This window comes from Notamacropus eugenii, chromosome 1, assembly GCF_028372415.1.
Source record: "Notamacropus eugenii isolate mMacEug1 chromosome 1, mMacEug1.pri_v2, whole genome shotgun sequence".
Lineage (NCBI taxonomy): Eukaryota > Metazoa > Chordata > Mammalia > Diprotodontia > Macropodidae > Notamacropus > Notamacropus eugenii.
The window spans coordinates 309103032-309226972 of record NC_092872.1 but is presented as its reverse complement, the minus strand read 5'-3'; the positions used below and the strand labels follow the sequence as shown (position 1 = coordinate 309226972).

General features: G+C 37.6%; 2 protein-coding genes across 2 annotated transcripts; one reads left to right on the top strand and one right to left on the bottom strand.

Moving 5' to 3' along the window:
* Window positions 1-2364: 2364 nt before the first annotated feature.
* On the top strand, window positions 2365-51383 carry KLHDC2 (kelch domain containing 2). Its single transcript, XM_072629465.1, has 13 exons — window positions 2365-2529; window positions 8635-8714; window positions 41344-41461; window positions 42149-42264; window positions 42503-42584; window positions 42915-42998; window positions 43660-43740; window positions 43814-43872; window positions 44162-44271; window positions 44733-44805; window positions 50593-50680; window positions 50765-50817; window positions 51001-51383. The coding sequence occupies exons 1-13, from the start codon at window positions 2368-2370 to the stop codon at window positions 51122-51124; spliced, it is 1230 nt and encodes a 409-aa protein (XP_072485566.1). The 5' UTR covers window positions 2365-2367; the 3' UTR covers window positions 51125-51383.
* NEMF (nuclear export mediator factor) lies at window positions 51372-111974 on the bottom strand. Its single transcript, XM_072629464.1, has 33 exons — window positions 111812-111974; window positions 110223-110291; window positions 109991-110093; window positions 106436-106561; window positions 103225-103373; window positions 101070-101137; window positions 93304-93390; window positions 92262-92335; window positions 91273-91343; window positions 91117-91192; window positions 90255-90317; window positions 86603-86680; window positions 86304-86512; window positions 83321-83506; window positions 82986-83049; window positions 82504-82592; window positions 77622-77725; window positions 77060-77122; window positions 72706-72818; window positions 69931-69988; window positions 69395-69453; window positions 69185-69305; window positions 66276-66651; window positions 64467-64509; window positions 63089-63138; window positions 61018-61165; window positions 57850-57927; window positions 56553-56756; window positions 54962-54994; window positions 52882-52982; window positions 52746-52789; window positions 52571-52650; window positions 51372-52424 (listed from the first exon to the last, which is right to left on the bottom strand). Exons 1-33 carry the CDS (start codon window positions 111868-111870, stop codon window positions 52347-52349), a joined length of 3324 nt encoding a protein of 1107 aa, XP_072485565.1. The 5' UTR covers window positions 111871-111974; the 3' UTR covers window positions 51372-52346.
* Window positions 111975-123941: the final 11967 nt, after the last annotated feature.

Genomic DNA, 123941 nt, shown 5'->3' with positions numbered 1-123941 from the left:
AGCCCCATATGGCCTTGTAGACACAGGAAGAGTTATTCTCTAAATTTACCCAGAGAACAAAGAAGCTTTCAGGTGCAGGCTCTTCTTTCTGATTGATTAATTCAGGTTCTGGCCCTTATGAAAGTTCAAAAATGATATTAAATGATTATCAATGGTCTACTTAAAGAATCCTAAAAATTCAAGTAAAAAAAAATTAATTCAACCGATAGCTTCAGCAAACTTTCAGGATATAAAATAAATCCTCACAAATAATCAGCATTTCTAATATAATATCAACAACACCCAGCATAAAGATAAAGAAATTCCATTAAATATTACTACAGAATGTTAGTTGGGGCAGCTAAGTGGTGCAGTGGATAGAATAGGAGTCAGGAGAACCTGAGTTCAAATCTCACCTCAGACACTTGACACTCACTAGCTGTGTGACCTTGGGCAAGTCACTTAACCCCAAATGCCTCATCCTGGGTCATCTCCAGTCATCCTGATGAATGTCTGGTCACTGGATTCAGATGGCTCTGGAGGAGAAGTGAGGGTGGTGGGTGGTGAACTGCACAGCCCTCCCTCACTCAAAACAAAGTCAAGTGCAAGTCATGTCATCATTTCTCTGATGGCATGGTCTTCTTTGGCAACAAAGGATGAACATACACTACAGCACGTACAAAATACTTGGTAGTTTCCTTTCCAAAATAAACAAAAAAATTATGTAAATGAAACTACAAATGAGATAACATTTTAAAAATGTGTAGCATAGTGCTTAGCATATAATAGGCCTTTAATAAATACTTGTGCCTTTCCTTCCTTTACAGAAATATAGATATATATGATCTGAAAGAAATATTAGTTACTCAAGGGTACAATGTGCCAATATAATAATAATTATAATATATGCTACCTAAATTATTTATTCAATGCCATACCAATAAAAAACCCAAAGAATTATTTTATAGAATTGGAAAAATGGTAAAATTCATATGGAAGAAAAAAATGTCAAGAATCTCAAGAGAAATAATGAAAAGAAATGATGGGGTGCTTGGGTGCCTTTGCTTGGACCCCAATTCTAAAATCACATTTCTCTCTAAAAATCACATTTCTCCCTAACCTCAAAACACTGTCTCAGGAAGTTTCTCCACAGGGAGCTCCAGTCTCAGGGGCCGCTATCCTCCCTGAACCCTCAGCAGTTGCTGCATGACTCCTGGCGAGCATTTGAGAGGATAATCTGGCACATACTGAGAGCTTTACTGTCCGGCCCCGGGTGACACGGCGAACAGAACGCTGAGCCTGGACCACAGGAAGGTTCGGACGTCACCGCGGACTCTTCTGGCTGTGGGACCCTGAGGAAGTCCCATGACCGCTATTTGTGGGAGTTTGAAAAAGGGGGACAACAACAGTACCGACCTCTCCCCGAGGCTCAGGGAGATACTTGTAAAGCCCTTCGAAGACAGCAGGCTCCGTAGGAGTCTCGTTGCCTCAGCCCCTGGGAAGCCCACAGCTAGGACCAGCTTTCCATGACCTGGCTTCCTTCCCCCAGCCAGGCCGTGCGCTTGAGTATATAATAATACTTTGTAGAAAAATTCGGGCCCCGTTCAGTACAGGCCGGCGATCCTCCTGCTGGTACCGGAGCGCCTGGGTCTGCCTACCGGAATACCCGCAGGTGCCGCCGCCCAGCGGGCGGTCAGGAGGCGCTGCGCCGGTGGGTTGGCCGCGCGCTAATGAGCTCTGCCCCCCCAAGTCTAGGCAGACATCCCGGAGGCGGCCTCCACTTCATCCCGCGGGGGTCCCTTCCCCAGCTCGCACTGGGGTCCCGGGTTGGCGTCGGTGAGGCTGTTCCAGAGCTGCTCTAGACCACTGCCGCGGAGGCGAAGGCACCGGAGGGCGGGGAAGCGCGGCCCCAAGCGGGAGAGCGCCTGGAGGACCGCCGCTGGGGGGCGCAGACAGCCTCGCTGGGCTTCCGCAGCGGAGCCCAGGGTCCGCCCCAGAAGAACCGACGCTTTCCGCTGCGAGGTATAAACAGCAGACTGTCCGGCGGAAGCTCTGGCTCGGGCCAGGGTCAGTTCTTGCGGGGCGGCGAGCCCAGGCCAGGCCAGGCCGGGCCGGGCCCTTGACGCTGGCCAGGGCCGTCCCAGTAGCGGCCTGGGCGAAGCGAAGCGAAGCGAAGCAGCCCGAGTCGTGGCCGGCCCCGGGACTTCGGGGCCGAGCGCTCCTGGGACCCCGGACGCTTCCCACTGACGGCCCGCGGGGGCCCGGGCCGAGGTTGACGCGACTCCGGGGCCAGGCGGGCCCCGGCCGGGGAGGGCCCGGGGGCGGGGTTGTCTTCCCTCTCCCCGGGGCCGGGTGCGTCGGTGGTTCTTGAATAAAGAACGGAGCAGAATGGCTGATGGAGAGGAGGAGGAGCTGCATGTGGCGGAGGCGCCGCCGGGGCCCGGGGACCCGGAGAGCTTGGAGCTTCTGGAGGCGGCCGCTCCGGCCGAGCGCAGCGGCCACGTAGCGGTTAGCGACGGGCGACACATGCTCGTCTGGGGCGGCTACAAGGTGGGTCACCCCGGCTCGGGGCCGCGTCGTCTTCACCAGCCCCTCCCCCCTCCCCTCCCCGTCCCCCGTTTTGTGTCGGGGTTCCCTCTCAGGGAGGCGTTTGGATGCATAAAAAAATTCAGCGTTAATGAGGAAATTAATTCTGTTGAAATATTCACGTACACTCTCTCTCTCCCTCTCCCTCCCCCCCCCTCCCTCCCTCCCTCCATCTATATCTTTTTAAACCCACACTCCCCAGACCCCAGATTAAGAAATTCCGATTTCACTCCCAATCAGTCCGATTTCCCCCGAAGAAGCTCGGTGTCTTCTCAGCCAGCCAGCCTGTCAGATCTTTGCCGTGCAGGCAGCTTTGCTGGGGACGCAGGAAGTGGGAATGAAACAGTCCCCACTGGGAAGGGCCCAGGGAGCAGACAAGTGTAGGCTTTGCTACGTACAGAGTCAGCATGAAGAGAATAAAGAGAGCAGGCTGGTGGTGTGGAGCGCAGGGCCCTGGGGTGGAAGGTGGTGCTGGAAGGGGGGCCTGGGGGGCAGAAGTGGGGACGCTTGGGGTACGGCCCAGCCGGGGAGGCGGTGTCATGTGCCTGCGGCTAGGGGAAGGCCAGTTTCCCTAACTGCATGGTGAGGGTGGAGGGGAATGCCCAGTGAGCATGGAGAGGTGAGATGAGGAAAGGCTTGAAAGACTAAAGAGAGGAGTTTGGATTTTATCCTCCAGGCAGTAGACTGATAGAAGAGTCTAGACAAGAGATGATGAGGAATTGAACGAGGTGGTGCTTTGTGAGCAGGGAGAAGAGGGATGGATATGATGTTGAAATGGCGTGAGATGGCAGCTTGTGTGGCAGTAAGGAAGAGTGAAGAGTTGGGATCCTACTGAGGTCCTGAGTCTGGGAGACTGGAAAAATGGTGATGCCTCTTGAGAAAAATGAAGATTTGGAAGTAGTGAGAGATTTTTGGGGTGTTGCAGGATGGGAAATGTTGTCTGTTCTAGACGTTTTCAGTCTGAGGTTTTTCTGGGACATCCAGTTGGAAATGGCCAGTAGGTGACTGGTGATGTAAGACTAAAAGTATGCTACAGAAAATACTTCGAGAAATACCCATAATTGGGACCCCTGATGCGGTTGAGGAACATTCAGTCATGTAGAAGAATAACCAACAGAGTCACCAAAACTAGGAGATGAGCGTATCTTGGAAGAGAGGATGGTCGTTAGGGTCAAAAGCAACAACAGGTTAGATGAGAAGGATGAGGACTGAGAAAAGACCATGTTTTGGAATTTAGATTTTCAATTTTCAGTTTTAGAGAGAGCAATTTCAGTTGAGTGAATAAAGTTAAAAGCCATATAGCAGAAAGTTGGGGCTCACGGTGTCCCCCTAGTAGTGTCTTGTCGTGATCCAGTGTTACATCCACGTGTAACAACTATTGGCTACTAGCAGTTTGCCTTAGAATTTAGAAGATGCCATCATGTTATTTAGAGAAGTGCTGTCAGTCACAAACTGTATACTCTTGGTGTTAAGCATGGGTTATATAAAGATGAATAAGACATAATTCTTGCTCTTAAGGGGCGTACAATCTGGTTGTTGAGTTAATGTGTTATTTTTGCTACTGTTTTTTGTAAATGTTATTTAGGATGTTGTGCTGAACTAAAGGACCTTTGAAGGCCTTTCTAGGTCTTTGTATGAGTCTAAGTAAATGTGTTCTTTTGTACTTTTGCCTCATTCCCTGGTTGCAGCAACACAGAAATATTAAAATATTATTAGTCTGAAAAGCTAGTTTTGGAAAACTTTCATGGAGACCAGACAGTCTCATTGGTAGTTCTAGTACAGCCTAGTGCAGGGATGGAGAATTTGCTGCCTCGAGGCCACATGTGACCTTCTAGGTCTTTCAGTGCAGCCTTTTGACTGAGTCCAAGTTTTACAGAACATATCCTTTTATTAAGAGGATTTGTTTTGTGAAGTTTGGATTCAGTCAAAGGGCTGCACTTGCAGACCTAGAGGGCCACGTGTGGCCTTGAGGTCGCAGGTTCCCCTACCCTGGCCTGGTAACTCTCTGTCTAATCCTTTCCCTTTTAGTAGGGAGCATCACACCTTGTGGTAGATAGAGCACTAGAATTGGAGTCAGGAAGACTTAAGTTCGAGTCCTGCATCAGACACTTAGTAGCTGTGTGATGTTAGGCAAGTCCCTTAACTAAAATGCTCTGCAAACTGTAAACGCTGTGTCCATAGTAGTTGTTATGGGACTATTATTGCTTACAATCAGGACTGAACCCAGGTATTCTGATTCCAGTACCAGTATTCTTTTCATTAAATGGTTGTCAGTGATTTTTCTAAAGTGTAGGTCTGACCCTACTCAGTATTATCTCTAGTGTCTCTATTCCTTCTAGGATCAAATATAAACTCTGTTTAGAATTAAAGCCTTTCACAACTCGACACGAATCTACCTACCTTTTTTATACATTAATTTCTTTCTTGTATTCTTGGTGCCACCCAAATTTGCCTTCTTGATATTCCTCACAGACAGCACTTCCATTTTCCATCTATGTGCCTTTGTACATTTTGTTATCCTTGCTTCAGCTTCTTAGTTCAGCTTAGGTGCTACATTCTGCAGTGAAACTTTTCTTGATTCCTCCAATTGCTAATGATTTCCCCCCTTAAAATTTTGAAAAGCATTGTGGTGTAGTGTGTAGAGAACTGACATTGAAATCAGGCAAACTTGGGTTTCACTCTGACTTCTGATAACATTTTATTAATTTCTCAGTAATTTAGGGTATCTCTTCTAAGAAGTTGCAGAAAAGATACCAGCTTGCATTGGTAGAGGAAGTTTGCTCACTTGGGAGTTCTCAGTATCTATGAAATTGCAAGTCTGGGCCCTATTCCTTTTAAATATGTATATACTATCTTCCTAGATATATTAGAAACTATTCAAAGTAGAGTCTGTTTTATTTTGTCTTTGTATACTTATTGCCTAGCAGATAGTAGGCATTTCATATGCTTAGTGGATATGAAGAATGTTTTTCTCATTGTGTAGAGTAAATGGCTGTCTTGAAGTATAATTAGGGTATTTCATCCCTGTGTGGCTAGAGCTAAGGTCATGGAACTAATCTGTTTTGTTTCCGTTTGGCAGTGTTCTATGGCCATAGGCTATAGTCATGGTGCCAAACATCTCTCAGGTATGTACCTTTGACAAAGGTAGGCTCATGAAAGTGTATGAATAAAACATCAACAATTTACCACCAACACTAGAAAAAGAAAGCACAAATTCTACAAATGATGAATTATTAGATTTTTCATTATGAAAGAAGATAAATTTTTTCTCATTTTTTTCAATTAATGAAGCTCCAGCTTCTTATCCTGCAGTCTCCCCACCCCTTCATTGAAAATATAGGGAAAAAAACCTTATATAACAATTGGCCACATCAATCAGTCAGTATGCAAGCATTTATGTAGTGCCTCCTGTTTGCCACACATTGTGCTAAGCACAGGGAATACCAAAAAAAGGCAAGGAGGTCAGAGTCTAATGGCAGAGGTAACTGGCAAACAACTGTATATAAACAAGATTAGACAAGATAAATTGGACAATAAATTGAACAGAGGAAAGCTTTAAGGGCTACTGATAAAGGTTTTTTGTAAGAGATATAATTTAGCTAGGAATTGAAGGAAGCCAGGAAAACTAAGAGATGGAGTTAAGGAGGGAGTGCATTCCATGTATGGAGGACAACTAGTAAAGATGCCCAGAGGCAAGAGTGTCTTAACTGCAAGGAGGCCAGTGCCACAGTAAGGAGGAGGGGTGAAAGATGATTGGAAAGATTGGGCGTGGATGAATGGCTTTAAAAGCCAAACAGAGGATTTTGCATTTGATCTTGCAGGTGATAGAGAGTTACTGGAATTTACTGAATGTGGGTGGGGGTAAGGAAGTGGTAACATAGATCCACACTTGAGGAGGATCAATTTGACAGCTAAGTGAAGGATATACTAGAGTGGGGAGAGACAAGATAGGGAGACTTTGACAGGCTATTTCAATAGTCCAGGCATGAGATGATGAGGACCTGCACTAGGGTGATGGCAATGTCAGAAGAGAGAAAGGGGTATATTGAAGAAATATTGGCAAGGTAGAATCAACAGTACTTGTCATCTAATTGTATAGGGGGTGTGAGAAAAAAAATGAGAATTGAGAATGACACCTGGGTTGCTAGCCTGGCTTAATGGGAGGATGGTTTGAAAAGAAGCCTTAAGGGGAAAAATAATAAGTTCAATTTTGGATTTATTGAATTAAAGATGTCTGTAGAACATAGACATAGTTCAGCATGTCCAGTAGGCAGGCGGAGATAGGAGTCTAGGAGTCAGGAGAGAGGATAGGACTGGGCAAGTAGATCTGAAAATCATCAGGTTGTTTTTGTTGTTGTAGAATTGTAGTTGTGTCTGACTCTCTGTGACCCCATTTGAGTTTTTTTTGGTGAAGATACTGGAGTGGCTTACCATTTCGTGCTCTAGATAATTTTACAGAGGAGGAACTGAGGCAAACAGCTTTAAATAACTTGCTTAGGATCACATAGCTGGTGCAAGATTTGAACTCAGGCCCTTCTGACTTTAGGCGTGTCCTTCTGTGTACTTTGACACCTAGCCACACCCTGGAATCATCAATGTAGAGATAATTCAATCCGTGAGAGCTTAATGAGATTACCCAGAAAAGTAGTGTAGAGGAAGAAGAGACCAGGACAAAGTCCTAGTGGGCCTGACCTGGATAAAGATCCAGCAAGGGAGATTAAGAAGGATGAGAAGAGGGTGACTGATAGTTTCAGAGACTGAAGAGACATTAAGAAGGATGAAGATCGAGAAAAGGCTGTTAGGTTTTGGCAGTTAGGTCATTGGTAACTTTGAAGAGGGCAAGTAGGTGGTGTACTGGATGGAGGGTCAGGCCTGGAGTCAGGAAGATGAATTCAAATGGCCTCAGGCACTTAGTAGCTAAGTTTGCCTCAATTTCCTCATCTGTAAAATGATCTGGAAAAGGAAATGGCAAAACCACTCCCTTATCTTTGCCAAGGAAACCTCAAATGGGGTCATGAAGAGTCAGATATGACTGAAAAGCATCTGAACAACAACTAAAACTTTGGAGAGATCAATTTTAGTTGAATGATGAGGTCTTAACTGTAGAGAGTTAAGAAGAGAGGAAAGAAGTAGAAACTTTCTTGAGGATTTTAACCTTAAAATGGAGGAGAAATATGTGCCAATAATTAGGTGTGGACAGATTAAGTGAGGATTTTTTGAAGATAGGAAGATTTGGGTGTGTTTTTAGATGGGGATGCAGCCAGTAGACAGATAAATGATTGAAGAGACGTGAGGGAGTGGAGTTGAAAGGACAGTCTGCTGAAGAAGACAGCATGGAACATGATATCTTGTGCATGTAAAGGGAAGGGTGTCAAGGAGAAGGGTGACTTCTTCCTGTGTTGTTGTGTTTGCCCTTCGTTCTCAAAGAGGACCACCTCCTCCAGTGTTCCACCCCTAAAAGCTGCCTTTTTTTCCTCTGGGTTTATTGGCTACATCTTCTGCTGAAAGATCAAGCCTTCTTCCTGTGAGATGAGAGAGTGGCCAAAAGCATAAGGCAAGGGTTTCTGCTTAGAGAGTGAGGAGAGAACAAATAATGGTAGATATGAGGAGGGACGCAGAGGTTTGGGAAAGCCTCTGTGTTTAGTGTTATTTGATTGGAGAGGTATAAAAGGATTGCTTTCCCCAGTGAGGATCCACTTGACATTAGGTGGCATAAAGTTGTAGTGGGGGAGGTCAGTATATCTTCTACTTGCAGCAGAACATGTGTAGGTACAAAGGCAAAAATATAACACAGTAGGATTTTAATGTATTTCTGAGACCTTTATCCTTCCAACTCATAGGATGTTAGTAAATGCTGAATTTTAAAGGTTAGTCCATTGATATTCAATATTATTACAATCAGAGTGGAAACGTTACTATTACTAGTTTTTTCAGAAAACATAAGTAATTAAAACTTAAATGTGAAATGAAGCAAAGTGATAATACCTATTTAAGATACAAATCTGCAAATGCTTGGTATCTTTTAAATTAATAGTCTTTTGTATGTGTGTGTGTTTTTTTTTTTTTTAGAATGCTCAAGTCAGAGGATTTTATGATTTTTATCTGCCTAGAGATGAAATATGGATCTACAACATGGAGACTGGAAGATGGTAACTCAAATATTATTTATAGATGGGATAAGGGATGAAATTCCATGTAAGATTTTAAAGGGAAAAGCAACTGTATAGAAGTTCCTCTAATTTCTTCTAAATAAAAGTCTCAATGAATTATGCTAAATTAATGTGCTTTAGAAAAGAATGTGTACAATGTGTGTGTGTGTGTATATGTGTGTGTGTGTGTATGTATGTATGTATATATGTGTGGTTCTTATAGAATCTTAAGAAGTGACTCTAGGCCAGGAGTTTTTAATCTTTTGTTGTTTCATGGACCCTTTTGGTAGTCTGGTGAAGCTTAGGACTTCTTACAATAATGTTTTTAAAGGCATAAAATTAAATGCATGTGATTATAAAGGAAACCAGTAGCATCGATATACAGTTGCCAAAATACTTTCCTCTAAAGTTGACGGATCTTCAGTTAAGAATTTTTTCTCTAGACTTTGGTTGCTCTTATTTATTTTTGAAGAGTTTTCTTGAGGGTTCCATGACTACAGATAAGGAAACTTCAATATACATAATAAGAGGTAGAGACAGTTCACATCTACTGATGGAGATGAAAAATGTTTCTAAAAATTATGTCTAGATTGTGTAATCTCTTACAAGCAATATCATGTGGGGATAGATACCCTGAATGGGGTATTGGTTGTTTTCAATAGTGTCTGGCCTTCATGACCCTTTTTACGGTTATCTTGGCAAAGATACTGGAGTGTTTTGCCATTTTCTTCTCCATGAGGAAACTGAAGCAAATTGGGTTAAATGACTCACCCAGAGTCACATAACTAGTGTCTGAGTTCAGATTTGATCTCAGGTATTCCTGACTTCAGGCCTGGCACTCTATCTACTGTGTTACCTAGCTGCTCCAAATTTCTTCCTATTCTATTCCTCTTTATGTTCTATTTCCCAAAATAGTATATTTGTATTATTTTGAAGTTTGTAAACTTGCTTTGGGAGTAGCTCTGTAGTGTAGAATTTATAGCATGGGATTCACATGGAAACCTCCAGCAAGGGTTTTCAAGGGTTTTTGGAGTGGAGAGGGAGCCCTGAGCCATGACATTCTATTTCTGTATGGTTAATTAAGGAATATTTTTTCCTTATATTGGTCTGAAATCTGTCAGCAACTTTTTCTGTCATGTTAAAGAGGAATTAAGTTGTTTTGCTTGGCTTCAGACAGTAGAATTGGGAACTGTGGTTGGAAGGTACAAAGAGGCACATATAATCTGAACTTGATATAAAGAAATGCTGCCTAACTCTTATCCAAAGTTTAAGTGGGCTGCTTTGGGAAGAACCTGGTTCCCTCTCACTGGAAATTCCCTTATTGAAGGGAATTTTTTTCATATTTTTCTATTTTGTTTTTACTACATAGGATCTTAGAAGTAGTGTATTGGACTTGAAATCAGGAAGACCTGAGTTTGAATTCTGGCTCAGGCACTTAGCTAGGTGATCCTGATGAAGTTACTTCACTTTGCTGTGCCATTGTAATCTACTTTCTAAGATTTGGAGGTTTGAATTCAGTAATTCAATTTGAACTTAGTTTGAACTCCCAGCTCTAAATCTATGATCCTCTGATCTTTGCTTGGCAAGTTGGGGGCAAGGAGGGGCGAAGTGAAGGTGTCTGATAGATTGTACACAGACAGCTGATTCAGTGATAGCTCCCACATCAATAAGAAGCCTTTTCCTGATTGTTTATGTATAATCTGTTTCTTTTGTGTGTGTGTGTGTGTGTATTATTTGGTACCTGTTATGTCCCATATATACTCATTCTTTTCTTGAAGAAAATATTCATAATCTTAAGGTTTCTGTGGAGTTTATAAATCTCTCTTTTCCTTCTTTCTGAACAGTACTTTTCCCATTTGTGTCTTGCCATCTGTACCTTTTTCTACTGTAGTAGAAAGTTACAGAGCATCAGAGTGTGTTGAATTAATTTGGAGGGTCTTACTGAATTCTTGAAAAAATTTCTGTATCTTTTCATCCTCAGCACTGGTAGTGTTGCATAAACTTTCTTTGGCTTTTCAAAGACTACTTGAATTATCCTTCTATTTGGCTACAACTTCCTTCTTCTGGTTTCTTTTATCACAAGAATGACAAGTTTAAATACTTCCTCTAGAAGTCGTTGGATTCAGTCATTTGAACAAGAATCTCACTTTAGAGTACAAATAGTCAAGTTAACTGTGTGATTCTTAGCACCCTCTGTCTTCATTCCCATCACTCTGCTAGTCAATTAGTGAACATTTATTAAGTGTCTACTGTGTTCCAGGGACAGCTGGATGTTTGGAGTCAAGAAGACCTGAGTTCAAATTCAGCCTCAGACACTTTACTAGCTGTGTAACCCTGGGCAAGTTGCTTAACTTCTGTCTACCTTAATCCACTGGAGAAGGAAATGGCAAACCAGTCCAGTAGCTTTGCCAAGAAGACTCAGTGGCCAGTGTTTGGTATGCTGTAGTCCATGGGGTCATCAAGAGTTGGACATGACTGAAAGACTGAATAGTAACAGTGTTCCAGGGGCTGTGCTAAGCAGTGGGGAAATAAAAGAAAGGTAAAAGACAGTCCCTGCTCTTGAGGAGCTCACAATTTATAGGGGACAAAATGTGCAGATAACTGTGTACACACAAGCTACATGGAAATAATCACCAGAGGGAAGGCACTAGAATTAAGAGGGCTCAGGAAAGGCTTCTTGTAGAAGATGGAATTTTAACTGGGATTTGAAGGAAACCACAGAAGTCAGAAGGTGGAGATGAGGAAGAAGAGCATTCCAGGCAGGGGAAACAGTCAGTGAAAATACCTAGAGTCTGGAGATGGAATATCTTGTTTGAGGAACAACAGTGGGGCCATTGCCACTGGATTGAAGAGAATATGACTGGGAATAAAATGTAAGAAGACTGGAAAGGTGGGGCACAAGTTAGGAAAAGCTTTGAATTTCAGGATTTTCTGTTTGATCCTTGAGGTGACAGGGAGCCACTGGAGTTTACCATGTAGGGGAGTAACGTGGTAAGACCTTCACTTTAAGATGATCACTTTAACAATTTAGGGGAGAATGGACTGAAGTGATGAGACTTATGTCAGTAAGGCAGACCACCTGTCAGACTATTGCAGAAGTATAGGCTCCTACACTAAGGTGGTAGCAGTATCAGAGGAGATTGCGGGGGAGCATTTGCTAGAGATGTTACAAAGTTAAAATCAACTACTTTGGCAACAGATTGGATATAGGAAGTGAATGAGAGTGAAAAGCTGCATTTGAATCCTCTTTGTGGGCCTGGATGACTGGGAGAATGGTTGAGCCTTGACAATAATAAGGAAACTTGAAAGGGTGGCCCAGATAATGGGAAAGATAATGAGTTCTGCTTTGGATAAGCTGAATTCAAGAAGTCACCATCATTATAGAAATAGAAGAGGACCACACAGAAAAGAGGACCATTTTGTGTTTTTCTTTGCATTTCCTTGGCCAAAACAAAGCTTCATGGAGTGGGTAGTATACTGATGATAAGTCTCCCATACTTAGCTAGGCTGGTTCTTAGGAAGTAGTCTCAGTCTATCACCGAGGGTCATTATAAATCCTTTCCAGCATGATAAATAGAAGCTGACAGAGTTTATGCTCCACTTCCAGGAACCTAATGTCACTTCCACACCATGATGAGGAATCAGAGTAGGATCACTCAATCTTGAATTATTTTAGAAAGTAATTCCTTATGAAAAATGGGAAGCATGAAGCACAAATGACATCAATATAGGTTATAATCATTTTATATAGCAGTTTAACCCACATTAATTGCTGCAAAAAGGAGGCCAATAGAACTCATTCTATAGATTAGTTCATAGTCTACCAAGAAGTATGATGGATGATTATGAGCAGAATTCATGTTACAAATCAAAGAGAAGCAGTTTAAAGAAAAAGAAAAAAAAAAGTTACTTGACAGTAACTTCCAGCCAAGAATGGATATCTGAACAGAAGCAGACAGCCCAGCTCCCACAAAAAGTTATGCCAGACCAAATTATGACTAAGAAATCCAGTGAGAAATTACGTGATATAACTTGGTCTACCTAAGAACTGCATAAAATCAGCGAGAAGCCCCCAGAGAATGGGAAAGAGGACCAACCACAGAGTAAAGCCAAAAACAAACCTCCTGGCACGACCAGAAATGGGCCCGAGACATGTATGTGGAGGCTTCAAGGGGAAGGGAAGAGTCCTTTTTTTTTCCCTTGAGAAATTCCCAGGTAGTCAGAAGGGACCAAAAGTTATTGGGAGCAGAAATTTTCAGACTGGGATAAATCAGTCTCAGGGCCTCAAAACAGGGATGCACAACCTGTGGCCCACAGGCTGCTTACGACCTGTGGGCACACCCAAAAAATTTTGGGCCACCCAAAATCCTTTGGTGGCTGCAGGTTGTTCAGGTCTACTTCAAAGGGCCCCTACTGTTATTTTCTGCAATGTAAGAGAAGGCCCTGAAGATTCAGCACTCTGGATATCAAAGAAACATGGAAGCCAGGTGATTCAGATTGAGAGGTGGGAGGTAGGCAGAGGCTGAGCATTCCGTCCAAGAACACAGTTGAAGGCAGAGCCTGGCACTGGCACAAAGCCCTTCTTTAGGAATTGAGAGTGGAGAGATGAATGAACTGAAGAAGAGTCAAACCACTGTAAAGAATTAAAATATATAACAAGATACCCAATATCCAACCAAAGAGAGCACCTCTATAATAGCTGTAAACAGACTCAAAGGGAAATGTGGATTTTCCATAAGGACTACATAAATTGTGGGAAAAATTAAGCAAAAGATAAAAAATTAATTACAAACTCTTGAAGAATTGTGAGGAGAATGAAGCAGAAATAGAGCAGAAAGTGATAAACCTTATCTAAGTAACAGACTTAGTGAAAATTAGAATAGACCACATAGAAATCAGTGATTCCAGGATAGAACATGAAATATTAGAACAAAACCAAAAGATTGAAAAGATTTTCAGAAGACCATGCTGTCTGCTGTCAAAAACAGACCTGGAAATTGAGGCAAAAAAAAAAAAAAAGATTAAGGATCGTTGGATTCCTTGAAAAGCATCATTTAAAAAAAAAAAAAAAGCCTTGACAAGTTTCATAAATAAAATTCAGGAACTCATAAATGAAAAATACCCAAATATATTAGGGCAAAATGAAAATAGAAAGAATTCACCCACCATTTCCTTAAAAGAAACCCCAAAAGGTAAAGTCCCACAAATGTCATAACCAAAATCTGGAGTGCCTGTGTCAAAGAAAACATACCTTGAGCATCTAGACAGAAACAGTTCAAGTACCAAGGAACCGATCTGTATCACATAAGACCTAATATTTTCTACTATATCTGAGAAACCTTGGAATACAGTATTCCTAAGGGCAAAAGTTATATATAAATTTATAGGTAAGAACAACCATGTAAAACTAACCATATCTTACAGGGGTAAAAATCCTGGACCTTTAATAGAACTGTAAAATATTCCTAATGAAAGGACCCCAGCCCTGAGGAAGAAGAAATACAAACATGAGTCAAGAGTTATATATAAATTTATTTGTACAGTTGGAAGGGTCAGTGTGATAGTGAAGGGCTTAACATTCTAATAAAGAAGAAACAAGAGTTTTCAAAGGGTTTTGAGGGAATTAAGAGAAAGATTTGTGTAAAAATAAATTTAAAAAAAGAAAAAGATTTATGGACTGATTGGTTGTTTTGAGGGTTTTAAAAAGCAGAAGAAAAAGTAAGAGAAACAGAGAACAGGTAGTGGTAGGGAGATGGAAGTGTGTGTTAAAGGATGGATAACATTAGGAAATCATCCCAAGCAAAACAAACTTTTGATGTTGAAGGGAAATTAAAGGAAACTAGAAAGATAATGCCTGTCAATTGGGGAATGGCTGAACAAATTGTGTTACTTGAATTCACACTATTAGTGTACCACAAGATGATTTGAGATGAAAGAGATGATTTTAGAGAACCGTTGATAACTGAGGCAGAGTAAAGTGAGGAGACCCAGAAAATTTTTTACAGTAACAACACTGTAAAGGAAAACTCTGAAAAACTTAAGCTGTCTGATCAAAGCAGTGGCCGACCACAACTCCAGATAATCTATGATGAATTATGTTGAAGATCTCCTGACAGAAATGAAAAATTCAGAATGCAGAAGGAAGTGTTTTTGGACAGGGCTGCTATTTGCTTTTGCTTGATTATGCTTTTTTGTTACAAGGTTTGTTTTTTTTCAATTTTTAGTGGGGGAGGGAGGTGTTATGGGATGGAAGAAGAGGTAATAGTGATATAGATAGAGTAGATAGAGCTAGCATTTATATAGTGGCTACTGTGTGCTAAGCACTTTAAAAACATTTGTTCCTCACAACAACCCTGGGAGGTATATGCTATTATTATCCCCATTTTACAGTTGAGGAAGCTGAGGCTGACTGGTTAAAAGACTTCCCTAAAGTGACTTAGCTAGTAAGTGATGGCAAAATAAAAGAAGAGGGCCATTGAAGTATTTTGTTTGGATCTTAATAAATACAAAATAAAACAAGCATAGTTGAGTTTATTAAACACCTACTATGTGCCAGGCACTGTGTCAAGCACTGGGTATTCAAAGTATGCCACAAAACAGCCCATGCTTTCAGAAAGTTTATAATCTAATTAATAGAGGAGACAATTATGTGCAACACGGACAAGACAGGATAAATCAGAAGTAATCGTAGAGGGATGACAATAGCATTAAGAGGGATTGGAAAAGGCTTTCTTGCAGAAGATGAGCTTTTCACTAGGACCTGAAGGAAATGAGGGACGCCAGGAGGAGGTGAAGGGGAGCATCCCAAGCATGAGGGACAGTCTGAAAATTCCCACTGTAGAGAGATGGAGTATCTTGTGCAAGGAACAACAAGGAGGTCAGTTCACTACATCAAAGATTACATTAATAATGTACATTAATAAATGAAAAATGATTTTTAAAAAATTTATTTAGCTCTTACTATGTGCTGAGGATTCAAATAGAAAAGTAAGACGGAGAGGATTCTGTGAAGATGGTAGAGTAGGTCAGAAAGCTTTTGCTTCCAAATTTCCTCCACAAAAAAAAGATAGAACATCACCTCAGCAGCAGAAATACACACAGGATAAAGCAGTTGTCCTCCTAAGACAATCTGAGAAGACCCTAGGAAAGAACCAACCTGCAGGGGCAGAGGTTTGGCCCGAGTGAAGTCCAAACATGTCCAGACCGACTCTGAAGAATGAACAGCTGGCAGCCTCAGCCTTAGTAACCTTCGTCGCACAAAGAGTGTAGGGGTCTGGAGGATAAGGGTGTGTTCGTCCTTTGTTGCTAAAGAAGACCATGCCATCGGAGAAATGATGACATGACTTGCACTTGACTTTGTTTTGAGTGAGGGAGGCTGTGCAGTTTACCAGCCTCACTTCTCCTCCAGAGCCATCTGAATCCAGTGACCAGATACTCATCAGGATGACTGGAGATGACCCAAGATGAGGCAATTGGGGTTAAGTGACTTGCCCAAGGTCACACAACTAGTGAGTGTCAAGTGTCTGAGGTGAGATTTGAACTCAGGTCCTCCTGATCCTGCACTGGTGCTCTATCCACTGCACCACCTAGCTGCCCCCTAAGTAGGAGAAAGGAGGATAGTAGGAGAAGATTGAAGGCCCTTGCACTGTTGAGGGATGCCAAGCACAGCTATGCTAACCAGACCTGTCCTAGTCTGTGGCAGTGGAGAGGAGCTAGGATACACCTGTCAATTGCAGTAGTGAGGAGACCCTGTTGACTGTGGCACTTGCAGCAGAGCAGAGTCCCTGATTTCAGTTCCACTGCGGAGAGGACACCTGTAGTTTGAAGCCACCAGAGAGACTGCAGGGAACAAGATCGTTTGCAGGACAGTGTGCCTGGGAACCGTAACTGCAACTTAGGAATGGAGAGGAGAGCCCAAGGTTGGGCCCCAAGACAGACCTCAGAAAATAACAGTAAAAAGGATCAGAGACTTGGGGGGATCATTCTCCATACCTGGGGACTATAACTTGATTATACTAATAGCTGCTAAAAACAAAATAAAACTAAATAAATAAATAAATAAAAATGAGTAGCAAAAGAGAAAGAACCCAACATAGATAGTTACTCTAGGGATAGAGAAGATTGAAGTTCATTTTAAGAGGAAGATAGTGGAGCTAAAAAAGTCATTCCTTTTTCAGTGAGAAACGTCAAATGGTCCTAAGCGCAAAGAGTGCTTGGAAGAACTTAAAAAGGACTTTCAAAATCAAATAAGAGAGATTGAGGAAAGATTAGAAAAAAAGCAATCCAAAGGTAATTCATAAAGGAAATTATGAAAAGAAAGTCAATCAACAAAATAGAGAAACAAAAACTTAAGGAAGAAAATAATTCCTTGAAAACTAGAATTGGGTAAGGGGAAGCTAATGACGTTTTAAGACACCAAGAAATCATAAAACAAAATCAAAAGAATGAAAAAATAGAAGAACAAGTAAAACATATCATCAGAATAACAACTGATCGGAAGAAAACATGGAGGATAAATAATATATGAATAGTTGGAACTACCTGCAAATTATTATTTAAAAAAAGAATCTGGATACAGCATTACACAAGTTATCAAGGAAAATTACCCTGACATTCTAGAAGAAGGAAAGTAGAAATAGAAAAAATCCACCACCTGAAAGAGATTCCAGGAGGAAAACTTATAGGAATATCCTAGACAAGTTTCCAAGTTCCCATGTTAGGGAGAAAATATTGGAAGCAACCAAAAAAAAATTTTAAATATCATGGAGCTACAATAGGGATTCCAGAAGATCTAGTAGCTACTGTATTGAAGGACCATAGATCTTGGAATATTTTGTAGAGCAAAAAAAGAGCTGGTGTTACAACCAAGGGTAACTTAACCTAGCAAAGTTAAGTATAATCCTGAATAGGAAAAAAAAATGAATTAGCAACTCAAGAACTTTAAGGTTTTTGTGACAAAACCCCCAGAACTTTAGGGAAAATTTGACATAAGCATGCAGGAAAAATGTAAGGTAAACAAAAGACCAGTTATAAGGGACTGAATAAGGTCAAATTGTTTACTTCATATATGTGAAAATACTAGCAGTACTCTTATGATTGTCATAATTTGGGTGATTTTGAAAGAAGATTGTGGACTGAGTTGAGTATAATGGAGTGATTCTTAAAAAATAAAACTGTAGGGAGAGGTAAAAAGGAGTAATTATCTCATGTAAATGAGACGTAAAAGGAAAAACTGATAGATTAAGTTGGTAGGGAAGAGGGCTGGTAGTGCTGGAATCTTAACTCTCATTACGAATGGGTTAAAGAGGGAACAACATAGATATCTGGAAGGGTATAAAAGTCTTCTAAATTCAGAAAGAAATAAGAGGGCAAGGGAATTAGGGTGGGGGAAGAGGATAAGGGAGGGACTCTTAGAGGGGTAGGTAGAGGAAAGAATAGAAGGACAAGGTAGTGGGTAGAAGTAAAACGAGTGAGGAGGGATAGGATAAATAGGGAGAGAAGGATAGTGAGGAAAAATAGGAAGGAGGAAAATATACAAGTAATTGTAGCTTAGAATGTGAATGGGACAAATTTACCCATAAAATGGAAATAGAGAGCAGATTAAAAATTTGAATTCAGTTGCTTTCAGGGAACATTATAAAAATGAGAGATACAAAGATAAAATAAAGAGCAGGAGTAGAATTTAGTATGTAAAAAAAAAAACAGGGATAGTAATCATGATCTCAGACAAAGTTAAAGTTAAAATATATTTAATCAAAAGTGAAAAGTAGAGAAACTGCACTGTGATGAAATATTGTTCAGAATTGTTTTAGATCATTTAAAATACAGAGTATAAAATATCTGAACATATACTTTGATTGTTCATTTGAAGAGGAAGATAGACACAGGACACAAAACAGACACAGGAACTATATGAACATAAACATAAAACACTTTTTATACAAATAAGCTCAGATCTAAATAATGAAGTAATATTTATTGTTCATGAGTAATATAATTTTAAATACCAATTTTACAATTTAATCTATTCAAAGTCATCTCAATTAAATTACTAAAAAATTATTTTACTGAGTTAGAAAAAACAACAAAGCTCATTTGGAAAAACAAAATGTCAGTAACATCAAAGAAATCAGGGAAAAAAGATGTAAATGAAGTAGATTCAACAGTATCAGACCTTAAAATGTAAGGTGAAAGCATTGTTGAAGTGTAATAAGGATAATTTCAACTATTTTAAATTAAAAATTTCTTGTATAAATAAAGCCTGTATAGCCAAGAATAAAAGGAATGCAGAAAATTGGAAAGAAAACTTTCATAGACAGACTCTCAGATACGATGTGATTGGGTTGGAATATTGCTGTGATATAGTAAATTATGAACTGGTTGATTTAGAAAAACATGGAAAGACTTGGAAGGAAGATGCTATCCATCTTCAGAAAAACATGTCATGGAAATAAGCACTGTATGGTTTTACACATTGTATGAGTGCATATGTATATTTAGTATGTTGATAGATATCTGTATATATGTGTGTATATACATACATACACACACAGATATCCATATGTCTCTCTCTACATATACATATCTCCACCCTTAATTGTAGTCTTCTTTGGGCATGGGGCAGGGAAGAGAGAGGAAAAAAATAAAGTAAGAAAGTGCACAGCAGAAAATAAAAGAAAGCCAACAAGGAAGCAAAGAAAAGCCAGGCAGCTTTGAAAACAATGTGCAATATTTATTACATAGGTTTTCTTGAAATGGAAATTTATTGTTTTATATCAAATCCTTTCTTATGGTCTGCTATGTACATGGCAGTGTATTTTTCTTTTTTTATTTTATACTTAAATTTAAAACGAAAATAAAAATTTACAGAAAAAAAGTCAAGCAGTGTCTGTTCACAGCTCACATTGTAGTAGGGGAGATAACAGATATGGAGGGGTTAAGCCAAACGTCGTGGTGCTTGGGGTTCAGCATCAAAACACATGATGCTTTCCCTTCAATATCATTTTCTTTTTTTTTTTAAATTAAATTATTTTATTTGTTTTCAGTGTTCTACACTCACTTCCATATGTCTTAGATTTTTTTCCCCTCCCTCCTTCTTCCTCCTTGTCCTTAACCCCTCCTTCCCCACTCCCTCCCTGAGACGGTGTACAATCTATACATACATTCCTATTAAATACATTTTCACCTTAGTCATGTTTCATAGAAGAATTAAAATGAATGGAAAACCATAAAACAAAACAAAACATAATGTAAAAGAAATGGTTCAATATCATTTTTACTGATAAAATCATATCAGTTTCTGATTTTAACCCATTTGATAGAGTGAAGGACTTTGGTGGCAAGAACTTTATATTCTGGGTCTTCATCTGTTGCAACACTTGCAACAACAGTTGCCAGGGTGCTTCTCCACGGGCTTGCTCCCCAGAATGATGGCTGAAGGCACTGGGCCACAAGCACTACTCCTAACAGAGTTTTTGGGTTCAGGGCCCTGGACCATCTCCATCAGGGTTAAGGGGAGATGGTGATGAAGGCAGTGGTGATTTGACTTCCCTGGGACTTGCTGTTTCCTGTTTTTCTCAGATGCTTTTTATAGCTTGACCCAAAGGAGTATAGGGTATGTCATGGGGAAGAAGGTTAGGGGAATAGTTTCCTGTCTCTTTTTCAGGGTCCCTTGCTGCATTAACTAGGCTGACTTCCCTGCCCTGTGGGTAGCAGTTCATTGGCACTAGGTGGAGAAAACTGGCCCCTTCCCTATAGGAGTGGCTTTCCTGGATGATGGGTGTAAGGGCTGCTCTGGAAACAGGACTAGTTGTCTGGCAGGTGCTGCCAGTCCTTGTGTTCCTTTGCTTTATCAACAGTAGTTGGTGATAGTTATGAAGAAGGTGGGCTCCTCTCCTCAAAATAATTTCTTCCTTCAATGATGACTGTAGCAGCTAGTTTGCAAGCATATCTGGTATTTTAGGGGGTACAGCTATTCCTAAGGCTCTTAGGTTCAAGATCCTAGGCTGTCCCTTGGGGTCTAAGGGAAAATGGTAGTGATGGTGGTTATGGTGGTAGTTTGACTTGCCTGGTACATTTTGTTTCCTATCTCTCCCTCAGGATGCCTTGCTATTTCAGCTTGAGCCAAAAGAGTTTAAGGTATATTGTAGTGAATAGACTGGAAAGGTAAGAAGAGGCCAGATTACGTAGGGTTTTAAAAGCCAGAGGATTTTATATTTATTCCTGGAGATAATAGGGAGTCACTTGAATTTATTAAATATGGGAATGGGAGAGAGGGAAGAATGACCTAGTCAAACATGTACTTTAGGAACATCAGTTTGATTGCTGAGTGGAAGATGGATAAAGATAGGGAGAACAACCAGGAGGCTTTTCCAACAGTCCAGGCATTTGGTGATAAGAATCTGCACCAGGTTGGTAGCAGTGTTGGAGGAGAGAAGCGTATGAGATGTAATGTAGCTAAAACAGACAACTTGTCAGCTAGCATTAATGAAGTGCCTACATACCAGGCGTGGTAAGCAGTTGGATATACATTGTAGAACAGGAGGAAATTGTACACAAAGCTATTTTATATAGAGCTTGCTTTTCTTTTTAAAAGTATAGAATAAGTTTAACATGTAACTTAAAAAATTTTTTTAAATTTATTTATTTTTAGATTACGATATTCATTTCCACAAAATTTTGAGTTCCAATTTTTCTCCTCATCTCTCTCTTCCTTCCACCCCATAACACCTTGCATTCTGATTACCCCTCCCCTCAATGTGTCCTCCCTTATCCCCATCTTCTCTCTTTTCTTGTAGGGCAAGATAGATTTCTATACCCCATTACCTGTATTTCTTATTTCCCAGAGATATGCAATAACAATTCTCAACATTCATTTCTAATGTTGAATTCCAACTTCTCTCCCTTCCTCTCTCCCCACCCATCCCCACTGAGAATGCAAGCAGTTCAATACAGGCTATATATGTGTTGCTCTGCAAAAGACTTCCATAATAGTCATGTTGTGTAAGATTGGCTATATTTGCCTCCATCCTACCTTGTCCCCCCTTTATTCTGTTCTCTCATTTGACCTTGTCCTTTCCCAAAAGTGTTTACTTCTAATTACTCCCTTCTCCCACTTGCCCTCCCTTGTATCACTTCCCCACCCCACTAATCCCCTTCTCCTCTACTTTCCTGTAGTGTAAGATAGATTTTCATACCAAATTGAGTGTGCATGTTATTCCCTCCTTAAGCCAAATGTGAAGAGAGTAAGCTTCACTTTCCCTCTCTCACCTCCTCCCTTTTCTCCTCCATTGAAAAAGATTTTTCTTATCTCTTTTATGAGAGATAATTTGCCCCATTCCATTTCTCCCTTTCTCCTCTCAATATATTCCTCTTTCACCCCTTAATTTTATTTTTTATAGTTATCATCCCTTCTGATTCAACTCAACTTGTGCTATCTGTGTGTGTGTGTGTGTGTGTGTGTGTGTGTGTGTGTGTGTGTAATCCTTCCACCTACCCAAATACTGAGAAAAATCTCAAGAGTTACAAATATTATCTTTCCATGTAGGAATGCAAACAGTTCAGCTTTAGAAAGTCCTTTATGATTTCTCTTTCCTGCTTACCTTTTCATGCTTCTCTTGATTCTTGTGTTTGAAAGTCAAATTTTCTCTTTAGTTCTGGTCTTTTCATGAAGAATACTTGAAAGTCCTCTGTTTCATTGAATGACTATTTTTTCCCTTGAAGTATTATACTCAGTTTTGCTGGATAGGTGATTCTTGGTTTTAATCCCAGTTCCTTTGACTTCTGGAATATACTATTCCAAGCCCTTTGATCCCTTAATGTAGAAGCTGCCAGATCCTGTGTTATCCTGTTTGTATTTCCATAATACTCAGATTGTTTCTTTCTAGCTGCTTGCAATATTTTCTCCTAGACCTGGGAACTCTGAAATTTGACCACAATATTCCTAGAAGTTTCTTTTTTCCAGTCTCTTTCAGGAGGTTGGGAAAGCCCTCTCACCGACCTTTGAAGCTTTCTTTGGGGCTTATGGGTTGAGGAATCTGAGACCTTCCCTGCTGGGTATTCTGCCCCAGAGTCCTGTTTGATCCTGTTCCTCCTGGTGCCATGCACCAGGGCTGGGCTCTGCTTAACTCAGTGTCCAGTGGGATAGACCTTTCCTGTTGGCCTTCCCAGGTTACCTTTGGCTGGAAATCTCTTTCGCTGTGTCATTCTGTGGCTTCTGCTGCTCTAGAATTTATTGAGAGTCATTTTTTACAGGTATTTTATGGGTTGTGGGGGAAGAGCTAGAGTATGTGTGTCTTTCTGCTCACATGTAACTTTTAAAGTTGTTCTGTTTCTCTTCCTTCTGGCCTTCCAGAATTTTCTTTCTTTTGTTTTTTGGCAGTCCTTGCCTTAGCCCTCCTCTCCAGCTAACTTCTCCACTTTCTTTATGTATCAAATATATGTAGTTAAGTGAAATTTCTACATATCCAGAAATTTACAAATTCTATTGCAGCTTGTGCCATCAGTTCCCTTTCAGGAGATGGTTAGCTTCCTTCATCATAGATATTCTGGAATCATGGTTTGTAATTGTTCTTAAGTCTTTCAAACTTGTTTTTCCTTACATTGTCATGTTGTTATTGCATAAATTGTTTTGGTTTTTCTCATGTTTCTGCTCAGTTCTCTCTGAATCAATATGTATATCTCTTTCCAAGTTTCTCTGGAATCATCCCTTTTTTCCCCTTTATTTCTTACAGTCCAATAAAATTACATTACAATTATGTACCATATTTTGTTCAATTATTCCCCAGTTGAGAGATACTTCCTTAATTTCATTTCTTTGCCACTACAAAAAAAAAGAGCTGCTATATTTTTTTTAACTTTAGAAATTGTGTTATTTTAATGTTTCTTTTACAGTTTTCAATTTTTTTTCACTTTTCAACATTTCACTTCAATAAGTTGTAAATTTTCTCCCCTCCCTCCAGACAGCCTATTATAATATTTTTGTATGGATAGTCCTTTTTCTTTGATTTTTTTTTTTAAAGGTATAAACCTAGCAGTGTTATCTCTGAATCAAAGGATTTTATCCTATTTCCAAATTTCTTTCCAGAATGACTGGGCCAGTTCACACCTTCACAAATGGTATATTAAGTGCCTGTTTTCTTTCGGCCTTTCCAGTATTTATCATCTTTGCCAGTCTTATAACTCTAAAATAGAATTTTAGAGTTGTATTACTTTGCATTTCTCTACTATTGATTTGGAGTATTGTTTTCATATGGCTATTGATAGCTGGGATTTCCTTTCTGGAGAACTGCCCATTTATATCCTTAACCATTTTTCTATAGGGAAATAGCTCTTAAACTTAGAAATTTGAATCGTTTTCTTGGGTAACTTGAAAATGAGACGTCAAAGAAACTTGCACAGATTTTTTTTTTCAGTTAATTTCAGTTCCCTTTCTAATTTCAACTACATTGAATTTATTGTGTAAAATTTTTAATTATAATTATTTATTAATTTTATTTTATCTTCTTTGATCCTCTCTGTCGCTTAACAGTAATAATCCTCTTCTACTCATAGATTTAAAAAGTAATTTCTTTCTTGCTCCTCTAATTTATTCATTATATGATCTTTATCTGCTTGAGCTTATTTTGGTATATAATATGAAGTGTTGGTCTCAACCTAATTTCTTAAGAGAATGCTTTTCAGTTTTTCTAGTTGTTTTTGGGATTTTTTTCATCAAATAATGAGTCTTTACTCCAAACTGCAGTCTTACAGTATCAAATAGTATGTTACTTTGTTTGCTTCTATATGTTATATATCTAATCTGTTCCATTAATTAATTGTTCTATATTTTAGCCATCATCAAAGAGTTTTGATGATTAAAGCTTTGTATTATAGTTTGACATCTCATACTGCTAGGTCCCAATTATTTCCCTTGAGATATTTAACCTTTTGTTCTTTCAGATGAATTGTTACTTTTTTTTCTATCTTTATGTAATAATCCTTTAATAGTTTGGCATGGTATTGAATAAGTCAATTAATTTAGGTAGTATTATCATTTGTGTTATATTGGCTTGACCATTTTATCTATGAACAATTTCTGCACTTACTTAAATCTCCCAAATATTCTATGTGTTCTGTAGTTATTTTCAGTCTGTCAAGATTTATTAAGCACCTGCTATGGGCCAGGCACTGTGCTAAAGCGCTGGAGGTACCAGCACAGGAAAAAGATAGTCCTGAACCTCAAGGAGGTCACAGTCCAATAGGGGAGGTAGTAAGCAAACAAATACATACAAACAAGTTTATATGTGTATATGTGTGTGTGTGTGTGTGTGTGTGTGTGTGTGTGTGTGTGTGTGTGTGTATGATAAATAGGAAATAATTAAAAGAGGGAAAGCACTAAGGTGAAGAGTGGTTGTGAAAGACTTCCTCCAGAAGATAGGATTTTAGTTGGGACTTGAAGAAAGCCAGGGAAGCAAGAGATGATGACATGAGGAGAAAGAACATTCCAGGCATAGGAGAGAACCAGAGAAAATACCTAGAAGCAAGAAATGGAGTATCTTGTTTGTGAAACAGTGAGAAGGCCAGTGTCACTGGATTGAAGAGTAGGTGATAGGGAAGTGTAATATATAAGAAGCTTGGAAAAGTGTTAAATAGAGGATTCCATTTTTGATCCTAGAGGTTTTTTGAGTAGGAGAGTGACGTGGTTGGACCTTCTCGCTTTAGGAAAATCACTATGTTGGGCAAATGGATGATGGATTGGGGTGGGGAGCGATTTGAGGCAGGTGGAACCACCAGCAGGCTATTACAGTAATCTAAGAGTAAATTGATGAAGGCCTGGACCAAATTGGTAGCATTCTCAGATAGGACATATTTGAGAGATGTTACAAAGGTGAAATGGATAGGTCTTGGCAAGAGATTAGATATGGAGGGTGAGAGACAGTGCAGAATTCTGGATGATATCTAGGTTGTGAGCCTAGCACATTGGGAAAATGGCATTACCCTTGACAATAAGAGGGAAATTTGAAAAAAAGATAATGATTTCAATTTTGGCTATCTTCAGTTTAAGATATCTACTGGTCATCCAGTTCAAGATGTCTAAAGGGTAATTAGAGATGCTATGTTGGAGGTCAGCAAATATATTAGGTAGATTTGAGAATCGTCAGCATAGAGATGGTAATTAAATGCATGAGAACTTCTGAGATCTGCACATGAAGCGCAATGGCCCCAGGACAGATCCCTGTGGGACACTTACAGCTAGAAAGCATAACTTGAATGAAGATATTAAGAATTGGTCAGTTAGAAATGAGAACCAGTAGAGAGTGGTGTTATGATAACTTAGGAGAGAGTATCCAGGGGAAGAGGGTGATCAACTGTGGTAAAGGCTGCAGAGAGATCAAAAAAGAATGAGGATTGAGAAAATGCCATTGGATTGGATGATGGAAATCATTTGAATGGAATTTTGAGTGAGATTTTCTTTCTGTTTCTTCCTGCTGAGTTTTACTAGTAATATAGAGAAATGCTAGTGATTTTTGTGGATTCATTTTATATCCTGAAGATTTGCTAAAGATATTTATTACTTCAGTTAATTTTTTACAAAAATTAAAACCCAACTAAAAAATTAACTGAAGACAGTAAGGGGGTTGAACAGGTGGTCAGAAGGAGATTACAGGGATCTTTTTGCTAACACTGAGGCAGGACTCTGTTGTTTTATCCATACTTGGATTCAGGTTGTAGTTCTGGGTGGCAGTCCCAGGGTGAGGAGGAGCACTAGGACAGGAGAGCTTGCAGTTATGGTGGAGGGGGGACCCTCCTCATAGTTTCAGTGCTTGTGGTCCCTCACATAGTTCAGGAGAGTAGTAAACACCTCTCCTTAGATCATAACAACTTGGAAAAATGAAAAACTTACATATCCCTAGAGGTATCTATGAAAACAGCTGCACAAACCCCCTAAAACTTGGGAGAGTACACCCTCTACACTGGAAGCACAGCCCTACTTTAACAAAGAGTTAAAAGTCAACCATTAGGCTGGGGAAATGAGCAAACAACAGGAAAAAACTGATGATTGAAAGTTACAAGGAAGATCAAAACACCCACTCAGAAGAAGACAATAGTCACTCTTATGTTCAGAGTCTCCAAGAAAAATATGAATTGGTCTCAGGTCATAGAGGAGCTCAAAAGAGATTTTGAAAATCAAATAAAGAGAGATAGAGGAAAAATTGGGAAGAGAAATGAGAGTGATGTAAGAAAATTATGAAAAAATGGGTCAACAACTTGGTAAAGGAGACCAAAAAAACTGAAGAAAATAACACCTTAAAAAACAGACTAGGCCAAATGGTAAAAAAGAGGTCCAAAAAGCCAATGAGAAGAATGCTTTAAAAAGCAGAATAGATCAAATGGAAAAGAAGGTCCAAAAGCTCACTGAAGAAAATAAGTCCTTAAAAATTAGAATGGAGCAAGTGGAAGCTAATGACTTTATGAGAAATCAAGAAAACAATGAAACAAAACCAAAAGAACGAAAAAGCAGAAGACAATGTGAAATATCTCATTGGAAAAAAAACAACTGACCTGGAAAATAGATCCAGAAGAGAGAATTTTAAAATTACTGGACTACTTGAAAGTCATGATTTTTAAAAAAAAGGAGACTACATAATTTCAAGAAAACTGATGAACTTCTTTTTGTTCTCTTCTAATTTTCAGAGCCTGTTACTTTTGTAAGGTTTTATATCATTTGCAATGAATTAATTCTTTCTCTTAACTCTTGCTTTTTTTCTCCAGTTCTTTTCTAAAGAGACTTCATTTATAATATGCTTTTCAAACTCTTCATTTCTTTCAAAAATTCTAGCTGAGGCCAAATTGAATATTTGTTTGTTCTTACGAAGATACTATCTTCTTTTAGATTTATAATTTGGCATCCCTTTTATTTTGACTATCTTTTTTTTGCTTACTCATCCTTCCAGCTTTACATCCCAAATTAGGACTTTGTATTAGGCCCAATTTCTGTATGCTTCTAGGGAGGAGGAATGTTGGGACTTTGTTTGGTTCTGATCTCTGGGGTCCTGCTCCTGCTTAGAGAAGGTCCTCCTCACACTTAGACCTCTTAAACACCAAATAAAGTGGGCATTTCCATAGAATAGAATAGGGGGGTTTATACATGAAACATCTGGTCTCTGTTATATACAGCTTGCTTTTTTAAAAATTTAGGTAAGTTCAACTTGTAGATTTCAAAGCTTTCCTTCTTGCTTGTATTATTTTTCTTCCTTCTGTTATCTTCTCTGTATTAAAAGATGTCCCCATGCTTCTGCCCCCTTTTTTTGCTATATAATATTCCTTTTCATCTTTCACTCAGCAATTGCAGGTGGAGACTGGGAAACCAAGTCCTTGGGAATATTAATATTCAGCAAATTTCTACATTATGCAGATCTGAAAATATATCTTGTTGTGCATCTTGAGTACATTACCTTTCTTTGAAGAGATGGGTAGCATACCTCTTCATCAGTCTCTCATGAAATCCCTTTATCAGTCTCTATCATTGCATTGAACAGAGTGCTCAAGTCTTTCAAAATTGTCTTTTAGTATAAATTGGTCTCTTTACTTTGCTATTCATCAATTTATATAGCACTTTCCAAGCTTCTTTGAAACCATCTGCTTCATCTTGTCTTACAGTACAGTGATATTCTATTCCTATACTTTAATTTAATCATTCACCAGTATAAAATGAGCTGCCCTAAAATGTTTTTGTACATTTTGGGTCCTTTTTATCTTTCTTTGATCTCCTTGGAGTATGGACCATTGTAGTGTTATCACTGGCTTAAATTAGGAGTTTAATCTTGGGAAAACTTAATTGAATTGATGCAAAATGAAATGAGAAGAACCAGAAGAACAGTGTACACAGTAATGGTAATATTGTATGATGAGCACTTGTGAATGACTTAGCTATACTCCGCAATATAGTAATCCAAGACAATTCTGAAGGATTTATGATAAAGAATGCTCTCCATCTCCAGAGTATAAATTAAGATTGAAGCATATTTTTTCTTTATTTTTCTTTGTCTATGTTTTCTTTCACAACATGACTAACATGGAAATATGTTTTGCATGATTGCACATGTATAACCTATATCAAATTGCTTGCCTTCTCAATGGGTGGGGGGAAGGAGGGAAAAATTTGGAACTCAAAAAACTTAAAAATTAATCTTAAAAATTGTTTGTACTTGTAATTGGGAGAAAAATACTAAAGGAGAGCTTAATGACCTTTTGGGCATAGTTACAAATTGTTTTCCAGAATGAATGGACCATTTTATACCTCTGTCAACAGTGTGTTAATATACTTGTATCTCTGCTGCTGCATTCTTTGGGTTTTGAGTATGATATTCTATAAAGAGCTTAAAAACAGCTCAGAATGTGATCTGTAAACTTTCACCTTGCCATGATACAGGAACAAGTCTGACTGCTGCTACTCTTTTGATATAAGCTTTTCAGGTTCGCATCCCAAACTTATAATTCTGGGTGACTTTAATGCTAGAGTATGCTCAGTCTACCAGACTTGGCAGGAAGTCTTAGGGAGGAATGGAATTGGAAACAGCAATGGTCATTTACTTCTGAAAACTTGTGCATTGCATGACCTTCTCAACACCAACACTGTTTTCCATTTACCTAAACACAATAAAACTTCATGGATGCACCTTTGCAGCAAACATTGGCATCTAATAGACTGTGATTGTAAGGAGAAGAGAAAATAAGATGTAAGAGTGCCTGTGCTCCCAACATGATGAACCCTGATGAGGTCAAAGAAAAATTGTATGAAGATCTGGAGATCCTTATCATCCATGTGCCAAAAGAGGACAAATTTATAATTCTGGGTGACTTTAATGCTAGAGTAGGCTCAGACTACTAGACTTGGCAGGGAGTCCTGGGAGGAGTGGAGTTGGAAAAAAGCAACAGCAGTGGTCATTTACTTCTGAAGACTTGTGCATTGCATGATCTCATCACCAACACTGTTTTCTTTTTACCTAAACACAATAAAACTTCATGGATGCACCCTTGCAGCAAACATTGGCATCTAATAGACTATGTGATTGTAAGAGAAAACGATGTGAGAGTGAGAAAGGCAATGTGTGGTGTAGAGTGCTGGACTGATCATAGACTTATCCTTTCCAAGCTAAATATTTGCATTCATCAAAAGTGCCACCTCCAAGGCAAAATGACTACCAGAAGAATTAATGTCAACAAATTAGAGCTTTTCACTAGCATGAACAGTTTGTTGCTAAACTTGGAGGGAAAGTTGAGCCAATACACAGTTGGCAATAGTGGAGTAGAAAAGGAGTGACCAGCTTGCAGAGATTTGGTGTACAGCACTGTATTTGCTCATCCAGGTCAGAACACTCACAAACACCAAGACTGGTTTGATGAAAATGATGGGGAAAATCAGAAGCTGCTAAATGAAAAATGAAAGCTCCACAGGATTTACCAGCAGGATAGTTCATTCATCTCAAAAGGCAGCATTTAATTCCATCAAAAGCAAAGTACAAGCAAAGCTTAGAGAGCTGTGGGATTCCTGTCTCAGTAAGGAGGCAGATGGAATTCAGTTTTATGCTGATAGTAACAATCCAAAACACATTTTTGATTCCCTGAAAGCTATTTATGGACCAAAAACCTGTGGTGCATCACAACTACTCAGTGCTGATGGAGCTACATTGATCAGTGGTAAGAACATGATCCTAGACATGGTCTGAACACTTCCATAGTGTTCTCAACAGACCGTCATCAGTCAGTGCTGAGGCTATTGACCATTAACCTCAGGTTGAAGTCAGTTCCTTTAACTGAACTCCCAACTGAAGAAGAGGTTTTGAGTGCTGTTAGGTTGCTTTCATGTGGCAAAACATCTAGTGCTCATTCTATTTCAGTTGAGATTTACGAGGTAGGGGGACCACTGCTCATACAAAAGCTAACTGAAAATTTCCAGGTTATATGGCAAGAGAAGGTTATCCTCCAGGAGTTCAAGGATGCTTCCATTGTCCTTCTCTATAAAGGTAAAGGAAATAGATTGCCCTGTGACAATCATGGAGCCAGGTGTCTCTCTCTCAGTCATTGCTGGCAAGATTCTTGCTAGAGACCTCCTTATTAGGCTGATCCTTCACCTGGAAGTTGGCTATCTACCTGAGAGCCAGTGTGGCTTCAGAAAAGGCCGAGGAACAGTCGATATGGTGTTTGTTGCTTGACAACTCCAGGAGAAATGCCAGGAGCAGAACAGACAAACACAATGTTTGTAAATCTGACCAAGGTCTTTGACACTGTTAGTTGTGAAGGCTTATGGAAAATTATGTCAAAATTTGGTTGCCCAGACAAGTTCATCAGTATTGTATATCAATTTCATGATGGCATGTTTGCTCAGGTTCTGGATAGTTGACAATGTTCTCATGCCTTTCCAGTCACCAGTGGAGTGAAACAGGGTTGTGTGCTTGCTCCTATGCTTTTTAGCTTGATGTTTGCAGCCATGTTATCAAATGCTTTCAATGAGGATGAACATGACATCAATGTCAGCTACCATACTGATGGTAAGTTCTTCAGTTTGAAAAGGCTGCAAGCCAAGACCAAAGTGGAGGGAGTGTTGGTGCATGATTTTCTGCTTGCAGATGATTGTGCATTCAGTACAACCTCTGAAGCTGAGATGCAACAAAATATGGATCAATTCTCTGCTGCCTGTGCTAATTTTGGCCTAATAATGAACACCAAGAAAACACAGGTGCTGCATCAGCCACTACCACACCGTCCATACATGGAACCATCGGTTACAACAAATGGAGAAATTTTGAATGCTGTGGATAAGTTTACTTACCTTGGTTGTGTATTTTCCAGGGATGTACACATTGACAATGAGGTTGACACATGCATTGCTAGAGCTAGCTCAGTGTTTGAGAGGCTCCAAAGAAAAGTATGGGAGACAAATAGTATCAGACTGACTACCAAACTGAAGGTCCATAGAGCCATTGTGCTGACCTCATTGTTGTATGCCTATAAAACATGGACAGTCTACCAGTGTCATCTCAGGAAACTAAATCGCTTCCATTTGAACTATCTTAGAAAGATCCTGAAGATCACCTAGCAGGATAAGGTAACAGACAATGAAGTCCTTGCTCAAGCTGAACTGCCAAGTATGCTTCAGAGAGCCCAACTCCAGTGGGTTGGCCACGTTGTTTGAATGCAAAATGTATGCTTGTCTAAAAGACTATTTTATGGAGAACTCACATGGGGCAGGCAATCACATGGTGGTCAGAAGAAGCAATACAAGCACACTCTCAAGAACTTTGGATTTGATTGTGGGACATGGGAGACAAAGGCACAGGACCACTCAGCATGGCATGCCCACATAAGAAAAGGTGCTGTGCTCTATGAGCAAAACAGAATTGAGACAGCACAGAGTAAATGTAGGATGCACACATTTGGAGTATCCACGCCCCAGATGTTCACGCAGATTATCTTTACTCGGTGGATGGTAGAGCATCCTGAGCTCATATTGGTCTGATCAGCCACAGTTGGAGACATTGAAACTGACTTTATCATGATGATGTCATTTTGGTCCTCTTTGAAAAGGACAACAACCTTGGTATAGGTTGTGAGTTTTAGTCTATACCTAGTTTCTACCATACTAGTTTTTCTAGCAGTTTCTGTCACATAGTGAGTTCTTATGCCAGAACCTGGAGTTTATCAAATAGCAGATTATTGTAGTCAGTAACTATTGTGTTTTGTGTACCTGACCTATTCCATTGATCTACCACTCTTATTTCTTAGTACCAAATAGTTATGATGATTGCTGCTTTATAATATAGTTTTAGATCTGTTCCTTCCTTTACACTTTCTTCATTAATTCCCCAGATATTCTTGATCTTTTGTTCTTCCAGATATATTTTATTATTTTTTCTAGCTCTATAAAATTTTTTGGTAGTCTGATTGGTATGGCACTGAATAAGAAAAATAATTAGGGTACAATTGTCATTTTTATATTGTTGTCTCAGCCTACCTATGAGTAATTAATATTTCTCACTTTATTTGTGTGAAGTATTTTGTAATTATGTTCATATAGTTCATTGATTTGTTTTGGTAGACAGACTGAAGTATTTTATATAGTTATTTTAAATGGAATCTGTTTCTTGATGATGGTCTTTGTTGAGAATATATAGAAATGCTGATAATTTGTGTAGGTTTATTTTATAGTCTGCACCTCTGCTAAAGTTGTTCATTATTTCAAGTAAATTTTTTAAAAATTTTTTTATTTGTTTATTTATTTATTTGACATTCATTTTAACAAAATTTTGGGTTACAAATTTTCTCCCCTTTTATCCCATCCCCCCCCAAACACCAAGCATTCTAATTGCCCCTATGACCAGTCTGCTCCCTCTTCTATCATCCCTCTCTGCCCTTGTCTCCATCTTTTCTTTTGTCCTGTAGGGCCAGATAACTTTCTATACCCCTTTACCTGTATTTCTTATTTCCTAGTGGCAAGAATATTACTCGACAGTTGATCCTAACACTTTGAGTTCCAACTTCTTTACCTCCCTCCCTCCCCACCCCTTCCCTTTGGAAGGCAAGCAATTCAATATAGGCCAAATCTGTGTAGTTTTGCAAATGACTTCCATAATAGTTGTGTTGTATAAGACTAACTATATTTCCCTCCATCCTATCTTGTCCCCCATTACTTCTATTCTCTTTTGATCCTGTCCCTCCCCATGAATGTCGACCTCAAATTGCTCCCTCCTCCCCATGCCCTCCCTTCTATCATCCCCCCCACCCTGCTTATCCCCTTATCCCCCACTTTCCTGTATTGTAAGATAGGTTTTCATACCAAAATGAGTGTGCATTTTATTCTTTCCTTTAGTGGAATATGATGAGAGTAAACTTCTTGTTTTTCTCTCACCTCCCCTCTTTATCCCTCCACTAATAAGTCTTTTGCTTGCCTCTTTTATGAGAGATAATTTGCCCCATTCCATTTCTCTCTTTCTCCTCCCGATATATTTCTCTCTCACTGCTTGATTTCATTTTTTTAAGATATGATCCTATCCTCTTCAATTCACTCTGTGTACTCTGTCTCTATGTGTGTGTGCGTGTGTGCATGTGTGTGTGTGTAATCCCACCCAGTACCCAGATACTGAAAAGTTTCAAGAGTTACAAATATTGTCTTTCCATGTAGGAATGTAAACAGTTCAACTTTAGTAAGTCCCTTATGACTTCTCTTTGCTGTTCACCTTTTCATGGTTCTCTTCATTCTTGTGTTTGAAGGTCAAATTTTCTTTTCAGCTCTGGTCTTTTCATCAAGAATGCTTGAAAATCCTCTATTTCATTGAAAGACCAATTTTTCCCCTGAAGTATTATACTCAGTTTTGCTGGGTAGGTGATTCTTGGTTTTAGTCCTAGTTCCTTTGACTTCTGGAATATCCTATTCCATGCCCTTCGATCCCTTAATGTAGAAGCTGCTAGATCTTGTGTTATCCTGATTGTATTTCCACAATACTTGAATTGTTTCTTTCTAGCTGCTTGCAATATTTTCTCCTTGACCTGGGAACTCTGGAATTTGGCCACAATGTTCCTAGGAGTTTCTCTTTTTGGATCTCTTTCAGGTGGTGTTCTGTGGATTCCTTGAATATTTATTTTGCCCTCTGGTTCTAGAATCTCAGGGCAGTTTTCCTTGATAATTTCATGAAAGATGATGTCTAGGCTCTTTTTTTGATCATGGCTTTCAGGTAGGCCCATAATTTTTAAATTGTCTCTCCTGGATCTATTCTCCAGGTAAGTTGTTTTTCCAACGAGATATTTCACATTATCTTCCATTTTTTCATTCTTTTGGTTTTGTTTTGTGATTTCTTGGTTTCTCATAAAGTCATTAGCCTCCATCTGTTCCATTCTAATTTTGAAAGAACTATTTTCTTCAGTGAGCTTTTGAATCTCCTTTTCCATTTGGCTAATTCTGCTTTTGAAAGCATTCTTCTCCTCATTGGCTTTTTGAACCTCTTTTGCCAATTGAGTTAGCCTATTTTTCAAGGTGTTGTTTTCTTCAGCATTTTTTTTGGGTCTCCTTTAGCAGGGTGCTGACCTGCTGTTCATGCTTTGACTGCATGTCTCTCATTTCTCTTCCCAGTTTTTCCTCCACCTCTCTAACTTGATTTTCAAAATTCTTTTTGAGCTCTTCCATGGCCTGAGCCCATTGGGTGGGCTGGGATACAGAATCCTTGACTTCTGTGTCTTTGCCTGATGGTAAGCATTGTTCTTCCTCATCAGAAAGGAAGGGAGGAAATGCCTGTTCACCAAGAAAGTAACCTTCTATAGTCTTATTTCTTTTCCCTTTTCTGGGCATTTTCCCAGCCAGTGACTTGACCTCTGAATATTCTCCTCACACCCACCTCACCTCCTGATCCTCCCAGCCAGCGCTTGGAGTCTGAGGTTCAAATGCTGCTCCCCAGCTTCGGGGCTTCGGCAGGGGCAGGGCTGCTATTCAGTGTGAGATTAAGTTCAGGTGGTCAGGTGGGGGCAGGGCCGCCTCTCAGGCTCAGTTCCCTCAGGGGTTTATGCACAGACCTTCAACAATGGATCCAGGCTCCTGCCTGCTTGGGGAGCCCTGGTCTGCTGCTTCCTCAGCTTCTGCCTCCTGAGGGGGCTTGAGTTATGGGGGCACCCCATTCCCCTCTCGACCCGCCAAAGAGACCCTTTCACCGACCCCCGTCACCTGTGGGTGGAGGGACTTGTGCGCCCGCTGGAGATCCCATCCCTGAAGCCTGCTCGGATCTGTTCCTCTCGGTGCCGCGGCCACGGCAGGGCTGGGCTGGGCTCCGTGTCCGCAGCGTGACGGACCTTTTGCGAGAGGTTTGCAGGTCCCTCTGGAACAGAAATCTCCTTTGCTCCACTGTTCTGTGGCCTCACTGCTCCAGAATTCACTGTGAGTTACTTTATACAGATGTTCTATGGGTTGTGGGTTCGGAGCTATGTGTATGTGTGTCTTTCTACTCCGCCATCTTGGCTCAACCCCCCTCAAGTAATTTTTAAATTGATTCTCTAAGTATACCATATCATCTATATTTCTTCTCTTATTGTTGTAGGTAGCATTTCCATTACTATATTGTTTTGGAAAGTCTTTTAGCTTATCCCCGTTAAAGATAATGCTTGTTGAAGATACTATTATTTTAAGGAAAGCTACATTGATACCTATGTCATCTAGTGTTTTTAATAGGAACAGGTGCTGTACACTGTCAAAGGCTTTTTATGCATGTATTGAGATAATGATTTCTGTTGATCTTATTGATATGATCAGTTATGGTAGTAGTTTTCCTAATATTGAACTAGCCCTGCATTCCTCTTATAAATCCCACTTGGTTGTAATGTATTGTCTTGGTGATAAATTGCTATAATCTCTCTGCTAATATTCTATTTAAAATTTTTGCACTGATATTTATTAAGGATATTGGTCTATAATTCTCCTGTTTTGACTCTTTCTGGTTAAGGTATCAGTACCTTATTTGTATCATAAAAAGAATTTGGTCGGTTTTCCGAATAGTTTATATAGCATTTAGAATTGTTCTTTAAGTATTTGGTGGAATTCACTTGTAAATCCATCTAGCCCTGCAGTTTTTTTCTTTTCTTTAAAAAAAAAAGTGTGTATATATATAAAATTTATTTTTCGGTACTTAACATTCACTTCCACAAGAATTTGAATTCAAAATTTTCTCCCCATTTCTCCCCACCCCAGGACAGCATGCACCACCTCCCCCATCCATCTCTTCCTCCAGTCTGTCCTCCCTTCTATTACTGCCCCCTTCTATGCCCCTCCCGTCTATTGTCCTGTAGGGCAAAACAGATTTCTGTACCTCATTGCCTGTACATCTTATTTTCCAGTTGCATGCTAGAACAATTTTTAATATTCATTATTAAAGCTTTGAGTTTCATATTCTCTCCCTCCCTCCCCACTCACTCTCATTGAGAAAATAAGCAATTCAATATAAGTCCTACATGTGTAACCATGCAAAATACTTCCATAATAGTTATGTTGTAAAAGACTAACCACGTTTCCCTCTGTCCTATCCTGCCCTTCATTTATTCCATCCTCTTCCTTGACCTGTCCTCCCACAATAATGTTTGCTTCTGATTATCTGTTTCCTCAATTTGCTGTCCCTTCTATTATCTACCCTCTCCTATCCCCTTCCCCCCACCTTCCTGCTGGATAAAATAGATGTCCATATCCAATTGAGTGTGTTATTCCCTCCTTAAGCTAAACCCATGAGAATAAGGTTCACTTATTTCCTTTCATCTCCCCCCTCTTCCCCTCCATTTTAAAGCTCGCTCTTTCCTCTTTTATGTGAGTTGATTTGCTACATTCTACCTCTCCCTTTCTCTTACTCCTAGTACATTCCACTCAGTAGTAAATTTTATTTTTTAGGTATTCTCCTTTCATATTCAGCACACCCTGTGCCCTATGACATATACCCATATACATATATAATATACACATACATACATATCCATATGCACCTACATATATATATGTACACACACACACACACACATATATATACATATATATTCTCTCTTGAAAAGGGTCTCAAGAGTTACATGTAACATCTTTCCATGTAGTACATGTAAAGAGGTGAACTTTAATGAGCTCTTTAAGGCTTCTCTTCCTGTTTACCTTTTCATGTTTCTCTTGATTCTTGTATTTGAAAGTCAGTTTTTCTATTCAGCTCTGGTCTTTTCAACAAGAATCCTTGGAAGTCCTCTTTTTCATTGAAATTCCATTTTTTTCCCTGAAGTATTATGCTGAGTTTTGCTGGGTAGGTAATTCTTGGTTTTAATCCTATTTCCTGTGACCTCTGGAATATCATATTTCAAACCCTTGGATCCCTTAAATCCTGTGTTATCCTGATTGTATTTCCACAATACTTGAATTATTTCTTCCTGAATGCTTGTAATATTTTCTCCTTGAGCTAGGAACTCTGGAATTTGGCTACAATATTCCGAGGAGTTTTCCTTTTGGGATCTCTTTGAGGAAGCAATTTGGGAATTCTTTTCATTTCTATTTTACCCTGTGGTTCTAGAATATAAAGGTAGTTTTCCTTGATAATTTCTTGGAAGATGATATCTAGGCTCTTTTTTTTGATCATGGTTTTCAGGTAGACCAATAATTTTTAAATTATCTTTCCTGGATCTGTCTTCTAGGCCAGTTGTTTTTCCAGTGAGATATTTCACAATGTCTTCTATTTTTTCATTCTTTTGGTTTTGTTTTATAATTTCTTGGTTTCTCATAAAGTCATTAGCTTCCATCTCCTCCATTCTAATTTGTAAAGAACTATTTTCTTCATTGAGCTTTTGAACTTCCTTTTCCATTTGGCCAGTTCTGCTTTTAAAAGCATTCTTGTCCTCATTGGCTTTTTGGACCTCTTTTGCCTTAAGGGGTTAGTCTATTTTTAAAGGCGTTATCTTCAGCATTTTTTGGGGATCTCCTTTAGCAAGCTGTTGACTCACTTTTCCTGATTTTCTTGCATCCCTCTCATTTCTCTTCCCACTTTTTCCTCCACCTCTCTTACTTGATTTTCACAGTTCTTTTTGAGCTCGTCCATGGCCTGAGACCATTGAATATTTTTTTGGAGGCTTTGGATGTAGAAGCGCCGGGACCTTACTGTCTTCCTCTGATTGTATGCTTTGCTCTTCTTCATCTGAAAGGAGGGAAGAATATAACTTTTCACCAAGAAAGTAACCTTCTGTAGTCTTATTTTTTTTTCCCCTTTTTGGGCATTTTCCAAGCCAGTTACTTGACTTGAGTTCTTTGTCAAGTGGAGAGTATAGTACTCTAGGCTTCAGAGGTTTTGTGCAGCTGTATTCTGAGATATTTGTAGGGACCTGTAAGTTCTCAGTTCCTCCAAGGTGGCACAATCAAGGGAGAGGAGTTTACTTGTCTCCTAGCCTGCACTCTAGTCTGTGAACAATCAAAAGCACTCTTTTCTGCCCTGAAACTGCGAGTAGGATTCCCTCTCCATAGCTGCCACCAGCTCCACCATGCCAGCGCTTCTCCTCACCCCAAGACCACCACTCAGGACTGAGACCCAGATCATCTGCTCAATTCCCCCAGGTTCTTCAGGCCAAGAGCTCAAAAAATGGATGCTGTTGCAGCAGTGGCTGCTGCTGCCCTGGGGCTGTACCAGGCTCCCCTCTTGCCCAGGTGAAAGAGCTTTTTTACTGACCTTTGAGGCTATCTTTGGTGTTTGTGGTTTGAGAAATCTGGAAACCATGGCAGTTGCCCTTGATTCAACGCCCTGAAGCCTGCTCCAGTTTGTGCTGTCTGGCCCACGCTGGTCTGCACTCCACTCGGAGCCCAGTGCAATAGATCTTTCTTGGTGGCCTTCCTGGATGTCTTGGGCTGGAAATCTGCTTCACACTGTCATTTTGTGGCTTCTGCTGCTCTAGAATTCTTTTAGAGTCATTTTTTACAAGTATTTTAAGGGCTATGCGGGGAGAGCTAGAGCAGGTAGGTACATCCTTCTACTCTGCCATCTGGACTCTGCCAAGACTTTTTCTTACGGAGTTCATTGATGGCATATTCAATTTCTTTTTCTAAAATTGAGTTATTTAAGTATTATATTTCTTTTTTTCTTAATCTGGGCAATTTATATTTTTGTAAGTATTCATCCATTTCACTTAGATTGTCAGATTTATTGGCAGTTAGACAAAGTAGCTCCTAATTATTGCTTAATTTCCTCTTCATTGGTGGTGAATTCACCCTTGTCATTTTTCAGACTGTTAATTTGGTCTTTATTTTTTAAGTCAAATTAACCAAAGGTTTATCTATTTTACTGTTTTGTTCCTAAAACTAGCTCTTGGTTTTATTTATTAGTTTGATAGTTTTCTTTCGATTTTATTAATCTCTTCTTTGATCTTCAGAATTTCTAATTTGGTATTTGGGGTTTTTAAATTTGTTCTTTCTTTAGGTGTATGCCCAATTCATTGATCTCTTTTCTCTATATATTTTATTCATGTAAGCGTTTAGAGATAGAAAATTTCCTCTAAGAACTGCTTTGGCTACGTAACATAAGTTTTGGCATTTTATATTGTCATTTTTTTGATGAAATTATTGTTTCTATGATTTGTTGTCTGGCCCACTCATTCTTTAGGATTAGATTTAGTTTCCAATGAGTTTTTAGCCTATCTTTCCATGGCCTTTTATTGCATGAAATTTTTATTGCATCATGGTCTAAAAAGGATACATGTAATATTTCTGCCACTGACTTGGGCCCCTGGCCCCCAGCACAAGAAGTTTGGGACAGTTTGAGGCAGTTACAGTCTCCTGTAACCCAGGAAAAAGCTCAACTTTAAAAGTCATGAAATAGGATAAAAAATGAATAAGAAACAGAAAAGATCTCTGACCATTATAAGCTAATACAACAATAGGGAAGATCAAAACAAACTCAGAAGAGGACAACATCAAAATGACTGCATGTGAAGCCTCAAGGAGGGATATGAATTGATCTCAAGCTCAAAAAGTCCTCTTGGAAGCACCCAAACAGGATCTTAAATATCAAGAGAATTAGAAGAAAAATTGGGAAAAGAATTCAATTATGCAAGAGAATTATGAAAAAAAGAATCAACAGCTTGGAAAAAGAAGCACAAAAATTGATTGAAGAAAAAAAACAGTCTTGGCTGGGGCCCTGGTCACTTGCTTTCTACGCAGGGGCCTTATGTACTTGCGGCTTGCCCACTGCACTTGGGGGGGGGGGGGGGCGGGGGGGAGCCTGGCCTAGTTATGCCTGTTGTGCCAGGGTTCCAGAGCTTGCAGTTTGCCTTCTGTGATGAGTTTGGAGGCCTCAGTGCTGCTCTGCTGAGCCAAGACAAAGGGACCTTGGTTGCCAATCTGTGCTGTGGCTAAGAGCCTCTTGCTGACTTGCCAGGACACTATGCTGGATTGTGCTCCCCTTTTATCCAAGTGAGACACACCTTTTCTTGAAGTCCTTCTAACTTATCTTAAGCTGAAAAATTGTTTCACTCAATATTTTGTGGGTTCTGTCATTCCAGAATCAGAATCTGTAGGCTTGATTTAACATTATTTCTGAGAGAAACTGGGGAGAGCTCAGGCGACTGTGTAGCTTTTCTCCACCATATTAGCTCTTCCCCATAAAGCCCATCTTTTAAAAACCAACTTTCCACCATTGTTGCTATATGGCCATACAACATAAGAGACTAGTGGAGAGGCACTTGGTGTGTATGAGCAGGGTGTAGAATACAACCAATGAGGATACTTGAAAAACACGCATAAAAAACATCCTCAGGGAAGGGCCAGAGATGATAGGTATTGCTAGCCAGTGTTACGGGATAGCATCTTAGATACACTTTGTGGTAAGCTTACAGGAGGAGACAGAGAAGGTACATAGGATAGGCAGGCAGAAGTGTACTGAAAACTACATTGTTGGAAGGAACTTCTAATTTGATGAGATCTATTGAATATGAATTGAACTAGATGGCCACTGAAAGGCACTCTCAACTCTAATTATCTAAGTATTTTTTCCTTACTGTAGGGGAAAACATTAGGTTTGAAAAACTGATGTTCCTAAACTTGTTTCCTAATCTATTCTGTCTTCTTTGGAAAGATAGTTATTTAACATTCAGATTTTTTATTTCCCATTAGGACAAAGAAAAATACTGAAGGTGATGTTCCCCCTTCTATGTCAGGGAGTTGTGCTGTTTGTGTAGATAGAGTGCTGTACTTATTTGGTGGACATCATTCAAGAGGCAATACAAACAAGGTTAGTGTTTTCAAGCATTTAAAGTTCTTTTTCCTACTCCTAGAAGCAGTAAGTTTGGGGACACTAGATTTTTTATATTTTCCAAGTAAAGTTAAAGGATTTCTTCCTCTACCACTTTCAAAAACATGTTGGCCAAACATGAAATGTTGCCTTTATTATTTTGGCTGCAAAACATTATATTTTCAGCCAACTTTTTCTTAACTAATAACATATTTGTGTGTTATCTTCTGGCTGACTCAACATTTCTTCTGAAGGTAGTTTTGTTCTTTGTAATTGAATGCTAGTATACCACTCATAACAGGGCACTATACTTGATAAAATGAATAAGTATAAAGGAGTAATTTACCAAGCATTTTCTCCCCAGTTCTGTGAGAGTGTAATAACATGATTTTTTGACACAATTTGGGGAAAAAAGAAACTAGTAGTGCTAAAGTCAATGAAAGGATGATTGTAGTAGGTTGGATAGGATGACAAGATTACAGAGCTTAAATCTGGTAGAGTGTGAGATATGTCTTAGATATAGGGGGGAAAAAGGTTTATTTGTTTGAAGCTGAAATGACAGACTTTTGGTAACCTGCATTACAATACCTGGCTATTCTCCATTGCAAATCTGAGACCGATAATACTGTTCTACAATTGTGTCCAGTTTCTTCTCCCTTAATTGCCTAAATAAATTTTTTTCTGCAGTTCTATATGCTGGACTCAAGGTCTACAGACAGAGTGTTGCAGTGGGTAAGAGTTGATTGCCAAGGAGTTCCCCCATCATCAAAGGACAAACTTGGCGTCTGGGTATATAAAAACAAGTGAGTTAGTAGCATTAGTATATTGTTTATATATAATATTGGTTTACCCATAAGTTTATAATGTGTACTAACTGAATACAAAGTGTTTTACCCTTAAAAACTTAACATTCTCATCTGAGTGAAGTAAATATAAAAAAAGATACCTCATCATCATTTTGAATGTGATACAATAAAATGAATCAACTAGTGAATAAGCTGGTGGTGATAGTTTGTAAAATGTCTTATTTTTATATTACAGGCTAATATTTTTTGGAGGTTATGGGTATTTACCTGAAGATAAACAACTGGGAACTTTTGAGTTTGATGAAACATCTTTTTGGGTAAGTGATTTTTAAATTTATTTGACTCAGTATTAATAACTGTTGAATTAAATTGAATTATTGATAAAATCACCACATATACCCCTTTCCTTCCTTCCATTTCTGGTATGCCTTGTTCATTAATTTATAACTACAAGTATTTATGTTAGCTTATTTATATTAGCTTGTTATGTACTAAGCACTGGGCTAGAGAAAAGGGCAAAACATAGTTTCTTCCCTTAAGGAGCTCATGGTGTGCAATTTAATATGGATAAGTATGTGGAAACCATAAGTTGGGAACTGACCGAATATGACCAAAAGTAGTGAAATTTAAATTTTTATCTTATTTAGAACTCAAATCATCCCAGGGGATGGAATGATCATGTACATGTTTTGGATACTGAAACTTTTACCTGGAGGCAGCCTATAACTACAGTAAGTTTCCTCAGAACACTGAATTAAAATTAGTCTTTTTATTTTGATCACAGTTTTTTTAAAGTGTAAAACTATCTTCTCAGACTAGAAAATGGATTGAAAAAGGATATGAGGTATAATTTTATTTTTTTACTTTTTGGTTATATGATATAATCAATTTTTGCACTTTTTAGGAAGAGGGTAAGTGGTGTGGTTGATTTCTTCAAATTTGATGATCTCCTTTCTGCATACTCATAAGTTAAGATATATAGCACCTTGGTATCCAAGCACTACATTCAAAGTGAATTCATCTGTTTTATAATTCTTATATAACCTATTTTTTTTTGTATTATAAAAAAGTAAGGTTTTAAGAATTCTTTATTAGTTTTTTAATAAAAGGAAATCATAAATTGAGGAGGAATAAATTCCAGTTTACACTAGAGAGTAGTTATATAGTATTTATTATTATTATTAGTTATCATTTATTAGTTATTTAGGCAGTTGGTCTGGTCTTCCTATCCCTGTTAGCACTGATATTGCTAATACTGTTTTCATTTGCTTAGCTTCAGATACAGTTCTGTTGACGTTATTCCTATTCCCAGAAACAGCCACTTTCTACTATCATCTTAGCCTTTAATTAAAGTCTATTAGCAAAGCTTTCCCATGTGATGCTTTTTTGTAGGGTAAATCTCCATCTCCTAGAGCTGCCCATGCCTGTGCTACTGTTGGAAACAAAGGCTTTGTATTTGGAGGCAGATACCGAGTAAGTATATCTTTTCCTAAATTTTGGTTTCCTTTTGGATTATTTAGAGTAACTTTTTTTCCCCCTCCCTCAGGACTCCAGGATGAATGATCTCCATTATCTTAATCTGGATACATGGGAATGGAATGAATTGTAAGTAACACATCACATTAGAAAAGTCCTTCAAAAGAAAAAAAATTTCAGTGTAGATTCATTCCTTATTAAAGGAATAGTACATTATGATTATTCTCAATTTTACCAAAACCAAAGTTTACTCATTGAGGTAAACATGATAGCTAGACTTTTACTAATTAAAAATTTGCTAATGCTAATTCATGCCAATTTATAATTTTGTTGTTGAATTCTGTGTTTGAAGGGAAGTGGGAACAAATGAGAACATTTTTATTATTGTGTTGATTACCGCTATTTTTTACTTTTTCAGAATTCCACAAGGTCTATGCCCAGTTGGTCGTTCGTGGCATTCTTTAACACCAGTTTCTCCAGATCATCTTTTTCTCTTTGGCGGGTTTACCACTGATAAACAACCACTAAGTAAGTTGGTTTGATGCCTTCGACTGAGCAGAACATATGTGCCCCTAACTTCCCACAGGAGGAGAGTATATAAATAAATATAATTTTATCATCTGTGTTACTTTAGAAAGTCCAAAGAGTCCTTTACAAATAGGATTCTCTGCCTCCACTTCTAATAGGTTACAACCAATCTTCCTATTCATATTTTTTGTTTAATTTTCAGAGGGTCTCAAAGTTATAGAGGACGGATGGGATTTAGTTAGCTGTCAGTTCCAATGAAAGTAAAAAATAAAACAACTCATATTTATTTCTACTTCTTCTACCTAACACTGTTCTACTTACACACAAAATGTAATACATTTTTGGAAATGAGTTTCAAATCTCCTCCCTTGGTAAAATTAAAAAGTACAGTTTAACATCACTTCCACATACAACAAAATAATACACTTAAGGGTCTTTTTTCTTTGGCTCTGTGTTATCAGGTGATGCCTGGACTTATTGGATCAATAAGAATGAATGGATACAGTTTAAACACAGCTATGCTGAAAAACCAAGGTATAAGCAAGCAAAAATGATTCATCATCTCTATGCTGAACAAATAATTTGTGCGTGCATAAGTGACTTCTTTGTGTAATAGAGAAAGGGGAGCATGAAGAACTCATAAGTTACAACCTGGGCATCTCAGGTTGGTGATATCCTCATAAAAAATAGGGAAGTTGGAAGGAAGGGAAAAATTTTTAGTTCTGTTTTGGACATTTTGAATTTGAAAAGCTGACAGAATCAAATGCTGAACAACCACTTAGAGAATGGACTTTAAGAGAATTAGGGCTAGATAGCTAAGGTCTGGGAGACATATAGAAATAATTTTATTAGTTAAATCACTAAAGAAGGGAATAGGAAGAATAAGAAGGTGACTCAGGATAGAGCCATGGAGGACAACTACTTTTAGGAAGTGGCAAGTGGACAATAAACTGGTGAAGAAAATTGAGGAAGGGGCAGCTTGGTAGTGTAGTGGATAGGTCCTGGAGTCAGGAAGACCCAACTTAAAATCCAGCCTTATACACTCACTAGCTGTGTGACTTAGCAAGTCTACTTAGCCCTGATTTTCTCCTAAAAAGCAAAAGGAAGAAAAAGAAAATTGAGTAAGGATTAGACAGGAAAACCCAAAGAAAGCAACATAAGGGAATATAAAGAATAGCCAGGAAGGGGGGGTGTCAGCAGTATCTAAAGCTGTAGAGATATTAAGGAAGATTAGAACTGAGAAAATTTTAAGATGATAACATTTAAGATAGGACTTCTGGAGACAGAGTGATTGTAGTAGTTGGGGAATGAAAAGGAAGAGAAATGTGAAACAGTAGCTTGAGGGAATGTTTAGAGTAAATGTTAATGACTGAACTGGAAAGGGTTAAGTAAACAGGTATTAAGTTGAACAGATCTGTGAGGATTTTTTGTTAGCTTTGTTGTTGATGTGATCAATCATGCTAATAGTTTTCCTAATATTGAACCAGTCCTGCATTCCTGGTATGAATCCTACCTGATCATAATGTATTAATCTCGTGATAAGATGCTGTTATTTGTTTTGCTAAAATCTTATTTAAAATTTTTGCATCTATATTCATTAGGGAAATTGGTTTATAATTTTCTTTCTCTGTTTTGTCTCTTCCTGGTTTGGGTCTCAAAACCATATTTGTATCATAGAAAGAATTTGGGAGGACTCCTTCCCCAATTTTCAAAAATAGTCTATGTTGTACTGGAATTAACTGTTTTTTAAATGTTTGATAGAATTCACTTGTGAATCCATCTGGCCCTGGAGACTTTTTCCTAGGGAGTTCATTGATGGCTTGTTCAATTTGTTTTTCTGAGATGGGGTTGTTTAAGTATTCAGCTTCCTCTGTGAGGATTTTTTATGCATTCTGGTCTCATGGCACAAAGAAGTAGATTCAAGTCTTAGAAATAGACCATTTTGGAACCCCTCTTATATATAGAAGTAGAGATCAGTGTTAGGCAGCGTTCCTAATTCTGCTCCTTTATATACAGAGGAAATCAGTGTTGAAGTCCACATAGTTTTAAAGGCACTCATAGACTGATTTTCACATTCTTCAAGAGAATATAAAGGATCAGACAGTGGAGAAAACATCAGTATCAGCCTGCACATCTCATGTCTGTTAGCTCCTGTGTTCACTGATTTACAGATTCTTTGTTGATTAGAAAGCATTTTAGGTAACTGACCTCTATCCAACTTCCCTTTGGTGCCCCTCAGGCATATGTCAAGTTTAATGATCACAGAGAAGTTACTTCCATGGATGATGTCCTGTACAAAACTCAAATGGAACCATGACACCAGAAAAAGACATTCTTAGCAACCTGACTAATTAGATGGACTCTGTTTCTGGTCTGGAGTCTGTCATCTCTGTATTTTTTTTCTTCCTTTTTTCTTCCTATGTGGCATTCTTTCACTCTAACCTTCTGACAATTTTGAGATTTCCTGTCATGCACTTGAGATGCTTTTCCCCCCACTGAAACCTCACTTTCATTCCTTTCAAGAATAGTAACCCACTTCCCCAATTGATAAATGGTCAAAGGATATGAACAGGCAATTTTCAGAGGAAGAAATTAAAGATATCTATAATCATATGAAAAAATGCTCTAAATCACTATTGATTAGAGAGATGCAAATCAAAACAACTCTGAGGTACCACATCACACCTATAAGATTGGCAAACATGACAGAACAAGAAAATGATAAATGCTGGAGAGGATGTGGGAGAGTTGGAACACTAATTCATTGTTGGTGGAGCTGCGAGCACATCCAACCATTCTGGAGAGCAATTTGGAACTATGCCCAAAGGGCTACAAAAATGTGTATACCCTTTGACCCAGCAATATTGCTACTAGGACTATATCCCCAAGAGATCAAAAAAATGGAAAAGGGTCCCACATATACAAAAATATTTATAGCAGCACTCTATGTAGTTGCCAAAAACTGGAAGTCAAGGGGATGTCCATCAATTGGGGAATGGCTGAATAAATTATGGTATATGAATGTAATGGAGTACTATTGTGCCATAAGAAATGATGAACAAGAAGACTTCAGAGAGGCCTGGAAGGACTTATATGACCTGATGCTGAGTGAAAGGAGCAGAACCAGGAGAACTTTGTGCACAGCAATGACCACAGTGTGAGAGAGTTTTTTCTGGTAGACTTGGAATTTTGTAATAACGCAAGAACTTCTTATTAAAAAAAAAAAATCCCAATGGTGGTTTTCAAGGCAAAATGCCTTCCACACTCAGAGAAAGAATTATGGAAGTCATTCACAAAATGTAGCAGATCATGTTTGTGTATGTGTATGTGTTTGTGTATCATGTTTGGATTTGTTATATGATTTCTTTCATTTATTTTAGTCTGACTACATAGCATGACTATAGTGAAAATATACTCAATAGGAAAGTATATGTAGAACCTATACAGAATTGTATGCAGTCGTGGGGAGGGAGGGGGGTAGTGGAGGGTAGGTGTGGGGGGGATAAAATCTCAATTGTATGGCAGTGATTGTTAAACATTAAAAAAAAAAAAAACAACACAACATAGGTTTCTCTAAAAAAAAAAAAAAAAAGAATAGTAACCCACTAACCTTAAGTGTTCCACAGGGCTCTCTGGTCTTTAGTCAGTCAAAGCATTTATGAGGCACAATGTCTTGTTCTGGTAATACAGAGAGGCAAAAGTCCCTGCCCTCAGTGAACTCACAATCTAATGGGGGAGGCAACTTGCAGACAACTATATACCAAGAAGATACAGACAGAAATTATAACTAAGAGAGGTCTGGAAAGGTTTCCTGCAAAAAGTGGGAGAGAGAGAGGGAGTGAGTGAGTGTTTTTGGAAGTTTTTAGGGAGGCAGAATGCTAACTTCATTCCTCTGCCTTGGCTCTGCTCCCTACAATACCTTTACTTTTACTTATCTGTTCTTTTTGCCTTGCTATGATTACTATCTTCCTTTTCCTTCTAGTTGAATTATGTCCTTCCTCTTTAATTATCCTTAATCTTACTCCAACTGTGTCTCACAGAATCTTAAAAGTAGATTCTGGACCATTTACAGAGAGAAGTCACCGTAGTATCGTCAGATGAAGTATCTTCAGAGACTTTCCTGCACAAAACTGACTAGCTTCTGAATTAGGTGGGCATCTAGGAAAAATGACTTAGGGAATAGCAGTGAAATGATGGACAGTCATGAAATGTTTGTAGGGTATTCTGGCGAGTGGGGAAGGAAGCCTTCATACATGTATTAAATGCCTTTTGGTTTTAATGCCTAATGTTTTAGAAAAACACTATTTAACATCACATGAAATTATCAGCTTTGAATAGAGCAATATCATCATGTCTTTTGGAATCAGGGCTTCCTAAGTTCAAATTCTACATCTGAGATGCAGGCATCTGGTAGATGTAGTTTCTTTCACAGGCTCTATCCCTCACCTCAAAATGGAATGGTATCATTTCTGTGGCTAATTATTAACTTTGCTTTCTAAAAACTTAAGTTTCTGAAGGAAAAGGTGTCGTTTGCAAGCATAGTGTCATCCTCACTCCTCACTCTTCCTGTTGGAATAATTGATTTTTTTCCAGAAAGGTAACTTGAAATGCTTATCATTCTTGGCTCTGGAGTGTTTTCCTTCCTATTAACAGGTTGGGTTTTAAAAAATGCTACAATATATATTTATAGTGAATTTCCAATTAGCTATTCAGCAAGGCCAAGTTATCACAGATATGATATTAGGCTTATATATCCAGTTCTATTAATTGGCTATGTCACTTTGGGCAAATGAAAAACTGAATGTTTTCTTATAAGTAAAATGGGGATATCTTGTAAAATGTAAAATGGCTGGACTATGTCTACATATGTATGAAAAAGACTTGAGATTTATTCAGCAGAACAGGCATTAGGAATTCACAGAACCTATTATTGGATTCTAGAAATAGTTGAGACCATATCTCAGTTTTAAATAGAGAACCCTTTTTTTCAAAATGATCATTGTTCCTCCTCCTCCCCAAAGTTGCTTAACCAAAACAATCACTTTATACAAACTTTTACTACCTAAGAAAGGTTGAGAGCTTGAAATGGGACTTTTTTCATAAATAAATTTGTCTCATAATTATGTGCATTAAGCACTATTGCCCATATATAATAAATTATACAGGCCTCAGGTATTTGATTGGTCCACTATATTTTTTCTGCCTCTCTAAGGTTAATGTCCTTATTTGCCTAAATAAGTAATGGTGGTATAATTCAGAATTTGAAAAAATACTAATAGAAAAGATGGGTTCTAGTAAGATGGCATTTTTCTTTTGAAAGATTTTTCTAAAACTTCAGATGTCATCCATAATTCATTTTATTCCCATGTGTGGCAATTAAAATAGTTCGTAAAGTTTCTCATTTTAGTTTAATGAACATTTCTTAAACGTTGTGAGGTACTGGGGATACAAGGACAAATTCAGAACTATATCTCCTTGAGCTAGCTTGTAATCTGCTAGGATGAGACAGAAATAAGTAAATACCAGGCAGTTTGAGGGGGGAGAAGGTTTACTTAGGAGGTGACACCTGAACTGAGTCTTGGAAGATAGGAGATATAAGGAGGAAAAGGAGGGTACAGTATTCTAGGCTGAGGAGACAGTTCATAAGGAGATGTAATGTGGAGTTGAGGAAACATTAAGTCCAGTTTGTTTGGAAAATAGAATGGGTGATATGAAATGTATATAAGCATAGGTGGAAACGTTGATGGCTTTTATACATTAGGCCAAGGAGTTTTTAAGGTATGTTTTCCAACAACAGTCTGACATGGATTGTCCCGTGCCTTAAGTTTATTTTGACAGCTGTGTGGAGGAGAAGCCCCTGCCTTTGAAAGGAGATTATTGCAACAGTGTAGAAACATTGAAAAGAAAGATGTGGAAATAGAACTGCCAAGAATTGGCATCTTTACCAGATAAAGAGATAGCCTGATGTGGTTTCAACCTGATAGGTGCAATTTATATTTTTATGTATATATCACATATACCTAAGATACTAACCAAATGGATACCATTCAAGCTATCTCTGACACCAAAACTTTGAAAGGGGAAAAACTGGTCACCTAATTTATGTATATAATACAGAGATGTATATCTTTATAATGGACCAATTTTTAAAAAATTTTTATCCTCTGGTTTTGGTGTGAAATGAATATAGCCATTAGGGAGGGGGAAGCTTTCTTCACCTTCCCTACTCAACAATATCGTGGGGAGGAGGTGGAAAGACTGCTAATCCGCAGAAGGGAAGGCATTTGTTTTTTTAACGTGAAATTTTTTGTTACCGTGCAGGTTATGGCATACAGCTTGTGCAAGTGATGAAGGGGAAGTGATTGTTTTTGGTGGGTGTGCTAACAACTTGCTTGCCCAGCACAAAGCAGTAAGTATAGTTTTATTTATTAAAGATGATTTTTTTTACTTCTGAATTTCATAGACTAAAAAAACTTTTTTTAATCTCTCTTAGGCTCACAGTAATGAAATACTTGTGTTTTCAGTACAACCAAAGTCGCTTGTAAGGTAACCTAAGTGGGGAAAAATGCTGTTTTTAACTGGTTAACTTGTTAATTTCCTGTAAATCATGAGGGAGGGGGCTAACAACAAACATCACTTATAAACTATAATTTTTCTATTTAATTTCATTTTTTGTAATTTTTTAAAATTCAAAGTACTTTAAAACCATGTTTTTTTTCTCTTTTTCAGGCTAAGCCTAGAAGCAGTCATTTGCTTTAAAGACTTATTAGCCAGCTCATGGAACTGCCTTCCAAAGCACTTACTTCACAGTGTGACTCAGAGGTTTGGTAGTAACAATACATCTGGATCATAAGATTCTCTGCAGGTCATGCCTACAATAAATCTTGCATGGACAAGCAAAATTCTAAAAGGTGTAATTAATTTCACCAAGTGTGACATCATCTGTAAGCAGCGTTGTTGTAAGCTTTTTTGGCTTAAGTTTGCATGTGAATGGCCTAGAGAACTTATTTTTGTGTCTGAAGATATTTGCAATAAATGTATTTAATGCAAATGATTTTCTTCTATTAGAGCAAAAAGAAATAAACATACTGGACAAAAAGTCCAAGAATGGCTATCACATATTCTTATTTAATACTCTGAATAGAGCTGACACTTTACAGAATCATGTTAGGAAAGCTTACAACTAGAGAAAAGGTAAAATAATTTAATTGGAATTTTGACATTCATAAATGGAGAAAGGAAATGGTAGACTATGAACACCCATTTAGTATACAATTATATCATAATTCTCCTGAGATAGTTTAAATGTCAACTGAAAAAACCTTAAGCGTTTCTTGGGTTCTAAGACTTAGTTGCAGAAGAAACTATTATAGAGGTTTTTATATAAATTTCTAATGAAATCCTTTCTCTCCCCTCCCCCCACATTACTTTCTTTTACTAAGAACTGAGAATACTAATTTATTATCTTCTGACCTGAACAACGGAATCCCAAAAGGTTGGAAAGGCTATATCTAATTCTGGGAAGGGAGCAAAGACAGTTTTAGTCATTGTAGTTCCTGAGTAGTACAAATACCAGCATGCTGTAGATACCTTAACTTGATACAAACCAATGGATGTGGGTGGCACAAGGTAGTTGAAGGGATGGGGGCAGGTGAGGGCAGAAAGAACTGAATCGTAGTCAATCATTTTTTTTTTATAAACACATTCATAGCTTACACCAACAGGAATTCCAGAAGTGATTGGAGAAGGGAAAACTGTATATAGATACCCAATTACAGTACACATCAATTAATTATTAATATCAGGAGAAAAACTGATCCAAGTAGGTCTGCAGCATATATACTATCTCAGTATTTCAACATGAAATGAAGGTTCTCTTCACATTAATTTAGGTGAATAGGTGCATATATAGTGCTGTACAAAATTTTATATAAAGTTACAATTAAGATATTGGGATTTTTTTTTCCACTTGAAATGGGGAAAAAGTTATTTTGTAGAATGCATAGTATAACCTATTTACCTAAGACACTTTTAGCATTTGAGTACCTTTCAAAATATATTATTTTTTTGTCTTATTATTTCTTCTTTGCATTGAGCAGATTGGGTGCAGATACTTTGACTTTTCCAGGAATATTTCTTGATAAATCCGTGTCCTAAAAAATACAAACGTATTGAGTACCTTCATGTTTTTCAAGTTATAGACATTAAACATATTTATAATCACTGTTTTAACTCTAACTTGACTGTATCAGAGCCACAGGTTATATTAGAGGTCCAAAGACTATGAAAGAAAACTTACCTTTACACTACGAAATAAATCTTTTTCTCTTGCTGTTGCTTCTTTTGAATGCATGAAAATATTCAAGGCAGTTTTAGCAGCTAGGAACAGAAAAGAAGAAAATATTGAACTGGGTTGCATTCATTTCACCATCTTCTTTAAAACTAAACTTACAAGGATTAGAGGACAATAATACCTTTTCCTTTTTTCTGGACTCCAGGAGTAAGTTTCACTTTGTATCTTTAAAAAGAAATTGCATATATCATTAAATTATGAAGCAATTAATGAGGCATACTTCTGTTGTTGACTTGAATAGTCTAGTGATGACTTACTTATAGTTGGTCATGGTGGTATATGGGGCACATATTGGTATAGCAAAAAGCAAAACATCTTCAGAATGGGGTTGTCCTGTCAAAGAGTCCAAGAGGTTCTCCTAGAAAGCAAAAATTATTTTGAAATGGGACCCTTTATATTAGAAAAAGAAAATTCAAATACAGTTTATTTAAATTAATGCGTCAAAATGTGTTTATCTCCTTTCAGTCCTTTTATGTTGTTAATTTAGCAGATTACAGCTTGATTTCTCTTCTCCAAAGAGAACTAAGAAGGTGCCTTACTGGGGTACATCCACATACATGCTTACTTAGTCTTATAGTACCATCATAGATTTAGAGCTGAAAGTGATCTTGTATTGTCCTAGACCAACAATCTGATTTTACAGATTAAAAAATGTACATCAGAAAGTCACTGCGACAACTGAAATTTGAGTCAGAATTCTCTGGCTACAAAATCCAGTTTCCAGCACCACACTCTATTAATGCAAATGAGGCTACTTCTTTCCAAACACCAAACAAATACAAGATTGCTGGACTTTTATCATGGTGAACAGAAATGGAATAGATGCAGGGGCAACTTTCTTTTAGAGAAAATCCAATTATTTATTCATAACACTATCTAATGTTGTTTTTCCTGGTAGCTGTAGCATATACCCTTCAATATTTTAGGCTAATATATATAGCAAGGGGCCACCAAATATCACCCAACAATTTCTGTGCCTAAAGATACATGGGTTGCAGCAAAAAGCCTAGAATCCAGAACATTTACCCAACTGTAACTTCACAGACTGATAGTGAAACATGCTTACCACTTCTCAGCAAACAGGTAGTATTGTCTATTTGTTAAATACAGCCTACTCTGCTAATGTGTTGATTTGATTCGTTACAAGGAAAGTACTGGGGAGGGGGAGAGTCATGGGAAATAACAATGCTAAAAAAGAAAAGTGGATTAATAAAACATCTAAAGAGAAAAACAACTTTTATAAAACCACTCAGTAATTATCATGACTGTCTACAAAAGAAAAAAAGGTCTATATATTCACGACAGCTCTTTCTGTCATGGCAAAGAATTGAAAATAGACGAGGTGCCCATCAACTGCGAAATGGAAATAATGAAGGACACGATTTCAGAGAAGCCCATGAAGATTTCTACGAACTGCTGATGCAAAGTAAAGTGAAACCAGGATAATAATTTATACCATCATAACACTGTTCTAAATGCACAACAAAGACTTAGCAATTCTGACAGTGCAATGACCAATCACAATTCCAAAGAATTCATAATGAACCTACTAGACACCTCCAGATAAGAGACACAGGATGAACTCAAGAGTGCAGATTAAGAGAAGGGGTGTGTGGGTGTGGGTAAAAACATGGCTAATACGGAAATTTATTTTGTGTGTCTATACATGTAATGAGTTTTGTTTTTCTTGCCTTCTCAATGGGAGGGTGGGAATTTGGAACTGAAACTAAAACTGAGTTTTCTAAAAAGCCCTCTCTAATTAGCAGTACTCGTCTCCCATTAATTAACAAAGAGTTAGTTTCAACCTTATGTCTCCAGAGATGTGTTTAATTGCAATAATATATGAAGAAGTGCTGAGGAAGTGAGGACAGTACTAATTAAAGAAAGTTATTTTATTGTGCCTCATCTTAAAATATGGAAAATTTTGAAAAAGCAAAATAACAGACTGATGTGAGAATGGCTGGCTTATTTCCACTCCTCTTTTACTTGGGAGCCCACTTTTATGTAGCCCATTAACTATAATGATGACTAGAAAAAGACTGAAATCTGTTGCATGAGCGATTTAACTACTCGGGGCTGAGCACTAGCATTAGAGTCTGAGGTCCAGGAAACTTGGTTATATACTTCCCAATTCCAGGTATTTCTGTTCTTAGGGCCCTACCTGCTTGCTGCTCAGCGTGATTCATTGACTATTAAGGAATAAGGGAACCTAGGGCAAATGCTTCTGTGCAGCACCAAAGATGGACTAAGAAACTGGCTGATATTTATGTTGAATCTTTGAGGAAACACAGTGCTGTAAGGAACCCCGCCGGTGTCCCCTCCCCAATAAAATCATACCTCATTTTCTTGTTGGTCTATATCTTGCTCTTCCTGTTGCAAACATGTAAATAAAACAAGAGATTACGGTTAGTACAAGCCAAAGACCATATAGTGGCCAAGACAGTGTGATTCATAGGTTGTCACCACCTGACCCTTGTAGAGATGTATAGGTTTATATTCAGCAATGATCTGAAAGCAAAGAATTTGAGTGTTACAGGGTATAAAAATTTGGACCTGGCATTTTAAATTTATTTTTTCAGAGAGTAACACCACTCAAAGGGACAGAGTAAAACAAAGGTTGTACTCTCTGAAAGGTTTGAAAAAAAAAATAGTGATCTAACACAGTCCCATACTGTCTGGGAAGTTTTTATTGTTCTTAATCACCAACAGTATAATGAATGATGAAATACCACCAAAAGAAAAAAAATTGGGAAAGACCTGAAGATCAACAAAAAAGTCTTTTATCAATGACTACTGCCTCTAGGAAAATTTTCTGATGAAGTACATTCTCCAAATTAATCACATTATCTTTTCTAATTATGTACCCAAGAGGATTCTTAAAATTGAAAAAATTTTCTTCATAAAATATTATATTCCTAAATAGTGGATGGCTGTCCTTTATAGATTTTAATTAATTGATCCAAGACAACAGTGTAGAATATCAGAATGCAACAGTCAAAAATATTGGTTTTATTACCACCTAGGAACATTAAAAACAAAAAATATTGCTATATACATCTAGGAAACTTTACTGAGCTGAGAACATGGTGGTTCGTGATCTATATTTAATTTGCCACAAAGAACAGTGATTTCCAATTTGCTTTGTGACCACATTCACTTCAAAAATAATATTTTATCAGTTTTCACTAAAACATCTAATTAAAAATCTCAGAAATACAAATTTATGATTTTTAGAATAAGTGATTTTTATAAGATGAAAGACATTCATCCCAGTGCAACGAATGCTGATTAGGTATGCCTATGAGTAAAAAAGGCCTCCTTCAACATCTGCTAGTGTTTGTACCTCAAGCCTGACACCAAGCACGAAAGAAAAATGTACATCTATCTCGTCAAGAGGCAAGGCTCAGCAGCAGTCCTTTCAGGTTAAATAATTTAATGAACTTTAGTTCTTCCAGTGCTGTACAGGTTACAGTAGTCACAATTTTGTTGTTTGAACTTGTGATTTCACTGGAAATTCCCAGTGAGGAAACTCCCTCTACTAAAGCCAACTGGTAACCATTCTGAAATTTATAACCTTAAAAATGGCCAGGGGCATGAATATTACGATTAAGTTTTCTTGCTCAAGGTCACACAACCAGGATATTTCAGAGGCCAGACTTGAACTGGGCAGGGGGTAACATCACTGACTCCCAGGCTGGTTCCATATTCTCTTCTTATGTTACTTCTTATTAAGCAGTTAAGACTGCCACATGCTATAAACACATTTAATTTAAAATATTCACTATTTTCAAAAAATTTTTTTTGAAAGTGACCAAACATGCTTTTAGGAAAGAGCACTGAGTAAGCAGAGCCTTTTTCATTTCAGATGTCAGTAGTAGCATTATGTAAGAAGCTACAGTCATTTATTTCTGAAGATGAGAAGATTTACCTTATCATCTGGCTGATCATCCATGGCAAGTTCTTGTAATTCATGAGTTACAGCTTCAAGAGAAGCTTCTTTCTTAATTCTGTCACCAATCCTCAGTTCACCTCTGAACTTCTGGGGTTGTTTCTTCACTGTCTCTTCTTTTGTTTTCCCTGTTTTTCCTTTCTTTCCTTTCTTCCCTTTTTCTTCTTTGCTTGAACCTGCAGACTTTATTTGACAGTATCACAGAATCTAAGAACTAGAAAAGACCTCAGAGGCCACAAAGTCCAATGCAAACCTGACAGTAAATCCCTTTTAGAATACTCCCTGCCACTGGTTATTCAACTTCTGCTTAAAGACCTCCAATAAGAAGCAACCAAGTATCCCACCTCCTGAAGCAATCTATCACACATTTTTTTTTTGGCTTTAACAGCCAGTAAGTTTTTCCTTATATGAAATCCATATTTAACTCTGCAATTTTCATCCACTGCTCCTAGCCCTTGTCCAAAAAAAAATTATCCTTTAGAATTTTATGATTTGATACACTGTGAAGAAAGCAGAGTCAAAATAACTCCATACACAAAAGTAATACATTAATTAATACGTTAATACAAGGGAAGTGGTCAAATGGAAAAAAAATCCTTATCAAATTTGTCTGATAAAGGCTTGGTATCTACAATATATAAACAGTGAACACACACACACACACACACACACACACACACAGCCATTCTCCAACAGACACTAATAATAAGAGAAAGACAAATCAAAACGCTCCAAAGATTTCATTTCATATTCTGAAAATTGGCAAAGATGATGACAGAACAATTGGTTCTCTGCGTATTCATAAGAATTACCAAATGCACTCTGCAGGTCACTCTGCAGGTCCCTGCTCTCCAAGCTTGGTGGAAGCACACTCTATATACCTCTTGGTTTTCTTTTCAGTAGTTCTTATGGCTAATTACTATGGGAAGCTGCCTGTTTGTAAGACTTGAGATATAAATATAAAAAGATGCACTCACCTCCATTCCTCTTGCACTGGTCTTCAGGTACTTGCTTCCATTTCCCTAACACTAAGCTGTTGGGTCCCATTGTGGGGGATGAGGGTTAATTTATTTAGATGACACAAGAATAGAAGACAAATACACACAACCTACAATGATTTGATGAAATTTTACACCCTTTTAAAAGCTTTACCTTTGCTCTTTACAACCTTCCCTATATTCCCAAGAATGTTAGATGTTTATCCCCAAAGAAAATATTACTTTGTGTCATTACTGATAAAAAACAAAAGATGGAAATGGTTTCATGAATCACTTACACCAAGGAGCTTCATGATAAGTTCACGATCTTCTTCATCTTGGTCTTTATATTTTTCCTTCATTTTTTTAATTTTACTCTGTGGAGTCAAAAGACTGGTATGAGAAATGCAAAGGTAAAAGAAAACTCAAGAATTATCTACTAAGGAAGGGCTTTTTCCATTCATTCATTCATTTATCAAATATATATTGAGTATCTAAGCCATGATAGATTCTGTGGAGGAAAAAACAATGAATATAAAACAATCTTTGCACTCAATATGCAGTCTTTACCTCTCTCTTGTCCTACCTTAACACCAAATGTCTACTGGACATTTCAAACTGGATGTCCCAGAGACCATATCAAACTCAATATGTCCAAGATAGAAACTCATTATCTTTCTTCCAAACTCCTTCACCTCTAGACAGCTGGGTGGCACAGTGAATAGAGTGTTGGGCCTCGAGTCAGGAAGACATGAGTTCAAATCCAGACTCAGCCACTTATTAGCTATGTGACCCTGGCCAAGTCATTTAACTCTTGGTTGCCTCAGTTTCTTCAACTATAAAATAGGGATAATAAACGCACTGATGTCACAGGGTTATTGTGAGAACAAAATCAAATAATATTTGTTAAGCCTTTAGCACAGTGTCTGGCACACAGATATTTGGCAAAGATATGTTTTCCTTCCTTCCTTCCTTCCTCCCTCCCTTCTGTCTTTATTATCGCTGAGGACAGCACCACCCTCTCAGTTATCTAAGTCTGCAAGCATAGTGTCACCTTCACTCCTCACTCACATTTAGACATCCAATCTTTGCTAAGTATTCTGATTTCTACCTTCACAACATCTTTCTCCTCTACATTCACCCACCTTGCTGTGGGTCCTCATCATCTTACATCTGAACCACAGTGACAACATTCTGGTTGCTCTCCCTGCCTCCGATCTCTCCCTCCTCCAGTCTATCCTGCACTCATCTGCCAAAGTGATCTTTCTGAAGATGGGTAACCATGTCACATTGATTATGAGGCTATTACAATTTTTCAGGCAAAGCATAATGGGGACAAAAGTAGGGGGTGGCAATGTGAATAGGTAAGAAGGGACTGATGTAAGTTATTGTGGAAGTAAAACTAAGAAGTGTTAAGGTGGGAGTTTCTGAAGATGGAAAAAAAAAACCCAAAGAATAGACAGGGATTGCTCTGAGATTTTAAATCTAAATGATTAGAAGAGTGGGTTTTGGGTTTCTTTTAACTAACCAATATGGAGAAATGAGGAAGGGAAATTGATTTGGAGAGGAAAAAGTTATGGTCATGGTGAAATTATTTTGATTTCAAGAAAGAGTAAGAGCTGGACATAAAGACTTAAAAGTTAACTATATAAGAATAATATATGTTTTTATGTGATAAGATTACCAAGAGTGCAGGATACATAGAAAAAAATGTACATAGAATCTTGATGAAGATGTATCTAGATGGATCAGTGGATAAAACCTTGGACTTGGAGTCAGGAAGACAACATTCAGATTTGTCCTCAAATACTTTCTGTGTGACCCTGGTAATTCATTTGACCTATCTCTGTCTCAATTTCCTCATTTGTAAAACAGGAATAGTAATGGTACCTACCTTGTGGGATTATTGTGAGAATGAAATGAGATAATATTTATAAAATATTTTTCTAGCTATTATTATTACTTGAGACTAATAGAAATGACTAATGTGCTGAATTAATTAAATGTAAATAGTCATTACATTTAGTTGACTGTAATGATGGCCAATACTGGTTTTCAAAAATTTTTAACAGTTTAGCAATAAAAATAATAGCTAGCATTTTAAGGTCTGCTAACTCATTTGATCCTCACAACAACCCTGTAAGACAGCTTATTATTAATTACATGAGAAAACTAGAGGCACAGTTTAAGTGAGTTTCCCAGAGTTACATCATTGTTAGAAACAGAATTTAAACTCCATTCTTCTTGACTTCATATCCTATACTCTATCTCCTGTAGTGCAAAAGGAAAAGGCAAGAATTTAACTTTGGGGAATGTCTGTATTTGGTGAGTAGGAAGAGAAAAAGAAGCCAGAACAGGGAGAAAGGTCAAGAAAACAGAACTAGAAACTCACAGAACTTAAGGGGTCAACTGTCCAACTTCCTCATTTTATAGAAAGAGAACCTAGAAGCCTAGAGAAAAGTAATTTGCCCAAGGTTATACATAGCTAATTACTATCAGTAGAACTGGGACTGCAGACTTCCAGTTCAGTGAATTTTCCACTATGCCAAGCGGCCTCCTAGCATTGAATACAGCAGGTCATGGAAGGAGAAAGTTTCAAGGAGAGACTGATCAAGTGTCAGATATAATAAAGAAATCATGAAATATAAAGATTGAGAAAAGGACTTTACATTGTGTATTTAGGAAACCATTTGTAGATTTCAAGAAAACAATTCACTTGAATGATGGAAAAAGAAGGTAGGCTGTAAAGAATCAGGATAATAAGAAAGTAGGGACAATGAGTTTAAATTACTTTTTTGAGAAGCTTGTAGCAAAAGACATATAGGACAGCAAGAGAAAAAGTTAGTAAACTATTATGTGCTCTTAGCAAATTCCTTTAGATTTATGCTCTTTCATAGAGTACAGGGTCTGAAGTCAGAAAGACTGAGTACAAAGGTGTCTCAGACACTAGCTGGGTGACTCTGGGTAAGTCAACCTCGGTTTGCCTGTTTCCTCATCTGTGAAATGGGGATAATAACAGCAGCTACCACCCAGGGTTGTGTCGAGAATAAAATAACAATCATAAAACACTTAGCACAGTGTTTGGCACATGGTAAGCACTATATAAAAGTGAGTTATTATATTATGATAAATTAAAGTGTCAGTGACCAAAAGTCTCTTAATCATGCTAAAAATTAAAAAAAAAACCCACAAAAATTCCAAGCTAAACTTAACAAAAGGCATTCAGACAGGGACAAACAACTTAACTTCTCTGGGTCTCAATTTCCTCAAAAAATACTCAGGTTTGATCTCTTAGGAACCCGCCACCTCTAAAATTTAAGTCTATTATTATCTCCATTAACTCCTTTTAATTTCTTCTATTTCATTTAAGAAAAACCAGAACCCCATAAAACCCCATTTTTAACAAACCACATGTTAAAACTAATTATCGTTATTATTAATTAATCTTGTAACTTCTTAGCCTGTACCTTTTGTCCTCTCTTCATCGGTTGTAGACCTAGAACATTTTTGCTTGTATTTGGAGAAACTTCAGGCTTTAGTGTATTCTCTTTTTCCTTTCCCTCCAACATGTCTAAATCTGTTGAATCATTTGGTTGCTTTTTTTTCTTCATTTCCCTAAAAATGAACAAAACACAAACTTTTAATTTTTACTGATCCAAATTCTTTGAATCCAAAACAACTTTCTCAGCTCTGCCACAGTCAGATGGACCTGACTTTTAATCTTGTCTCATATATTTACTAGTAAATCACTTAATTTCTCTTAGCCTCAGTTTCCTCATCTATAAAATGGGGATAATAATAGCAATTACTCCACTGGGTTGTTGTATCCCATAAAATAAAATGTAAAGCACTTTACAAACCTTAAAAATGTTATATAAGTGCTACCATCAGTACGACTGCAATGGGACTACCAGTAATGGCTCAAATATACCACCTGACATAAAAGCTTAGATATATTGGCAACCATTTCTAGTATAATTCAAAAAACATGTAAATTAAATTTTGTGGCGCATAAGACCTCAAAACAGCTTACATAACTTTTTAACTGAGAATCTCAACACTTATGTGTAAATGTCCTGGTGATTATGATTATTTTTTAAGTGATCGATCTGTCTTCCTCTATCCTTTTCCTCTTCTAATCTAATGCTAAACTAACCTAAAACTTTACCTTGTACAACTGATTACCCTGACACTCAATGTCCTCTATCACTTGGCCCCCCACCTACATTTTCCACCTTATTTCAATTCCCAATTGTTCTAGCTAACCTAACTGATAGTGATCTTTCCCTCCCAAAGAAGTACTTTTCTAGATCACAAACTTGGGACTTTCTTATGCTAGCCTATATTGATAGCTACTACTGTTTTTCTACAGTGTACTACAGTGCTTATGTCCTATTTCTTCTAATCAAATGAAAATTACAAGGGCAAGTACCATATTACTATCTTTCTATTTTCAAAACCTAGTAGTTTTTTTTTCCATCTAGTGGGCCCTAACGTGGGTAATGATTTGCTATAGATATTTGTCCTGACCTTCTTAGCTCATGTTATAAATCCCCTGATACTTCTAGTTCTCTTTCCACTTTGGAGCTATTGTCTACTCTTCTTCATATGATAGAGAGTATGAAAAAAGAATGTTTAAAGCTCTCCCTTAAATTTTTTTTAAAGTCTCTTTTATATGAAATTTTTCCTGATTAACTCCATTTATTCTCTAGAGTAACCAAGACATTCAGGAACCATCTCTCCCCTTCGATATCCTTCTAAGTTTTTTTGTACATATTTATGTTAATGGAAAAGCTCCCTAAAGAAAAAGCCAATATCTTTTCTTTAACATATGCTCTCTAGGGCACAGAACCTATTTTGTTGCTTAGAGGTGCTCACCAGAGAAATATGACTGAATCTTTGTTCAAACCTTCCACAATCTGAATCCATCCTCCCTGGCTTTCCTTATCTCATACTATTTTCCTTCCCTTATTCTTCATCCCAGCCCAACTGAAGCACAACTTCCACTTTTCTATGGTCCTTTCTCATGGAGGCCATCTGCTAAAACCCCTCTCCCACCTTTCAAATCTGAATTCAAATGTCACTCCCCCATCAAGACTTCCTTATTTCCTTCCCAACAACCTTAGCCTTTGCATTTATATCTCTGCACTTTCTCTGTTATCAATAGATATTTTAGTTCTTCTTTCTCTACTTCATGAAGATCATGGCCTGTCTTTGTATCCCCAACACCTGGTGCCTTATCTAGGAGGCATTCAATAAATATTTGTCCTATTGAATTTAGAACTTAGTAAGATAAGATCAATGACCATATTAATAGTAGTGATACAAAGTTTGCATCTTAAAATAGAAATACCTTTTACATTTAAGCATTAAAAATTAGATGGGAACATAATTACATGCCTTTTATTCTGAGAGTTATAAACAGATAATTTCACTTTAATAAAGCTGATCTTTGAAAAGAGACAGCTGATGTATCAACTAAACTATCATTAGCTATAAATTAAGATGTTTGCTTTTTGAAAATACAAATTGTTTTACCTTCGCTCCTTGGCTGACAAATGCCTCCGGCCATGTAATTTACTGTCATTCTATTAAGCCAAAGAAAAAAGCAAAAAAACAAAACAAAAAAATAAACCCCAATACTCAAGACTTTTCAAATATTAAAAACAAAAACAAAAAATCTTTTATGAATGCCTTTGACTCTCCCTAGTGACAAAGAAAATCACTTAAGGAAGGAAAATATATCTGATTTAGAGATGTCACCTGATAATGCACACAATACTTTCCCCCAGCGGCCCCTCCTACCTCTCTGCCACAAAAGGGCATATTTTTCATCATCTCTTTCTCAAGACTGTCACAGATTTTTCTGTCACTCAGAGCTCAACTTACTTTTAGTCGTATTTTCATGAACTTTGTAGTCATTGTTCATGTCTCGCATCCACTTGCTCGTTATTAGCACATACAAATTTTCCCATGTTTCTCTGAATTCCTCATATTCAACATTATTTACTAAATAGTAATATTCCATCCTTTCAGCCATTTCCCAAATGATGGGCACCTACTCTGTTTCCAGTTCTTTGCTACCACAAATAGTAATGTCATGACTATTTTGGTATAAAGTGGGTGTTTATTTCAATTTTTCACTTTCTTGCAGTATAAGCCCAACAGTGGGACTGCTACATCAGAGAATATGGGCAATTTATCACTTTTCTTCCATGATTCTAAATTGAAATCCAAAACTCAGATAGTTCTGGAGGAAAAAGTGAGGCTGGTGACCTTGCACAGCTCTCCCTTTCTTAAACAGCTGGATCACACAGAGATTCTCCAATACTGTTTCCACCTCCTTTTTTAAAAATCTTTTTTATGGAGTAAAACAATCTTGCATTGTTTTAATTTGTATTTCTTTTACTATTGGTGACTTGGATTTTTCATGTAGTAATTTATAATTTACAAACCTTCTTTTGAAAATTTCATATTCATTTATTTATTGCAGAATGGCACTCTGTGTATATATTCTGAATATAAGACTTTTATTAGTAACACTGCTGCAAATATTTTTCCTATTCCTACCCCTTTCCCACTATTTTGTCTTCACTGATTTTCTGTGTTAAAATGTTTTCAGTTTTATGTAGCCTAAATCACCTATTTTATCTTTTATGGCTTCTTTCATTCCTTGTCTGGTTAAGATTTCTCCTCCTAACCACTGTTGTGAAAGGTAGTTGGTCTCATTCTAATATTAATGGTGTGATCTTTTTATATTCAGGCCACATAACCATTTTGAGATTTTCTTCACATATGACATAACATATTTGACCTAATCCTAATCTCTACCAAATTTCTATTTAAAAAATTACTTTCTTCATTTAAAAATACATATAATGCTATTTTCTTTAAAAAAGCTCAGCAGACGACTTACCACATCAGAAGAATCTTCTCTGGCAACTATTTTCTGGAAGGATCTATGAAAATAAGAACAAATTCGGTTACTTAGTGGTGTCTAAAAATCACCTTAGGCCTCTAAATAAAATGCTCCCAACATGCCCTTTTTCATTAATAATCATACAAATAATAAGCAACTCTTTACAAATACCAGTTCTTTGGTAAGATCTATGCATTACTGGTCTTTTTTGATTTTCTGTACAATGCTTCTCCCCTATATTACTGTTCTTTTTCACTTGGACAAGATGCTTAAGTTGTATTTGAAGCTTTCAGTAAGTCCACCTGTTTTATATAATCAATTGAGGAAATGACAGCCTTGAGTTTGTTTGTAATTTGATTCAGATTTCATAAAGCATTTTCATATATACTATATTTTTAAATTTCCACATTATACAGTTTGTTTTTAAAACAAGGAATTTTCCTGTGAAATGGTATAACTGTTATGGAAATCAGAGTGGAATTATGAAAATAAAATGACTAAGATGTTTATACCTTTTGAATCAGAGACTCCATTACTAGGCTTATATCAACAAGAAGAAAGTTTCCACATATAACAAAATATTAACAGCAGCATTTTTTTTTTGATAGCAAAAAACTGGAAGCAAGGCAGATATCCACTGATTGGGGAATGACTGAACAAATTGCGGTACATGAATATAATGGAATATTACTGTCCTGTAAGATAATACATATGTGATGAATACAGAAAAATGTGGATTTACAGGAACTGACTGTGATGGCAATCAAATTAGGACATTTTGCTGTTTTTGTTTTACTAAAAGTGCCTCAGATAGAACAATGTGATTAAAGAATATCTTTCCCCACCCATTGAGGGAAGCTTGGTCAGGGGAGTTGTTTTACAGGATAGTCCCCAGTACTTTTTGTTTTTTCTACTGAGGCACTGGAACAGAGGGTTATGCCCTCTGGCTCTGAAAAGTGTATAAATACTCTGAGGGTGAGGTTTTACTGACAGGAAGTGTTTCTTTGGCCAGAGAGACTCTGAGAAATCAATAAGCCACCCCCCTAACCCCCGTTCTGCTAAAACCCAGAAGTTGTTGTTTTGAAAGCTCTACCTGTTGACTTTTTATTTCTCTGTATTTTCTATGAAATTTTGATTTTCTCTGATAATTATGTTTGATTAAAGTGATTGTTAACCCCTCAAAGGTTGCCTTTCCTTTTAAAGAAGCAGATCAAAGAACCTGTGGTAGGTAGCCCCCCTATGCATGTTGGGGTGCTTACTGATACACAGATGCAGAGTGAAGTAATAAGCAAGACCAAGAAAACAATATACACAATAACTATGACAACGTAAATGGAAAGAACAATCACACACCAAAAAAAATTAAAAGTGAATTTAACAAAATCATAAAGATCAAGCATGACTTGAATGAACACATATGAGAAGATAGCCCAAATACACCCCTTCATGGAGATGAGAGGTTCACAGATGTTACACATAACATTTTTTCAGACATGTTCAATGTACCAAACAGTTGTGCTAATTTTTTCCTCTTTAAAAAAATATTACTGTTTTATGGCATGGTTCTCTGGGAAGGTGAGGGAAGGATACTATGGAACACCATGATGATGTAAGAAACAAATGACATAAATTAAAACTTATTTTAAAAAGCAAACAAGGAATTGTCATCTAGATCCTAATAAAGAGATCAGAGTGGGGATAGCCTCAACATTTTTGTTACCCTTCTACATTATCACCAGCCTTAATTTACTACATAAAACTTCACATTCCCCATTGTGCCTTTTGGATTTCAATTCATTCAATTACCTTTGGGACTGAAGATGAGACAGATCAATTGTAGTATCTGGGTAACTCAATGACACTTCACATTCATCCTTCCTTTTATTTGCTCTCTCCTGACCTGCTTTCATCCTTCCTTGAGATTCCTCCTCCTCCTCATCTTTCTCCTCCTCCTCCTCCTCATCATCACCATCACCACCACCACCACCACCACCACCACCATCGTTGTTGTCATCATCATCATCATCATCTGAGCTCTCTTCTCGTGCTGATCCTTCTTTTGGCCTGTTTTTATCATTTTGAATGGTAATGGCCTCTTGATCAATTTGAGATTTTACTTCCCTTTCATCTAGACTTTCAAAAGTCTCTTCTTGATCCTCTCCACTGCTGCTATCATCAGCATCTGCATCAGAATAATAACAAGCTAAAGTGAGAGTATCACAACAAAGTAGACTGGATAAAGAAGCCAGTCTACCAGGACAAATTTTTTTCTCCAGTTTTATTGGTAATTTCTGTTTTCACACAAACCATTTCCCTTTAAACTGCTCCCCCTAATTGAGACTTCCCTTAAAATAAAGAGGGTCATTTAAGCAAAACCATTAAGCCATAGTGACCACAGGAGCTGTGAACTGATCCAACCATTCTGAAGAGCAATGTGGAACTATGACCAAAGGGCTACAAAAACGTGCACACCTTTGTGACCCGCAAGACTGCTTCTAGAACTGGATCCCAAAGAGATTATAAAAATGGACAAGGGTTCCACATGTACAAAAATATTTATAGCAGCTCTTTGTGGTGGCCAAGAACTGGAAATCAAAGGGATGCCCATCAATTGGGGAATGGCTGAACAAGTTGTGGTATATGAATGTAATGGAATACTATAGTGCTGTAAGAAATGGTGAGCAGGAAGACTTCAGAGAGGCCTGGAAGGACTTATGATCTGATACTGAGTGAAAGGAGCAGAACCAGGAGAACTTTGTACACAGCAACAACCACAGTGTGCGAGGAATTTTTCTGGTAGACTTAGTACTTCACAGCAATGCAAGGACCTAAAAAATGTCCAATGGACTTTTGAGGTAAAAAGCCTTCCACATCCAGAGAAAGAACAATGGAATTGGATCACAGAAGGAAGAAAACCATTTTCTCTTGTGTTATATTTTGTTTTGATGGTTTCTCCCATTCATTTTAATTCTTCTATTCAACAAGACTAAAGTGAAAATGTATTTAATAAAAATTTATGTGTAGAACCTATATAACATTGCACACTGTCTCAGGGAGGGAGAAGGGAGGGTGGTGGCAAAAAAATCTAAGATATATGGAAGTGATTGTAGAAAACTAAAAACAAATTAAGTAATAAAAAAAAAGACAGTGACCATATGTGTTAACAAATGCCACACTCTACACCTGAGGTCCACCACCCCTCTCTTGAAGAAGAGAAGTAGGTTTCAATATCAGTTCTCTGGGACAGAGATTGGTCTTTATAATTAAATAAGATTTCAATTCCTGAAAGTTTTGAGAAGCAGGAAGCTACTAAAAAATGCTTTTCAGCTGAGGGCAGATGACTCAGGCTACCACTCAAAGGCTCGATGGTCACTTGACTGTGGGCAGTCTCCTGCAACTTCTAGTATATGACTCATAACTTCTATTTATTGAGTATTTTCATAAAATAAGATCAAAACAAATAAAGGAATGTATAAGTTTACTTCTGTAGTTTATATATTGCTCAACCAAATGAAGTAAGGCAAAGTTACTACTCAGGGTTAGAGAATAACTACAAAAATGCTCTTCAGAAATCTAAGGGATAGCCTAGTAGAAGAAGAAAGGGAGGAAGGGAGGAATCACAGGAACAGAACCTGTGATACCGCAGGAATGGGAATACTCAACTAAGGCAACTCCCTCTACCAATACACATCAGAAAAGTAAAGAGGTATTTAGGGCATTGAAAGGTTAAATGACTTGTCCAGGACCATAAAGCCACTGAGGAGGAACTTGAACTCAGCTCTTCCTAGCTCTGAGGCCTGCTCGCTATCTACTACACCATAATTTCTCATATTTTTTGCACATTTCCCATACAAAGCTTATCTAAAATACATATGTAGAGCCTATCAGATTGCACACCACCTTAGGAAAGGGAGAGGGTACGGAAGAGGAGGAAATTTAAAATTTTCAGAACTAAGTGTTGAAAACTAAAAATAAATTCATTTATAAAAAAATCTTATCAAAAGGTAATTTGTTTTAATTAACACAATAACACAAATAAATCAAATTAAAATCTCAAATGACAAGCTAAAAGGATATGCAATTTTCTCAACATAGGGAACTTGAGAATGTGAGTTCTCTACCAATACAGAACACAATTTACTATGAGTGACTTAGTACAAAAGTCCTATGGCATGCTGGTGGCTCATGGGGTAAAGGAATCTGCGTAGGATAACAAAACTAGTAACTATCAGAGACGGAATTTGAACCAAAGTTTTTTTGATTCTAAATCCAGCATTCTAACCACTTTACAATGCAGACTACAATAAAAAACTACGCCTACTGTAAATTCATTTGTGCATCATTTATAAAAACTCTTAGGTACAAATTAAATATTAATTTTACATATTTCTAAATTATCTTTGTGAAATCTTTAATTCCACCTTTGCTCAAATTATTTCTTACTATTTTAGCAGACAATCAAATCTAACATAAACATTAGCTTTAACTACAGTCTGAAGTAAACAATCTCAAGTTTGAGAACAACGACAACTGTGCGAGGCACTGCCGCTATGAAGACAGAAGGAAACCCAAATGCAGAATAGGTAACAATCTAGGAAAACAAACATATTTGTTCAAATTATACTAAATAAAATTTATTCTTTTAATTAAAATACATATTTAGAGATTTATTGAGATAACACTACTTATCAAATTTGATAAAATCCATGAAATACCTAGTGGCTCCATTTCTTCTGAAACTACCTTACTAGTGCTGCTAGCCACTGTCTCCAAATCTTCATCTTGAATTCGGACTTTCCGCTCTCCTCGATGTCTCCAAACACATGGTTCATCTACCTAGAGAATCAATTTTCACTTAAGTGATTTTTGTCTAAGTTTCTAATGAAGTACAAGAAAAGAAAAATAATTAGGGAAATGAAGCATACCTTAAACAGGAAACTAAACCCCATCATAAGATATGAGGGTGGAAGAAAATTCTTCTTTCCTAAAAAAGATAATGTGCATCTCTGCTTATAAAAGTTTCTATATGTCTTATATTTGCAAATTATGCAAAATTAGTGGCTCCATATATTTCACTACATGACAAATTATGCAGAAATATATGCTATTCAAGATTTCTATATTATATATAATGAACAATAGAACAGCAGAAGTACATGGTTGTCCTTAGGTTTACATTTGTCACATCTTAAAACAATGACTGTGCTTTCATCAGTCTCTTCTATTATAACTTCCTGTCACATAGCCATATTGGACCAACTGGATCACATAAAATCATAAAATGGATTGGAAGACAGTAAATCTTCCCCCAAACTGTCCCCATTTACAAGGATCATGTAAGATACAGTTGCATTCACTCCCTACTCGATGCTACTGAATACCGCCAAATAGATTCCTAAAACATGTATGCCCTGAACAACCCATAAGTGGAAATGAGGAGATTGTATCATTAAGTTCTTACCTCTTATCATAAAGCTTCCTGTTGTCAAATATTCTCCAGTTGGTGCTGTTTTAGACACCTGAAAAGTAACATTAGATTCAATTAACATAAGACTGACTGAGTGAATGAGAGAAAAACTTAACTTTGAAAAGAAGTGGATGAGAAAAAACATTGATTAAACACCTACTATGTGCCAGTCAATGTTTATCTCATTGAGTGCTATTTTTATCCCCATTTTACAGTTGAGAACACTGAGGCACACAGAGATTGACTTGCAAGGATCACATAGTTGCTAAGTGACTGGGGCCACATTTAATCTTAAGTGTTCCTGATTCCAAGCCCAGTGCTCTATCGACCGTACCAGTTTCAACTCAAGAACCTTATTTTTAATTTTACTTTTAGTTATCTTGAATTATCTTGAACACTGAACACTAAGACATAGTCATTCAGTGGCTGAACATTCATGGAAAGAAAGGAAAAAGGGAAGAAGAGAAGATTTTCTATATCTCAGGTTGTTAAGAGTAATTCTCTATAAAAATGAATGAACTAGAAATTTAGTGCCAAAAATAAATAATGAAACAACTGTAATAGCTGAGGTAGAAAATTGAATATTCTAAAAGAGAATTAATTTTCTGTAGCTGGCATATGACAATACAGGGTTTATAATAATTAAAATGGCTATACTATAACCTAGTTGAAGGGAGCATATTAATAACTGTATCTGTCAGTTATACCTTTTCAGGTATTTCGCAAAAGTATTTAGACCATTATTAATGATGGCATTTGAGGCAGCTGGTGGTTGATGCATTGGATATCGTGTTAGTCCTGGAGCCAATAACACCTGAGTTCAAATTTGGTCTCAGACACTACTAGCTATGTGACTCTGGGCAAATCAGTTAACCTGCTTGCCTTAATTTCCTCAACTGCAAAATGGGGAAAATAACAGCACCTACCTTACAGGGTTGTTGTGAGAATCAAATAAGGTAATAATATTTGTTAAACACAGGACAGTGCCTGGCACATAGCAGGTATAATATAAATGTTTATTCTCTTCCCTTCTACCTTCTCCTAATGATTTTTTTTTTAAAACATGTATCAAGGATCTTTTATTTCATTAGTCACATATCCATAAGTCTTAGATGGCTGTCTGAGGCCACAAAAGGTTAAATGACTTGCCCGCTGGGAACATAGTGTCATAGGTAAAACTGGAGACAGATTTAGTCATATATGTACTTGGCAGTATCTTTTATGCCTTGTAAAAAAATTATTTAAGAAATAAAACAAGCATTTCCAGAATATAGCAGAATAGGAAAAAAAAGGTTGCACATAACGTTGCAAATCTATTATGTACCACTTGCTATTCCTTTGAAATACTTAATAAAGTAATCATGTAGCTTTCTTTTTTACCCTTTTTTCCTTCCCTCTCTCCCTGCCCCACCACCCTAGAGATGGCTACCATTAAACACAATTATGTGTATGTATGTGTGGGCATATATGTATAGATGTGTATGTATATGTGTGTACACACACACACACACACACACACACACAAAAGCATTCTATACGTACTTCCATTCTCTGCATGCAGATAGTGTCATCCCTCCTAGGTCCTTTGTAGTTAATATGGGTAGTTATAATAGTCAAAATGACTTAATGGCTCAAAGTTGTTCTTAAAACAATATTGCTGTTATTGTATACAACATTCTCTTGGTCCTGCTCATTTTGTTCTTCATTACTTCGTGCAAGTCTATACATTTTTTTCTAAGATCATCAAGCTTCTAATTTCTTATAGTAGCATTCCATCACAGTCATATAACACAACTTGTTCAGCCCTTGCCAATTACAGGCATCCCCACAATTTCCAGTTCTTTGCCACCAAAAAAAGAGCAACTATAAATATTTTAGAACATACAGGTTCTTTTCCTTTTTCTCTAAGCATCTTTGGAATGGATCTAGTAGTAGTACTGCTGGATCAAGGGGTATAAACAGTTGAATAACTCTTTGGGCATAATTCTAGATTGCTCTCTTAAATGGTCTGGATCAGTTCACAGTTCAACCAACAGTGAATTAGTGTCCCAACTTTTCCACATCTCTCACTTTCCCTTCAATCATTTTAGCCGATCTGATGTAAAATGATATCTATTCGCATTTCTCTAATCAATAATGATTTAGACCATTTATCAATTGGAGAATGACTCATATAATATATAACACACACACACACACACACACACACACACACACACACACACACACAGTGTATATACACTTCCCCTAATGATTCTTAAACTTTTGATATTTATTGCATATTTTCAGGCAGCCGTATATAAAGCTTCATGATTTACAAAGTACTTTACAAATATTACCTCATTTAATTCACACAACAACCCTGTAAAGGTAGGTGCTATTAATGTTTCAATTTTACAGGAAAGAAAAACTAAAACTAAGAGATTAAATGACTTCACCAGCAGCACACAGCTAGTAAATGTCTGAGACAGGATTTGAACTTAGATCTTCCTGACCAGAAGTCTAGCTCTCTATCTACTGCACCACCTAGCTGTCCCAATTCTGAGATCATGCATACAACATGATCAAACAGATCATTAACCTTGTTTCTATAACCAAGGAAGGACTCTACCCAGTAAGAAGTGGATTGTGATGATGCCTAATCGTTCAGACATCCTATTTTCCAATATTGTTCTCCCTGAATTTAGTTCTGGTTATTTACGTACTTATTTTCATATTATTTACATATGCTAATTTTTACTTGTAAGAAAAAGCACAAGATCCCATTACCTGATGATGATACACCCACCAAGCACTGGTAATAACTCGAGCATCCCAAGCAGCGCTGTAACACAATGCCATCGTGCCTGCTTCTGTCAAAGTCCGTGGTGGGATTGGTTCTCCTACAAAAATAATGTCACAACTGTTGAGCTACCTAACTGCATTTTTACAGATACTAGGATAATAAAATAAACTCTTTTCTTATGAAATACACCCTAAGTACTAAAAAGGGATATGAACACTGATGGCACTTTTATTTATATATCTCAAAATGTTAATCTTATTGCAACTAAAACATCAGCTAGTATGGGATTTAAAATAGGGCTATTTAATTGGGGCTGTAGGGTGGGAAATAGCATTATTGATGCCAGAAACAAAACGGGACACTGAAACTTCTTTTAAAAATGCACAGAACAGAGCCAAGATGGCAAAGCAGAAAGACGCACATACACACAGCTCCGAACCCACAAACCACAGAACGGCTAGAAGGGACCAACCCAGGGTGAATTCTGCACCCAGAGACCACAGAGTATTGGAGCAAGGGAGATTTCTGTTCCAGAGAGACCTCCAAGCCTCTCGCGGGGGGTCCTTCGCGCCGTGGACTGGGCACCGGGACGGGGAGCAGAGGGCAGCCCTGCCGCGGCCGCGGCACCGAGAGGAAAAGATCCGAGCGGGCTACGGGGACGGGATCTCCAGCGGCCACGCGGGTCCCTCCACCCACAGAGGGACCTGCAAACCTCTCACAAAAGGTCCGTCGCGCTGCAGACGCGGAGCCCAGCCCGGACCTACGGCGGCGGCGGCGGCTCCGAGAGGTACAGATTCGAGCAGGCTTCAGAGACGGGATCTCCAGCGGCAGCACAAGCCCCCCCACCAACAGGGGACTGACGGGGGTAGGTGAGAGAGTGTCTTTGGCGGGTTGAGAGGGGAGTGGGGTGCCCCCATGGCTCGGGCCCCCCCAGGAGATAGAAGCTGAGAGGCGGCTGCAGACAGGGGCTCCCCAAACGGGCGGGAGCCTGGATCCATTGTGGAAGGTCTGTGCATAAACCCCCAGAGGAAACTGAGCCAGAGAGGCAGCCCTGCCCCTGACCACCTGAACTTAATTCTCACACTGAATAACAGCCCTGTCCCCGCCAAAAATCCTAAGGCGGGAAGCAGCATTTGAATCTCAGTTCCCAAACGCTGGCTGGGAGGACCAGGAGGCGAGGTGGGTGTGAAGAGAATATTCAGAGGTCAAGTCACTGGCTGGGGAGAATGCCCAGAAAAGGGAAAAGAAATAAAACTATTGAAGGGTACTTTCTCGGAGAAAAGACACTTCCTCCCTTCCTTTCTGATGGGGAGGAACAATGCTTGCCATCAGGCAAAGACACAGAAATCGAGGATTCTGCGTCCCAGCCCACCCAATGGGCTCGGGCCATGGAAGAGCTCAAGAGGAATTTTGAAAATCAAGTTAGAGAGGTGGAGGAAAGACTGGGAAGAGAAATGAGAGGGATGAGGGAGAAGCATGAAAAGCAGATCAGCTCCCTGCTAAAGGAGAACCAAAAAAATCTTGAAGAAATTGGCACCTTGAGAACTAGCCTAACTCAGTTGGCAAGGGAGGTGCAAGGGGCCAATGAGGAGAAGAATGCTTTCAAAAGCAGAATTAACCAAATGGAAAAGGAGATTCAAAAGCTCACTGAAGAAAATAGATCTTTCAAAACTGGAATGGTACGCATGGACGCTAAGGACTTTATGAGAAAGACAGATATCTCAGAACATACCGCCCAGATTCGAAAAATGGAAGATAATGTGAAATATCTTATTGGAAAAACAACTGACCTGGAAAATAGAATCAGGAGAGACAATGTAAAAATTCTGGGACTACCTGAAAACCATGATCAAAAGAAGAGCCTAGACATCATCTTCCATGAAATTATCAAGGAAAACTGCCCTGAGATTCTAGAACCAGAGGGCAAAATAAATATTCAAGGAATCCGCAGAACACTGCATGAAAGAGATCCAAAAAGAGAAACTCCTAGGAGCATTGTGGCCAAATTACAGAATTCCCAGGTGAAAGAGAAAATATTGCAAGCAGCTAGAAAGAAACAATTCAAGTATTGTGGAAATACAATCAGGATAACACAAGATCTAGCTCCCTCTACATTAAGGGATCGAAGGGAATGGAATAGGATATTCCAGAAGTCAAAGGAACTAGAACTAAAACCAAGAATCACCTACCCAGCAAAACTGAGTATAATACTTCAGGAGAAAAAATGGTCTTTCAATGAAATAGAGGATTTTCAAATTTTCCTGATGAAAAGACCAGAGCTAGAAAGAAAATTTGACTTTCTAACACAAGAATGAAGAGAACCATGAAAAGGTGAACAGCAAAGAGAAGTCATAAGGGACTTACTAAAGTTGAACTGTTTACATTCCTACATGGAAAGACAATATTTGTAACTCTTGAAACATTTCAGTATCTGGGTACTGGGTGGGAGTACACACACACACACACATGCACACACACACACATACATAGAGACAGAGTGCACAGAGTGAATTGAAGAGGATGGGATCATATCTTAAAAAAAAAAAATGAAATCAAGCAGTGAGAGAAATATTGGGAGGAGAAAGGGAGAAGTTATATGAGGCAAATTATCTCTCATAAAAGAGGCAAGCAAAAGACTTATTAGTGGTGGGATAAAGAGGGGAGGCAAGAGAAAAACATGAGGTCTACTCTCATCACATTCCACTAAAGGAAAGAATATAATGCACACTCATTTTGATAGGAAAACCTATCTCATATAGGAGAGTGGGGGACAGGGGTACAAGCAGGGTGGGGGGGAGGATGGAGGGGAGGGCATGGGGAGGAGAATGCAATCCGAGGTCGACACTCATGGGGAGGGAAAGGACCATAAGAAAATAGAAGTAATGGGGGACAGGATAGGATGGAGGGAAATATAGTTAGTCCTATACAACACAACTAGTATGGAAATCATTTGCAAAACTAAACAGATTTGGCCTATATTGAATTGCTTGTCTTCCAAGGGGAAGGGGTGGAGAGGGAGGGAGCTAAAGAAGTTGGAACTCAAAGTGTTAGGACCAAATGTAATGTTCTTACCACTGGGTAACAAGAAATACAGGTTAAGGGGTCAAGAAAGCTATCTGGCCCTACAGGACAAAAGAGAAGATGGAGACATGGACAGGGAGAGAGGATAGAGGAGAGAGCAGATTGGTCACAGGGGCAATTAGAATGCTTGGGTTTGGGGGGGGGGATAAAAGGGGAGAAAATTTGTAACCCAAAATTTTGTGAAAATAAATGTTAAAAGTTAAATTAAAAAAAAAAAAAAGAATCTGAACTGAAAAAAAAAATGCACAGAACAGAAGACAGTTCAGAAGGAATCACAGAGAATAGTACAGTTTTGAAAGTAAAGTGTGGAAGTACATACTTTAATAAAAACAAGTGCTATAAAATGGAGATTCACAGTCTCCTATATAATTCTCCTCTTCTTTTCTACTGTCTATAAGAAAATGCTGTTTTTTTAACATAAGTTAAAAAATTTTTAAATTATAAAAATAAAATAAGTCTATTTAAAATTGACACCTCTAGATAACCAGTCACATAGTAACATGTTCTCATATCACATATGGTAACTTCAACTTAATTATGAAAATTAATCTGGAAAAATAAAATCATCATTAACTTCTCTGCTTTTTCTAAGCCTTAAGCCTTAGAAATATTAATGGGAAAAATTCTAGATTCGTGAAAATAAAATGAAAGAAAACATTAATGAATGAAAGAAAAGCATTTACTAAGTGCATAATATATGGTAAGCACTGAAGATACAAATACAAAAATGATATAATTCCTACCCTTAAGGAGCTTATGTGGGAAAGACAGCACATATAGGGGAGAAGTGGTTAGGGAAGGGAGTTATGGTCTAAAAAGTCACAAAGATAGGGAGTGGAACAACAGGGCAGCCCACTAATACACCTTTTTCAGAGGCAATGGTAGTGATTTGATTTCAGTTCTCAGAGTATTAGATGGAAGGCTGGAAAGAGGGTATGGAGAGAGGAGAAAGTATACATAGTAGGGCCAAAAATGGCTATTGCCAAAATGAGTCTACATGGTCCTAGGGAGAGCAAAGCAGAGTTAGTTGGCTCCACCCAGGCATAGCCTCTGATAGTCCTGTTTGGATGGCAGGGCAGAAAATGACAGGGGTGAAGTTGAGGACACATGATGCTTGGTCCCAGAAAATGCAGAGTTTAGCTTTTCCAAAGCACAGAGGAAATGAAAAACAGAGTAGAATAATATATTCTTTATTATATGAAACTTTTGTAATTCAGAATTAGCACTTATCTTCCTAAAAGAAATCTAAAGTATTACCTGTTGGATTCTTAATTACACAGCTTGTTGCACCATGAAGATCAGCATGAACGTAAATATCTCCTTTAAAAAAAACAAAAAAGAAAAATCTATCACAATGCACATAAGTTCTAAGTATAAAGAGACTGTTCCAAATTTCAGCACTGAAAAACTTAACAAAATCTTGGTTTTTCCTTCAGAAAACTAATTAGAAAAAAATCTCAAAAAGTAGGTCACTGGCAACCAGATTTGAAGATTTTGGTAGACTGAAACTGATTTTGCTAATACAGAAGATTCAAATCTTCCACAAGTCAACGCAATTCCTTGCAAAACAATTTCTTTCTATATGGTCCAGAGATCCCAGCTTTTGTTACCTGGTATCAAAAAAACCCTGAACAAGTCATTCAACCTCTATTGGCCTTAGTTTTTCTCACAACAGGGTTGGAGTAGTTACACTCTAGGGTTTCTTTCACCTCTAAATCCTTTAAGGTGTTTTGTTTTGTTTTTTACCAATCTGATATTCAAAAGAATATAAGATGAAGAAATTCAATATTTTAAAAACTTCAACATGAATTTTACAAACCTGATGTCAAATATCTCTTCACAATCATTTCATTTTGCTGTTGATCTCTTCCACCTATTATGAGATAGTTCTCAGAGCTAATAAACCATAAAAACTTCTCAAACCTGTCAAATCAGGAAAAAAAACATTAGCTAGTACGTTTTTTTCTCTTTCCCTATAAGATCTTTGTACAGCGAGGTAGTACCACAGATAGCATGCTGGGCCTGCAATCAGGAAGACTCATCTCCCTGGGTTCAAACACTGATTGTGTGGCCCTGGGCAAGTTACTTAATCCTGTATGCTTCAGTTTTCTCATCTGTAAAAGGAGCTGGAGAAGGAAATGGCAAAGCGTTCAAGTATCTTTGCCAATATAGGGTCAAGAAGAGTCAGACACAACTGAAAAACAAATCAACAACAACCGATCTTTAAAATTCCCAAGTTACTTGAATCTCCTTTACAAAATAATTTTCATCATGAAGACCCAAAAGTTTAGCCTGGAAACAAAAAAAACTAGTTGACAATCTCAGGTGATCAATTTTATACAGTGCCTAAAATCTACATAACACATCTTTTCAACCTCTCATAAATTGGCAATTTCAAAAGAAAATATAAAAAGAATTATTGTCTCATCCCTTAAAGGTAGGTCCAATCAAAATCAAAGAAGAGGAAAAATGATCATATAGAAAGCAAAAAGCTGCTTCTACAGTTATTTACTGTAATTTGTTAAGTGACTGGTCAGTTCAAAAAAGATTTCATGAGGACCACTAGAAGACCTATAAAATAGAAATATTGATGTTTCATTGAGGAGCTGGATAGGTTATGTCCCAAATCAGAAGAAGAATAATTGATTTTCTTATTCTGGGGCTAATAAAAGCTTGGAAAAATTATGGACATTACTAAATGAGCCTCCAACCCCCAAAAAGGTAATTTAGAAAAATATCAATCCTGATGGAAATATGAATTGGTCCAATCATTTTGAAAAAATGTTTAGAGTTACACCCCTAAAGTCACTAAATAGTGCATATCCTTTGACCCAACGACATCACTAATAAATTAAAGAATAAGGAAAAATACACATGTGTACAAAAATGTTTACAGCAATTCTTTTTGTAGGGACACAGGATTGGAAATTAAGAAGGAAAGGGCGTCCACCAATTGGGGAATGGCTGAACAAATTACGGTATAAGAAAGTAACAGAATACTATTAACTTCTAAGAAATTATTAAAATGACAATTTCAGAAGAGAAAGCTGGAAAAACTGGTATGAACTGGTAAAATGAAGTAAGCACAACGAGGAGAATAATTATGCAATAGTGATAACAGAATAAAGGCAAAGAACTTTGAAAGATTTAACAGCTCTGATCAATGCAACAATTAACCAGATTCCATCAGACTGATGAGGAAGCACGCTACCTACTATAAAGGTAAAGAACTTTCAAGATACAGAATGAAACGTACATTTTTAGACATAGCCACTGTGGGAATTGGTTTTGCTTGACTAATGCATATTTTGCTACAACAGTTTGGTTTTGGTTTTTTTTTTCTATGAGTGGGACGGAGATGGGAGAGAAAATAAAAGGTTTTCATGGAAATAAAAATTTTAAAAAGTATATAGATAACTACTGACCAACACACATATTTATCCATCCTTAAAAATCTTTATGAAACTAATACATACATTTATTGAGGATATTCTTGATAAAGGTGTCAGAATAGCACAGATAGACTTTATCAAAAAATACTCTAGTAGACCACATCTTTGCAAACAACCGACTGAAAGGTGCAAAGAGTGCAAAATCGTACTATGTTTATTTTAGGGTGATTACAAAGAAGCATTTCACCTTGTTCATTTTTTATCGGGTTTATTTTCCTCTTTTCAGTTTTTTAATCAGATTCGCTAAAGATTTACCAATAATGTTACTCATTTCAAAGAATTAGCTTTTAGGGTTTTTTGCTGTTTTTGTAAAATCAGTTTTATAGGCCTTTTGATTTTCAATTATTAACTGTGTAACCACAGTCCATTCACTTAATTTTCCTGAGCCTCAGGTTCCTCATTTGTAAGGTGAGGATAAAAAATAGTAGCTATCTCACATGGTTATTATGAGGATCAAAATGAGACTATATATATAAAATGTTTTGCAAACCTTCAATAAAACACCATGCAAATATTAGCTATCTTTACCTTCTACTCTAATTTTCATAGTTTTCCTCTTTTGTGCTTACGTTTTATCTGTTAATTTCTAACTTTTCAAGTTGTATATTCCATTATTAATTCTTTTTCTACTTTGTTATAATGGATACTTTTGGGATACAATTTTTCTTCTGAAGACTAGCTATATTCCAGAAATTCTGATATGTTGTCTTTTTATTGTTTTTCACAAAGTTATTATTTCCTGAACACTCTCTGTAACTCTGAACAACAATAATTAATGGACACAAAGAATAAAAATTAGTAGTATGATGTGAACTTGAAATTGAGTTGTTTATTGGAGTAACCTGGGAGTCGTTTAGATGAAGGTACAGATGACATGCTTGTCTAATATGTACATGCTGGGAAGAAACAGCTTATACAATGGATGGCAAAGTCCCAACTTAAGAAAGATCTCAGCAATCTAGAAGGGTCAAATCAGATTTCATAAAATAGGCATAAATATTAAGTTCTATATTTGGATAAAATGACTTCATAGAGTAGGGAGGGCAGGGCTAGGAAATAGCTTCTGTGGAAAAGTTTAAAAGTTTCAGTGGAATCAAAATTCAATATGACTCAAAGCAGTAAACAAACAAACAAACAGTAATGCTTCCCAAGGCTCTGGAGAGGTAGCACACAGGACACCCAAAATGAGGGAAGCAGAGAGTTCCTTCCTTGTCAGGATACATTTGAAGTAGCATAAAAGAATCACAGATTTAGAGCTTCAGGGTAGGGGCTCTTTTCTGTGTCTTTGTCTCCTCTTCACAATCTGGTAAAGTCTATGGAGCCCTTCTCAGAATAATGCTTAAGGGCGTAAAACAATACACAGGATTATTTTTAAAAATTACACTAAAATATAATTGTGAATGTATGTAAAAGTAAAAAATCCAAGTTCACGAACTCCAGGTTAAGCACCTCTGATTGAGTGACTATATTGTTCTTCCAGCTCTCAATTTACCTCCTCCTCCAGGTGAGATCTGATGAGGCAGGACTTGAGTACACCTCTTACTTTCTGCATTCTGGATGCTGGGTGTGCCTCTCAATAAAACGTATGGCAACAATGGTTTTGGCTGCCATGACATATTCACCTTTTAGTCCATTGAAAATTCTTAGCCTAAGAAAAAATGTTCTAAATCACTATTGATTAGAGATGCAAATCAAAACAACTCTGAGGCTGGCTAACAAGACAAAACAAGAAAATGACAAATATTGGAGAATATGAAGGAGAATTAGAACACAGATTCATTGCTGGTGGAGCCATGAGTTGACCAAACTATTCTGGAGAGCAATTTGAAACTATGCCCAAAGGGCTTTGACCATTTCCAGGGCTGTATCTCAAAGAGATCATAAAAATGGGAAAAAGACTCATATGTACAAAAATATTTATAGCAGCTATTTTTGTGGTGGCTAAGAACTGGAAATCGAGGGAATACCCATCAACTGGGGAATGGCTGAACAAGTTGTGGTACATGGAATACTATTGTGATATAAGAAATGATGAACAGGCAAACTACAGAGAAACCTGGACAGACTTACATGAACTGATGCTGAGTGAAACGAGCAGAACCAGGAGAACATTATACACAGTAACAGCCAAAGGGTGCGAGGACTGTTTATGATAGACTTAGCCCTTCGCAACAATGCAAGGACTTAAAACATTTCCAAAGGACTCAGGATGCAAAATGTCATCCACATTCAGAGAAAGAACTACAGAGTCAGAATGCAGAATAAAACAGACTATTTTCTCTTTTGTTATGTTTGGTTTTGTTTAATTTTTCTCATTCTTTCTCCCATTTGTTTTAATTCTTCTATGCAACATGACTAATATGAAAGTGTGTTTAATAAGAATGTATGTGTAGAGTCCATATAAGATTGCATGCCGTCTTGGGAAGGGAGGGAGGAAGCAGAAGGAGAAAATTTAAAACTTATGGAAGTGATTGTTGAAAATTGAAAATAAATAAATTTGGGGGAAAAAAAGAGAAAATTTTCAATTATTTTCCACAAGAACTGGTTTCTAGCCCTGCTTCCCTACAATTTGCAGTCCAACTCCACTTGACAGATGAAGAAAGTGAGGACCAAAGGGGTTAAGTGATGTGCCCAGTGCCACACAGGTTGTGTCAGAGGTGAAGTTTAATGCAGATCAAGAACTCAAATCCACTCCTCTTTTAATTATTTGATACTTCAGTTCTAGGTAACATGTTGAAAAACACAGACAAACTGGGGTCTGCCAAGAGAAAGGAATATGAGAGTCCTAAAAATCATGCCATAAAAGGATCAATTACAGAATCTAAGTGTGTTAGAGGCAATGGAACACAGCAACTGTCTTTAATAAGAAAAGGGATTATCACTTCAAAAAATGTGAGAGCTGGTAGGAACCTCAATGGCCACCTGTCCAGAAGAGAATTCTCACTGTAACCCAATAAGTGGTATCAGACTTTTTTTCTGGGCCCCAAGAGGGCAGAAACTAGGAACAATGAGTAGAAGAATCAGATTTCTACTTAATACAAGGCAAAACTTTCTAAAATTTAGAGTAATTCAAAAGTGAAATGGTAAATTAGAATCATTCACAGTGGGAATGAGGATTCTGAGTCCAAAAAATTTTAAAAGAAGGGAAAAACTTTACTGTTTTTTATATCATTTTAATTCCTTCATTTGGTGACAAATAATTCTCCAAATGAGTGGAAAAGCTCAGAAATGCAAAATAAATTCACTCACCAATACACTTTCCTTGCTTTCTGAATTGTGGTAACCATCTGAACTTCTTTGAGGGTTTGCTTTGTTTTCTTTTCTGCTGATTTGAATGCCTATGAATGAAGAAAATCATTTTATAAAGACTCAGTTACAAAAAAGAGCTAATTGTAAAACTGAAGCAATAATTAACTAAATAAACTCATAATCAAAGAATCATAGAACTGTAAAGCTGCAAGAGATGAACTATGGAGACCTACTATCACTACTTTATTTTGTAGAAAAGGAAACTGGGATCTTGAGAAATAAATTAATTTACCCAAAGTAATCCAATTAATACGTCTCAAATCTAGGACCAGAATCCAGGTCTCCTGATTCTCAGTGCTCTTTCAACTATACTGTGTCTACACATATAAAAGTGAATAGAAAAGGCACAGGGAAGAGAAGGGAAGAAGGAATTCAATACGGCCATTGTAGTATCAGGGAGGAGAAAAATTAACAGTCAATACCTTCTCAGCAGCTTCAACTGTTTTTTGTGTTTTCCTGGCAGCATATCTCTTATGGTCATAATACCTGTAAAAACATAAATTTATCTTACAATCCAAATCCCATGACGTGTGTGTGTGTGTGTGTGTGTGTGTGTGTGTGTGTGTGTGTGTGTGTGTGTATAACATGAGCTAAAAATTAAGCAAATAATTATGCCACTACCTTGGCTAAAATGAATGTTCAAATAGGAAATATATTTCCCAAATATCTCTAATATTTCATTATTTAAGAATTCACAAGAAAAGTTTTACATGCTAACAATGTCTTTTAAACTTCTTTTTGCAGTAACTAGTCTTACTTTTTGGCATTGGCATATGCTGACAAACTGAGATCAACGTCAACAAGTAATGGCTTATTTTTCTGAAGTTTCTGAAGCTGTTTGTTCTTTTGCCTTTTTTTTTTCCCTTTTGGTTCTTCTGTTTCTTCTTTCTCAATGTTAGTTTCATCTTCTTCCTCCTCCTCATCTGATATTAGGTATGGGTTTCTATTGAAAATACAGATCATTTCAAAATTGCATTAGTTTTTCAAATTTGAGATAATATCCTATTATTCTTATTCAATTATAAATACCATATTATATTTAGTTTTTAAAACCTTAAAATAACTTCAGAGCTCTATGTAAATGAAAGGTACAATGAATTTTTTACAATATTGTGAATAAGTTTTGTGGCAGGGTCAAATATTATCTTATTTTGCCATCACAAGAACCGAGGGAGTTAAATTCTGTCACTATCTCTATTTTGCAAATGAGGAAACAGACAAATAGAGGTTAAGTGACTTGCCCAGGGTCACACAACTAATAAATGGTTGAGAATGGATTTGGGTTTTCCTGACTCCAGGTTCAGTGGTCTAGCCAATGCAACATCAATAGACCTGCAACTTGTAACTGCAAGTGGTGTTTCTTCCTCACTCTGAGAAAGATGAATGAATCAATATTGCTTGCTATAAAAGACACATATACACAACATTCAAACAGAGGTATGTTAATAAATATGAGTAAAGATCTTATTAGGATCTATATATTGAAAGCTTATTCATCGTTCTCCATGAAGTTTGCGTTTACATTTTGCATGTATAATCCTAAGATAAAATGCCAAAGTACTTGTAGAAGACCTCTGATTCCTCTTTTGGAAGCCATGCTCCTGACACTTGCCAGGTAAGTGCCATGTTCCCTATAAGTGTTAAATGCCTCTTGCTTTTTGCTTCCACCCCTAGAACTAGTTGAGAAGGCTTCCTCTTCTTTTTTCAAGAATAACTTCATAGGCAAGTGTCCACCTCAGCCCAGTGAGCCCTTTGGTTGACCTTGAGTAAATCAAGAAACATTTTGCTCTGATATAAACATCTCCCTCAATGGTTACAAAGCATAAATCTAGAAGAAAATGGGATTTTTCTTATATAAATACAGAAAACTAGGAAGTCATCTTTACATTGCCACACCACTGCCCCAATCACAAAATCATAGGCTTAGAGTACATGACTCCTATTTCAAGTAAACTGTCAAAATTTCCTTTATAAATTTCCTTTGGTGTTATAGTGGCTATGGGAAAATAGGCACACTTCTGCATTGTTGGTGGACCTGTGAACTAGTTTAGCCATTGCAGAAAGCAATTTGTATCTATGTCCGAAAACTTGCTAAACTGTGCATACCTTTTGACTCAGCCATATCACTACTAGTCCCTAGCAGAGAAAGGGGACCTATATGTACAAAAACATTTATAGCAGCTTTTTTCATAGTAGCCCCAAACTGTAAACTACAAGTTGTCCTCCTTTCAGGGAATGACTAATAACAAAAGTTTATGAATGTAATGGGACATGTGGTATCCCAAAAGTTTTAAGCTATTAACCAAAAGTCTTAGCAGAGCTAAGATTTTTGGGGTACCCCTTTTTATACCATAAGAAATATCAAAATAGTTTCAGAAGACCTTTGTGAACTAATGCAGAGTGAAATAAGCAGAACCAGATGAACAAATTATATGAAGACAATATTACATACAAAAATATTTATATAACAGCTCTTTTTGTGGTGGCAAAGAACTGGAAATTGAGGGGATGTCCATCAATTGGGGAATGACTAAACAAGTTGTGCTATATGAATGTAATGGAATACTATTGTGCTATAAGAAATGATAAGCAGATAAACTTCAGAAAAACCTGGGAAGACTTATATGAAATGATACTGAATGAAATGAGCAGAACCAGGAGACCATGGTACACAGTAACAACCATATTGTGTAATGACTGACTGACAGATTTAGCTTCTCTCAGCAATGAAACTCCAAAAGACTCCGGATGGAAAAATGCTATCCAAATCTAGAGAAAGAATATTGGAGTCTGAATGCAGATGAAAGCATATTTCTTGCTCTCCTTTTCCTCTGTTGTTTTGTTTTCTTTCTTCTTTCTCATGGTTTCTCTCTCATTAGTTCTAATTCTTCTTTACATCATGACTAATGTGAAAATAAATTTAACATGAATGCATAAGTAGAGCTTATACCAGACTGTATGCTGTCTTCGGGAGAAGTAAAGTGAAGGGGAGAAAATCTGAAACTCAAAATCTTATGGAAGTGAATGTTGAAAACTAAAAATAATTTAATTTTAAAAAAATATTACAGAGAAAAACTTTCAAAGACTGTAGAGCTCTGATCAACACAATGATAAACCATAAATACAAAGTAATGAAGAAGAAATATACTTACCTACATCCTACCATAAAAGCAATTAACTTAAAGTAAAAAATTAATCATACTTTTTCTGGACATGGTCAATACAGGAATTAGTTTTGCTGGACTTACTTGATATGAGGTTGGGTTTTTTTAATTATTCAATGGGGGTGAGGGCACACTTGGAGAGAGAAATAACAAATGCTTGAAAAAAAATGAATTTCCAGAAAAAAATCTAAAATATATGGAAGTGATTGTAGAATACTAAAAACAAATAAAATAATGTAATAAAAAAAGAATAAAAAAAAGAAAAATGCATTTCCTTTTGACAGTGAGTACTGTGCATTAGTTTCCTTTTCCCCTCAAATTATCAAATGAAGGAACCGCTATGATTCAGAGAAACTGATCAAGATTCCTACTCATTTTTAAATTCCTCAAGTCCAGACAGTTCTTCTAAATGTTGCAGTAAGTGGCCTTAATTTAGTTTTTCAAATCAGAAAGAAAAGCAGATAAAGAAATGAATACACCAGGATAAAAAGTAGGAAAAAAGTTATTCTGGGTCAAAGGTGAACAAAAACAGGTAAAGTTGCAATTTTTCTCATTACTATATTTGATAATACTTACTTTAGCAGCATTGTGACATGATTGGTTTGCAGCTTCAATTCTCTGATTGCATTTGCAACAATATCTCCCTGAGCTTGGGCTTCTTTTACAATTAACCCAATTTCTGTCCAGTCTATCTGGTTGGCTAAAGCACTCCGAACCACTTGGATGGCTCTATCAACTATGGGTAGATTCATTTCTATGAGTTCTCCTTTGATTTTATCAATTTCCTTAAGAAACAAAAAAAATAATTACTGCAATGCCAACTAAATATACCTTTTGAAAAGGAGTATTTAAGAGTGAAATATAAAACTTAATACCTGGGCTTGGTGAAGGGCTTCTAATCTGTGCTCATGATCCTTACGGACATTATCCAATTTCTTCAATGCTTGTTTCTCCTTTCATCAGCAAAACAGATTAAAGAATATTAGAAATACAAATCTGAGTAGATATCAAATTGAATTTCAATTAAGAGGAAAATACATGTCAAAAATAAATAGGTAGAAGAGCATGGTACAGTGTTGGCTGCACCTGCACAGATGGGACCTGAGCAGGCGTTGGGGGGGGGACTGAATCTCTCAAACCTGTGGTGGTTTCTGGACTTCAAGACCCCAAAATGCTGAGGACAAATTGGAAGATCAGTGGAAAAAACCTGTGGGACCTATGTGAGAGAGTAGTGGTGGGGCTCAGGCCCCAGCTTCAAGGCGGGGGAGGGCGTGGAGGAACCCATGGAGGAGGAGCCCATGGCAGCCACCACAGCAGCAGCAGCAGCAGGGCAGTGGCAGTGACTGTTTCTGGAGCTCTAGGCCCACTGATTGTGAGCACATCAAGTGGCTGACAGTACACCTCCCAACCCCACTAGAAGCAGAGAACTACCTTAACAAAGAGCTCAAAAGTCAAGGAAACAGCTGGGAAAATGAGCAAAAACTGGAAAAATAATCTAACTATAGAATCTTACTTTGGTGACAAGGAAGATCAAAGTATACAAACAGACAACAACAAAGTCTAAGTTTCCACACCCAAAGACTCCAAGAAAAATATGAATTGGTCTCAGGCCATGGAAGAGCTCAAAAAGGACTTTGAAAATCAAGTGAGAGAAGTAGAGGAAAAATTTGGGAAGAGAAATGACAGTGATACAAGAAAATCATGAAAAACAGTCAACTGCTTGCTAAAGGAGACCCCAAAAAATGCTGCAGTGAATAACACTTTAAAAAATACACTAACCCAAATGACAAAAGAGATCCAAAAAGTCAATGAGGAGAAGAATGCCCTAAAAAGCAGAATTGGCCACATAGAAAAGGAGATCCAAAATTCACTGAAGAAAATAATTCCTTAAAGATTAGAATGGAGCAGATGGAAGCTAACTACTTTATGAAAAAAAAAACCAAAACAAGAAATTATAAAACAAAGCCAAAGGAGTGAAAAAGTAGCAGACAATGTGAAATATCTCATTGGAAAAACAACTGACCTGGAAAATAGGTCCAGGAGAGACAATTTAAAAATTAGGGGCTACCTGAAAGCCATAATCAAAAAAAGAGCCTAGACATCATCTTTCATGAAATTATCAAGGAAAACTGTCCTGATGTTGTAGAACCAGTAAAATAGATATTGAAAGAATCCACTGATCACCTCCTGAAAGAGATCCCAAAAGGAAAACTCCTAGGAATATTGTAGCCAAATTTCAGAGCTCCCAGGTCAAGGAGAAATTACTGCCAGCAGCCAGAAAGAAATCATTTGAGTATTGTGGAAATGTAATCAGGGCAAGATCTAGCAGCTTCTACATTAAGGGATCAGAGGGATTGAAATATGATATTCCAGAGCTCAAAGGAGCTAGGATTAAAACCACGAATCACCTACCCAGCAAAACTGAGTATAATACTTCAGGGGAAAAAAAAGGTTATTCAATGAAATAGAGGACTTTCAAACGTTCTTGTTGAAATGACCAGAGCTGAATAGAAAATTTAGCTTTCAAACACAAGAATCAAGAGAAGCATGAGAAGGTAAACAGGAAAGAGAAATCATAAAAGACTTACTAAAGTTGACCTGTTTCCATTCCTACATGAAAAGATCATATTTGTAACTCTTGAGACTTTTCTCAGCATCAGAGTAGTTGGAAGGATTACATATATATAGACAGAGGACACAGGAATGAGTTGAATAGGTAGGGGTGATAGCTAAAAAAATAAGATTAAGGGGTGAGAGAGGAAAACATTGGGAGATCAAAGGGAAAAATAGAGTGGGGCAAATTATCTCACATAAAAGAGGTAAGAAAAAGCTTTTTCAATGGAGGAGAGGAGGGGGGAGGTGAGAGGGAAAGAGTGAATGTTACACTCATCACATTTGGCTTAAGGAGGGAATAACATGCACACTCAGTTTGGTATGAAAATCTAGAAGGGAGAGCAAATGGAAGGAGGGGATAATTAGAAGTAAACATTTTTGAGGAGGGAAAAGGTCAAAAGAAAGACTAGAATAAATGGGGGGGGTAGGATAGGATGGAGGGAAATACAGTCTTTCACAATATCACTGCAATGGAAGTGTTTTGCATAACTACATATGTATAACCTATACTGAATTGCTTCCCTTATCAGTGGGGATGAGAGGGGAGGGAGGGAGAGAAGTTGGAACTCAAAGCTTTAAAAATGAATGTTAAAAAAATTGTTTTTACAGGCAATTGGGAAATAAAATATACAGGGAATGGGGTATAGAAATCTATCTTGCCCTACAAGACAACAGAAGGGATGGAAATAAGAGAAGGAAGGGGTGTGATAGAAGGGAGGGCAGACTGGAGGAAGTGGTAATCAGAATGCATGCTATTTTGGGGTGGGTTGAGGGGAAAGATGGGCAGAAAATTTGAAACTCAAAATCTTGTGGAAGTGAATGCTGAAAACTAAAAATAAATAAATAAATAATTTTAAAATAAAAATAGGCATTTAATTATTGAAAATTTAGAGAAAATTTAATGGGACCTTATTAAACTATTATTTTTCATCTCTTCATGCTAGATATACATGAAAAATAAAAAGGGATGCTGAAGGAATGTCAAATTGATGCTTTTCATCAAAGTATATAAGAACACAGATTTGCTTATTTATATATAGGATATATAATATATATAATTTCTTCTTCTACCCAAGATTAAAGAATTAATTTCTTTATGATTAAACATTTGCATAAATCCATTTTCTTAGCAATTAGAATATTAAGATATAAAACAAGGAAATCACTTAGGTCACAATATTTAGAAACCAAATTTATTTTCAAAACTGAAAAGAGAGTAAAATGTATTTTCTTATGTATTTCTCACTATTTACTTCTAGTAAATATAGTTCACATTAACAATCCAAAAATCTGTCCATGCCAGAAGCATCTAGGGGATTGTTTTTTGGCAAAAATTGGTAGAACTGCAAAATAAAGGATAAAAAAGAAATCCCTTTCCTTCAGCTCTCACTTACCATGAGTTATTGCTCCAAGCCTTTCCTAACTCTGGTTGCCTTGGTGCTATCCAATGCCTACACTGCAGCACTGGAGTTGAGCCTACACTTTTCTGAATTACAAAATTATTCAACTAATCCAAAAATCTCCCTCCTGTCATCACCTTGTCAAAACTCTCATTTCCTTCAAGGAAACTGGAAAAGACTCAAGGAAGTTTTAGGGTCACAGAAATATAATTTTATATATTTTTACATTAAATCATATATGATATGAAACTTATAACAAGATTAATTCTCCTTGAGTATTTTGTTTTTAAAAGAAGATGTTGACTAACTGGAAGAATGCTGAAAAATATTTTTCAACAGGAGGATCTGAGCCTTTCCTGAAACACTTGAATACCTTCTGGTTTCCATAGCAGAGGTCAGTAAGTTGGCAACTAATTTCTGAAAGGGCATCCAGAAAGAGAATCATTTAATAATCAAATCAAAATATTGTCCTTTGTTAAACACAAATACAGTATGTATTTAAATATAAATATACCTGTTGTAAAGCTTTCAAGTCGATCTTCTGGCCTTCTAGCTTAGAATAAAATTCATCCACCGCCTTAATTAAAAAAAAAAAAACACGTTACATAGAAGCCTTTAAAATGTTATCACTGGATAAAAAAGAATGAAATGGGTCCTATTCTCAGAAGATGTGAAAAAACAGAGAAAAACCATTTATTTTTCTTATAAAATCCTTGGATGACAGAAGAATGAGAGAGGCAAAAAGCAAAATTAGGTTACTTGTAATTCATGCCTGCTTCTGGGAGCAGAAAAACCACCAGTACACACAGCCCTGAACTGTGCAAATACAATTGTTTCACATTCAAACTCATAATGGAAACACATTAAATTTATTGCTACCTAAAGCATAAATACTAACATTAATTAATTATTTTGTAATTTAATAATCCCAAACTGCAATCACATCAATAAGCCAGGCAGCAAATTAACAAAAGTTAAAAAAAAGCAGTGAATTTGGTAAAACACTCAGTAAACTCCATAAAAGTTCTCTGAATTAATAACCACTTAAGGCAAGATTCTTGAATAAAGCAGTAAATTTTACCACTAAGTATTTCATCTTTGTCTGCCTGTTCCATGATAATTCTCTAAGAAATTAACTGATTTGGACCAATTCTACTATTAATGAAGCCTTCAGTTTTTGGTTCAGCCCACCATCTTTAAATAAAATAGCAAATAAATATAAATGGATACATAGTCCATGATTACACTGCAGTGCTGCCTACACTTCCTAGACTTACCAATTATTATACAATGCACTGTTACATTTCATAATTGGAGAAAATTCATGCATTTACCCAGATTGGCTAACAAGAGAAACAGATGACCAGAAAACCTACCTTGTCAAATGATTCAAATTTTATATATGGAGATGTGGAATGCTGAGAAAATAAGAAAGGATGAAACTCTTCATATCTGTAAAATAAATCAACACTATAATTTAAAATAATATTTTATATTAATTCACCCATGTGACCTAATCTTTAAATACCCACGTGAGTATATCTTCAGATTCCTTATCTGGCTCCAGGCTTGGTTTTTTCTCTTTTTTCTGAATGATATATCCCTAAGAAAATCAAACATACAAATTAAATTTCTACCAGAATGAAGATCTCTATTTTACATTTTCACTTACAAACATAATTTGGTATATATTTATTGTTAGCTTTTTTGGGGGAGAGGGGGTAGGGCTGTGCCAAAGAATACCAAAGGGGTAGGAAACAGTAAAGACTAAACTGACAGGCCATAAGGTGATTCACAGAAAATTAGTCTACAGAAACAAAGGCTACTAGAGCTGGAAGGGACCAATCCAATTCCTTTGTTTTTCAAATTAAAAAAACTGAGGTAGAAATGTAAAACAACTTGCCAAGGTCAAACAACTCACTAGTGCAGATCTGATAATATGACCTAGTCTCCTGATTTCCAGCCCAGAAATCTTTTCAAACACTGGGCAACCTCTCTACTAGTGGAAGTTACATGGCCAAAATCTTTTAAAAGTTCTAACAAAATGAAACTTATTCCTCAAATCTAGTTCTAAGAAAAGATCATTTAAATTACTCTAATTATTCCCCTTTTCCTGCTACTCAGTCATTTTTGACTCTTTCTGACCCCATTTGGGGTTTTCTTGGCACGGATAGTGGAGCGGTTTGCTATTTCCTTCTCCAGCTCATTTTACAAGTGAGGAAGCTGAGGCAAACAGGGTTAAGTGACTTGCCTAGGGTCATACTGTTAACAAGTGTCTGATTCCAAGCTCAGTGCTCCAGCATGTTCCACCTAGCTGAACTTTTGCAGTTAGTTTAATCTACTCCATTTCATTTTATGATTTAAAAGGTAAAGAACAGCAAAATCCAGAAATACTCACATTATACAAAAGTCAATATTCCAGATAACAAGATCACAAAATTTACACATACTAGGTTCTATAAGCTATATTTCACCTTTAAAGTTTCTAAAAGAAAAAACCACAGCTTAAGTAATGTTCTACCTTTCCACTGAAGTTGGACAGTGTTTTCATATAATCTTCTGCTTTCTGTAGACAAACAAGTACTTTTTCAATATCTATTATGGGAAAGAAGAGATAACAATTTACCTTCTCCTACCTTTATTATGTCAATGCAGCATAAATCATTCACAATTAAAGAAGTAAAAATTTATTATCCCTTAACAATCTTTCAATTACTAATACTTAAATAAAACAAACCTGCTTGTAAGAGCTCACAATATATTTTAAAGTCTTCCTTTAGTTTCATTTTTTAACACCTGAAGAACTTATATCTTGTTTGCACTACTAGTTTTGAAAAAATATTATCACTAAGGCAACCAAAATTGTAAGCAATAATTAAAACTTTTGTAAGAAAAAAAAACTTCACATACCATCCTGTCAGTAAAGCAGTAAGAAAAAAACATGACCTGCACTTTAGCACATCAAAAATATCTTAGCATTTTAATTATCAGAAAGAATGATAGTAAAATTCCAAGCCTAGTCTACAAAAATCTTTTTAATTCATAATGTAACAGAACTATAATACTGATAGTATCATGGAACTTAACAATATGCAAGATTATTTCTTTGGGGAAAAACTTCAAAGTTCTAACTCTAGACATGCAAAGCATTTCTCCTGCTCAACATCAAGGATGCCACTCCCCCAGTTCCCACAGTGGTGGCTCCAGTGTCAGAGGCAGAGGGTATTCTGTGAGGAAAGGAGGGCAGAATACTGTACCACTGGTGGGAGGTACAACAACACAAGCATCAAAAGAGTTCCAATAGCAAGTGGGTATTAAACTCAGTAATGGAGGATGATGCAAGAGGGAAGAGAAGGTAAAAGGAATATATATGTGTGTGTGTGTGTGTGTGTGTGTGTGTGTGCATGTATACATGTGCACATGTGTGTATATATATTACACACACATACAGATATCATTTATTTCTTTTCTAGGAATAGTAATTGTTCATGATTTTAAAGCTAACATAAACCAAACAGAAAGAGGCAAAATAAATAAAAGTGAGTGTTTAAACTTATACATACCTTTAGTTTCAAATCTCTCATCTACTTTGACATTGCCTAAAAATCCATTTTCTCGAAGACAGTGCTCAATTAGAGTGGCCCCATAAGCTATTAAAGTAGAGAACATCATACTTAGTATTTTTCATTAATATTAAGTAAAGCAATATTAAAAATTTCAAAATCAGCAAGGCATTCTGAGGGAGGAACAGGAGATGTGTCAAGGAGACCAAACTATTACCACTATCTCCCCCTCTGACCCAGATGAAAACAGCCCAGCACCCCAAACTCAAGAGTCTGTGGTAATGTTTCCAGTCTAGTACCCAAGCAATCATCTTGGGATGAGGCAGCTTGGTCATTGCTTCTGTAGGTGCTGCAATCATCAATACTGAAGACCCAGGGGGAAAACAGAGTTCTTGTCATGGAAGTCTTTGGCATTGTCAGATGGCTTGGCATCAAAAGTGATGTGATTTTTATTTTTTAAAAAAGTTTTTATTACTTTGCTCTGGTTATTTTATTTTATTTTTTCTGCTAACTTTATTTTCTAAAAAAACAGAATTAGTACTTTATTTTTCCAATTACATGGAAGTTTTCAACATTCATTTTTGTAAAATTTTGAGTTCTGAATTTTTCTCCCTCCCTCCCACCTCCCTCTCCAAGACAACAAGCAGTATGATACAGATTATACATGTATAATCATGTTAAACATGTTTCCATATTAGTGATCCTATGAAGGAAGAAGCAAAACAAAAGGAAAAAACCACAAGAAAGAAAAAACAAAAGAAAAAAATAAAGTGAAAACAGTCTGCTTCAATCTGCATTCAGACTCCATAGTTCTTTTTCTGGATGTGGTTACCATTTTCCATCTCAAGTCTTCTAGAACTGTCTTGGATCATTATATTGCTGACAAGAGCTAAGTCTATCAGAGTTAATCATTGCCCAATGTTGCTGTTGCTGTGTACAGTGTTCTCCTGGTTCTGCTCACTTCACTCAGCATCAGTTTACTAAGACTTTCCTAGTTTTTCTGACATCTGTCTGTTCATCATTTCTTACAGTTCAATAGTATACCATTACATTCATATACCACAACTTGTTCAATCACTCTCCAACTGATAGGCATCTCTTCAACTTCCAATTCTTTACCACGACAAAAAGAGCTGCTATATTTTTGTACATACAAGCTTTCTTCCTTTTTCTTTGACCTCTTTGGGATATAGACCTACCTAGCTGTGGTATTGATGGATCAAAGGGTATGCCTTTGGGCATAGCTCCAAAATGCTCTCCAGAATGGTTGGATCATTTCACAACTCTATCAACAATGTATGAGGGTTCCAATTTTCCCACATCTTCTCTAACATTTATCATTTTCCTTTTTTGTCACAGCCAATCTGATAGGTGTGAGGTGCTACCTCAGAGTTGTTTTAATTTGCATTTCTCTAACCAATAATGATTTAGCACATTTTTTCATACGATTATAGATAGCTTTAATTTCTTCCTCCGAAAACTGCCTGATTTGACCTTTTTTTGACCTCCTCTGACCTTTCATCAACTGGAGAATGACTTGTATTATTATAAAGTTGAGTCAGTTCTCTATATAGTTTAAAAATTAAGCTCTTATCAGAAACACTGGCTATAAAATTGTTTCCCAGCTTTCTGCTTTCCTTCTAGTAATCTTGGTTGCCTTGGCTTTGTGCAAAAACTTTTTAATTTAATGTAATCAAAATTATTCATTTTGCATTTCATAACGTTCTCTATCTCATTTGGTCATAAATTCTTCCCTCTTCACAGATCTGGCAGGTCAGCTATTCCCTGCTCTCTTAATCTGCTTATGGTATCATCCCTTATGTCTAAATCATGTATTCATTTCAACCTTATCTTGCTATAGGGAATGATATGTCTTTTACAGTGGAAATGACATTTGCAAAGAGGAAAAGAGACATTCCTCTCTGCTTTGCTACTGCACTGCAAGGGCTGTAGGACCTTTCCATTTGACTTGCAACTGAAGCTTTCAATGTGTTATCTCTTCCATGTAAGTTTCCTGAGAGGAGGGATTGTTTTATGTTTGTAATTTTTTAAAATAACTTTATTTTTTTAATTTAATTTCAGTTTTCAACATTCACTTCCACCAAATATTGAATTTCAAATTTTCTCTGCATCTCCCTCCCCCCCCACCCCAGGACAGTGTGTATTCTGATTGTCCTTTCTTCCAATTTGCCCTCCCTTCTATCTCCCCTCCCTCATCTCCTTTCCTTCTATTTTTCTGTAGGGTAAAATAGATTTCTATATCCCTTTTACCTATATATCTTATTTCCTAATTGCATGTAAAAATAATTTTTAACATTCATTTTTAAAGCTCTGGGTTCCACATTCTCTTCCTTCTCCCCTCCCCATCCACCCTCATTGAGCAGGCAAGCAATTTGGTCATACATGTGTAGTCATTATGATTGTATTTTTTATCTCCAGTGCTCTGTATACAGGAAGTGTTTATGACCTGCTTCATTCATTTATTCATTCAAAAGCAAAATTACCCATTGAAGTCATAGAGGAGACCAAATGAACAACGTTTCTGGATGAAACATTGGCTCAATTTCACATGACAAATGCTGTCACATGACAAATTCCTTGGATGGAACCATTTCATACTTCATGTAGGTATTCCCTCCACTGATAATGGATTGAAAATGATTCATGCTGATCATCCTTTGCTCACTCCTGCAAAGATGATCCACCTAATACACTTGGAGGTCTTTCTCAGGCTTTTTTAATATTTGAGGAATAAAAATGAACCACTTAAGATGTCCATTTATTATGCCTCCTCCTCAATAAATGACAGGATCACCATCTCTTCTGGTAGTAAATGTCTCTGATCACATATTTTATAATACCTCTTATATATAAGTCATTATTGGAGACATAACAGAGTAAGTTCCTTATGTACCATGATTTACCTTTTCACTAACATTAGTCTAGAATTTTGACTCTTTAAAAATTATGTTCCATGATTCGGTCAAACAAACCAAAAGTATACTAGTTAAAGAGAGGTGTTTCTAAAGCAATGAATAATTTGAAAGCACTGTGAAATTCTCAAACTCAAATTACCACAGCCTTTCACTCCACAATTCTGGGCCAAGATCACAGTCCATCTACAGTGCCTGGCTACGCTCATTATAACAGGTCTATATAAATATAATATAGATGTGTATGTACCTCTAGGAACGTGTACAAGCCATGCAGAGAGACACGTATACATACATGAGTCTGGACCTCTAACTTCAATGGTGTTGGGACTTCCTTACTAAGAGTGCTGAAGTCTTTCACTGTTGTTTTCTTTTCCCTTACATTACTATGAATTGTTCTGGTTCTATTAATTTTGTTCTGCAGCTGTCTGAGCCTTGCTAAGCTTCCTGATTCTTCATATTCGTTATTTCTTTGTAGCATAATAACATTCCTTTATATTCGCATATGATAGTTTGCTCATTCATTCCCATATCTACTTTCTTTCCTAGTGAATATATCCAGGCTCAGTACACACACCTCCCCTTAATTAGCCTACCCACTGGTACCTGCAATCTTTTACAGATACCTTTGTACAAGCTATTTTCCCACACCTGGAATGCACTCCTTTGTCATCTCTACCTCTTAGAAAACTTAGTTTCAAGGTTCAACTTGGATCCATTCCTATAGGAAACTTTTTCTCATCCCTCAAAATTGAGTGCTTTGTCCTTCCTCAAATAAGTTTTACTTATCTGTTTAAATGTTCAAGCTCTATAAGTTCTTTTAGTACAGGAACTATTTTTTATTTTCTCCTAGTATCCATATTACCTAGTCCAGTGCTTTGCAAATATTAACCTCTGCCTCCCTTGCAATTTTATTCACTGGACCTGGGTCAAACACTCCACTTCCTATTGGTCTTTCCCCTCACTTTATCCTCCCTAATCAGTAAAAAGTCCTCAAAAATCACGAGGAAACTCCACCAACCTCTTCTCTTAAAAATCCCCCTGCCACTAAATTTCAGTTTTTCCTGGTTCTGCTAACATAATTTTGATAAATTTTTCCTCCCTTAACCTGCATAGCTTTCCCACATAATAATGGCAGGGCTGACTGACAAAAAAGCTGGTTTGGGCCAATCCTTATGACTAAAGAAAAGATTCTCTGTATCTGTACAAAATTAAGTGGCACAAGTCAGATTCCAAGTATAGCAAACACTAGTATTTGTATTGGGCAGCTAAGTGGTGCAAGGAATAGAGTGTTGGGTCTAAAATCAGGAAGACTTCTCTTTCTTAGTTCAAATCTGGCCTCAGATACTTACTACTTGTGAGCCCTGGGCAGTTTCCTTCAGTTTCTCAGGTATAAAATGAGCTGGAGAAATAAATGGCAAACCATTCCAGTATCTTTACCAAGAAAACCCCAAACAGGGACAAAGATTCGGGGCAGAGACAAGATGGTGGAGTAGAAGGACAGACCTGTAGAAGTTCTACCTCCACAGCCCCAAAAATACCTGTAAAAATGACTCTAAAAAAATTCTAGAGCAGCAGAAGCCACAAAACGAAAGAGTGAAAAAGATTTCCAGCCCAAGACAGCTTGGAAGGCCGACAGGAAAGGTCTATCATCACACTGGGCTCATAGTGGAGCGCAGCTCAGCGTTGGCCATATGAGTGGCACGGACAGGACTGGAGCAGGCTTCAGGGCAAAGAATCATGGGGAGCAGCTTCAGAGCAGCTCTAAACCCACAAATGCCAAAGACAACTTCAAAGGTCAGTAAGAAAGCTCTTTCACCTGGGTGAGAGGGGATTGCTGCCTGGCCCTGCCCCAGGGCAGTGGCAGCCACTGTGGCTGCAGCATCCACTTTTGGAGCCCTTGGCCTAAAAACCCTGGAGGAATTGAGCAGCCAATCTGGATTTCAGTTCTGAGTGGCAGTCCTGGGGTGAGGAGGAGAGCTGGCATGGTGGAGCTGGTAGAGGTTATGGAGAGGGAATCCTACTCACGGTTTCAGGGCAGAAAAGTGTTTTTGGTTGCTCACTGACCAGAGCACAGGCCAGGAGAGGAGTAAACTTCTCTCCCTTGATTGTGCCACCCTGGAGGTCCCTAGGGTATACCCTCCACTTGACAAAGGACTCAAAAATCAAGTAACTGCCTGGGAAAATGCCCAAAAAAGGGAAAAAAATAAAACTATAGAATGTTACTTTCTTGGTGAAAAGGTATTTTCTTCCGTCCTTTTGGATGAGGAAGAACAAAGCATATCATCAGAGGAAGACATAAAAGGCAAGGCTTCTACACTGAAAATCTCCAAAAAAAATATGCAATGGTCTCAGGTCATAGAAGAGCTCAAAAAGGATTTTGAAAATCAAGTAAGAGAGGTGGAGGAAAAACTGGGAAGAGAAATGAGAGGGATGCAAGAAAATCATGAAAAGTGGGTCAACAGATTGCTAAAGGAGATCCAAAAAAATGCTGAAGAAAATAACACCTTTATAGACTAACCCAAATGGACAAGAGGCACAAAAAGCCAATGAGGAGAAGAATGCTTTAAAAAGCAGAATTAGCCAAATGGAAAAGGACTTTCAAAAGCTCACTGAAGAAAATAGTTCTTTAAAAATTAGAGTGGAACAGGAAGCTAATTACTTTATGAGAAACCAAAAAATTATAAAAGAAAACCGAAAAAATGAAAAAATAGCAGATAATGTGAAGTATCTCAATGGAAAAACAAATGACCTGGAAAACAGATACTGTAAGAGATGATTTAAAAATTATGAGTCTACCTGAAAGCGATGATCAAAAAAAGAGACCAGACGTCATCTTTCATGAAATTATCAAGGAAAACTGCCCTGATATTCTAGAACCAGAGGATAAACTAAATATTGAAAGAATCCACTGATCACCTCCTGAAAGAGATCCCCAAAGGAAAACTCCTAGGAATATTGTAGCCAAATTCCAGAGTTCCCAGGTCAAGGAGAAAATATTGAAAGCAGTCAGAAAGAAACAATCTGAGTTTTGGAGAAATATAATCAGGATAACACAAGATCTAGCAGCTTCTATATTAAGGGATCGAAGAGCTTGGAATAGGGTATTCCAGAAGTCAAAGGAACTAGGATTAAAACCAAGAATTACCTACCCAGCAAAACTGAGTATAATACTTTGGGAGAAAAAAATGATCATTCAGTTAAACAGAAGACTTTCAAGCATTCCTGATGAAAAGACCAGAGCTGAATAGAAAATCTGACTTTCAAAGACAAGAATCAAGAGAAGCATGAAAAGATAAACAGGAAAGAGCGATCATAAGGGACTTACTAAAGTTGAACTGTTCGCATTCCTACATGGAGAGAAAGTATTTGTAACTCTTGAGACTTTTCTCAGTATTTCAGTAGTTGGAGGGATTATATACATATAGACAGAGGGTACAGGGTAAGTTGAATAGGAAGGAATGATATCTAAAAAAATAAAATTAAGGGGTGAGAGACGAATATATTGGGAGGAGAAACGGAGAAATGGGGCAAATTATCTCTCATAAAAGAAGCAAGAAAAAGCTTTTTCAATGGAGGGGAAAAGCGTGGCAGTGAGAGGGAAAATGTGAAGCTTATTCTCATCACATTTGGCTTAAGGAGGGAATAACATACACAATCAATTTGGTATGAAAATCTATCTTACACTACAGTGTAAGGAAAGTAGGGGAGAAGGGGATAAGTGAGATGTGGGGGGGATGATAGAAGGGAGGGCAAATGGGAAGAGGGAGTAATTAGAAGTAAATACTTTAGGGGAGGGAAAAAGTCAAAATAGAGAATAGAATAAATAGGGGGCAGGATAGGATGGAGGGAAATATAGTTAGTCTTGCACAACATGACTATTAAGGAAGTCTTTTGCAAAACTACACATATATAGCCTATATTGAATTGCTTGCCTTCTCAGTGGGGATGGGTGGGCAGGGAGGAAGGCAGAGAAGTTAGAACTCAAAGTTTTAGGAACGAATGTTGAGAATTGTTTTTGCATGCAACTGGGAAATAAGAAATAAAGATAATGGGGTATAGAAATCTATCTTGTCCTACAAGAAAAGAGAGAAGATGGGGTTTAGGCAAGGGAGGGGTGTGATAGAAGGGAGGATAGATTGGGAGAAGGTGTAATCAGAATGCATGGTGTCTTGGGGTGAGGGAAAGGGAGAGATGGGGAGAAAATTTGGAACTCAAAATCTTGTGGAAATGAAAAGTAAAAATAAATTAATTAATTTTTTAAAAACCCCAAACAGGGTCAAAGAGTCAGATGCAACTGAGAAACAACTAAACAAATAACATTTTTTGTTTTTAGTCAATATTGCACAAAGATAGGCATGTGAGTTACTGTTGTTCATCTTTCACTTTCAAAGACAACCAATGACATCACAGGTGATGTTTTAACTTGTTCATGATTTGGATTTAAGTGAGACAGACTTATGGAAAGTTGTTGGCCTCTCTATTCCAAGCATTGAAGACCAGTGGCAAGACAAAAGTCAAGATGACTGGTGATGGCCAGATACAGTAAATGATGTCCTCTCATTGGCCTTTTTATGTATTATTTTTGATTATTTTCTTCACCTCTTTATGATACCTTTTAATATAATCTTTCAGTGTTCTTTAGATTGTCTTGCCTCCAGCACAGGTTCACTTTCATTCCTATTTCAATAAATGTTTCCTGAACTGAACGTCCTCAAGCATGCTAGTCTACACTTTTCCAATAAACAACAAAACAAACAGTATTTTTTAAAAGAAATTATTCTAAATTGCCTATCTTAGAAATAATACATTGTAATATATAGCATTACTCACGGAGATATGGATTAAGAATCCTCTTTAATTGCTCTCCTTTGGGTGCATTGTATATTATTTCAGTTAATCTATGAAAAAATAAGAATTACCTCTTTAATTTGCTTACAACCACATTATCTGGAAAAAAAATTACTTTCAGAGAAGAAATAAAATGATGCACATGGTTCCCTGTGATGTCTTCATACCACCGTGTGTGTATCTATATATGTATTTGCCTAATCAGTCACTTCAAGCAGTCTATTACTATGGCAAGCAGTTTCTTCCAGTCAAAATTCAATTATAAAAGTGTTACAGTCCTTCATTTCTCAAATTCTACTCTATACAACTTCAGGGTTCTACAAAACAAAAATTATGGGGGCAGACACAGAATCACTTTCCTCTCCATTTCATTTTCTCTGTTGATCACACATAATGTAATGTATGCATTCAGTTGACGTAGAGAACAGTTAAAACTGATCACTGGAAATATTTTATCCTGGAACAATAAGAAACTACTATTATTGACAAAATAATGTCTGCAGCACAATCAGCTGATTTTTAATTTTTGCTGAACTATCAAATGGAGAATAGCTGAACAAGCTGTCGTCTTTAAATGTAACACTGTAAAAATTATGCTGTTAGAAATGAGGAAAGGAATGGTTTTGGAAAAACATGGGAAGACTTATATGAACTGTTATAAAGCGAACTCTGCAGAGAACAATCTGCACAGTAACAACAATATTACAAAGATGATGAACTTTGAAAGATTCAATAATTCTGATCAATAAGATGACTGAATCCACTTTCAAAGGGCTAATGATATAAAATGTTCTCTATCTTCAAATAGAGAACTGATGGACTAAGTGCAGATTGAAGCATATTTTTTCTCTTTCTTTTTACTTTTTTTTTGGTGGTGGTAGTGAACATGGCTAATGCCATATATTTTGTATGACTTCATATGTGTAATGGGTATTGTATTTCTTGCCTTCTCAATGGGTTGGGAAGGGATTCAGGGAAGGAGACAATTTAGAAGTGAAAATAAAATAAAATTGAGTAACTTTGGCTGAATATCATCAAATATTTTATGTTTCTTCATATTCTTCAGGTTGCTTTTTAACTTAAATTTTTATGTAAATGTCTATTATGAGTAATTAAGTAAAATCAGAGACAAGAAAGGATGTGTTTACCACATTCACAAACTTAGATTCAATACCAAATCCCAAAGACAAAACAAATGTCAATATGACCCTAACTATTTCATTGCAGGCTTAATTCCAGTGATTCTAATGTATAATTTGCATCATGTAGCAATATTTTAAAAAACAGCTCCATGGTTCAGGCAAAAATCACAAATGTACTTTCAAACAAAACACAGGAAGTTTTAAAACAAAATTCTAGTTTTTCAAGACAAAAATATGAAAAATTACAACAATCTCCCAACATACTGGCTTATATAAACAAAGTGCAATAGGAACTGTTGTGAAACATATTATAAAGTAAGCTATCACATCCAATCATCTAAAACTGTTCTCATTTTTAAAATGCTTACTACTCGCAAATATATACTTTGCTTCTACTTACATAAACTTATTATGATACTGTCAGAATAAAACTCATCAATAATGTAATATTTTTAACATCAACTCTTTGTTATTTGTTATCATCGGAAGATATATTTAAATTGCTTTAAAAGAGTTCACTGTAAACATTTTGCCAAAGTTTTTGTTAAAGTAAGAGTCTGTCACTACAAAAAAGTTCAAGAACCAATATCTAATCATTTGTCTTCTTTTTCTAGAGCTAATGCATAATGACTAATTGCTCTCTAGAAGCTGTTAACATTTTATATAAACCTCATCTTTTTTCAGTCTCAATGTTTCATACAAAACAATCAAAAATATACAATCCTCTCACTTTGAGAGGAAACTACCACCTTCCCATGAAGTAATAAAAAAAATGTGGCTCAGTGTCTTTAGTTCGCACCCCCAAATACGGTTTACCTGAAATGGCTACATATGCATATAACTTAACAGACATAGTAAACTTAACTATCATTTTAAGCATAATTTATGTAAGTAAAAATAGAACCAAACATTTCAAATCATTAATATTGTGACAGATCTACTGTTATTTCCTTAGCAAAATATAGACTGTTTATTATAAATAAAGCATTAATTACCTTTCCAATGAAAGTAATGGTTCCATTACCCTAGCATGATCAACTGGATACTTTTCTCGAACAGCAAACTTCACATCATCTGCTTCATCACTTCGAAACCTCAAGATATTTAAAATTAGGTATTCATAGTTGGTAAGAACAATGTTGCCCTGAAATAAAAATTTAAAAACAATTTGTACCTTAATGTTTTTCTCAATATGGCATCAAGGAGGAAAAAAAGCAATCTTCAGAGAGCTTCAATCAACATGCAGTAAAATTAAGTTAAAAAATAGAAAATCCAAATATCTTTTCTAGCTTATTTCCTTAACATCCTTTAATAATCTGATTGCATAAATTTTAAAGAGCTTTAGTTTGAAACCCACTGGAAGCACTATAATTTTGTGAAACCAATCTGCACTGGGTGTGTCCTCACTGGCAGTTCTGTACATTGACAAAAATACAGGTACTTTTAACAGATATTCTGTTGTTTCCAACAGAATACAGGGACTTTCCTACTGCTGAGATAATTTTTGAGCTTGTAGAAGACAAATTTTTAGAATTACATATATATGTATACATATATATATATACGTACATGTATTTGAAGAAACATTAGGAACCAAATATTTGCAATTTCAAGGTAATCCCTATGATATTAGTGTCATATACTACTTAACTTTCAGCAGCAATGGCACGGAGGATGACTTAAAGACTGTCTATAGAGCATTACAGGTCCACACAATTTTTAATTTAAAAAATTTTAACATACGATGTATTCCTGGAAATTAAAACATAAAGCCAATGCTATGAAAATATCTATTACTGCTGCTGCCTTCACTTACTGGAAGCAGAGACTGTCAAATAACAGACAGAAGTATGAGGGTTTTTTCTCTTCAAAGACATTTGAAAAACAAAAAATACTGGGAACCCCTGGCATAGTATTTAAGAGGCTATCCTCAAGAGTACGGGTTCAAACCCAACTTCTGATCCATGTTGCCTATATGACCGTGAGAAAATCACTTAACCTCTCAGTCCAGGAAGCAGTTCTATAAGACTCAAATTGTAGGCCAGCTGCCTATTTGGATTGACAGAGGAAGTTTTCTTATTGGGAATCCCTAGAATGGAAAAAATCACAAGCCTACTATAAATTACAAAAATGGAGCTTTATATAGACAAAAATAGATTTAAAAAGGGACATAGACCAAATATGTTCTTTTGTTCTTATTTCGTTAAAAGGTATATTTTTATTTTCAAACTTTAAGATTTTGTGATTGACACTATAGTTTACATATTAGAAGCTGTGCTTCTAATTTTTACACCAATTAATATTTATACCAATAAAGAAATATGTCCATGTGTCCTTTGTGATTCATAATCAAATTCTTTACGGAACTCAAATATGAATCAGAACTTCCTATCATGTCATTTTGTCACTGCTATTAGACCCCTGGCGCCTTGACAGAAAGTATGTATAGTACAAACCAAGAATTCCAAAAATAGAATATTTTTGCAAGGTGTACATGGTTAAGAATTAAAGAGTGCAAAATTTGGATAGGTCTAACTCCCCCTAGAAGATGGTCAAAATAAGAAACAAGTAAAAAAAGTGAAGCTAAGAAAGGTCAGATCTAGGCATATGATTTTATAAATTTCCCCTTTTGTTTATTATGATGTTACAACTCTCTTAAAGAGCAAGAGTTCTGTGACTTTTATTTTCCTCATCTCATGTCTTGTCTTTTGTTTCACATATATTTTAGACCTATGACCTCCAAATTTTTTTTAACATAACTAGTAAGTAAAAAATTTCTGAGCATGAATTTTTAATATATCTATTTATTTGTTTACTTACATACTGCTATACTAATAAATATGTACATTATAAAACACAAAATAGAAATACATAAAGGATGAAATTAAAATTAAATAAGATTTCATCCAAGAGTCAATAGGGAGCCATTGGGGTTTAGAGTTTACTGGGTAGGGGAATGGAAGACCTGTGCAATTTGGCAGTTGTGTAGAGGATATACTGGAAGAGGGAAGAGACTTGAAGGCAGAGAAGCCAATTATAAAGGTACTGTTAGTCCAGGTGACAGGTAATGAAGACATGAACTAGGCTGTGTAAGAAGAGAAAAGTGAATAAATGCAAGAGACATGGAGGTAGAAACAACCAAAATTGACAACTGATAGAACTGGTAGAATGAGGAAGAGTCAAAGATAAAAACCAAGAGGAGACCAGAAGGATGGTGGTGCTCTTGATAGTAACAGGGAAGTTTGGAACAGAGGCATAATTTGGAAGAAGGTAATGAAATGAGATTTGCAATCTGACACAACACATCCATCCTTGCTCCTCCTGTGCAACTCATTCTATCCCACAAAAAAAAGGAGATGGCAGGGTTTTCTCACTGATCTAACACCAGTAAACGGAGCCCACTCTCCAACAACTGCCTACAGTGTCACCTGGAGAGCAGGAATGGGTATGCTGCATGAAAAGGGATACTTTCTCTATGGCATTTATGCGCTTGTTGCTTCAGGTGTCCAAGCTGTGGATAAAATTGCCTGAGAGGCTTACATCTGGCCAAGAGGGGAACAGGTTGGGAGTTGACAAAGTGGAAAGGGCAGAGTGGGGACTATTAAGGGATAAGGACAACTGCAGCTATACTAGAGACAAGTCTCACAATTGGCTATCTGGAGAGGTAGGATCCAGCAGTATGCCAGTAAGTATTTAACAACTAACTCTCCCCTCTGCCCCATGCAAGCATGACACACTTTTAAGTTCAATATCCATTAACATCTTTCTATCACTCTAAGTCTATACAATCAATAAAACAATAAATCAAGTCTTGATTTATATTGTTTGCCAATTTCCAAGATGTAAATGCATACAATGAAAATTTAAAATTGGTTCTCAAGAGCTAGCACAAACTGGCAGACCCCTGATGTGATCAACCCTCCAACTGATCACTCACTTCTTGAGGTTAGACCACAGGTCACACTTTAGAGCCTACTATTTTAGACAGTTGAGGACTGCCTGAAATCTGACCACCAGATGCTATTACAGTTTTGGTTTTTTTTTGGTCAGCTATCACTGTTGCCTTTTTTGCGGACCACAATTTTTTTCTGTGGGTCACCGACACAAAAGGACTCCCCAACTCTGCTTCACACTATAGTAAACTAATACTGGATCCATGAAGTAATAATTTTCATTTCTCTAAAGAAAAAAAGGTTTTCAACTCACCTTATCATAAAGTTCAATGATTAAATGATAGGCAGCTTCATCACTTCCAAACTGAAAATCTACAATCCGATCCACACCCAGTTGTTTTACACTGACTAATCTTCGACTCTTCAAATGCTTTCGGCACTATCCAGAAAGAAGGAAAAAGTGATTTGTATAATAAAACTGAATATTTAAATCATTTATTACTGGATCAGAATTTAGTTAGTATACTTATATTCATTCTTTAAAATTGAATCCAATAAATAATAATTAAGCACCTACTATATGCAAAGTACTGGAGATACAAAGACATAATAAAAATAATCATAAAAGCTCATTTTTACACAGTATTGCAAGGCCTAAAAATAATTAGATAGATAGATAGATAGTGGTAGAGGGTAGGGAGTACATAATACACAAATACAAAGTAACGTGAAGAAAAAGCAGTAACAATTGGTGGAGGGCATGGGGGTGGGGATGGGCAACTGAGCTAAACCTTGAAGAAAACTAAGGATCCAAAGGTACCAAAGGAAGCACATTACAGGTATAAGGGACAATTTGTGTAAAGGCAAGGGGACAGGAGATAGAAGCTAAGTTGGTCTAGTTTGGCTGGAAAGATAGAATAATATGAAATAATGGCAAAAAAAGCAGGCAAGAGTCAGATTATGGAAGGTTTTAAAGGCCAGGCTGAAGAAATATTATTTTGTTCAAAAGGTAATAGGGAATAACTAAAGATTCTTGAGCAGGTATATAGCACAGTTAGACCTGTGCCACAGGAAGATTTTTTCTTGGCAACTGCATGAAGAACGACCCATAGAAAGGAAGAAACTTGAAGCAGAGACCAACCAAGAAGTTTTTTCAATAAGCCATGTAAACAGGGAAAAGGTGATAGATGTTAAGGAGAAATGTTATGGAAGTAGAATCAATATGACCTGGCAAATGAAACACCCACCCCCCCAAACCAGAATCCCTTCCATGACATACCTGACAAGTAGTCCTCAAGCTTTTGAAGACCTCTGGGGAAACTACTTCCTATGGTAAACCACTCTATCTTTGGATAACTTTAAGTGAGAAAGCCTGAATTACAACTCACTGATTCTGATTCTGTATTCTGGTGAAAAATAGAAATCTATCCTCTCTTCCAAGGACAGTTGTTCAAATACTTGCAAATGGTTATTATGTTCCCCTGTGGTGCTTCTTATGACTAAACACCTTCAACCAGGTAGATCCAGGCCACTGATAATAGCTCACCCTTGTCCTCTCTCAGCCATGCTGTTACATATGTACTTCCTGACATTCTACCTCTTACCCTGCCAATAGCAATCAAATCAACACCACCACTGCTTCTGAAAAAATGTATGTCTATAACAGAACACCCTATGTTTCAATTCATCATCCCTAGGACTTTCTAGAACAAAACACTCTTCCCCAGCCACTACTCATAAGTAGCTGCTTCTCCTTATTTGAGGGAATTAAAAATGTGAATTCCTAGCACTTAATACAGTGTCTAGCACATAGTAATCATTTAGTAAATACCTTTTTATTCATTTATTAATTCAATTCCTTCAAAAGATCACCACATTGCATGATCGATCTCAAGACCCTTTGATGTTCTAGCTGCCCACTTCAGTGTCCTTCTAGCCTATCAATGTCCTTCCTATAATGTAGTGCCTAGAACTAACCATAATACTCCAGATTACAGCCTAATCATGGCAAAGTATAGTGGAAGTCACATCTTATTAGTCCTGGACACTATGAATCTCTAAATGTAGCCTAACACTGCATTAGCTTTCTTGGCTCAAATATCAAGCTATCAACTCACATTGAGCTTACAGTCCACAAAAATTCCCAGATATTTTTCACATGAACTGATATCTAGCTACATTTCAACTTCAAACTGTAAAGCTGATTTTTTGAACCTCAAGTATTCCTACTAAATTTCATATTATCAGATTCAGCCCTTAGCAGTACTATTCTGGGTCTCTCTTTTCTACTGAATTTAATGGTGTGTGTGTGTGTGTGTGTGTGTGTGTGTGTGTGTGTGTGTGTATGCAGAAAATTTCTAAATTTACATGTCTAGTCCTAAACTCTCTCCTGAACTATCATGTATTACTCTCTGGATATCTGGATACTCATCTGGATATCTCCAGATGTTCCATTGCCAACTGAAATGTACTATCTTCAAAATGAAATTTTCATTATCCGCCCTAAATTTCCACCAGTCCTCCAAGTTTTCAATTTCTTCAAACTACAAACACTTTTAAGTTTAATCTACATTTATTAATATTTTCTTAAGTCTACGCAATTAACAAAATAATAAATCAAGTTCCAATCTGTAGAAATTTCAAAGGTGCAAATGCTCACGCTGAAAATCTGACAATGGGCTCTCCCAAGTCTGTTGGAGCTGGCTTCAGCACAAAAGTGAGCTGGAATTGGGAAAGAGAAAGGAGGGGTGAGGCTTGGATTAGAACTGGTGGCTTGGAAATAAAGTAGAGGCTAATTCCAGGCATGATAAGGTGAAAGTTCACCTGTCACTCCATGATGATTCCTTCAGAGGATAAACCCAAGTTTCCAATAGGGAGGAAGGGGGGATGAAGAACTAAACAGAAGCAACATGGTTTGGCGCCTGTGGCTGGGAAGTCTTCCCTCTCTGTCAGTCACCTACTATAAAATCTCATCAATTTCACAGCATCTCACAAATCTATCCCCTTTCCTCCACTTGCAAAGTCACCTGGGATCATGACTCTTCACTGCCTGTTAGCATAAAATGAAAACTCTTCAGTCTTGATGTTGAAAGCCTTTTACAACCCAGGTGCCACCTACCTTTCCATGCTCATTTCACACTACTTCCCTTTATAAACACTAAACTCTAGTCAAACAGGACTACTGTTCTCTACATTCAGTCCTCCATCTCTCACCTCCATGCATTTACAAAAACTACTCCTAATGCCCGAAATATCTTCACAACTATATCTTTCAGAATCCTTTTCTTCCTTCAAGGCTGAACTTAGGTGGCAACTCTTCTGGGAACCATTCCCTGATTCCTTCAATTGGAGTGTTCTTCCTACGAAAATATCCTAGTAATATACTTATTTGTATACAAGTTCTATCTCTTCAGTAGAACATAACAGGGCACAGCATGTACTTTCATCTTTATATCCCCTATTAGCACAATGCCTTTTTAATACAGCAAGTGCTTAACGTATATTTATTGAATTCCCTTCATATACTATTTTGTAAACCTATCAAAAAAGGAAATGAAGCTAATAGTCTTACCACACTTGTTCTTAATAAAGCCATGCTGTTCCTTTGTGATTACCACCTCCAATTCTAGATTTTCAATAATTATTTGCTTAATAATACATCCCAGATATTTATCCAGAATCATATTCTACCTCTACACTCTGAAGATGAAAAAAATGAGGTTAAGAAAAAGTAACTGAATTTGCACAGTATATCTTTGTTTCAGTAAAACCCCAAAAAAGGAAAACCACATAAATACAAAATGAATAAACTCTAAATGAGTACACTGCAATTATAAAATTTAGCTTCTCTTATCCAAGTGAAAGTTACCTTCATGGCAAAGCTAGATGGCATCATATTCTTTGGCCATTCAAATTCTGTTGTGTGAATTCGTATACCAGATTCAAGTAAAAGTGTAACTTTAAAGTCTGGTCTGTGGGAAAAAAAGAAAAAAAATCTGCCTTTAAAAATAATATTTGCCAAAAAAAATTCTTAAAAAATTAAAGTAAAAAATTAGCAGTCTCAAATTTAAATAATCCGAATAAGTATAAAATACTCTTACTTTTGAAGGCGTATAAGGTATGTCTTATTATCCACATCATAAATATTATGTACTCTCATTCCTAACAAGCTGTAAGACAAAAGAAATTAATGTAACAAATCACATTTTGCAAGAATGAGAAAAACACTACACACGGTAGAATACAGGGCCGCATCAACAACATACACAGATTTATAGATCTAATCCAATCTCTTAATTTCATAGATGAGGAAAAAACTAGACCAATTATGTAACTTTCATAAACTCACAGAGATGTAGGTATGCACAGAACTAGGACTGGAGAGAGAAATAAAAAATCTCATTTAAAAGAGCTCTGAGGACCAATCTATACCTGAAGAAGAGTTCCATTTACATCTCTGACAAGTTTTCATTTAGCTGGACTGGCTGAAGCTGTCCACTCCACTTCTGGATTGCTTTAACTGAAATCTTTCCTTCCACTTCACTGAAATCTGCTAATCTCTAACTTCCACTCATGCCTCTGGCTTTTTCAAATGAAAGTACTTCACATATATGAAGGAATATATATCCTTCCTCCCTCTGGCACACACAGGTGAAACATGCCCAGTTCCCTCAACCAATCCACATATGGTATGGTTTCCAGTTCGTTCCATTATGGTTATACTGTATACTGTATACAATATTGTGGTTATACTGTATACAATACTACGGTTATACCGTATATTGTATACAATCAAGCTCAGTCAATGTTTTTCCTAAAACGTCATATTCAGAACCATGCCCTTCCTTCTCATTTTGGAGAAATGCCTCTCCTAATACGGTCTAAAATAAGATTTCTTTTGGCCACCATGTGACACTTTATTCCCAATGACTTGAGCCTATAGAGATCTGAGATGTAACAGCTAAAAAAGAATAGAAAAAAGGACTCCATGACAAGGAGCAACCCTAACGCTAACCATTCTTACATTCTAGATCTATCCTTATCCTCAGATCAGTGTGAATAAAGTGTCCCAGAAGAGTCCCTCCCCCATCCCCCAAATACCTGATTTTAGACTGTATGAGGAGACCAGTATAATATACCAAGAATGGTAATGACTCCCAATTAGTTAAGCCTCCCTTTTTGGACAGGATCTGCCATTTCATCTCCTCCTGACACATGTAATCGTCTGGAATGTCACAAAATGAAGTGCTAACACTTAACGTTAGGCTTAACCAGTATGAGAGAGCTGCCTGGTTATCACCGAGGGGGTAACCTGCCCACGTGGCAGTGTGTAAATGCCACGGGCCAGGAGCTCTCCCGGACTTCCAAGCTGAGGCTCGGCTCACGTTAAAGATTTAAAAGGGCTTTGAAAGCATCTCCGTATCGGCCCGGGAGTCCGCCAAGGAGACACGGCTGGGAGATGACAGGCACTGATAAACTCCGAGGCGGAAAGAGCCCTTTCCAGGCCGGCTCGGGAAAGCTGGCCCTCACGCCCGCCCCCACCCCTGGCCCCGGGGTGTCGGCCAGCCGCTCCTCGCAACCCCGAGGCCCCGCGTCTGCCAAGCGGGGCCTGCAAGTATCGGGAAAGGGAGAGGAGAGCTCAGGTACATGTCATACCATGCTAGGTCCCTCCCGGGCGGCCCGAGCCTACCTGGCATTGAACTCGGAGAGGATAGCGCAAATATCTACGGAGCTGAAACGGGTCTTCATGGTGAAGGCTCTTCAGCCGCTCCGCTTCCTGCCCAGCTTGCCCTCAGGTCCGCCCGCACTGGCAGACTGAGCCGTCCCCCGCCCGTACGCAGGCGCAGTAATGAAACGGACGGCGAGCCGGAGGACCCAAAATACATTGAACCGCGCCTTCACGTAAGCGGCGGTGCTCTCTACGTCCAGTTCTTTAAATTAGAGACGGAGAGTCTCCGGTCTACTCATCTACCCACCCCGACGACTACCCTGATTAAATTCACCTGACAGCAGTCAATCCTGCCGCCTTTCTGTATTTTTCTTCCTTCGCGTAGACTTTCCAGCCTGAAGTCTTAGCGACTCCTGCTGGTCGAAAAATTATTTGCTTTATGTTTCCTGATAATTTAGCGAAATATCCAGCAGAGGGCAGTACGGAGCAAAGCCTTAGAGCGGCAATGTTCTGGTTTGCAGCTGTCAATTTGAACAAAGAGAAAGGTAACTTACCCCATTGTCGTTTAGAGGGCAGGAATCAACCAACAGCCTACACGCGAGTGTTTTGTTTTAAACAGCCTCCAAGTGATGAGCTCAACGTTTCACTGCATTTTTTTTTAGTCTTTTGTTCCAGGCTCGAGTAATTTGTGAAAACTATTTACACATATAAAGCCGTCCACCTCCCATCCCCCAACCTGATGGGTTAGTTTTAGTTTTTAATATAGGATGACGCAGAAGTGCAAAACGGGAGGAAAAGGAGACCGTGTCTCACTATCTTGCCCAGGCTGGAGTGCAGTGGCTATTCACAGGCGCGATCCCACTACTGATCGGCACGGGAGTTTTGACCTGCTCCGTTTCCGACCTGGGCCGGTTCACCCCTCCTTAGGCAACCTGGTGGTCCCCCGTTCCCAGGGGGTCACCATATTGATGCCGAACTTAGTGCGGACACCCGATCGGCATAGCACACAGCAGCCCAGAACTCCTGGGCTCAAGCGATCCTCCAGCCTCAGCCTCCCGAGTAGCTAGGACTACAGGCGCGCGCCACCACGCCCGGCGAGAGAACAGGGCGAGCTACGAGACCTCGAGGCTGCGGACCCGAATGACGTAGCCTGAAGAAGGAGGGAAGGGGTGGGGACTCGGGAACTGCTTAGATTGCTGCCTCTGTTCCGTGGGTGGTGGTGCTGAGAAAGTGGTGCGTCTCTAAGGTGGCCAAGCCGGGAAGAAACACAATTCGGGCTAGTCCCCTGGCGAGGTAGAAAGGGGCTGTGCGCAGCGCTGGGGCTAAATAGCGTGACCCAAAAGAAAAAAAGATGCACTCCGCTCGTTTTCATTGGCTGTCCCCCAGTGCCTGGAATGTATCCTTGCCTCCCAGCTTCCTTCAGTTTCACCTTTTGCAACATTCCTATCTTGGTCCCCTTAGTGATCTCCAGTTTCTCCTGTATATGCCGTTGTTTGCGTGTTGCCCTCTTACATCTGAATGTAAGCTTCTTGAAGGCAGGGACTGTTTATACCCTTTTTTATATCCCCATCGCTTAGCACAGTGCCTAGTATTTAAATTCTTGTTTCCTTGACTTGATGCAAAAAAGGAAGCTTTAAAAAAATAAAAAAGAATGAAATAAAAAAGGATCGCTAAAAATATTTGCATCAGTGGCAGAAATTTTTTTAGCCTCTCAATCGTTACTAGTAAGTTGAAAAGGGATAATACTTTTAAATGTAGAAGTTTTATTTGTTTTAAACCCACTCATTTATTGCCACACCTGGCAGCCAAAGTTTATTTTCAGTGCTTCTCCTGACTGAATTTTAGGGTTGGCCAGACGCTGATAAGTAATTTAATCCAAGCTCCTCATTTTACAGACTGAAAAACTGAAGACCAGAGAGGGTCTCCCAAGGTCATCAGGCTATAGTATTGTCATCCTGTTTTTACTCTCTCCACTCCCTACTCCTTCCCAACAACAACATTCTCTCTCAAGTGTTCCAATACTTTTTTATAAAAATTTTCTTTTGTCCCATTTCCTAGGGGTGGACCTCTGATTTTAACTATTGAGTGAGTGCCAGGTAATATAAATGAGGAATCTGCGACAAGCTGTTAATGGGTATGTCTATGTTAATGAAAGGTATTTATTTGCCTTTTCTCCTTCCCAAGTAACATTAACAGCGGCTACTTTAACCCAACAGTGGTGACTTTAATTGTGAGAACTGTGACAAACTGGGAAGAGAGTTTAGGGGAAGGTATTTTTGACTTTAAACACTACATACACTAGCTTGGGGTAGAATTTGCAACGATTGTGGAAGGGAAATAAAGAGCACTGTCTACACATAAAAAGAGGATGGATGTTTGAATGCCAAATAGAAAAAAACAAAGCAAACACAAAAAAACATTGTTATAGTGCTTCTTGGCTTTATGTTTCCCAAGCTGAAGTATTCCATAATCAATGGCAGACCATCAGTATTGTGCCACTTTACTGGTCTGGGATATCTTCTGGGGAGCTGGACATTCATTTTCCAACCAGCTACATTCCCCTGGACATCTCCATCAGCCCTAAGAACCTCTTCATCCTCCAAAATTTCTTAACCCAGAAATTATCACTTTATCAGTATTTTCTCCCTTCTGGCCTCTCCCTCTGATTGGAGGGTGGAAGCTCATCCCAGAGCCTTAAAGGAGGGGGCCCAGATCAGGCACCTCTTAATTTCCTACCCCTTGTACTCCTATAGACTTCATTATGCTTCAAAAGCTGATTTCTTTCCTTCTTCTCCCTCCCATAGTTTTCATCTTCTTTTTTTGTGTTTCTTAAAATTGTAAGCTCCTTGAGTGCAGGAACTGTCTTTCTGTCTTTTGTCTCTAGCACTTAGCATGGTACCTGGCACATAGTAGGTGCTTCATAAATGTTTAGTGACTATCTAATTGACATGCATTATGGTCTCTCTGTAGCACATATATTTTGTCTCCTTAATAAAGGACATAGCGAACCCTCTATCTGCCAGAGGTTGAGGTCTGTGCTCTGATTCCTTTCTGTGGAATGCGCTCAGGATCCTTACTAAAGGATATTCACCATGTTGAGATGATTGGTCATTGGGTATTCTTAGCTGAGTTTAAATCTGGTCATTCCAGTGATTTGGGATTATGGTTAGAATTCAATGAAGTAATTACAGACCGTAAAATGCAATAAAAAGTTAATTTACTAATAACGAAGGATGAAAAGCATATAATTCCCCTGTTGAAAAAGATAATAATTATGATAAAATGGCTACTCCCTTTCCCCTCCATACAGCAATTGTCCATGCTAGGTCAGAAAGGCCATCCTACAAGGCAATGGGAACCTAAAACCCTAAACCCTAAAGCCTCCAGTGCCAATTACCCATAGAGTGGGCCTTTTGTGCCTCAGGAAGCAAGGAAGTCAAATCAATACTAGACCCTCCAACCTTCTTAAGGAAAAACCAGCCCAACTGAACTAAAACAGTTGCTATGCTCCTACTTCTTCCTACCTCCTTGGTGGTAAGGTCCCATAAATATTTTTACAGGACTTCCCACCACTAAAATATTCTAAATAAAAAAACATTAAAAAATACAATCTTCTTAAAATGTCTATAATTGGAATTATGTCAGGGTAAGTTAAGAGAGGTACTTAGGTGGCATATATAGTGGATAGAATGTGGGACCTGGAGTCAGGAAGACTTATCTTTCTAAGTTCAAGTATGACCTCAGACACATACTAGCTCTGTGACCCTGGACAAGTCATTTTACCCTGTTTGACTCAGTTTCCTCTATAAAATGAGCTGGAGAAGGAAATGGCAAACCCCTCCAGCATCTTCACCAAGAAAACCCCAAATGGGGTCACAAAGAGTCAAACAGACCTGAAAAACAACTGAACATCAACAAGAAAAGTTAATAACAAGTATCCTGAAGTAAAAACAACCATGATGGCCAGTATCAGCACCAGGAACTTCATCAGGTGTATGTAACGGGACGAGTTAGAGCCGACCCCTATCCATTTTCAGGACGCCACACTGAGAGCCTGCCTAGATAACCTAGGGGCTTGTCAGTAGGGGTGGAACTAGATGGATTCAGGAGGAAGGGTCTCGTCCTTGTTTGCAACGTGGCAGCTCTTTGTCCTGGCTCCGGATATCCAGTGGAGAAGACACCCATATAAGGAAAGGTGATAGGTGATAGGTTCAATGTAAAAGGTGATAGGTGATAGGTTCTACGTAGGGCTTAGGAATGTACTTAGGAATGTACGTAGGTAAAACTATAAATGCATGTGATTTAGAGGAATAAAACGGAGTCTTCACCATCTTTGTCTCCCGCCCCATTCATTACTCACGAGATCAAGGCCTCTTGCTGGACAAGAGCCTTGGGTCGGGGTTAGGGGTTCCTGTAAGTGGTCTAGGGGACCCCAACAGGTGTACAGCACAAATAATGATTCCTGTGACACATTAGTCCCCATCACAGATCCCATTCATTTGAATATCTGTATCAAGGCACGTAAGAGGTCATAGGCCTGGATCACCACTCAGGGTTGTCTGGCTCACCAACCAAAACCTTTCATTCCCTGGCAGCTCGGTCAAGGGAATGATGACAAATTTTGGTTCTTTTAAGAGGTCTCTTCCTTCTGTGGATACACTTCCTTCTATGGGGATTGAGTGGATTCCCCTTCTCCATCTATTTGGCTATGATTATAAAAAGATAGTTTTGCCTCCTCCATATCACTCTCCAATAATTATTGTACAAAAAGTTGTACAGAATTTTTAGCTTGTTTAAACTCTGGATAATGAGAGATTTACAGAGATTCAGGCGGAACCAGCCACATCTTTTTCTGGCTTTCTCTTCTGCTGAACCAACTTAATAAAATTCTTTCTAAAATGGTTTTTATGTATCAGGTTTGCTGACTGACAACTCAGACCAGGAGCACAATGACAAATCTTTACCATGGATCGGACCACTTTCGGAGCACTAAAATCTTGCAAGTCCTCAGTCTGAACCATCTCTGAAATCCTGGAATAAGATAACACTCAATAATTCAAGAAAATATCAGAAGGACCCAAGAGGACACAAGCTCAGTCCAGATACTCCGTCTAGAAGTGCATAAAGCATGACTCTAACATAAAGTCCAAAGTTACAAAGTAAGCTGACAGAATTAACAAACAAAAAAAGAATCCTACCATAAAGAGTTATGATAGTGATAGGGAAATTCAAATGACAAATGTATAAGAAGATAATCACTACAAAAATCTTCAAAGTCTGAAAGAAAAACATGGCTTAAGTAAAAGTTCAACTAGAATTCTTAGGAGAGAGGAAACAAGAAGGACCTTTAATGAAAAACAGGATTTCTAACCATTGCTCACAAAAAGACCAGAGCTACATAGAAACTATGAAATAAAAATATAAGAGTCAAGAGCAGCCAGGTGGTACAATGGATAGAGTCCTGGGCCTGAAGTCAGGAAGATTCATGTTCCTGAGTTCAAATCTGACCTCAGATACTTACTATGAGATCCTGGACAAGTCACTTAACCTTGTTTGCTTCCTTATCTGTAAAATGATCTGGAGAGGGAAATGGAAAATCGCTTCAGTCTCTTTGCCAAGAGAACCTCAAATGAGGTCATAAAAAGATGGACAAACATGAATGAACATCATAAGGGACTAAACAGAGAGAAACTATTTACATTTTAATATGAAGAAACGATACACATATTCCCATAGAATTCTATGGTAATCAGAGTTCCTAAAGAAAGACTAGACAAAGGGTGTGGGAATATGTGTGTGTTATCTTTTGATGATCTTAAAAGTAAAATAGGAAGGGGAAGAAGAATATGCTAGGGGAGGTAATGGGAAAGGAAAGGTGTGGAATATTATTTGAAGTCAGGAACATGAATCTTCCTGACTTCAGGACCACACTTTGAAGACTTTTGTAGTCATTATCTTCTGATAGATTTGTGACTTGAATATCTCTGTCACCATCATAACTCTTCATGGCAGGATTCTTTTTTTTGTTTGTTAAATTCTTCCAGCTTACTTTGTAACTTTGGACTTTATGTTAGGGTCATGCTTTAGGCACTTCTAGAGGGAATGTCCGGACTGAGCTTGTATCCTCTTGGGTACTCTGGAGATCTCTCCTCTTAGGAACCCTGGAACGAGTGAGCCTCAAGAGAATTTTCCAGTGGATTTGCTTCTCTAGTTCAGGTCTCTTGCAGAGATCTTCTCCTTTAAATATCTGACAAAATAGATCTTAATACAATTCTAGTTTGGTATTAAAATAACTAGGTCGGGTAGTGAGAGCCAGTTCAAACCTTAATAGCGCTAATACGAACATCACTGGACCAGAGAACTTACATTTTTAGGTTTGCAAATTAAAATAATAACTGAAAAACTAAGAAATTCTGAACCCAAATTTTATGCTTGGGAAATATGATTACCTAATCTTGTTACAACTATTTATTAAAAACCAACTGAAAAATTATCTCTCTAGCTATTTTCTTTTTGTGCAGTTTTCTTTTAGCTGCTCATATCTCCCCTAGGAGGATGAGATTTTACTAGAGAACTATTGACAAAACACTTTTTTATAAGATGATGACCCCGATACATAACTGAATTCATTTAAAAGTTGTGAAAATAATTGCTATTTTCAGAAAAAGTTCTGGGATAGGATATGTGAATATATTGAGTAATCAATCTCAAGACAGTACATATGGAATAAGTTATTTATAATAAAACGTTTGCCTTTCAAGACATGCTAAATATTCAGGTTGTATGGGGGAAGCACAAACCCCTCCTTACTCAAATTGACTGCTCAGAGGTGTCTCAAAGTAAAAACAGAAAATCTCCTTTATTTGATTCTCCTGAGAAAACGGGAGGTCCCTTTGCCAGTAAGGTTGGAGCCGGGAGGGGCCTTACAAAAGCAGAATGGCAGAAGTCCCTGACACAGAAGTCCCCTTCCCACTGCTGACCATTGTTTTCATTGGCTGAGAAGCAAGGTCTTACATTCTAGGTGCAAAATCTAACCAATACCTTTTGAAACCCAGTTCAAATTTCCCACTCCCTGGATGTTACAAAGCCTGCGAAAATACACGTCATTATATGCAAATTAGGTATCAAAATATATGCAAATGAAGCATTGACAACTCATACAAATTGGTCATTGAGAACTTATGCAAATCAGGTGGACCTGTGTGAGGACTGCAGACTGCGTGCGCATATGCAAATTAGGTATTGAGGAGTTAGTGAGTCATATCCAATCATTGATCCTAATGCACTACATAGCCTTATATGGAAATCACCTGGCTGGAGGAATGGAAACCTGGGCCTAAGGTCTCTTGCACTCCAGGGAGAAGACTCTATATTCCTGAGAAGTCTTCACTAAATCTGTTCCCATTCAATGTGATAATAAGAAACCCAAATAAAATTGCTTTTTCCCAGTTTGGTAACACTAGATAGTCTAACATTCTTTTCTTCAAACTGAAACTGAAGATGTTTGTTTTGGGCTTAATAATTAATAGAACAACAGTTTGGTCCCATAAACTGTACTATCAATACCCAATTATCTCACATTAATTTTAGGAAAGACTAACATTTTAGCCTAAATAGCTCAAATCTTATCTCTAGTATTATCTATGAAATAGGATTTAATATTGTGTTTATATTGATAATCTATAATGATTGTAGAAATTTGCCATAGAAAGAAAATAGGGACTTTAAGGGAAAAAAATGCTTCCCTAATTTCATATTGAGTGGGATAGTTTTAGTGAAGACTTCTCAGATTGTAATTCTTCTCCCAGGGGTGAGGTAAGACTGAGAGGCTCAAGGTTACTATATTTTTAGAACAGAATAATTCCATATAAGGATATAAAACTGTGTAGTACATTAGGGTCTCAATGATTAGATTAAGTTTACCTAATTCTTCAATGTCTTCATTTCAAAAGAGATTGGTTAGATTTCGTGTCTAGAATGTAAGATCATATTCTCAGCTAATGAGAATAATGGTCAGTGGGCGGGGAGGGACTTGCGTTAGAGTCTATATAAATCACTGCCTTTTCTTTGTCTTCGGCTTTCCTACTCCTACAGGTTAGCCCCACTTCTCGAGAATCGAATAAATCACTTTTCTGTCATCACTTTGAGAGGCCTCTGAGCAATTGATTTATGCAGGGACCTGAGCCATCCCACACAATGTCAATTCCAGTAATCATATAGATAGCTAATTTTATTGAGGCAGGTGACATACTGGAGAAATCGTTAGGAGAATCCCACCTCAGCTCATGTCAAGAGTCATTCTTCCAGCCTTCTCCTGAGAACTCAACTTGTAATTGATGGATATCAACCCCATAATATTACTGGCATCATGGATCATTGGCCTAATAGAATTCTTTGATGATCATACCTGGAATCAGACTCAGAATAATATAAATTACAGTCCTACAAGGTCTAACAGCAAGTTCCAATAGTCATAGCTTCATAGTTTTAGGTGGATTCAGTTACTAAGGATCACATATCCTTGATTTAGATGAAAAAAGTTCAAGGTATTTCAAAAAATAAGTTCGAGGTATTTATGTTTCGAAAATAAGCCACATTCTCAAGTTAGCTTTGAAGGAGCTTCTCCTAGATCTGCTTCTTGACATAAACTTAATATAAAATAGACCTATAATAAGAATTAGTATATTGAAAATAGACAATTCACCTGAAACTTCAGAGAATTTTAATTCTTGCATCATGAGGACCTTAATTAGAAAATGAGTCTTTGTTTCTCTTAATATTATTAGACAGATGTTTCAAATGATTTTTACATGTAAAATTCTTAATCTAATTTTGAAAATTGTGCCACATTTTTCACTGTGACATCTCCCACTAATCATATTATCATAATGAAAGAATGTTATAGGGTGATTTCTTACATACTTAATGACCCATGAAGTATGGCTTCACAGTCTCTATTATTTGTGATTCAAATGATAATTCAAAATGAATCAAAAATAACCAGTAGGGTTTGTTTTCTTTAATACTTGTATTTATCAACGGAATTTTCTATGTGAGGAGAAAGGCAGGGATATGGTGGCATTAATTCTGTTTGATTTCAGGTATGAGTCCTAGGCAGCCAATTGTATGACAGGATATCATAGCCAGGGTCAGAATTAATCAGGTGGGAATGATGAGGTTCAGGGATGATCAGGGACCCCAAAATACAGACAGTCTGAGTCATGCTCGAATGAATTCGACTCAAGCCTTCTTAAAGCCAAAGAAAACAAAGTTTATTAAAGATTCATCAAATTGGGTTGCCTCTTAAGGAACCTAAGTATTTGTGATGCTTGTATTCACAAGCGGGCCAGATAGAATCTCAGCTAGACAGAGTCTGAGCTGGATTGAATCTGAGCACCTTCACGGAGGCAAGATGGAACTTAAATACAGAAAAGAGTATAGGAGGAATCTGGGGGTGGTCTGGCAGTCTAGGGTGATGGGAGGAGGGGTTTAGGGAGGGTCTTGAGGAGAAGTCCAAGGAGGGAATCCAAGGAGGGTCAAAAGCTAGAAACAGCTGGAGGCTATCACAAAACAGACTAGGGGGCGCCTAGGTGGGAAGCACGTGGGGCAATCCAGAGATCTTGATAGGAGCGGTATGGGAATGAATACAGATCTTGATGGGAGTGGTCAGCAGCCTGGGGAATGGGGTTTTGATGGGATCAAGGGAGGGCAGGAGGGGGTGTGTGTGTCCAACAGACACCTGAATAGAATGATAATGAAAAGTCCATGGGCTTCCTGAGACTGCCAGAACAAATGAGAAGATTAGATTTGAGTAAGAAAGGCCAGATTAAGTGGGAAGATTCAAAGGGAGCTCAAGGAGGCTCCCGGAGGCTGAACCCAACAGGAAAATGTCTTATTTACCAAGATGACGATAGATCAAGAGAATCCTACCTTCACCTTCATGAGGTCATTCTCTCGACTTTCCCAAGGACAGACCTATGGCAGTCCTCACAGTACAGGGACACATGGCATTTCCCTTGAATGATTAACTAGCAGCATTATGAGTGATCAAACACTTATACCTGGATTCAAGACTTAGAATAGCAACAGACTTCAATTTAGTCCCAAGAGACTCTTCCTCAAACAGCAAAACTTCACTAATTACAGCTTAGGGCTAAGTAATTGCCATTTTTTTCATGTATGAGACTCAGAATTTCATTTAGAATTTTTCAACTATTCACAAATTTCTTCTATTCACAACTATCATTCCTCCCACTTGTTCCTCAGATAAAACCAAAGGGAGAACAGCAGACCATTTCTAGAATACAATGTGATGAAAATAAAATGAGATTTCCCCCACCAGAGTCCAAGTGATGGGGTATAAACTCTGTGAACCCCCTGAACTCTCCTTGAATTTTCCCACTGATCTGATGTTCGCCTGGGGCTATAAGCTTTTCATTATTGATATGCCCAAGTCTCTGTTACCACCAGATTGCCTCCAGCTACTTGCCACTGTTGATCCCATCAAAACCCCATTCTCTTGCTTCTTGGTATCCCCAGACTACTGGCCACTCCCATCACGGTCCTCCCTAGACTCCCTGCCTTCTTCCATCACACCAGACTACTTGGCCAACCCTAGATCTGTCCCACAGTCTTTCTGTATATAAGATCCATCTCAGTCTCCATGAAGGCGCTAAGATTCATTCTGGCCTGCTTGTCAATACAAGCTTCACAAGTGTTCAGATTCCTTAAGAGTCTACTCAGTATGGTGGATCTTTAATAAACTTTGTTTTCCTTTGGTTGAAAGAAGGCTTGGGTTGAATTTATTCAGGCAGGTCCCATGTGTCGCTATTTCTAGCACCCCTAAACCTCAACACATGTAGGAAATGTGGGTCATTTCCTCCTTACGTGTAGGAAGTGGGTCATCCCTAGGCACAACTTCAAGGACTGACTTGGGCACAGTAGCAATCTTTTTTTCTATAAGTGCTCAAAGAGGAGAGTGAGCTAGTAGATGCCATCAGCGGATGGAGCTTTAAAGGCAAGCTGATTAAAGCCTATACAAGTTGGAAAAGTGTTTGTCATGCAAATTGCCATGGTATTGGTGTCTGGAGTATCTCACTCTTGCTTGCTTAATTAAATCCCTTGTGTGTCTCCCCTTATGGACTAAAAAAATATATCTGGGGAGGAGTGGCTAACCTTTTTCAGTCATTCAGACCCAAGAGATTAGATTAGCCTTGTCCTGCTTCTTCCAATTCTTCACCACAAATAAGTTCATACAGTCAATAGTTGGTTCAAAATAATAGCATTAAAAGATACATGAGTTTCCAAATGATCCCAAATGACATTCACTTTACTATTCAAAAGTTTCACACCTTGGGTGGGAGAGGCCCTAGTTCCTCAAATGGCAATGCTGCAGTTTTCAAACACCCTGTCAGTGGGGCTCATCCCAAGAAACCTCACAAAGATCTCCCAAGAGGATTTTACCATGCCTTTCTCCCAACAATAACTCATTTACTATTATCATTTTCTAGTTTAAAAAAAAAGACACAAGGGAGCGGAGCCAAGATGGTGGAGTAGAAAGACGCACATACACATAGCTCCGAACCCACAACCCATAGAACATCTACAAAAAAGTAACTCACAGCGAATTCTGCACCCAGAGGCCACAGAACATTGGAGCAAGGGAGATTTCTGTTCCAGAGAGACCTGCAAACCTCTCGCAAAAGGTCCTTCACACCGCGGACTGGGCACCAGGACTAGGAGCTGAGTACAGCCCTGCCGTGGCCGCGGCACTGAGAGGAAAAGATCCGAGTGGGCTTCAGGGACGGGATCTCCAGCGGCCACGCGGGTCCCTCCACCCACAGGTGACAGGGGTCGGTGAGAGGGTCTCTTTGGCGGGTTGAGAGGGGAGTGGGGTGCCCCCATAACTCAGGCCCCCTTGGGAGGCAACAGCAGAGGCGGGAGCAGACCAGGGCTCCCCAAGCAGGCAGGAGCCTGGATCCATTGTTGAAGGTCTCTGCATAAACCCCCTGAGGGAACTGAGCCTGAGAGGCGGCCCTGCCCCCACCTGAGCACCTGAACTTAATCTCACACTGAATAGCAGCCCTGCCTCCGCCAAAAGCCCTGAGGCTGGGAAGCAGCATTTAAATCTCAAACCCCAAGCTCTGGCTGG

Excerpts from the sequence above, each read along its gene's own strand:
- KLHDC2 (XM_072629465.1), top strand. The coding sequence starts at position 2,368 with ATGGCTGATGGAGAGGAGGAGGAGCTGCATGTGGCGGAGGCGCCGCCG. Across the intron at positions 2,530-8,634 it reads TCGTCTGGGGCGGCTACAAG|AATGCTCAAGTCAGAGGATT; the intron begins GTGGGTCACCCC and ends TTTTTTTTTTAG. Across the intron at positions 50,681-50,764 it reads TGCTTGCCCAGCACAAAGCA|GCTCACAGTAATGAAATACT; the intron begins GTAAGTATAGTT and ends AATCTCTCTTAG.
- NEMF (XM_072629464.1), bottom strand. The coding sequence starts at position 111,870 with ATGAAGACCCGTTTCAGCTCCGTAGATATTTGCGCTATCCTCTCCGAG. Across the intron at positions 101,138-103,224 it reads CCATTACTTTCATTGGAAAG|ATTAACTGAAATAATATACA; the intron begins GTAATTAATGCT and ends ATTTTTTCATAG. Across the intron at positions 86,513-86,602 it reads AAGCCCTTCACCAAGCCCAG|GAAATTGATAAAATCAAAGG; the intron begins GTATTAAGTTTT and ends TTGTTTCTTAAG.